This window comes from Carassius auratus, chromosome 36 (genome assembly GCF_003368295.1).
Source record: "Carassius auratus strain Wakin chromosome 36, ASM336829v1, whole genome shotgun sequence".
Taxonomy (NCBI): Eukaryota; Metazoa; Chordata; class Actinopteri; order Cypriniformes; family Cyprinidae; genus Carassius; species Carassius auratus.
This window is the reverse complement of record NC_039278.1, coordinates 19,261,548-19,377,362: the sequence shown is the minus strand read 5'-3', so window position 1 is coordinate 19,377,362 and position 115,815 is coordinate 19,261,548. Positions and strand designations below refer to the sequence as shown.

The window sequence follows — 115,815 nt, the reverse complement described above, 5'->3', positions numbered from 1 at the left end:
TTGGGGTTCGATGACTTACTCAAGGGCACCTAAGTCGTGGTATTGAAGGTGGAGAGAGAACTGTTCATGCACTACCCCCCACCACAATTCCGTCCGGCCCGAGACTAGAACCCACAACCCTTCGAATGGGAGTCCAACCCTCTAACCATTAGGCCACGAACTTCCCCTGTATTCAGTGTCACAGGGTTCTACAGAATTCATTTTAATTTGGTGCTCAAGAAACATTTCTGATTATCATCAATATTGACAACAGTTGTGGTGCATATTTTTACTTTTTTTTCACAATTCTTTGAACAGAGTTCAAAAGAACAGCATTATCTGAAAAGAAAGTCTTTTAGCATAAATTTCTTTGTCTATGATCAATTTAATGAATCCTTGCTGAAACACACACATATAAATATACAAACCCTTAATCACCCAAGACTTTTGAACAAGAGTGAAAATGTGTTTGTCTGTCCCTCAGTGAACCCTAGCCCCCATGAAAGGCAAAAGGGAAAGGTCGCCCACCTAAAGCAGTGGAGAAATCCTCGCCCAAAAGAGGACGAGGAACCTGAGAGCCCCCTTGAAGACGAGGAGGAGGAAAGAGGTGGAGAAGAAAGAGTCTCCTCCATCCAAAAAGACAAAGGATGACGCCCCTGAAGACGAGGAAGAAGACGAGGAAGAGGACGGCTCAGAAGAGGAGGCTCCATCTGGGGAAGACTAGCCATGTTATTCACAGTCATCCCTTTCTTCTTCTACACCCCTACACTCTTTCCTTTTGCTTTTTTTGGGGTGGGGAGGGGTGGGGGTGGGTTGTTTGCATTTCAGATTTGTCTGATGTGGCCTGGCTCAACGGTTTGAACTTTCTCTTTTTTTGTGTGTTTTTTGTTTGTTCACCTATAATTTTCATATCGCAAAAGGATGATTTCCCCTGAACTTGTTAGCCATATTCATCTATATATAATTGAGTGTCCGAATCTGTTTATTTATGGGTATATAATCTCGAGGGAAGCCCATCGTTCCAACCAGTAGCTTCGCCGCGTGCCCAGGGTAATCAACAAAAAAAAGCTTTTGCGCTCATTCTTTTCAGTAACATGTATAAAGCCTAACATCCACTCTGCACTGTTGCGACCGATGATCTTCATTCACGAAATTAATGCTGTGTAAAATGCTCGTAAAACATTCTGTGTAATTTCACCGCGACTAAGGCCTCACTCAGTGCAGCGCTGAAAAAAAAAAATTTTGCAATTGTCACAAGACTGTTATCAATGCACTGGCGTTGCACGAATATGTGTCTTAAAAAATAGTTGCGTTGTTTTGCAAGCAACAACGTGTTTTGCTAAAATTAAACATACATGAAACAACAATATGTACCGGACGAACACGTTTTGCGAAGTTTCTGGCTACGGTTTGTTCCTGAAATGATATCCCGATGCGTTTGTTTGTCGCAATCCGTATAGTTCATTTACACGCGTTTATTTTGGGTCGTGCTTATCTCCTAAGAATTTGGGTTTTTGTATTTATTCAACATGCGGCTTTCAGCTCTTTTACCTGAAGATGGGACAAACTGACAACTAATGCTCATGTTGTAGAATTTCCTTTCGTCGTGGTACACAAGCTATCCAGGGTTTGTGGTTTTACCTTTTAAATAAACGATTGTCTCCATATGTTGTAGTTTGAACCATAATGCAGTTAGTGTTTTAATAGAATACTCTGGGTTAAAAATGGGCCGAATTCAGGTTTATGAAATCTAAAGAATTACCTTAGAAGATTACCTTGATCTCTGTAATATGCATTTGTTTTAGTTTTTTCTCATCCACCAGATCATCTCGTGTAAAAGGCTGGCAGTACGAATGCTATCATCTCTATTCGCAGTGTGAGTGTGCTGAGATCAGGCCTTAAAATGGTTAATTGCATGGGAAGTAGGAATCTGAAGTCTCGCGTACTCTTTCTGCCTTACAAAGCCTGTTTATTTCATTTTTTTGATATTGTACCGCAAAGCTAAAGTTCAAAAACCGCTAGTATCTTTGACTCGTGCCCGTTTTTGTCCAGAGATTGTTTTGCCGAATGTTGAGGGATCTCTTCAGTTGAGCAAATAACATTTTAAAGAGTCAAACATTGTTATTCTTCAGCCCTGGATCAGATGCGTTTGTAATCTCATAACGGAGAGGCATTGTGAGGATGGAGAATAATTGTACTATTCATACCTTATGTGTGTTTGCTCATTAAATATCTATTTCTGTTGCTGCTTGTTTTTAATTTGAGACACATATGACGTATATACCATGATGCTTTTCTGTCTACAGCGCATACATGGCATTCTGACTAGGTTCGATCCTTTCTGCCAGGCATCTCTGAATATTTCCACTCGTGCTGTCTATAAATTGGTTTTTAACCTAGCTGTCCAAAATGTATGGAATGTTTTGTTTTTTGTGCTTGATTAAATTTACTTTCTTTTTTTTCCTCCTCAGATTTTTTTTTGTATTGTTTTTTTTTTTTTTTTTTTTTTTTTTTTTAAGAAAAGAAATAAAATGTATCTTCATTTTAATGAGAAACTGTCTTACCCATGTCTTCTTGCGGATGACACCTTCCTTTGAGGTTATATATTTAATGTATGATACTATCATAGATTAGTGTGCATGTAATTTGTTTTTATTCATCAAAATCTAATGTTTTAACATCCTTTAGCGCAAAGTCAAATTGTCTTAAAGAGATGAGAACATTCAGAAGTAGTGTAAGTTTGAATGCTTCCTCAGTGAGTTTTGATTTGTCTGTGCCAGCTCTGTTAATTGGAGAATAATCTTAAGGAATAATTATTCAAATAATTAAAATGCATTCACTCTCAGGCCATCCAAGATCTAAATGAGTTTGTTTCTTTGTCAGAACAGACACACTTATTTACTACATTATATTACATCACTTGCTCACCAGTGTATCCTCTGTGGTGAATGGGTGCCGTCAGAATAAGAGTACAAACAATCCAGGAGAAACGGTTCATAGTTTTTGATGGAATACAAACATGCAGCTTTTCATTTCACCAGATGTTAACTGATGGACTGGAGTGGTGTGGATTATTATGATGTTTTTATCAGCTGTTTGGACTCTCATTCTGACGGCACCCATTCACTGCAGAAGATCCATTTGTGAACAAGTGAAGGAATGCCAAATTTCTCCAAATCTGTTACCATGAACAAACAAACACATATATTTATAATCATATCTATTTTTCAGCAATTTTCTTAGTGGAACTTCATTATTTGTTCATCTCACTTCTAAAGAAAGAGAAAGTTGAATCCGTTTTGACAGTGAGATATCAAGAATGCTGACAGAACTGCATTCCTTTACAAGCATAATACATTGTTGTCTGAATCATCTGAGATAATTGGGATATTTGAGACACCTCCCTATATTCTGTGTTGCTAGTATAATTCTTTATAATATGTCAACATGAATTGAATTAAGATTTAGAGTTTAAATATAGCAGGCTTATGTTTCAGTTACTTATAAAACCAACGTGATTTCCTTAGAGTTTAAGTTAGTCTGTCATTCTATCGTTGTTAACGTAAACATTATGTCGTCAGTAGTTGCGATACTAAATTCCAACACATGGTGGCAGTGTTCCAACTCCTTCAACCACCGTTGTGCTAGTCAGAGACTATTCAAAGACGTTAACGATATATATTGCATTAGTAAAATGTACACTATTGTCCTTGCTACAAAAAGACTTCATTTAACAATAATTATCATCACATTGTAATTTCCTCAAATAAAATGTGCTGACTGTCTTTAGAATAAAACTAAATGACATTAAGTTTCTAAAAAAAAAAAAAAAAGGAAGTTGAAGTGTGGCAAAACACTAAAAAAGAAGAGGCTGGTTGTGTTAAACTTATAGTGTGAAAAATGTCAAGTTACAAAAGAAACAAACAAGACTTTTAAACGTAGTGTGCAAAATTATGTTTGTGTGTGTGTGTCCAAAAAGCATTTCTTAATAGGCCTACGTGTTTCCTGTTTTTCAAATAATATTTAAACTATTTAAAAGCAAATTAATAATGAATAAAAGCATCATTACAATGCATAAATATAAATGTGTGACCCTGTAAATGTGAAAAAACTCCTCCAACCTGTATACACAACCGATAAAACAGAAAACTTTCACAAAAGAAAAATGTCAAAAAAAACCCTCCACTTTTTTCCATGTGTAGGTGAGTAGTTCAGATCACATATTAAACACTGACATCATCATCCTGCCATACTGAACTCCATCTAATGCATCTTGTACAGTAAATATAAGTGCAGTTTTCTGACTTCATATTCATTAGTCAGATTACATTCAGACAGAAGTCTTTCCCCTTACAAACTCTCAGACTAAAGCTTCACATGCCAAATAATCCATTAAGGAAATCATCATACATGAAAGCAGACACACATGTTGTGCTTGACTTAAATGGCTTTAATTCATGACCTTCTAAGCAGAGCCTCTGTGATGTGGCTTTCTATACGTGTGTGTTCTCAGCTCATCCCGCCCACTTCCTGCAGCGCTCCTGGAACGGCTCTTCAAACTTCTACTGATGTCACTGCACTTTCTACACATTCACACGGGAATCAATAAAACCACAGCAGACGGCACTCCAAATCACACTTTCAGATGGATATCAAACGTACGTATTGTTTTTGTAACAGTTTGATGATGTGTTGCTGATGTTGCAGCAGTAGACATTAAATCATAAAACAGAGCACTGTCTTTGTTTTTTTGGCATTTATTCGTTTTAATTTATTACCTTTAAATGTCATGAATAATTGAGTAAACATTGGGTGATTAGTTGTATTTCTTTACAGACAAATAAAAATGATCAATTAAATGCTTGTTAATTTTATCCTAAAACAGGTGTATTCATGCATACAGAATGTCAATTTAAGAAACCAAAAAATTCCCGGAGCTGAAATTCCCTGTCAGAGGCAGCGTCAGGTAAAATGTGACGCGCTTCAGCGCTTGTTCCTGTCTAAAACCTTTTCTTAACTCAGTTATGTTTCAACCTTTTACTCTTAGCTGAGGCAGGAGTCCAGTGTATGTGGCTGACAGGTAAATAAAAGAGTCACTCCTGTTTGTACATGTTGCACTTAAAGATATGTATCCTTCCGTCTCAATAATCTGTCAAATCATTGTGACAGGATGCTGTAACTGTCAATGAGCTTGCTATATTCAGAAAAACAGGTTCAGAACATAAGGGACCTCACAGTATTTATATACAACATCTAGTCATATTTTAAAATGTGAATGTTTTAAAATGTACACTAACTTAAAATTTGTTATTTAAGCTGCATTCATTTGAGAAATTAAAAAAAAAAAACTATAATTGGTGTGGTGAGTGATAGTTTGAGAATTAAATTTGGTCGCTGGTGTCCCCTTCATATTGGTGTTGTGGTGATAAAGCTGAATTTTCAGCATCAGTCCTCAGTGGCAGGTGATACTTCAGAAATCATTCTAATGCTGATTTTCTGCTGCTAAAAAAATAAATTAATTTTTTTTTTATTATTATAATCATTGCGGCTTAATATATATATATATATATATATATATATATATATATATATATATATATATATATATATATATATATATATTTTTTTTTTTTTTTTATTGGTACATACATTCTTTGATATACTGAAAGTTAAAGAAAAACTGTATTTTATATATATATATATATATATATATATATATATATATATATATATATATATAAAATTAAGACATATTTTTATCTTTACTATCATTATTGGTTAGTTTAATGCATCACTTAATAATGAATCAATTAATAACACCAACAGTATACAATATACAAATCAGGAAAAATCCAATATATATATATATATATATAGAGAGAGAGAGAGAGAGAGAGAGAGAAAGACAGAGAGAGAGAGAGAGAGAGAGAGAGAGAGAGAGAGCATACAATGAAATTTAATCAACTACATTTAAAAAAAGGTAATAATAAAAGCAGATTCATGCCCAAACAAATTGCCTATGCTGTAGAAATGATTGATACATTTGTTGTTTATTGTTGCCATGCATTCAAAATTTTTCATAACAATCAAGGCTGTGTTATGTCCACAATCATAAAACTGCTCTAATAGATGTAGTGCCTTTAAGTTCAAAGATCAGCTGCTGCGTGCTAAGAAACGTATCAATATTTTATCGTCCTGAACAAACACACTGTTGACTAAAGGGGTGTTTTATTCTGCCACACATCCTGGTGTCAACGGTCGTAATCACACGGCTGATTTTCTAATCTTTGTCAGCATGGGAAGTTGACTGGCATACGTGAATACAAATGCTAATGAAATTCTTGAGAAAAACAGCAAATGGGCAATTTTGAAAAGAACACGATTCATATATTCAGTGTATTCTGTATCCATTTGGTAGCTTTGTGGCAGGAAGAGCACGCAACAGAAGACATAATATTGGACATGTGCATTAATAAATGGTCAAACAGCTTCTTTCATCACTGCAGAGTTTGAAGAGGTGAAAGAGAGGAGAATCTGGACATGCATGGCAGGATCTCACAGTTGTTCTTGATTAATGCATTGACATGTGGCCTGGAGGTATGCTTGGCTGCTGGGACCATCTACATCCCACCTATGCTGCTGGAGGCAGGGGTGGAAGAACGATTCATGACTATGGTATTGGGTGAGTCACTCCAAAAGAGATCACTGTCAAAGTTGTTTCAATAGTGTAGCCTACTAATTACATATCTGGACTGACGAACAAACATTTTAAAGGTGTTGGAACTTCAGATGAGATTATCATGAGCTTCAAGGCTTTCAGTGGTTTTGAAATTTAAAAGAATGTAGGCTAGTAGCCTACAAATATGAGTATGATAATGCTTCTGCATATCAGAAATATGTAAAACATGAGTTGTCAAACTCAAGTTAACAAGTTTGTTAAATGTCCTATATTGTATTTAAGTTATATGATGTTTCTGACAAGACACCAGAAGGTGTGTCGTCCTGTCTTTTTGCCGCTCCTTGAACGCTGACGTAAAAACAAACATAAAGCGATACGTGCGCAGTTCGATTCACGAACACATGACACATGAAAAGAATCGTTCAAATGTATGCACAAGTTGATTTGAACCAGCAATGGTGAATCATTTGACCAATCGTTTACCGAATGAACTAAAATTAACCAAATCTGCCAGACTGCTTACTGAAACAAATGACTCACTTTTATTTCAGACGCATTTTAACATGGGAACTGTTCATTCCGCCAACATTGCGTAACTTAAAGCTGCGGTAGGGAACTTTTGATGCTCTAGCGGTTAATAAACAGAACTGCTTGTGTCTTGCGGAAAAACATCGTAGCCGGAACTACTTCTCTCTGTTTATGTCTATGAAGAATCACAAAGGTACTGGATTACTCCGCCGCGTTACCCCCGAAGCAATCTAAAATAGTCTGAATATAAACACTTATTATAGGTGCACCCTAGTGATTCAGGACAAGCCAAAAACACGGTTTGGAAAATGGATTCATGGTGTACTCGCTTATTATATACATTTTTCTACATTTTGAACAGAAACAAAGTTACGGACAGCAGCTCTGATTGGTTGTTTCTTAACGGGAGCAATGTATTTTCTGCAAATGGCAATAGGAGCACTGGGAGGAGCCAGAGGAGCTTGATTTTTTCACAGATTATCTGTCTCATATTCTACTGTCAGGACATAATGACAGGTTTAACAAATATGTAAAAAATATATTTTTACAAAAGTTACCTACTGCAGCTTTAAGTTAAGTTTACATGTAAATGCTTACATCTGACTCAATTACTGAGCCACGTCAGTGCTTCGTCACCTCTACCTCTGGGGCTTTTGAAACTTTTTAATGCTAAGGGCACTTAAATATGTATCTCCTTGTGAGGGACTACTTTACTGAAATGTAAAAGCAACTGTATTCTAATTATAATAGTATTTTAAAAAATGTTTAAAAAATTGGTTGTTAATTAAATTCATTATAAAGTATGCATTAAACACATTTAAATGTAATTAAATTAAATCCAAACAGTGCATTCAGGTTATAAATGTTTTGTTCCCTAGGAATTGAACCCACAACCTTGCGCTGCTAACTCAGTGCTCTACCACTTTAGCCACAGGAACACGTTTTAATTCAAATATAAAAATTATCAATTAAAATACTAATTAAATAAATTAATTTGTCATTGTACTGTGTTGTATAACATTTCTACAGAAGAAAATAGTATCATATATATGCATTTAGCAGACACGTCCAGACTGCATTTACATTTGATGTTTTTATTTCAGCTGTGGGCCCAGTCCTGGGGCTGATAGCGGTCCCTCTAATTGGTTCGGCGAGTGATAGTTGGAGAAGTAAATATGGTCGCCGGCGCCCCTTCATATGGGTTTTGTGCATGGGCGTCCTGCTCGGACTCTTGATCATCCCTCAGACGTCCACCCTCTTCACCCTGCTCACAAAACGACAGCAGCATTGGCTGAAGGTCCCACTGCTGGTCCTTGCCATTTGTCTGGTGGAATTCTGTGGTCAGGCTTGCTTCACCCCTTTAGAGGCCTTGGTCTCTGACCTCTTTCCTGGAGAGGAAGAGAGTCGCAAGGCTTTTTCCGTCTACTCCCTCATGCTCAGTCTGGGCGGATGCATTGGCTACCTGCTGCCCGCGGTTGACTGGACAACTTCGGACACTGTGGTCTACTTGGGTGGACAAGAAGCCTTCATCTACATTGTTCTGACCTTCATTTTTCTCTCCTGTTTGATGGGTACAACCTTCATCTCTGAGGAGAAGACAGTACGAGAAAGGCTGGGGGAAGCTGAGGTGTCCAGAAAGCCTGAAAAACTAAAGACTTACTGCTGCCCTTGTGTGGCATTCCCTAGATTTCTGCTTTTCCGAAGGACGTACTCTAGTCTCGTTTCTGTGGTTCCCCGACTCTACTCGCTGTGCAGTCGCATGCCAAAAGTCATTGCAAGGCTGTTTGTCGCGGAGCTGTGCAGTTGGATGGCACTTATGTCCTTTATGCTTTTCTACACTGACTTTGTTGGAGAAGGATTGTATAATGGGGTGCCCAGTGAAGAGCCAGGCTCCTCAGGAAGGATCCGCTATGATGAAGGTGACGTATTATCTGGAATATAAAGAAAAAAGTCATTCCTAAAAGTATTTGAAACAAGAGAAATGTACTTGAGAAGCAACACATGATTGATGCATATGATTTTAAAACTAGTTTTCAGGAAATTTTTATTTTTAGAAAAAAGGCATATTGGCTGTAACTGGGACCCATTATGTACCCTTTAGGGGTAACACTTTTGTACTTTTTTTTCTTTAGAGAGAGTGTAGAGTAATAGAAATGTCGTCTGGATGCACTTGCAGGTTTTTTTCTTCACTTGTTTTACATTTAACCAACACAAAAGTCTGTAAAAAAAAAAAAAAAAAAAAAAACGAGATTATTATTATTATTATTATTATTAATAAGAAAAATTGTGTTCATATTCAAGATGAGACTAGACTCTAAATCATTTTCAGTTGGTGTTAGCAAGTTGCTAAGCTAACAGCACTCTTGCAAGAATAAATATACTCACATACCACATGAAAAAAAAAACTTTTTTTAATGAAAAGTTTACTTGTAATGCATCACTCCCAACACTGATTACAATTTTTATAATGTTACTAAAATAATTTCTTCTTAAATAAATTATGTTTGCTTAAACTTGCTATCCATTACAGAATCCTGAAAAGATCCCATAAAACATACTAAGCAGCAACTGTTTTCAGCATTGATAATAATAAGAAACTTTTTTGAGAAGCATATTAAAATGATTTATGAAGGATTATGTGACAATGAAGTAATGGCTTGTATATGTATGGAATCTAAGTGTTTTAATGTCATTTTTATGTCACTGCAGGTGTTCGAATGGCCAGTCTGGGTCTTTTCCTACAATGTGTGACCTCTGTGATCTTCTCATTGCTAATGGAGCGTATGGTGTTGTGTATCGGTGCCAGGAAGCTGTATCTGAGCAGCGTGGTTCTGCTGGCTGTGAGTACAGCAATTATGACCATATCCCACAACATTATACTAGTCACCATCATGGCTGCTGCTACAGGATACACCTTCTGCACCCTGCAAATTCTGCCATACACACTCACATGTTTATACCACTCAAATGCACAGGTAAGAGCTTCAAACAAAGCTTATGCATTTGCATATCTGTATTTATCCTAAACAGTTGCATGTCTTAATTTCCAGGTCTTTTTCTCCACCGAAAGGAGCAATTCTCCTCTCAGGGAGGAAGATCTAATGCTAATCAGATCAGAGATGCCATCCTCGACTAAGCAGAAAAGAGCTAATGGGTGCGTCAATGGGTATCCAGGTACGATACCCTTCCATAGCAATATAAAAAACTCACAACCACATGATCTGCATGTGTCTTTCACCATGGACACACAACCCTCAGCCCAAAGAGGCATGGGCACAGACATCGCCATTTTAGACAGTGCCTACCTGCTGTCTCAGGTGGTCCCGTCCCTCTTCATGGGCTCCATCGTCCAACTCTTCCACAGTGTGACCGCATACATGGCCTGTGCATCTTTGTTGAGTCTGGTGGCTGTGTATTTCTCCAGTAAGATTGTCTTTGAGAAGGCGGATATTGATGCAAGATGACAGAGATGTTCCCAAAAGAGACTCTGGATAGTTACAAAAAACTATAAAGGGCAGCTGGTTCTGTTTAGTAGTTTTGGAAAAGGCATTTAATTGCACATTACCATCGCTCTATGTAATTTAAGTAATTTATTGAAAAAAAAAAAAAAAAACCTTAAGCTATATGATTTTCAACAAACAATATATGGTCATGCATATATATAAAAAGTCTTATTTGAGCATTGATTTATTTGATGGAACTATTGTTATCTAACCTGTGTCTGTCTGTGTTCCCTTGCTTTTTACCAATATATGGTTTAGTTCCTGTTCTTTTCTGTTTCCCCTTCAGGTTCCTGTTTGCCCATTTTTGGTTCTGCTCATTACTTTGTTAAGTTCATTAACAGTACATACCAGCATCTGTTTTACCCTTATTACTGGTCTTATTAAGTCTCTCTCTTTTTTCTCTTTTTGTTTGTCGGTTAATGTAGATGTTAGGCTGTGTGTAAGCTCTTAGTCGTTGGAGGAGGATAACCAATTAAAGGTCTTTATATTATTGGAATAACCTTTGTCTGCCTGCTTCATCATCCTAACAGCAGAGTACGACGATATCATATTTGCAATATTACACAAATGTATGCCTTTAAAGCAGAGAAATAACATACTTGGGCGTATTGAAGTGCAGGAAAGTAAATATGCTAAATGTTTGCTTTAAAGCAAGGACGAGTGATTGTTTCAAGTTTTAAATCTTGTGACACCCTGTACAACCTGTTAAAAAAAAAAGTGCTGTTTACATGTTTGGTTCAGAGATCGTTGACTATCTGAAGAGAGAAAGGAACAAGTCTGAAGTTTTGCGGGCTATTTTATTTGTTTTCTTTGTTAGTGCTTAAAGAGCAACAAAAAGACTAGATTGGATGTCTTAATGGCTTATTTTATTTGATACATCTTTGAGATTGCAGACAAATAAATGTATTCATTGATGTAAGATATAATGTTGCTATCTTAAAAGGCATTTGCAAGTAAATTTGTTAAATTAAATTAACTAAATAAAATCTAAAACTTAGAATGAACTTTATAATTGAGGTCTGGCTATGTTAGGAATGGCATAATACACTTTTAATCATAGCCGGTTAGTTCTTGACTTGGGACGGGTGGCACTGGTCAGTTCTTTATTAACCACTGCCATCTAGTGTATCTGTAGCATCTGTTTTTTTTTTTTTCATAGTCAAAGCAGACCAATTTACCAACCATTGCTCCATTCACTTGGTTCTTATTTTCCTTTTTTCTTTCCATTCAGTTCTCTCTGTGTATGCGTGCATATACGTACAGTGTTGGAGAGACTTTAAGACTGTTAGGTTCTGATCAGGTTATGGATGAATAAACCCCCCTGGGTGCCGGTCAGAGCACCAATAATGAGGAGACAGGTGATTAGCTTTCAATGGTGTATTCGTAGAGAACAGGAAGGTCCACAGATGTACAAAGGTGAAAATAGTCTGCAAAAATAAATACAATAGAAATGAATAAACTAAAGATATATATATTTATATAAACAATATAACATTTACTGTTACATAATGAAACCAAAGCATTCATATTTATTCACAATGGCATTTCTCTCCTGAACAGTTAAATGAAAGGAGACCAGAAACTTCACAGAAAACTTGAAGTCATGAGTGATCGTTTGTCCCTATGAACATAAAGCTTCCATATATAGCTAGATAAAATCATGGCGCATATGAGTAACATTTACATAAACAGAATGCTAAACACTCATTTGGTCTTGTAGCAGATTAATAGAACAATATCAAGTTGTAAGACATCATAACACTGATTGACATCTTTATAAAGAGTAAATAATCAAACATTAAATAATATTCCCGATCGTAACACTAAAGAACGATCGTTATCGGACATGTCTAGGCATGTTTATATGGAACAAATGCATATAACACTGTGCTAACACAAATATAAATAGAACAGGCTTACTTTGTGGTCAGTGACTAAAACCTTAATATTAGGCAGTGGTGGAAAGTAGCTTTACTTCGTTACTGTACCTTACTTAAGTACATTATTCAAGTATCTGTACTTTACTGGAGTAGTTTTATTTTGAGTAACTTTTACTTTTACTTCACTACATTCCAAAGCATAAGATCATACTTTTAACTTCACTACATTTCATAAAACATATTGTTACTCCCTATAATATATCACGTGCTCCGACACGCAGAAGCGGTGTCTGATTCATCATGAACGAACTGAGTCTTTTCAAAATAAACTTTTAAATCGGATCGCGAATCGCACCAAACGATTCGTTTACGAATTAGAATGATCCGATTGCAGCAGTTCTGGAGTCGACCACTCACTGATTCAAATGAACCGTTTAGTGCGAGTCTACAGAAGTAAGAACCGGGAGATCTTGTGAGCGCCTGCGTCTGATGTTGCTAAAAGCAAGTTATTAATGTAGAAATTTAGGATTAATTATTGTAACTGAAGATCATATTTTTTATTATTTATTTTATATATTTTATTTTGATAATTTAGAATTATTACTGAAATACAACCTTTTTTTGTTTCAAACAGTTCATTGAACAATAATAAATGAAGTAGCTACCTGAAGCTGACAATAAAGTAAATGTATAATAATTAGCACAGATGATTAATTTAGTGCTGTAAACGCGCGTGAGGGGCGGAAACGCGCCGCGGAGCGTCAGACACGCGTGAGGACCAAACACAGCAGAATGGTAGGAAACTTCACTCCTCTTATTATTTCTCTTTTACTATAGTGATTTATTTTTAGATACGTGATCTGAGTTTTTTATAGAGTTGTAGAGTTAGAGTTATTAGAGAAATAGAGTAATTTTTTACATTCTTTGGTCGAAGTTTTCAGATCGGCAATTCGGAGCCTGTTCACGACTCTGTTGATTCAGATCGGCACTTCGGAGCATGTTCGCGACTCCTTGATTCAGATCGGCACTTCGGAGCATGTTCGCGACTCCGTTGATTCAGATCGGCACTTCGGAGCATGTTCGCGACTCCGTTGATTCAGATCGGCACTTCGGAGCGTGTTCGCGACTCGGTTGATTCAGATCGGGACTTCGGAGCCTGTTCGCGACTCGGTTGATTTAGATCGCCACTTCGGAGCCTGTTCGCGACTCGGTTGATTCAGATCGGCACTTCGGAGCATGTTCGCGACTCCGTTGAATCAGATCGGCACTTCGGAGCATGTTCGCGACTCGGTTGATTCAGATCCGGACTTCGGAGCCTGTTCGCGACTCGGTTGATTCAGATCGGCACTTCGGAGCCTGTTCGCGACTCGGTTGATTCAGATCGGGACTTCTGGACTTCGGAGCATGTACGATACCCGGTTGATTCAGATCGGCACTTTGGAGAATGTTCGCGAATCGGTTGATTCAGATCGGGACTTCGGAGCATGTTCGCGACTCGGTTGATTCAGATCGGCACTTCGGAGCCTGTTCGCGACTCGGTTGATTCAGATCGGGACTTCGGAGCATGTTCGCGACTCGGTTGATTCAGATCGGCACTTCGGAGCATGTTCGCGACTCGGTTGATTCAGATCATCACTTCGGAGCATGTTCGCGACTCGGTTGATTCAGATCGGCACTTCGGAGCCTGTTCGCGACTCGGTTGATTCAGATCGGGACTTCGGAGCATGTTGGAGTTTCTTTTTTTTTTTTTATTCAGATCTGGACATCGAAGCAGGAAGTGTTTGTCAAACAGTTAATTGGTGGTAAATGAAAATTTGGACTTGAGGCTTTTTTTACCTGTCGATTCAGCATGTACATGGACCCACACAAAAGGTGGACACACTCTAGACTTAATCATCAGTAGGGCTCTTAACTTTTCATCCATTGTTATTAAGGACGTAGTGTCACAGATCGCAAGAGGCGAAGACTCAAGTGCAGGCAGATGGGAAGACTTTATTTATACGTCACCAAAATAAACAAAAACACAACTGAAACACACATACCATACTTTCTCCTACTGAATCAGATGAGACAGAGATACTACTTATTGGACCAAAAAGCAGTACACAGAATCTATTGGATTACAATTTGCAACTATGCATGTACTGTTATTATCTCTGCAACTTGTAATTTGAAAATCATATTTCCCATGTTACATGTAACTGCATTCTTCCATCTTAGAAACACTGCCAAGCTACAAAACACGTTACCTGTTTCTGATGCAGAAAAGCTAGTTCATGCATTCATGACCTCGACTGGACTATCGCAATGCAAACAAGCTAAAGGTAGTCCAAAATGTAGTGGCTAGAGTCCTTACCAAGAAAACATGATCATTACCCCAATTTCACACTCGCTGCACTGGCTACCTATTAAGTTCCTAGTTACAAAATATTATTACTTGCCTATTAGGCCCTTAATGGTTTAGCTCATGCGTACCTAACTAGTTTTCTACAATCCATCATGCTCCCAATGGTTGCACAACTCTGGACGTTTGGTGGCACCTAGGATAGCAAAGTTCACTAAAGGAGGTAGAGCTTTATTGCATTTGGTTCCCAAGCACTTGGTATAGCCTTCCTGATAGCATTCAGGTTTCAGACACATACTTTCTTGTTTAAATCTAGACGCATCTCTTTGGCCAAGCACTCAAATAATGCATCTCACAATCTTGTAGCAGTTATATCTGATAAAATGTACATTACTCCTTATCTTGGGTTGAAAAATCTTTTTTTGCTTGGTTGGAACAGCAGCTACACTACATTTCTGTTTGTTTCTCTGTTTCTGCCATGGGACTGGCATACCGTGGTAGGAATTACACAAGCTTTAGTCTGGATCAAGCCCTTACAAAGATCTGAGATATGATGCAAACCTCTCCGGCCCTCAGATGATGCCAACCCTGAAACAACATGCTACCAAATTTTGCTACATGTTTGATTGCAACATTTTGCTACATGTTTGATGTTTCTTTGCTGTTAAGTGTTCATCATCGGTTTGATTTACATAATTAACTGAATTTTACCATATTTCTGCCATATCTACATCAAACTGACAGTCACCACTGACAAGTTACTACTAAATATAATGTAGAAACTTAATTTTCAGTAAAGCTGCTTTGAAACTATTTGTTTTGTGAAAAGCGCTCCAAATAAACTGGTGTGATAGCATCTGCAATTGCCTGATGTCAAGAAGGGCAGCCAGAAGCCAATTTTCTCCAAGAAAAACATCAAGGAAGTTCTGCAGGAAGAACAATGATTGGACAGGAGAAGACTTGTGCAAAGTTAGCCTTTAAAACTTCATTATACCATAGAAACATGTGGACAAATAATGTGCAAATACTGAAGCAGCAAACTTTGCAGAACACAATTTATGTCATTGCCAAAACATTTGGCCATAACTGTAAGTAGCAGTAGGACAGTACTTTATATGCATGGCCACAAGAAAAATAAAAGTGTTTACAATGATATTTAAAGTAACTATGAAAATTATAACGAAATTAATATTTATATTTTAACACAAAATTATATATACTTTACAATTATATGTATATATACATTTTCTAGAAATCATTTGGATTTTACTTTTTTATTATGCATGCATTAAAAGCATGGTTATATTTCTATGGTTCTAGAACATATTTCGGGTTTGAATAGGTTAAATATTTTGCTTGCATGCAATACATATAAATGTGCATAAATGCATCAAAAGCTGTAATTTGTTTCCCCTTTGCTTTCGTTGGATGTTTTTCCTGTACTTATAAATAATTCATGCAGCCATTTACTCTAACCAATGACGTACCTCGTTTTAGGGCGAGCCTCCGCCACACAACCAATCAGAAGCGAGGAATCGGATCCGTGCCCTAGAGTGCATTTCGATGCGTGTCATGTGACAGACCTCTGTGAGAAATGCCAACATGGAACCGTGGCAAGGACGATGTTCTTCCCAACAATAACATTGAAAGGGGCATCTGGATTCATCCTATTTCGCACATCCACAATCTGGACATTTCAATCCATATTTACACAAGGTAATGAGGCTACGTATATCGTTTTACGTTCTGTAAACCAACCCGAAGTCGATTTTTTTTTAACAGAGGGTCAGATTCGATCTAAACGACCCGACTTTGATGAACTTGACACCTGTTTCTGAGAATGTTGTGGCCGTGTTGTCCAAAAGCCGCTGTTTTTGTCGCCTGTGTGTTGGAGCATGTGTGCAGGCCTGTTTTCCTGCCCTGCTGACGCACTTTTGTGAAACACATGTCTAGAGCCTCGTGTGTGTGTGTGCTATAGTTGAGCATTGCTGCTCTGTTGATGCCAGTTTTATTATGTCGTTCCTCTTGTAATTGGTTAAGTGTGCATTGTGATTTATGTTGTGATGGTGTTTTCAACACTTGGGTAAAGTTGGTTTTATATTCAGACATTCGGACTTCCGCGTTCAATAACTTTGTTAATATGCACTTGAAAAAGACACTTTCGGTCAAGTATCATTACCGACCATGATGAGTACATTTCAGAACACATTTTTATGTCGAACTCGACGTTTTAAAGACGCTGATAAACACGCTTACCTCTATGGAGTGTCGTGACGTCATCGCCTATCTGAGGGACTATCTACAAATTACGTGTTTCTATTAAAAATAAATAAAAACACAACTGTTTTTATTTATTTGCCTGCAAATGAATAAGAACTGTGTTGATTTGTTGGTTTTAACAATGATATAATTTATTTCAATAGGTTTTGAAAGCATGGGTCAACTTCTCTGAAGCAAGTTGGAACATCTAGTCTGGACACTACAGAACATACTAAAGCCCATGTCTTGCTGTTTTATTCACCTCTGTTTTTCTGATTTTAAGTATGATAAAGACTTAACAGTGTAACAGTGTTCTCCAGGTGTTGAATGAAAATGCAAAAAGGCTGAACTCTTTTATGTTTTTCTGTTTTATGACATCTTTGTTTAACATTAAACTCACAATTCATGTGCATTGATTGATGTTTACATTCCTGCAGAAATGTCACTTTGCATGGTACTGAATCCATCAGATTATTGACAAGTACTCAGAAATCATGACAGCAAACACGATGTTGATTGTGGATGAACATTTCTAAAACTATGGCAAAACTTTCCTCAAGATGGTTTATGAGAATTTGTGCTTAACATATATTAAATTTGTACCATCAATGTTTTTATGGGTTTCCACAATGACTTTTCCACAATCCACTTCAACAGCTTTTGAAAGAAGGAACCTAGTGCTAAGTTGCAAAATATTTATTTGACTCTCAATTACATACATTAAGTCTTTAATGTACAAGTATTTAATATAGATGTTCAAAAAGTACAGTACCATCACTGTATTCAGTTTCTCTATTTACACACCTTCAGTTCAATAACTTTTTAAAGGAGTCTCAAAACAAAACAAGCTGCTAAATAATTATCTGACCCTCTTCATCATATCAGGAGTACTGAAAGTACAATTATTTGCTCTAAAAGATACATTTGCAGCGTCCCTGTATTATACTGTATGTTTTTCTTCATAGAGACACCCCCTTCAGTTCAATAACTTTTTTAAAGAGGCTCACACTGTTACAAAACAAGTAGCTAAATAATTATCTGACCCTCTATAACATATCAGAAGTCTTGAAAGTAAAAGTGTTTTCTCTAAAAGATACATTAACAGCATCTCTGTATTATACAGGTCCATCACAATACATTAGAATTTCGTGGAAAAGTTCATTTGTTTCAGTAATTCAACTCAAATTGTGAAACTCGTGTATTAAATAAATTCAATGCAGACAGACTGAAGTAGTCTTTGGTTCTTTTAATTGTGATGATTTTGGCTCACATTTAACAAAAACCCACCAATTCACTATCTTAACAAATTAGAATACTTCATAAGTACACATTTTTAGTGAATTGTTTGCCTTCTGGAAAGTATGTTCATTTACTGTACATGTACTTAAATACTTGGTAGGGGCTCCTTTTGCTTTAATTACTGCCTCAATTGGCGGGGCATGGAGGCGATCAGTTTTTGGCACTGATGGGGTGGTATGGAAGCCCAGGTTTCTTTGACAGTGGCCTTCAGCTCATTTGCAATTTTTGGTATCTTGTTTCTCATCTTCCTCTTGACAATAGCCCATAGATTCTCTATATGGTTCAGGTCTGGTGAGTTTGCTAGCCAGTCAAGCACACCAACACCATTGTCATTTAACCAACTTTTGGTGCTTTTGGCAGTGCAGGCAGGGGCCAAAAATGATTGTGTATCCTAGTGAACCAAACTGAGAGACCATTTTGAAGGCTCAGGAAACCTTTCCAGGTGTTTTGAGTTGATTAACTGATTAGCATGTCACCATATTCTAATTTGTTGAGATGAAACAAGACCAAACAATGCAGATGAGGTGAAGGCCACTGCCAAAGAAACCTGGGCTTCCATATCACCTCAGCAGTGCCACAAACTATTCACCTCCATGCCACACCGAACTGAGGCAGAAATTAAAGCAAAAGGAACCGCTCCCAAATATTGAGTACATGTACAGTAAATGAACATACTTGTTGTACTAATTTATTATTATTATTATTGGTCCTATTAAGAATTCAAATTTGTAAAGCTAGTGAATTGGTGGGTATTTGTAAAATGTGAGCCCAAATCATCACAATTAAAAGATCCAAAGACTTAAACTACTTTTATTTTATTAGGGCCCGAGCACCGAGGTGCGAGGACCCTCTTGTATCTGCTTTGTTTTTTATTATTCTTCTTCTTCTTCTTCTTCTTCTTCTTCTCCCGAATGAATCGCATTTTTGAGGGCTTTAACATGCTCAAAAAGTCATGAAACTTTGCACACTCGTCAAACCTGGTGAAAATTTTCGTCTGATATAGGATTCAGAAGAGGGTGTGGCAAAATGGCTCGACAGCGCCACCTATACCAAGAAAATCAACAGCCTTCCAGCTATGTTTCACGTACATGCACGAAAATTGGCACACATATGTAACACACCAATACCTACAAAAAAGACTCTTGGAGCGAAATTCTAAACCCAACAGGAAGTCGGTTATTTTTAATATTATGAGCATATTTTGTGTAATTTTGGTCATTTCCATGTGTTGTATTTTAACGAACTCCTCCTAGAGAGTTCTTCAAATCAACACCAAATTTGGTATGCCTAATCTAAAGGCCTTTGCGATGTTAAATTGCGAAGATCCTGACTTTTCGTTGAAGGGCGTGTCCGTGGCGGCCTGGCGAATTTCGATGATTCGCCATGAAAAATGAAGTTGCTATAACTCACACACACAATGACCAATCTGCCCCAAACTTCACATGTTTGATGAGACACTGAAGCTGAACAGATTGACATGCCCATATTCAGTTATAGTCATAGCGCCACCTATTGGCAACAGGAAGTGACATATTTTACGCTCCGACGAACTACTCCTAGAAATTTTATGACATCAATGTCTTTTTTGTGGTCAGTCTAATCTAAAGGCCTGTGCGATGTTCAGTTGTGAAGATCTTGAGTTTTCGTTAAAAGGCTTGTTCATGGCGTCGCGACGAAGTTCGATGTCTCGCCATGTGAATAAAAGATGTTATAACTCAGGCATAAGATGTCCGATCTTCCCCAAACTTCACATGTGTGATAAGAGTCCTGGCCTGAACAGATCTTCAGGCCAATATTCCACCGGGTGTGGCAGAATGGCTCTATAGCGCCACCTATACACTTTCAACGGAGTGCGCCTCGAGCTATGTTTCACATACATGTACAAAAATTGGTACACACATGTAACACTCCAATACCTACAAAAAAGTCTCTTGGTACGAAATCCGGATCCCAACAGGAAGTCGGTTATTTTGAATTTTCCCTTCAAAATTGCTGTTGTTTTTGCCATTTTCAGGGGTTGTACTTTAACGAACTCCTCCTAGAGATTTATTCAGATCAACACCAAACTTGGTCAGGGTAATCTAAAGCCCTTTGCGATAATAAATTGCGAAGGACTTGAGGTTTCGTTAAAGGGCGGGTCCATGGCGGCCTGACAAATTTCGATGTTTCGCCATGAAAAAGGAAGTTGCTGTAACTCAGACATACAATGTCCAATCTGCCCCAAACTTCACATGTTGGATAAGACTCTTGACCTGAACAGATCTACATGCCAATATTCAGTTATAGTCATAGCGCCACCTATTGGCAACAGGAAGTTACATATTTTACACTGCGACAAACTACTCCTAGAAATTTTATGACATCAATGTCTTTTTTTGTGGTCAGTCTAATCTAAAGACCTGTGTGATGTTTAGTTGTGAAGATCTTGAGATTTTGTTAAAAGGTGTGTCCATGGCGCCGTGATGAAGTTCAATGTCTCGCCATGGGAATAAAAGATGTTATAACTCAGGCATAAAATGTCCGATCTTGCCCAAACTTCACTTGTGTGATAAGGGTCCTGGCCTGAACAGATCTGAAGGCCAATATTCCATCGAGTGTGGCAAAATGGCTCAATAGCGCCACCTATACACTTTCAACGGAGTGCGTATACACTTTAAACGGAGTGCGCCTTGAGCTATGTTTCACGTACATGTACAAAAATCGGTACACACATGTAACACACCAATATCTACGAAAAAGTCTCTTGGTACGAAGTCCAAATCCCAACAGGAAGTCAGTTATTTGGAATTTTCTCTGCAAAATTAGTGTTGTTTTGGCCATTTTCAGGGGTTAACGAACTCCTCCTAGATATTTATTCAGATCAACACCAAACTTGGTCAGTGTAATCTAAAGCCTTTTGCGATCTTAAATTGCGAAGATCTTGAGGTTTCGTTAAAGGGCGTGTCCATGGCGGCCTGACAAATTTCATTGTTTCGCCATGAAATAGGATGTTGTTGTAACTCAGGCATAAAATGTCCAATCCTCCCCAAACCTCACATGTTCGATAAAAGTCCTGCCCTGAACACATCTGAAGGCCAATATTCCATTATAATGATAGCGCCACCTGCTGGCAACAGGAAGATTGGCACATATATGGAATAAACATTGATATATTCTACTTATATTTATGAGTTTAAACGCATATTTCTCACCGTTCACCTATTAACTAAAGCCACTCACTGCCGGTGAGCCCGGGTGCGAGGGCCCGTTCATCGCTGCTTGCAGCTTTAATTTATAAATGTAATTAATACACAAGTTTCACAATTTGAGTTGAATTACTGAAATAAATGGACTTTTCCACGACATTCTAATTATTGAGATGCACCTGCATGTTGTGCCTTTAGAGAGACACCTTCCAGTTCAATAACTTTCTACAAGAGGCTTAGACGGTTACAAATTCTTGAAATACAAGTATTGGTCATAAAACATACATTTGCAGCATACCTGTTTCTTCATAGACACACCGTAACTTCAATTCCAGTTCAATACCTTTCCAAAGAGTTTCACACGGTTACACCACAAGCTGCTAAATAATTATGTGACAATCTTCAAAATATCAGAAGTCAGGAAATACAAGTATTGGCCATAAAACATACATTTGTAGCATCCCTGTGTTGCTTCATAGACACACCATAACTTCACTTCCAGTACAATATCTTTTTCAAAAAGGCTCACACGGTTACAAAACAAGCTGCTAAATAATTATGTGACAATCTTCAACATATAAGAATCAGGAAATACAAGTATTGGCCATAAAACATACATTTGTAACATCCCTGTGTTGCGTCATATACACACCATAACTTCACTTCCAGTTCAATACCTTTCCAAAGAAGGCTCACACGGGTACAACACAAGCTGCTAACTAATTACGTGACCCTCTTCAACATATCAGAAGTCTTGAAATACAAGTATTGGCCATAAAACATACATTTGCAGCATCCCTGCTCCATAGACACACCATAACTTCACTTCTAGTACAATATCATTTTAAAAGATGCTCACACGGTTACAAAACAAGCTGCTACATAATGATGTGGTGATCTGGTGACTGTGGAGGCAGTTAAGTGAACTTATTTTCATGTTCAATAAACCAGTATGAGATAATTTGAGCTTTGTGACATAGTGCGTTATCAGAAGATGGGTACACTGTTATCAAAAAGGGATGGACATGGTCAGCAACAGTAATCAGGTATGGCATTTAAACAATGCTCAGTTGGTACTAAGGGGCCCAAAGTGTGCCAAGAAAATATCTCTCTCACCATTACACCACCACAGTGTATTTTCGTCCACACAGCTGCCGCTCAATGGACAATCTCTGTAAACTCTAGAGAAGGTTTCACGTGAAAATCCTAGTAGATCCACCTTTTTTTTTAAATACTCAGACCAGCCCATCTATGACCAACAACCATTCCACGTTCAAAATCACTTAAATCCCCTTTCTTCCTCATTCTGATGCTCGGTTTGAACTTCAGCATGTCGTCTTCACCTCATCTAGATTCCTAAATCTATTGAGTTGCTGCCATGTGATTGGCTGATTAGCAATTTGTGTTACCATGCAATTGAACAGTTGTACCCAACAGAGTGGCCTGTATATGTACTGAATGTGTGTGCTGTCTTTCATGGAGATTATGTGCCACTACTGGAAAAGGTTGGCCATAGACATTTTGCTGGCATCAGGTATAAAGCACTTTGAACAAACAGTTTATTTCCATGTTAGACACACAGAGATTAATTATAATCCTATCTACTTTCTAATAATTGCAGTGTCAAAACAGGTGTTTTGCTCTGTATGTGTAAAATCAGAAAAAGGCCAAACAGAGGAGCAAAGCACCAGGGTATTCACTATGCCATTTCTGCCTGTTGACTTCATATGTAAATTGAAAACAAGCGTTTTTTGGTAAGCTCTTATAGGAGCTTATGCTGAAAGTGTGTTTAAACAGCAATAAAGGTGTCTTGCGTATTCGATATGTTATGGAATTACTTTTGTAGTGTTTGGTTTATGTTTGATATTAGTCGTTTGGTGTACTCAAGGATTACTCATTTATATTATTTATATTCTTCAGTTGACACATATAAGGTACATTTTCTTATCATTAAGTAATGTTTCAACAGGATGTAGGATAAGAAACCACAGTTGCATCTGTATTTTTAACTGAGCTTATCTGTATCACCTCATTGTCATGTCATATCAACCCTGTGCTGACCTTTAAGGGTGGGGGGGGGGTGGAATTGTTGACATAAGATATAAAAACATTTTACATGTACCAATCAGACAAAAATTGTGTGGTGTATTCAGATGATGTAACCCCGAGTCTGTTTTCCTGTTCCTTTTATTTTAATATTTCATTCTTATCAATTATAATTATTACTTATGATCAAGGTAAACCGGAACCGGGAACACTTCCCATAACACCCGATGTATTTGCTACATCGGTAGAAGAATGGCATCTACGCTAATCTTAGTCAGTGTATCTCTTATTCTGAGGTCACCGTAGCCACCAGATCCAGTCTGTATCCAAGTCAGAGGGTCACTGCAGCCACCCGGATCCAAAACGTATCCAGACCAGATGGTGGATCAGCACCTAGAAAGGACCTCTACAGCCCTGAAAGACAGCGGAGACCAGGACAACTACAGCCCCAACTGATACAGATCCCCTGTAAAGACCCTGTTTCAGAGGACCACCAGGACAAGACCACAGGAAACAGATGATTCTTCTTCCAATCTGGCTTTGCTGCAACCTGACATTGAACTGCTGGTTTTGTCTGGTCAGATGAGAACTGGCCCCCCGACTGAGCCTGGTCTCTCCCAAGGTCTTTTCTCCATTCTGTCACCGATGGAGGTTTGGTTCCTTGCCACTGTCGCCTCTGGCTTGCTTAGTTGGGGACACTTCATTTAAAACAATATCGTTAACTTGATTGCAAATGATTGCACAGATACTATTTAAACTGAGATACTAGTTTAGATAGCTAGTTTAGATACTATTTAACTGAGATGATGACATCACTGAATTAAAAAAAAAACATCACTGTCTGGACCAACCAGAAACCGTGGATGACAGGTGAAGTCTACAGACTCCTGAAGACATGGAACACTGCCTTCAGAGCAGGAGATGAGGTGGGCTTGAGAACAGCCAGGGCCAACCTGTCCTGCGGCATCAGAAGCCGCGTTTCCACCGCAGGAACTTTACCCAGGAACTAGGGACTTTGGCCTGGTACTTGGTGTGTTTCCACCGCAGGAACCAGGAACTAAATAAAGTTCCGGGTAAAAAAATGCCCCTCAGAAAGTCCCTGCTGGCGAGGTGGTACTTTTTCAAAGTTCCGGAACTTTCGGGGGCGGGACTTTGGCGCTAAACATTCTGATTGGTTGAGTTCACGCAGCATTGGTTTAGTTCAACCACCATTTATTCAGATCATTTTCAAAATATTACTGTTATTGTGTCATGAAATGTAATTTTAAAAGTATTTCAGGCGAGAATGTAGTTGTTTAAAACTTTAAAACTCGCCGATCTCAGAGAAGGTAAGCTCCACTCGATCAGCGGGAGCTCAGTCCTCATGTATCCGCAGAGAGTAGCCTCATCTCGGATAGATCTTCTGATATGTGCCGCTGGCTCTGATGTCTCTTCAGTGGTTAAACATAAAATATAATTCAGCTGTGGGGTAAATCTAACAGGTTTTCTTTGGTCTGTATTCAATTTATCTATATGTTAAAATGAAAATAAAAAAGGCAAGTCTAGATAATATTTCGTTTCATTGCAATGGCTGTATATAACGTTACACATATCCCTGAAGTAAGTAAATTTCTGCAGCTGTTATTATGTTTAAATGAAAACGAAAGGAGGCAGTGGTATTTTATATCCTATTTAGTTTTATTGTAAATATACCGAGGGGAAAATAACAGTAGCCAAAGCGATCTGAGTTCACGCAGCATTGGTTGAGTTCAAACACCATTTATTTGGATCATTTTCAAATATTACTGTTATTGTGTCATGAAATGTAATTTTAAAAGTATTTCAGGCGAGAATGTAGTTGTTTAAAACTCAAATCTATGGTTTATTTATAAACACAGCGCCTATTTAAAAATGTATTTCGCCGATCTCGTAGACGGTGAGCTCCACTTTCTTTGGTCTGTATTCAATTTATCTATATGTTAAAATGAAAATAAAATATTATAAATATAATATTTCGTTTCATTGTAATGGCTGCATATACACATATCCCTGAACTAAGTACATTTCTGCAGCTGTTATTATGCTTAAATGAAAACCAAAGGAGGCAGTGGTATTTAATATCCTATTTCGTTTTATTGTAAATATACAGAGAGGAAAACTACAGGATTCGCGTCGTCGCTGACATCACACTCCCCAGTCGAATGCATGAAGTCAGAACTAACTACTAATGATGCACGTCCAAAATCAGCGTATCTATTTTTTTTTTTTTTTTTAACTTTTTTTATAAATCAGCGGTACTTTGTATTGAGAAACGCGCAGACCTACGTCACCAGTCTATTTGCCTAATCTACCCGGTACTTTACACCGTGGTGGAAACGCAGAAAGCAACAGGTCTGGGGGGAAAAAAGTTCCTGGTACAAATGTTCCGGGTAATTTCGGTGGAAACGCGGCAAGAGAGGCTAAGAGACAGTACTCCAGGAAGTTAGCCCATCCATTCAGTGACAGCAGAGACACTCAGAGCCTGTGGCAGGGGATACAGACCATTATGGTCTACAAGCCCCCACCACAGACCTGTGACAACAACACCTCTCTGCTGAATGAGCTGAACACCTTCTTCCCTTGCTTTGAGCAACAAAACAGCACCACTGCACAGAAGACTCCACCTCCTCCCGGTGACCAGGTGATAACGCAGACCCCAGACAACGTGAGGAGATCCTTCAGCAGGATCAACGCACGCAAAGCTCCGGGTCCAGACAACATTCCTGGGCATGTACTGAGAGACTGTGCAGCAGAACTCACTGATGTCTTCACAGACATTTTCAACATCTCACTTAGTCAGGCTGTTGTTCCCACAAGCTTCAAAATTACCATCCTTAATTCCAGTCATGAAGAAGCCATCTCCATCCTGCTTCAATGACTACCATCCTGTTGCACTTACTCCCATCCTCATGAAGTGCTTTGAAAGGCTAGTCATGCACCACATCAAGTCTGCCCTCCCCCCTCCCTGGACCCTTTCCAGTTTGCATATCGGTTCAACCTGTCTACCGATAATGCCATCGTCACTGAGTCCACTCAGCACTCACACATATAGACAAAAAGGACTCATACGTCAGAATGCTGTTCATAAACTTCAGTTCAGCTTTCATCACAATCATCCCTCAACAGCTCATTTACAGTACAAACTGGTCCAGCTTAGGCTTAACACTTTGCGGTGCAACTGTCTGTTGGACTTTCTGACTGGAAGGCCTCAGGCAGTACGGGTCGGCAGTAACACATCCAGCACCATCACACTAAATACTGGGACCCCCCAAGGATGTGTGCTGAGCCCCCTCCTCTTCAAGCTGCTGACCCACGACTGCATACCATCACACAACTACAACCTCTTTATTAAATTTGCAGATGACACGACTGTGGTGGGTCCCATTAGACAACAATCTCTCTGTGAATGTGGAGAAGACAAAGGAGATTGTTGTTGACTTCAGGAGAGCACACACTCAGCATGTTCCTCTGACCATCAATGGTGCGACTGTGGAGAGAGTGAGCAGCACCAAGTTCCCGGGTGTGCACATCACAGAGGACCTCTCCTGGACTGAAAACACAGAAGCACTGGCCAAGAAATCACAGCAGCGTCTCTACTTCCTCTGCAAACTGAGAAGAGCCAGAGCCCCACCCCCGATCATGTACACCTTCTACAGAGGCACCATCGAGACCATCCTGTCGAGCTGCATCACTGTGTGATATGGCGCCTGCAACGCGTCCTGCTGAAAGACTCTGCAACGCAAGTGAGAGCAGCTGAGAAGTTCATTGGTGTCTCTCTCCCCTCCATCCAATATATATATATATATATATATATATATATATATATATATATATATATGCATAGCTGCTTTTCAAAGTCAACTAAATGTATTACATAAGCCAATCCCCATGGTATAGTGTTCCCTTTGGAGTGTGCTTAATAACAAAGTGATTTGGGGTTAACTTGGGCAAATACTGCAAAATTATGGAACTGTTAAGGTAGAAGTAGCATCAGGACCATGGACAGTGGCATAAAATAAAACCTAGTTTTCCTTTAAATTTAAAAAATGTCTAATTTGTTTCAGGTTTAATGCTTAGTACAATATTCTGTATGGTTTATATATATATATGTATATAAATATAAATATATATATGTATATATATATATATATATATATATATATATATATATATATATATATATATATATATATATATATATATATATATATATATGTATATATATATATATTACATGGATGTTGTAATGTATCTTTTAGAGCAAATACTTGTACTTTTAAGACTTTTGATATGATGTAGAGGGTCACATAATTATGTAGCAGCTTGTTTTGTAACAGTGTGAGCCTCTTAAAAAGTTATTGAACTGGAAGTGAGGGTAAGTGTCTCTATAAAGAAATACAGAGATGCTGTAAATGTATCATTAAGAGCAAACACTTGTTCTTGTAAGAATTTTGATATGATGAAGAAGTTCAGATAAATATTTAGCAACTTGATTGGTAACAGTGATAGCCTTCTTTGGAAAGGTATTGAACTGGAAGTGATGTTATGGTGTGTCTATGAAGAAGCACAGGGATGCTGCAAATGTATGTTTTATGGCCAATACTTGTATTTCAAGACTTCTGATATGTTCTACAAGGTCACATAATTATTTAGCAGCTTGTTTTGTAACTATGTGAGCCGTCTTTGGAAAGTTATTGAACTGGAAGTGAAGTTGTGGTGTGTCTATGAAGAAACACAGGGATGCTGCAAATGTAGGTTTTATGGCCAATACTTGTATTTCAAGACTTTTGATATGTTTTACAAGGTCACATAATTATGTAGCAGCTTGTTTTGTAACAGTGTGAGCCTCTGTTAAAAATGTATTGCACTGGAAGTGAAGTAATGCTGTGTCTATGAAGAATCACAGGTATGCTGCAAATGTAGGTTTTATGGCCAATACTTGTATTTCAAGACTTCTGATATGTTCGACAAGGTCACATAATTATTTAGCAACTTGATTGGTAACAGTGTGAGCCTTCTTTGGAAAGGTATTGAACTGGAAGTGAAGTAATGCTGTGTCTATGAAGAATCACAGGTATGCTGCAAATGTAGGTTTTATGGCCAATACTTGTATTTCAAGACTTCTGATATGTTCTACAAGGTCACATAATTATTTAGCAGCTTGTTTTGTAACTATGTGAGCCGTCTTTGGAAAGTTATTGAACTGGAAGTGAAGTTGTGGTGTGTCTATGAAGAAACACAGGGATGCTGCAAATGTAGGTTTTATGGCCAATACTTGTATTTCAAGACTTCTGATATGTTTTACAAGGTCACATAATTATGTAGCAGCTTGTTTTGTAACAGTGTGAGCCTCTGTTAAAAATGTATTGCACTGGAAGTGAAGTAATGCTGTGTCTATGAAGAATCATAGGGATGCTGCAAATGTATATTTTATGGCCAATACTTGTATTTCCTGACTTCTGATATGTTGAAGAGGGTCACAAAATTATGTAGCAGCTTGTTTTGTAACAGTATGAGCCTCTTTTAAAAAGTTATTGCACTGGAAGTGAAGTAATGCTGTGTCTATGAAGAATCACAGGTATGCTGCAAATGTAGGTTTTATGGCCAATACTTGTATTTCAAGACTTCTGATGTGTTCTACAAGGTCACATAATTATTTAGCAACTTGATTTGTAACAGTGTGGGCCTCTTTTAAAAAGTTATTGAACTGGAAGTGAGGGTCAGTGTCTCTATACAGAAATAGAAAGATGTTGTAAATGTATCATTAAGAGCAAATACTTGTTGTTTTAAGACTTTTGATATGATGAAGAAGGTCAGATAAATATTTAGCAACTTGATTGGTAACAGTGATAGCCTTCTTTGGAAAGGTATTGAACTGGAAGTGAAGTAATGGTGTGTCTATGAAGAATCACATGGATACTGCAAATGAAGGTTTCATGGGCAATACTTGTATTTCCAGACTTCCGGGATGCTCTACCAGGTCAGATAATTATTTAGCAACTTGATTGGTAACAGAGTTAGCCTTCTTTGGAAAGCTATTACCCTGAACGTGAAATAATAGTGTGTCTATGAAGAAACACAAGGTTGCTGCAAATGTAGGTTTTATGGGCAATACTTGTATTTCAAGACTTCTGGGATGCTCTACCAGGTCAGATAATTATTTAGCAGCTTGTTTTGTAACTGTGTGAGCTTCTTTTAAGAAGGTATTGAATTGCAAGTGAAGTAATGGTGTGTCTATGAAGAATCACATGGATACTGCAAATGTAGGTTTCATGGGCAATACTTGTATTTCCAGACTTCTGGGATGCTCTACCAGGTCAGATAATTATTTAGCAACTTGTTTTGTAACTGTGTGAGCCTCTTTTAAGAAGGTATTGAACTGCAAGTGAAGTCATGGTGTGTCTATGAAGCAATAGAGAGATGTGGTAAATGTATAATTTAGAGCAAATCCTTGTTCTTTTATGACTTCTGATATGATGAAGAAGGTCAGATTAATAGCAACTTCATTGTTAACAGTGTGAGCCTTTTTTTGCAGACGTATTGAACTGGAAGTGATGTTATGGTGTGTCTATTAAGAAACACAGTGATGCTGCATATGCATGTTTTATGGCCAATACTTGTATTTCAAGACTTCTGATATGTTCTACAAGGTCACATAAATATTTAGCAGCCTGTTTTGCATCAATGTCAGCCTTTTTTTAAGTTATTGAACTGGAATTTGTGTCAGTGGACAAGTGCATAGGTATGGATCTTTTTCAATGTCTACACTACATACATCTACAATACAAGACTGGATTTATGTTAACTTGGGTCACATAAATATATCGCTACTTTAGCATGTTCCCTTCTTTCAAAAGCTGTTGAAGTGGGTGACTTGTCATTGAGGAATCCCATAAAAACAGTGATGGTCAAATTAAATATGTGAAGCACAAATTCTTTATAATCCATCTTGAAGAAAGTTTTGCCATAGTTTTTGAAATGTTCACCCAAAATCAACATTGTGTTTGCTGTCATGATTTCTGAATACTTGTCAATAATCTGATGGATTCAGTACCAGGCAAAGTAACATTTTTGCAGGATTGCAGACATTAATCAATGCACATGAATTGTGAGAGTTTAATGTTAAACAAAGATTTCATAAAACAGAAAAACATCAAAGAGTTCAGCCATTTTTTCCAATCAACACCTGGAGAACACTGTTACACTGTTACGTCTTTCTTATACTTAAAATCAGAAAAAAACAACAAAGGTGAATAAAATGCAAGACACGGCTGTAGTATGTTCTGTATGATCCAGACAAGATGTTCCAACTTGCTTCGGAGAAGTTGACCCATGCTTTTAAAACCTATTAAAAGAAATCATATGTCATTGTTAAAACCAACACATCAACACAGTTCATGTTCATTTTGAGGTAAATAAATATATAAAAATGTTGTTTTAACTATGCCATTAACTATGTTCAAGAGATTACACTTGATTTTCCACTTGTCTGAATTGTTAAATTATACACTAAATTATACTTTATGTACGTTTATTATTTTTTAATTCTTAAACATATCTTCAAACACCATCTGTATAATTTCTATTGTTGCTCAAGGAAAACCTATAGCATTAGAAGACATCATGTAAGTGATATTTGCTGGCACATTTGTGGTTGGCTCTAGAATACTTGTCTGATCGCACACAATGAAAAAAAAAACATCGAACTTTTTAGACGGTGCCTAACGAATATCCAGCACTACGTTGGACATTCAGCGGACATTCGCTTCTAAATATGCCATAAAAACAATATTTGGCCATTTTGATCGATTTTGAAACCATTCTGTTTGGTTCACAATGATGTCGCTGATCAGAATATGCCAAGAAAAACTTTCTTGCACATATAATTTGAAAGTTATTGAACGCGGAAATGTGGGAAAAGTGGCGAATGTGCGAATATAAAACCAACTTTACCCAAGTGTTTTCAACAACCCCTCCTCTTTCCATCCCATAAACCTCGGTGCTTTAATGTCTGCAAACATTGTGATGATGAGCATGGGCGCATGTAAATATTGCCCCCAGAACGGTTTGGACCCTTATCAAAAAGCATTTTTTTTTTATTGCATCAGATTAAAACATTACAACAATTGTAAGCTAACCTAACTACATACAGACCATCTGACCTTAAGGTGATTCGTATCGGATGTAGAATTAAGTTATGAATCAAAAGTTGTCCAATTGTTTTATATATTACTTTAAAAAAAAATATATATATATTTTTTTTACAGCTTTTGATGTTAATCTAAGTTGACCAATGAATAAGGTTTCATCATGTAGTACTAGATAAACAAATATCCTGCCAATAATTTGTGAATAATTAATTAACTTTTATTGTAAATATATGTGTGTGTGTGTGTGTGTGTGTGTGTGTGTGTGTGTACTGTACAGACCAAAAGTTTGGACACACCTTCTCATTCAAAGAGTTTTCTTTATTTTCATGACTATGAAAATTGTAGATTCACACTGAAGGCATCACAACTATGAATTAACACATGTGGAATTATAAATGGAATTATATACATAACAAAAAAGTGTAAAAAAAAAAAAAAACTGAAAATATGTCATATTGTAGGTTCTTCAAAGTAGCCACCTTTTGCTTTGATTACTGCTTTGCACACTCTTGGCATTCTCTTGATGAGCTTCAAGAGGTAGTCACCTGAAATGGTCTTCAACAGTCTTGAAGGAGTTCCCCGAGAGATGTTTAACACTTGTTGGCCTTTTGCCTTCTGTCTGCGGTCCAGCTCACCCCTAAACCATCTGGATTGGGTTCAGGTCCGGTGACTGTGGGGGCCAGGTCATCTGGCGCAGCACCCCATCACTCTCCTTCCTGGTCAAATAGCCCTTGATGCCTTCAGTGTGACTCTACAATTTTCAAAGCCATGAAAATAAAGAAAACTCTTTGAATGAGAAGGTGTGTCCAAACTTTTGGTCTGTACTTTATGTATATATAATATCTATATCTATCTTTCTATCTATCTATCTATATTAGTATTATGTAAGTGTGTGTATATGTACGGTATATGAAATATATTTATGTCATGTATATGAAATATAAATAATATTATATAATATATACTTTTTTCATCGTTTTTTTTGTTGTTGTTGTGGAATGTGACCTGGAAATGTATTCACTTATATTTTTTATGTCTAAAGTGTCCAAATACTTTATCGTGCCACTGCACTACTTATCCTGGTTATTCCATTTCTAACTTCTTCTTTTTTTTGTAGTGTTTACAAATCGTGGCAACACCTTCAGCCTTCCTCTGATCTGCACACCAACAAATGGTCTCCATAAGTGACAAAGTGGTGGCCACTGCTAATGAATCGTTTGCGGACCATGCCTTGGCCACCTTGCCCTTCGTGGAAGTGGCAGGCAGTGAGAGCAGCGAGAGGGGCAGCTCCATCTCATGCTCCAGTCCCGAAACCGGAGATGCTGGAGCTCAGCTCGACTACAGCCCTGGGTTGGAAGACGAGGACGATGGGCCGCTGCAGATCTTTTTCGACTCCACGGAGGAGATGTTGACTCAGCCGCCCAGGATGCCTGATTTTATACCCCAGCTCTCCAGCACCTTTTCTCCAACCCTGGAGGACATTGAGGAGTTCTTGTTGGAGAAGATGGAGCTTTTAAGTGATGCTCCTCTTAGTCCAGAGGAAAAGGCAAAGGAGGATGAGCCTCCCATACAGCCGTCTTCCCCCGTTGACATAGAGCCGAAATTCAGCCCGACGACAATGTCTCCTAATGCTCAGAGTGTTAACACCACGGCTAGTGCTACGCCGTTGCTCATTGGTGCTCCATTTGTGTTTCAATTGCAACCTCTCCAGCTAAGCCACACCCTCCCACAGCCAGACACCCAATCGGGTGTGGCCAGTGGGCTTCAGGTGGCCCATCTGGTGCTTGGTGTCCAAGGGGCACAGAACATTACCCTCCTTTCACCGCAGGTGCCCTCAGCAACTCTCCTCCCCATTGTTGGTGAGGCCGTCAACCAAGACCAAAAGTATGTGAAGATCGCTCCCTTGCCTATTGCCATCAGGGCGGTCGGAATAGCGGGCACAGGCCTGGTCAAAGCCATCACACCACGTCCATCCAGGTCCTCCACGGAAACCTTGCGGGTACATAAATGCTCTCACCCTGGGTGTGAGAAGATGTACACCAAGAGCAGCCACCTGAAGGCTCATTTCCGCAGACACACAGGAGAGAAACCCTACCTGTGCAGCTGGCCAGACTGTGGCTGGAGGTGAGTGTCGAAACTAGAAAATAATCGACTTGAAAGACAGATGATTAAAATGAATTCTCTTTGCTTTCTTAACAGTCAAGTCACATTTATTTCAGTAGCGTTTAATACAGTACAGATCGTTTCAATGCAGTTGCACAGTAATAAACAAGAAACATATTAAAGTAAAATACAATTTTAGCAGCTCTAAAAAGACAAAGTGTCATTATTCAGTTCAGTTTAGTTTAGTGATGATTCAGATTACTTAAATAACAATGTAAATGTTGCTATAGTTCAACTATAAAGCAGCTCTACACAAGATAAAAGTGTCATTTTACACTGTTTTGGTCTTATGATGTAATATTCGTTGGAGCACAAAATGTCTTAATATTTCATAAAAACCTTCCCCATCTTTGAAACAACTTTTCTCTTTGGCTGATGTCATCTAGGCTGAACAAGCCATTGCTAATGCCTGGTAGCATTGGATTGCACAAGACTTTTTAAAATGTTTTTGAAAGATGTCTCTTATGATTAACAAGGCTGCATTTATCTGACCAGAAATATGTGCGTGTTTAAAAGAAAAAAAAAGGTGCTGCTTCATATTTTTGTAGAAAGCATGATCCTTTTTTCAGGATTCCTTGATCATTATAAAGTTCAAACAACTGCATTTATATGATTTTCAAACCTTTTGTGGCATTAAAAATATATTTACTGTTACTTTTGATCAATTAAATGTGTCCTTGCTGAATTGAAGTATTAATAAAAATAAAAAGTATTAAAAGTTGGCCCCAGTTTTTTTGAATGGTAGTGTATTTGGTGCAAAACGTGTAAATGTAAGGAAATTTAAAAATAATGAAATGTCATTGAAATGTATAAATTTATATATATATATATATATATATATATATATATATATATATATATATATATATATATATATATATATATATATTATATAATTATAATTTTTACTTATTTTTTGTTGTTGTTTTGTAGCAATGCTCAAAATATCTAGAAATATCTCTTTGTGAGAGCAATTTCAATAAAATGATTTTTAGAAAATGTTTATCTAGTACTAAATGATGAAAGTTTATTCATTGGTCAACTTAGATTAATATCAAAAGCTGTAATAAGACCTTGATTGAATGATTTGGGCTGATGTGGATGTCCTGCTGTGTTTTGTGCATTAAAGGTTCTCTCGCTCTGATGAGCTGTCCCGCCATCGGCGCTCTCACTCGGGAGTCAAGCCTTATGAGTGCACAATGTGTGACAAAAAGTTCGCCAGGAGTGACCACCTGTCCAAACACACTAAGGTGCACCGGGGTCCTCGTGCCGGCAGACTGGTCAGGGCAAACGTCTGATCGCCGCATAAACCTGGAGTGTGATTCCTGGAGTCTGAGAGGGAAAGCTATGATACCTACAGTATACAGGCTCACAGCCCGTAACCTTCCGCCTTCATTCTTGTCTCGGTTTCTTCCCCCACTTTTTTATCGTTTATCTTGGTGCTACAGTCAGCTAACTTGAAACTCAGGGATGTGATTGTTAAGCTCAAAGCAGATTTCTGGCTTTTTGGTGGGCTGAAGTAAAGCTCACAGTCGATTTCATCACGTTTCGTCCTTCGCTGGTGTCGAGCTACAGGTTGAGCTGCAACAGATTTCCAGATCTGTATTTATTGCCTTTAAACAGAGGTTGCAGGAAGTCTGGTGATCTAAAGGGCGATACACAGGCTAATTTGAAGAAATGCGTTTCTTGTACAGTTTGTGAAGATTGTGTTAAAGATCTAACCAGGTGAAAACATAAAAGGACCAGAGTGTTAAAACCAGATTGAAGAAGAATTTCCCTTAAATTAAGACGAAATGCACTATAATTTAGGCTATGCTCATCAAGCATGGGCTCTGTCAGGGTGAATCTCAAGAAAAATGCTATAGAAATGCAATATTTAGTCCCACAAAATGCAATCAAAAATAATGTTTTACTTGTGTGTTGCATAAAGAATAGTTCTTATGACAGTTAAGTATATTTAAAACTATAAAATGTCAGTAACCATATAAACATGCAAAAAGCAGCATATTTTCATCAGTGTAATGTAAAAACATCTCATGATCCTATTGTAAAAAAATACAAAAATTAATCAAAAACCATATTGCTCAGCAAAATATATTTAAATGATATAGTACTATTGTTCGTGTACATTATGGTAATATTAGTTGTTCAAATTAATTGAGACATTTTTTTATCTTTATCTTACAGTCATGTGAATCAGATTGTTCTTTGCAGAGAAATTGGGGTGGACAAATGCACTTAATTGACATTAAAATAATGTCACAATATGAAAGAAGTCATTTTATTTCATTCAAATAATTTTATTTGACATTTCTCGTGAGATTCACCTTATTAAAGTACTCTGCTGGAGTACAGCGCTTTTAAAATGAATTATTACAGAATGCAAAATTAGGTCTGATGCAGTTATTTGTGACATGTCACAGTGTTTTAGAATATATTTTACTTTTTTATGTTATGTTTTATGTAAACATTTTAGTCCCCGCCCCTTCCTTTTCGTGCAAACCCAATCGCGTTGAAATATCTGTAATTTTCATGGCCCAATCACATCCCTGCGCCAGCTGAAGGCTAATTATGCATCAAGTTGCTCTCCACATTTTTTTTTTCTCGTGCCTCATCTCTCTCAGTCTATTGAGAGCGAATGCCAAACCAGGGGTCCCGTGTCTGTATGGGGCCGTGGATAACATCACTACATGTATGGATGAACTTTTGTACTGTAAAACATATAAGCTAGAAACAATTTTCTCTTCGATCAGTAATCACACAAAGAGAATTGTTTCCTTTATGTTGTCGTAATGTGCTTTTTGCATTAGATCAATGCATTTTTTCTACTTAGTGCCGTGTCACGGTTGATAAGCTAAATCGCTGAGGACAGGTGTTACTGTCCATAAAAAACTGGCAGCTGATCGCTTCCTGTCGAAATGAAGCTATCTGGACATCATTTTACCGATACGTCATTGAAGGCTTCAACTCTCATTAATTGGGACTGTGCTTAAGTTTCTTTTCAAAAAGGGTCATGTTAATCTACCACATGGAGTGAATTTCCTTGACATCATCTAGCCTTTTTACTTCTGGTCTTAAGTACTTTATGCATTATTTTTGTTCCCTCTACTTAGTAGCTCATGTAGGCTTTCTTGAACTATCAGGTGCTCGCTTAGTATCTGGACTTATCAATACTCTAAACTTTGTAGCAGTTTCTGAATGATCACGTAGGTACTTCTTTTTTAATATCACATCGAGAGCATCCTGATTTACAGTGTTTCCACTAGTACTGTCATGTAAGATCTTCAGTTTCTTGTTCTCTCTCTTTTTTTTTTTTTTTTTGAAGGGAGATGTCTGTTTTGGGGAATTATAACATTATTTTCCCTTGCAAGGGCTCATCCTTGATTTTTCTGCCGCCACCTTCAACCCAATAAAGGCGTTAAATTATTTCCTTTATCTACAACATCATGTTAATGCATTAACAGTTTCCATTTACACAGACCATCCGACTATAGCTTCTCTCATACCATATAGATGGTCAAAGTTGGTCAAATTTAGATTATATTTTTTGAATAACTGAAAAATTCTATTTTCCAATGTATTTTCCCTTTTTTGGGAAGCTGTGTCACCTTCAAGGTTTAGACGAGTCTAATTGGCTATTCAAAGGAAAGTTCTGGGTTAAATATAAATTAAATCTTGACTTGACATACTAACTCTAACCATTATTATATGAAGGTAAACATATGAATTAGTTTTTTCTGACAGTGTGAAAATCAATGTTTTTGTGTCATTTATAAACTATATTAGTATGTTTTTTTTTTTTTATGTTAATTTCATTTAAATTGTATACACATTTTGTCATATATACACCGGTAGTTTTTTTGTTAGTATTTCTTTTTAGCTTTATTTTTATTTCAGTTGTATTTTTTAAGTCATTTTACTACAACTTATTTCAGTTAGTTGTTACATTTTCATTTAGACAATTTAAATGATTTATATGATTACATCATTTTAATTCGTTTTTTTTAAATATATTTTCAGCTTTCATTTTAATTAGAATTTTTATGCTTTTGTCATTTTATGTTTAAATATTTCAAAATTAGATTTCAGTTCTTTTTTCAGTTTTATTTTTTGTTATTTTAGTACTTCATATTATTTTATTTCAGTTATAGTTGCAAAGGCAACATTTATCCAACTGTATAGTTTTAGATTTATTTAACAATAACGATGCAAAGTGCAAAGATATCAGCAAGAGAGGAATTACGGTAGTTATGCGTAACCAGAAGCTTTATCAGCCTATTTTAGACAAAATTAAGACTAAAATTAAAGATTAATTAATAAACATTTTTGTATGTACAGGTGCATCTCAAAAAAATTGAAATATCACGGAAAAGTTTAATTTAATTAAAAAAAGCAAACTTTCTTATATTCTAGATTCATTGCACACTAACTGAAATATTCAATATATAAAAAAAAATAAAAATTCAGTATCTCAATTTTTTAAAATATTTTTTCAAGATCAATCAAAAAATGATTTACATAACAGAAATGTTCAAGATCTCCAAATCAGGTTTAATTATCTCAATACTTGGTTGGGGCTCCTTTTGCCCAGGTTGCTTTGATAGTGGTCTTCAGCTCCTCTGTATTGTGTGTCAGATGTTTCTTATCTTCCTCTTCACAATACCACATATATTCTCTAAGGTTCAGGTCAGGTGAGTTGGCTGGCCAATCAAGCACAGGTCATCAAACCATTTGGAAGTGGTTTTGGCTCTGTGGACATGTGCTGAAGTCCTGCTGCAAAATGCAATCAGCATCGCTATAAAAAATGTCAGCAGATGAAAGCATAAAGTGCTCCAAAATCTCCTGGTAGATGGATAAATTGACTTTGGACTTGATAAAACACAATGGAGCACCACCAGCAGACGTCACAGCACCCAAATCATCTCTGACTTCAGAAACTTCACACTGGACTTTGGATTCTGTGCCTCTCCAGTCTTCCTCCAGACTCCAGACCTTGATTTCCAAATGAAATGCTAAATTTACTTTCTTCTGAAAAGAGGACTGTGGACCACTGAGCAACAGTCCAGTTCTTTTTCTCCTTACCCCAGGTGAAATGCTTTTGATGTTTTTTCTGGTTCAGGAGTGGCTTGGTTCTGTGGATTTAACAGCAGTAGCTCTTTTCCTGAAGACGTCTGAGTGTGGTGACTCTTGATGCGCTGACTCTGACTTCAGTCCACCCTTGAATCAACTTTTCCTGACCATCTTCCCAAGGCTGTGGTCATCCCTGTTGCTTGTGCACCTTTTCCTACCTACCACAATTTTTCCTTCCAGTCAACTTTCTATGAATGTATTTCAATACAGCACTCTGTGAACAGCCAACCCTTTCAGCAGTGACCTTCTGTGGCTTACCCTCCTTGTGGAGGGGGTTGATTGTCTTCTGGACAACTGTCAAGTTAAGCAGTCTTTCCCATAATTGTGCTTGCATGTTCTAAACTAGCCCAAGAGAATCCCAGTATTTATACTCAAAATTAATCAAACTAATCAAGCTCAAAATGAAATATTACATTTTTTTAGATAATGATTTTTTATTTTCCTAAGCTGTAAGTCGTAACCATCAGAATTAAAAAAAAAAAAAAAAAACTCTTGAAATATTTCAGTTTGTGTGCAGTGAATCTAGAATATGAGAAAGTTTTTATTTTTATTTATTTTTTTTACTTTTCCATGATATACATTTTTTGTAAACACCTGAAAGAATGAATCCAAGTCACAGATGAACATTTCTTTAAAGAAAAACAAAAAACCTTGGTGTTTTATGGAAAATTGTTTGTAAAGAAGTGATTATGCTTTTTATGTTTCCCATGATTTTCTTTTCTGGATAAAGGCTTATTGTTGCCATTAGCACTCTTTTCTGGAGAATAACTGTAAAGAATCATCCACAGAAACCTTCTAGTAAAAGCATCAGTCACTGATCTTGTAGGAATGCTGGGTTTGTGCCTGCACTTATTTCCCATGTTTTTTCCCCGCAGTTTGGAAGGTGCGGTGGCTGGAACTGGCACAAGACTAAAATTACACTTTTAATCTGCCACTCTTTCCTACGCACAAGGCAAATAAGTACGAATGAGACAAAGTTATAAATAAATGACATCGGTGTCGGAAGGTGTGGTAAATTTCAATCCAATTGCATCAGAAGAGGGTGTTTACATGTGTATATGTGTTGTTAACAAGTGATCCCACATGTTTTTGGTAAGGAAAATATTATATTTTATGACACACTTGTTCTTCTGCGCTTGCCATTTTTTAATAACCTTTATCTATCTATCTATCATCTTTGTGTCATTAATCTAAATATCAAGTGAAGTCGAATTGAATGGATGTTAAATAAGAGTTTATTTTCACTCAAATAGTATTTTATATGTATTGATAGGTTAAATCACTTTATTGTGGTCATAGGTGAAATGAGACAGTCCATCTTGAGATTATCTACAGTGCATATAGAAAAGAAACAGCCCCCTTTAAAATAATCACATTTTGTTGCTTTGCACCCTGATTTGAAGACAGACACAGTTTTTGTTTTATCCAGCTGTATTTACTCTGTGCAACATATAACATCCGAGTAAACGATATAATACGGTTGGATAAATCAAAAACTGTGTCTATCTTTGTTTCAGGCTGACAAGCAACAGAATGTGAGGGCTGATTCTTTCTTACTGTACATGCTTTCAATGCACTTCACTGGCTACCCTGCATTTCTCATGCTGAATTTACATCTGGAGGATATTAACGCGATTCAAACTGGAGGGACCTCACTGTTTTATAGATGCATAAAATCCGAGCCTTTGTTGTGGAGTTTTATTGCTCGCTGTTGGAGTTATAAGTATTTAATCTGGTGGGCTTGTTGCTTCCTGTTTTGTGTTATTGTGGTTGCAGCTAAAAATATGAGTACGTTACGTGATGTGCAGATACTTTAGCGTTTCCTTTCCTCCTTCTCTGCCAGTTTTTTTTTCTTTTACACTGTAACGTAAATAAGGCGGAAAACCGCTTTAAATAACGTTAGTCGAATTACTATCAGCTCATGTTTAATGAGTCTAGAATTCGCTAACACTCCGTTAGCTGGCGGACTAGCATGCTATGCTAGCTGACCAACAAATAATTTTACACGATGTAAACGTCCAAGAAAACAGTCAGCATTTTTTGTTTTATTTTTTATTTTTGTTATTAATCCGTCGAAAAACTCTTTCAGGACCGATTCTGGAGAGCTAAACGCTTCTCAGGTGAGTTTGACAGACATTAGCTCGATGCTAACGAGCGAATCTTATTATATACTACAACAGGTTGTAGCTTATCATTTTTGGACGTCCGATTATATTTTCAATCATGTTATAATTTGTTAACTTTATAAGTATTGTAGAGGAATTTGAAAAGTAAAACGAATGATAAATGATGTACTTTGACCAGTTTGGACAGTTAAATGTGGTCGAGTTGACGTGGAGGTTTGCATACGTTACAGCAATCCACAATACATAAAGTTTTAGGTGATATTAAATGCTTGAATATACATTTAGGATTTATTATCACAGTTTTGCCAGCCTTTGGTTTTTGAATTTAAAGTTCAAAACAAAGGTATATGTGTAGTTTCAATGTTTAGCTTAATTTAAACGATTTATATATTCTATATGGATGAAATTTGTCATGAGATGAGAACTACAATCAAAACCATTCAGATTTATTTGTACAGTTATTTATTTATTATTAACGTGCTTCATTACCTTGTTTTGTACTTAAAGTGTAATTAAGGGTCATTTAGATCTTTAATAATTGGAGAGAAAAAAAATATGCATTAACAAAATATACATCAAATTGTAGCCATTAAATTAAAGATGCACAAGTTTCACATTTACAGTATGCAATCACTGTCATCATGCAACAGGCCACAATTTTGAGCTATATTTAATTCCTGATGATATCTATGTTCATTTTGTCCTGAACTTGTGTAGTTTGAAATTCCCAGACGTGGTCTCCTACAGTCTGAGGAAAGCTGTCATGTCTCGTCTGTCTGTTGTCTCTATATTTGTGTGTTTGGTTCTGTCAGATTGTATGTGGGAGACTTTTTTCGCTCTCTTTGGCAACTACCAGCTGGATATCGGATGAGTCAAGGCAGATTTATTTTTAATTTAAGCTTCTTACACACACACACACACACACACGTCCTGCACTCTATGCATTGCCAGGATTACACTGTCCAGTACCATTTGGTTTATAAGATTGTGTGTGTGTGTGTATTTACCATGTTTTTATGAATTCAAGAAAGGTCGATCTACGTTTCTTAAAAAGTAAATGATAAACATACGTGGTTGATGGTGGTTGTGTCCGGCAATGGCATGTATATGCACTCATCTAATTGATGGAATTGTATCTTGATTTTAATTTCAGCCTCTGTCGTGATATTAGCCGGAATATGGCGTGACGTGTCGGTCAGGCTGTGAGACCGAACAGGATCCCGTCAGGTAATGTTTACCCCACGTCTGCAGATAGAGAAGGACATGGACAGCTCAGTGACCCTGTGGCAGTTCCTGCTGCAGCTGTTGCTGGATCCCAGCAATGACCGGCTGATCTGCTGGACCAACGAGGATGGAGAGTTCAAACTGTTGCAAGCGGAAGAGGTGGCCAGATTATGGGGCGTTCGCAAGAACAAACCCAGCATGAACTACGACAAACTTAGCCGGGCTCTGCGTTACTACTATGACAAGGTGTGTTTTGTCAAGCATCTGGAACATCTCAGGAGCCAGCAGCATCTCATTCACTCACCCTCATGTGTGTCCAAACCATTGCAACTTACTTTCCTGCATTTTGATGAATGTATAAGCCATGGATGAGTTAGTCAAAATACCATTATAAAGGTTATTATGTAATTCTGTAAGTCTTTTAAAGCTGTTTGACACATTTGTATGTGGAGCAGGCTCCCAGTTTTGGCAGTTTTCCTAAATAGTGATGCCTTCCATGATCCTTGCCTTATATAAGAACAGTATTGTTTATCAGCTGACATTAGTGATTTTTTTTATCATGCAAAATAGAACACATTTAATTTGTTTACCTTTTATTAGTTAATTTATTAACATGAAAACTGTTTATACAACGTTTATACCATTTTATGCAGTTTTTTTGTCATCATGTAGCTTGGAGGAGAATCATACAAGTGTGAATGTTCTGCTAAACTCTTTTACACAATATGCAAATATTAATTAGAATTTAATTATAAAAAAAAATCTAAATAAATGTATTATATTGAGTTATATAGAAATATAATATCATATAAAAACTATAAATTATAAAATAATTATAGATAATTTATTTTTTATTATTGGATGAACTAATCTTTCAGGCTTTTCTGATTTTTCCCGATGAATACTGTTGTGCTCGTATATTTAAATCGATGTGTATTATAATTGCTAGCTTTCAGTCCTCTCAGCACCCCCACACTCCTCCATAGTTTTGTTGTTCTAAACACACAATCAAGTCACTCTGAGTCTGAACTGAAGCAGAAGGGTCACTGACCCTGTTAGTGCAGTAAGGAAGTAATGGCTCTGCCAGGAGTTTATTCTCGAGTGGGAACCACGTGTTTGAGGTTTTAGTGCAGTAGCTTTTTAAGCCTCATCTTGGCACCACAGGGCAAGAGGTATTGTTTTCTGCATTCTTCCTGGTCTCTTAACATGGGTTCATTTACTTAATTGCATGTAATTTTCTGAGAGCGAGCGAGCATAGAGGAACGCAACAGACTGGATTTTAAAAATGTACATGCAAGGCATTTTAGTTGATTTCTTTGGGTGATTGCATAGATATTTTTAGTTTTATGTAGGAGAAAGTCAGCTAAAATAAACATGAATTTTCTCAAATTTTCTTCCTTGCAGAACATCATCAAAAAAGTAAATGGGCAGAAGTTTGTGTATCGTTTCGTGTCGTACCCTGATATCCTAAAAGGAGAAGTCATAGCCAGAACGGAGGGTGCAGACGGCGGCTCAAACGGACCTCTGCCTCTCTCTGACAAACCTGCAAACATCTCCAGGGATAAAGACGACAAAGCCATCCCAGACCGAGGTGCAGGAACACCGGCTCAGTCCAAATCGTCCAGCCGGAATGATTATATCCACTCAGGCTTGTATTCTTCCTTCACTTTGAACTCTCTGCAGTCAGGAACGCAACTTTTTAAATCCATTAAGATTGAAAATCCAGGAGAAAAGCTAATGGAGAAAAAGGCCACCCAGGAGTCACCCCAGCCACCCACCGTCATTAAATTTGGGACCATGCCACAGAACAGACAGGGCACTCCGTCTGTTATAGAGAAGCCTGAACTTCCGGCACAGCCCACCCAAGCCCCACCGCCCGCTCCGGCAGAACCTGAAGCCAAACAGACGGCCGTCTCACATGTAGTGTGTGCGTTTGTGGAGAATCCCACCTCGGAGAATGCCATGACGGGCTTCCCGCTCTCAAGAGTCTCTCCATCACCGCTCCCTCATTCCAAGTCGCCCTCCTCTTCACCGATGACGGATTCCCAGGAGCTGGTGATTGACAGTGAAATCGAGTCCCTCTCCTCACAGCCCTCAGAGTTACAGCTGCAGGTATGACACTTAGTGCTGATGCCCTCTTCTTCAGTACTTCCACTGGGAAAATACAATCAAATATACATGATATTGGAAGGAAGGTGGTGTTTTAAATCCTAGAAGATAAGCTAGCAGCGTTGAGGCCTTTTAAACTCCACATTTACTTTTTTTTCTATTGTTTTCTGAATGTAGAATAATGCCCACCTTTATCCTGTTCAAATTCTACAATGTATTGAACCTCGCAAACATAGTAACATGTCCATCTTTGTCTTCCTTTCATGATCTGTCAGGACCAGCCCATCTCTGTTTTCAAGGACTCTGTAGCAGTGTTTGAGATGTCTGAATCTCCACCCCGCAGTCTCAGTGGAAAGTCGAAGAAACCCAAAGGCCTTGAGTTGATGCCGACGCTGGTGGTGACCAGCTCTGACCTCAGTCCTTTCAATCTGTCCAGCCCATCTCTCCCTACGGCTTCTCTCACCCCAGCCTTCCTGCAGGTCAGTCCCCTCCTGACCTCCACATTACACATGTACAATGCTGTCATTGATTTGTTAGAATCATTAGACCGTCAGCAGATTTGTGTCTGGGTCACATTTTCTGTCCGTCTCACTAGAGGCGTATGGTATCCTCTTGTGCAGTTATTTACTGCTGCCGCTTCATGTATTCAATGCTTGTTCCACACATAATCACCCAAAAATGATAAATTAATTTTAAAGAATGTTGGTAAACTAATTTCTTTTGTATTGTTATCCATAGGCTAGCGTCAACTGTTTGGTCACTAACATTCTTCAAAATGTAATCTCTTCTGTTCAACAGAAGAAAGAAACTCATACAGGTTTGGAACAATTAGAGGGTTAGTAAACGATCTCAGAGTTTTCATTTTTGGGTGAACTGTCTCTTTAAGATTTTGTGTTCAGAGTTTCCATCGGTTCAAAATTATTAATTATTTTGCAGACAAAAGTCAGCAAGCAAAGCATAAATAGGATAGTCTAGGAGAAAGAAAAATAAGTGATTTTTGTTAACTGCAAGCTGTGATTGGACCTTTTTTTAACATTATTGGCATTTGAAATTTGCATAGAGATACTTGAATGTATTCTAATGCATTTAATTCAGAAATATATTTTTTTAATATTTGCAACTTTTATGTCAAAATAGCTTGTGAACCTGTTTTATATGCATGCATAATATGCTTGCAAATGTAAGCAGGCTGTTGTAAAAATACAAAAAAGAAAAAAAAATACCAATGATGATAAAAATAATCAGTGTCTCTGAGAGTGTGACGTTTAAAAGAAAATTATAATTTTACAACCAACATATCTTTTTTTTATTCTTAGAATGTGTGGTAGTCCTGAACGGGAATATGATGAAGTCAGTTGAAGTCCCTTTGGTAATTTGGTTGCATTGATGTAATTTGAAGACTCTAGAGGGCAGTAGTGCACCTCTTAAACTGGTGATGATGTGCCTTGGAGACACTCATTGGCTGTTACATGTTCGTCATCATATGGTGAGGTTTAGCTGGATGCTACTTTGATGGATCACCTCGTTAAGACTTCACAATCTTTGCATTTATGAGCACTCCAGAGGATCAACCTCCTGCTGTCTCTTCAGTGCGATGAAAGATGAAATATACTATAATTCAAATCTATTATTTATGGTTTTGGGGGGAATGCAGCACCCTTGGCCTGTGATTAATTCTTATTGCTTCTTAAAGTCTCATTAAGCCACTTTTAATTAAACATTTATATTTCAGGGTTATACCTCCTGCAAATGCTTTGTGGTGTGATGCTCACAAGTATTTTGGAAGGCATCTTTAATGAATGTAAGCTGGAAAGAGATTCACTTTGAGCAAAACTGAAAAAGTTCACATTTGTTGCAGACTCCCCTGCTGCTCACACCCAGTCCACTTCTGTCCAATATCCATTTCTGGAGCACACTCAGTCCGGTGGCACCCCTCAGTCCCGCCCGGAGACAGGGCACACACACCCTCTTCCAGGTGAGTCACTTCAAATGATTTACTAAGCTGATGGCCTGGGTCTAAACCCACATTTGATTCCACTTAAGATTACAATCGCATGTTATTATTTGGATTCAAATCACGTCATCTGTGAGGATCACAGAAATTATTTTTCACTCAGTATGGTGCTTGTGCTCATACTAGCCCACATTTCCACTGAATTGAGCAAGACAAAAATCATAAGCAACTCGATACGATGCTGTTAAAAATAATGGGAGTGATCTCTTTCAGCAAGGTTTTGAGTCGGTTCAGAAAGTTGTTTGGGATTCAAAGAATTGTTTAGGATTCCCACAGGCCTGGAAAAGCAGGAAACATCAGAGAATTACAAAAGTGTGTTTTTCAAGCCTTGGGGGCCTTACTTATGTGATCTGATAGTAGTAATAGTAATAGTGATTTTAGTAATAGTAATTTTATTTATTTATCTTGTAGTGAAATTTGTTTTTATAACTAAATATATTATTTATATAAAAAAAAACATTTCAATATTTTAATTATAATATTTATTATAATCATTGCTTTAAAGTTGCTATTAAAATATATTTTATTATTTGGTATAGTTATTGGTTATTAATTATTGGATATTAATGGATGATTTAATTGACGGCATCTTTCTTATCAACTTAAAATATTCGCAGCAGAATCATTTGGTGTGAAAGTCTGAAAACTTGTTTTATATAAGTACTGTTTATATTTTATTATTATTATTATAGTATTTATCATAATTTTTTTGTTTTGTTTAATTACATCTTAAGTTTTAGTAACTTTGTTATATGCTTTTTTGTTTATATATATTTCTGTTTAGCTTTATTTAATTTCATTTAACAAACTTTATTTAATTCTCATTAAATTTTCTCTTAAGTTTTTCATTTAATATTACCTTTATTTCAATTAACAAAAACAATTTTAATAGTTTTATTATTAATTATTGATAATAACACAGGTGAAAACACCTTTAGACACATTGATTTGTTTACATTAAAGGGGTCATATGATGCTTTTTAAAGGTCAACAGAATATGTTGACATGCTTTAATGTTCAAAAAACACATTATTTTTCAAATCCTGTACATTATCGTAGGTCCTCTATGCCCCGCCTCTCTCAAACGCATCGTTTTCTACAAAGTCCCTCCTTCCGACAAGCGGATTCTGCTCTGATTGGCCAACTGACCTAGTGCATTGTGATTGGCTGAACACCGCAAGCACTCGTCGGAAATGTAATGCCCCTTTCCATAATCGTGAGCTTCATCTTTCAAAATAAATGTAAGGACAGTTAATAATGTCCTTAGTTTAACCATCAGTTCATGCCCGAAAGAGGAACAGAGTCACGAGACAGACACAGTGGTGAAACTCCTATGTGTTTGCAGTACACAAGCCACGGACGGTTAAAACAGCTGACTCCACTGTGTGACCATCTCTCTCTCTCTCTCACACACACACACACACACACACACACACGCTCTGTGTCTCACTCACACACACACACACCACACTCAATGCGCTAAACTCAGCATTTGACCATTCAGTAGCAAATACTTAAACTAATATCAAAACATACTTACAGTTGCTGATCCAGAAGCGCCAGATTGTCGTAGCAAAGTCAGAAGTACCTCCTCTATTAGGTTCACGAAATAGTCATCCATAAAATTCCTTCTGTTGTAAGTAATCTTAAAGATTCTTAAATGCATCTACTTTCGGAAGGCCAGATAAAGTGCTTTTGGTTCTGCCTCGATGCACACAGCATCTCCCTGACATGACTGCTTCAACACTAACTGTAGTTTCTGAAACCACGGCTTCTTTCTTTGCGCAAATATTTCCACATAGTGACATAGAGATGTGCGGGTGTATTTGAATGAGCCGTTTAAGGGGTGGCGTGGCAGAATCTTAACTTTGATAAAGAATATCTCTTAGGATTTGAGACTTTAGTCTTTGCAACTTTACAGATCATCTTCATGTAACAATAGCTTGTAACATTCCAAAGAGAAAAGAAAAATTGAAATCGCATCATATGACCCCATTAAAATAACAATGTCCCAGAACGGATGCTTTCAGTTTTTTTTCATTCTGTTTCTTTTTTTTTATTTTATCAGTTTCCTTCTGTCCTGAGTTCCACGCAGTTCTCTGTTCCCGTGTATAATTTAGACGGCACCAACACGCCCGGCCCTCTCTCTCCCGACCCACAGAAGACATAAGAGAGGGAGAAAGACCGGCACACTTCATCTTTGCCTCATGTTTTTGATTGATAAACAGATCAACCTCATTCTGTTCACCTGATCTGACATCCTTGAGGTAACGAAGATTTGTGACCAGCGTTTAAGCGTCAAGAGCATCCGTTTGACCCTTGAACCTTTTTGATGTCCATACGGATGTATATCAAGCCATATAGTGTCTGCAGGACACTGTAAATCTTGTTTCTGTTTTTAATGCACTGCTCTTCAGGGATTGGCTGTAGTGAGACTAAAGCAGATGGCTGTTGATCTGCACAGCTGCCAATATGCGAGCTTATCGTAAAACAGCCATCGCTTGATCATTTGATTAGGATCCTGATTGAATTTCCTTGTGTTTTGCTTCTTGTGGAGTCTTGTGGACTTCGATCAGACACAGAAGAGATTCTCACATGACGTCGGCACCATGTGTTTGTATAGCATTGGATAAAGAGAGATAATTTTGTACATAATCCAACAAGTTCGACTCATTTTTGCCTTTTGTTTGGGAAGTCCTCAAACAAACCTGCCTTGCTAAGCTAAACCGCCCCTTTGCCTTGTGATTTTGATAAAGGTGACCGCCGTTTTACCTTCTATCTTTCTTCATGCTGCACTTACTGCCATGTATTTCAAGTGTTCTGTCACAATAACCCTACAAACAGCACTTGGATGAAAACAAGCTGCACTTACTAGGGCTTTTGCGCCTTTTCATGTTTACTAGCCATGCAGATAAGGAGTAGTGAACTAGTTGGCTTATTTTTCAAAACTAATGTCACCCAGCTACTCTGGGACGCAGTTGTGTACATGCCAATTTTCATTCTATTATGTCTACATCTACAATTCAGTGCATCACCTAGTAAAGCTAGTTGGTGCAACCCTCAAAAACGTTCCTGACAACATTTTTAATGTTCAAGAGCCACATGAACACAATCGCTTTATGTAATGATTGTGATCAGAGTCAGCAGAAGTCAAGTTTATTTTGTATAGCTCATCAAATATGAAAATTCTGCATGTCTTTCTATTTTTTCTGAGGAACGCAGTCATTTGGAGAATATCCATGCAATGGAAGTCAACAAAAGAACACTGAACCCAGCTGACCTTCACACCACATACATATTTTGTGTTGAACAGAAGAAACAAAGTTTTAGATATTTCATTCATTTTTGGGTGAACCATCTCTTAATGAATATAGAGGCTAACAATCAGGAAGCCAGGAACCTTGCTGGTGCTTTGACCATGATGCACATTTTTGAGAGGCTCAATCTTTCATCCTCGTTCCAATGCTTGATGGCGACTATCTAATGAAGCGTGTTTCCACACACGCCCCAACGCCATTGAACCATTACCGTAACACCACCAGATATGCCACTGCAGCCATGCTTATCATGCAGATCTACTCCTCGAAACCATTTCCCTTCTCTAAAAGACTGGAAGCCATTAGGAATGATTTCAGTTGAGTGGAAAAACCCAAGGACTTCCAATAGACTGCAGATTCACCATTAAGCTGATGGAGCCTAGACAGCATAAAATGGAATGGAATGGCACCGGCTAAGTGCTTAAAGCCTCATCCCACCATTAGGATGGTCGGATTGGTGGAGATCAGTTGGATGTGTACCGTAACTGGATTGCTGTCTGTAGAGTCCAGGCCAAATACTCAAAACCATTCCTGCATTTGTCAGCTTTCCCAGTGTTGTGCAAGATTCAATCCCCCCGCACAATACAATCTACCTCGACAACAAGGCAAAGCTGTTTGTAATGCCCAGTCAGAAGTGTCTGTCCTTGTTGTAGCTGGTTTGGCTGGTTAGCATGGTCCAGTTAACACCTGCTGGTAGATTATAACACATATTTTTCTCCGTTTATGCTCACTCAGAACTGGCATGTGTTTTGTAAGCATCAAATTTATTTCCAATATAACTGCATTATGGTAAATACAAAGTTACATTATCATTTAAAAGTTTGGGGTCAGTAAGTTTTTTTTTTTGTTTTTTTTTTTGTTTTTTTTTATATTAATACTTTTACTCCTCAAGGATGCATTTGATCGAAAATGTGAAAAAAATATTTATAATGTTACAAATTATTTCTATTTCAAATAAATGCTGTTCTTTTGATCTTTTAGTCATGATAGAATTTCGAAGAAATAAAAAATGTATTCCAAACAAATATTTAACTGTTTTCAGCATTGATAGTAATAACAAATATTATATTGGAATTATATTATATTTACAAATCAGAATGATTTCTGAAGAATCATGTGACATTGAAGGGTGGAGTAATGGTACTGGAAGTTTAGCTTTGTATCACAGGAATAAATTGCATTTTAAAACATATTAAAACAGAACATATTTATTTTAAATTGTAATTTCAATGTATTTATTTTTTTTGGTCAAATAAATGCAACATTGATTAGAATAAGAGACTTTCTTCAGAAACATTAAATAAGATTTTCTGACCCCAAACTTTTGCATGGTAGTGTTTCTTAAAAGATTAAGTGATTTATTTACCACAAAGTGTAAAGTAGTGTCTCTGATCAGGCATTATACTATAGAGAATACCCAGAACAAGGTCTGGAATTCTTTTAGGGGCCAGTGGACTTTGTATTCTGCAAGAGAATTGAATATTGCACGCCACTATCAAAGATTGCTAAATGTCTGAACCAAATTCTGCTGCCACTCTTTGATGTCAGTGCAGTATCGTTGTTTTGTCTTGTTTAAACCAGGTTAAAACAAGGTTGCACAACATAAAACCCTACCTCTAGGAGTCCTAAACTCAACAAGCCATGATTTATAGCTGACATGCATTGGATGCAAAACTGGAACAAGGCTTAACTGCTGACATTCATGTTGCAGAAACGGAGCTCTGTTAGTGTCTCTCTTAAAGTGCAATGATAAAAATAGAAAGGGATAAAAAAAAAAAAAACGTGTATGTATATAAAAACAGCATCTCAAATTCAGCTCTCAGGTATTGTATGATTACCCACAGTCCTTATCCTTTCACAGAGCTCTATGTTCATATCCACCAAACGGATCTGAGTAGAAGAAACGGTTCTTTCACATCCATACTAATGACATGGTGCCCTTTAGTCCTGTTGTCTTTTGCCAGTAAAATTAAAAATAGGCAACAGTTAATTGTTTCTATTCAGAAAGGATATGTTTTGTCCTTTGCTACCAAAAAAAAAACCTAAAACTTCAGCTATTTAAAGGATTGTTCTCGTTTGAAGATCTTTAATACAGGTTGAAGTTGTATTTAACCTAGAACATTCCTTCAGCATAATATCATAAACATAGATAATACAAGCTAGAATCTAAATTCAGATCCAGTAGAAAACGGATCAAATGAAATCGTTTACTCATACTTTCTAGTACTGTTGGGTTAATATTGTCAGTCTGCATGGGGACGTTTTATTCCATTTAATAGCTGATGTTGTAGTGCAACAAGTGTGTAAACAGCTAACATTATTTCATACCTGCATGACAAAAATGAGATGTTTTGCTGAATGTCTTTTCCATACATAAAAGCAATTCATTCATAAGTACGCTTTGTGCTTTTCTGAAACCATACAGATGGTTTGTGGAAGGAACAGACTGACATTTTTTACCCAAGATTTGAACTATGAACTACTTTTCATGTAACACTATAAATTGAGTTTATGGTGCTTTTATGCTCTTTTTGGGCCTGTAAATCATCTGCTTTCATTGTATGGAAAAGAGCAGCTTGGACCTTTTGAATTTCTTTTTTTTTTTTTTCATGGAAGAAAGAAATTCATATAATTTTTTGGGGGGTGGGTGGGTTCAAATATTCTTTTAAGTACATAAGTTCAAATGTGTCATTGCACATAGAGTAAGATGTGATGGGATGTCACTAGCGTTGTGCTGTTGTTGTTCATTTGCATTCCCGCAGAATTCAGACTGTGTTTGATTGCTCTTGCCTGTATCGTGAGCACTGCACGTGCAGTTGCCTTCTCATCGAGGGAATATTGAGTTGCTTAATGCCTTTTACAATTTGAATAATGGATTTGTGCAGTGTGCTATGTGAATTGTTTTTTAACCTGTTTCCGTTATTTTTGTTAAATGCTCTCTTACCCACTTAGTAGATTTAGTTTTTCATTAAATAGTCATTTGTTTTGTTTCTATGAAAATTCTAACTTCTCCCTGTAACTGATAAAATGGGTTTGTTATAAATGTTTAGCTGTTAAGCAATGATGTAATGTTTCTTCTGTTTGTTTGAGTTTGGTTTTTCCCATAACACATTTAACTATTGTAGCCATACTGAACATCTGTTGTATTTTAATGCGAGTCTCAAGCACTTAACTTCTCTCTTTTTCTCTCTCCCCTCATTTTGTCTCTTTAAAGGCACTTTGTATTTTTTTGAATCTGTTGTAAAACTGTAAGTCTCAGCTTATTATTAGTGACTCCACCACCTCAAGCACTCAAATTTGGGTTTTGGATCAGCATTTGTAAACTATGCATTTAAACTTTTTGCTGCAAAGAGATTTTGTAATGAATTTTTAGACTTTCTGGCACCTACTATAAGCATTTTCTCTTAACTGAGATTTTTAATTCCAAAATGTCAGAAAGCACTATATTTTACAAAAATTGTACTTTTTACGAATAGGGTATAAAATGGCAGTCCTCTTCCAATTGTATTTAATTTTTCTCTTCTCACAATTCTGAGACAGAAGTCGGAATCGCGATATGTAAACTCACATTATGAAAATTTGTGAGAGTCAAATTACCTTTTTTTTTTTATTATTATTATTCTTTATTCAGTGGCAGGAACAGGCTTCCATACAAATCAGTCTTTAGCGAGAACTATTAAAAATGTTAAAATATTTTCTCACATGAAAAATAATGGATATTCAGTTAATTCTAGATTATATGTTTTTATCTGCATTCTATTTAGCTGTTCTTCTTTTGTCTGCAACCTGCCTATTCCATAATTTCCCCCCAAAAATAGCAAGTTCCCCTAAAATTTGTCCACCCAGAAAGTGGCATCATGTGAGCTCTTTCTTATAGCTAACAGAACATGAAGTTATATAATGTCATTCCATTTTGTAAATTTGCACACATTTTAATGTTAACTGTATTATTAACCATTCCATATTTGAGAAATATGTTTACAACAAAAAAATTTGGAAAACTATTCTCTGCGGAGTAAAACATAAATTTTTTCGCAACCCTGTTTGTTACCCATTAGTGTATTTATTGCATGAAAACACACAACAAAAAATTACAAATCAGGCTTTTAACCCATATTCAGACTTTAAAACAGATAAGATATTTTTCCTTCTTCTTCAGGAACTCCATATACAGTAGAAGACTAACATTTTATATATCATAATATCTTGAATATTAATATATTTTGTTTCTTAAATATGCTTCGGAAGTTAATAAATTGCTATTTTGTACCCTATTCTTGGAAAGTGCAAATATTACAATTTTAAGATACATAAGATCTTCTCATCCTCTAAATGTTGACATGACTGCACTGCATTTTGAACAGTATTTTGTTTTTCATGAGTAAATTAGATTTTATTTTATTTTTTGTGGAAAAGGGATGATGATGATAATCAAAAGTGTGATAAATTCTACTGTTATGGTACAATATTGACATCAAATGTTTTAAATATTTTTGTGCAAATGTATTTTCAGATTGTCTCAAGTAGTTCAAATGTTTACGAATCTGTTCATTGGCGTACCTGTTGTACTAATCTCTGGATGTTGGAAGGGAAGGAATATTTCTATAAAAAAAAAAAGAAAAACAGTAACTCGTTTGGCTTCTGTGTCTTCATCAAATACAGCAGCAGAAAGCTGACCTAATTTATGCAGCATGTGATAACGTTAGCATGTCTGACACCTGCATAAACCAGAAAAACAAATAGGATTTTCCCCAGGCCGAGAGAAATACGCTGACAGCGCAACCTCCAGCGATCAGGATCACCAGGTCACTGAACCATCAGACCTGAAGCTGTACAACACAATACAAGGAAACTTTTTAAGGTCCTTTTCTGACCTTAATCACTTCACCACAAATGTTCTATGAGCACATCGGCCCTGGCAGAGAATTAATTAGCAACTGATTTGTGAATAAGACGGATAGCCAGCCCAGTAGTGTTTGAACGAGGCTGTGAAGAACAAAAGTAACACAAAGCATGAACCCAGTCCAATTCAGATGCATTCAAAGAAAACATCACAGGGCTTTTACATATTCAAAAACATAATAATATATACTATTTTTATGCTATTATTTTGATCCAATAAAACCCACTGATATTCCAATGCTGATTGGTCAGCGGGTTTCAAAAAATAAACACCATCTTTTTGAAATAAAATAAAAAACCATCCAATAAAAAACACTTTCTTTAAAACTTACTGTATTGCACACATCCATTGCAGCCACTGTAACTGGTTAAATTGGGACATTTGTGCACAAGATCATTCATCAAAAATATTTTAATACAAAAATAAACTTAACACTTCATGACCTTTTTTTTTTTCAGCTCTGTTGATCGTCTTTGATTTGTAAGATTATCCAAGGATATATTTGATCCTTGATGTCCCTGAGTCAATGACAACATTGTCTCTTTGCTCCTCTCATATTTTCATCTCTGTTCTCCATTGTTACGGATCGAGGGATGTTTTCTGCTCTGACGTGTCCCATGAGTTCAGCACGGCACCAGAACAGGTCTTGATCCCGTTTTCCTCAAGTCTTTCAGCAGGGGAGTCACCAGGTAAAGCTGCATAAAAATCCTAGATGTTAGAAAGTCACGCATCTCACAAATTAATGAAGAAGTGTTATTTGAGCAGCCAATTAGTATTAGTTTTAGCTAAAAGGACAAGGCTAGTTTTATTCAGCTGGTAGAGCTTGGCACTCAGAATGCAGAGGTCAGAGGTTTGATTCTCAATTGAACACACAAATGTATATTTTGAGCTCAATGTAAGTTGTTTTTAATAAAAGAATCAACCGAATGCATTAGAAAAAGCCAGCTTTAACAATATAAATTGAGAGAGTCGACGCACCTTCCATTAATTTTTTGTGACTTTGCTGGACGAAGAACAGCAGAATGAAGGCGGCGAATCCCAGGCAGCCGAAGATCATTCCACACAACAGGAAACTGAAGCTACCTTGATTGTGCATCACCTGAGGGAGGAAAGAGACGCAAATCAGCAATTACAAAAAGTTAGACCATAACCGCACTAGCAATGCAAAATCCCAAAGAAGACGACTTACCAAACCCACAAGCACCTGGAGTAACATCTCACCCATCCCTGCACTGGTCACCATGACTGTGGTGGCACAACCTAGAAAGGAAACACAACACAGTCAACTCGGTTGCTCGGTTTATTTTTATTTTTTTATTTTTTTATTTTTTTTTTGTATATTTTATTTTAAGCTTTTCACATTCTAGAGAACAATCCCCATGCCAGCAAATAACTAATGACACTGTAATCAATGTGATCATGCATATATGCATACACCCACATATAATATACATATACACCTCAATAAACATACTTGTGTATCTATACATAAGCACATACAGCCGTCTCTAAATATACACATACAGAGTCATTCAGATCAACTCAGTTTCTCATTGACTATAAAATGCTATATATATATAGAAGTGCAGGATTCATATGCATTTCAATATCCGGTACAGTTAAATTAAATAACCAGTTTAATTCCCATCTAGACCTGTAGGGACTCTAATGATAGGGTTATTTTTATAGATAATGACATTTTTTAATCAGTCTACCTTAACCCACCCCCATATCTGCGGCATACAGAAGGTGTTCAGTAATTAGCCATTGATTTGGAAATACTTTCTCTTTAACGATGCTGGAGACAGCTGCGGTCCATCTGCCGCAATACCTTTGTACTCCAGGATGTCTTCAGTGAATGCTAGCATGCAGGGGAAGATACTGCTTATAAATAGGCCGAGACAGCAGGTGCCGATGAAGAGGAACACACTACTGTTGGAGACGATTAGCAGCAGAAGAAGTGTGACTATCACACCCACCTACAAGAGAACAGAAAGGAGAGGAATTGCATTTGGACACGCACCGTCTACGAAACCTTTGTTATTTGAGGTGAACACCCCTGCTTTATCTGCACAACAAAGGGGGAAATAAGATGCCTGATGTCATAAATGTTTGATGCAAATAAAAGTGTGTAATAAGAAAGGAGCCTTAGTCACCCCAGATAAACAGAAGTCCTGCCTGGTGAATGGACAGCGCAGAGCAGAGCAGAGCAGAGGCAGAGGCAGAACAAGGATGTTTGTTCCTGTCCAAAGTTGTCCTTGGTGCATTGTGGGTGACGCACCTTTTTTGGTGCAAACCACATGTATTGTACACCTGACTCGAGAGAGAGTTTGTAATGGACTGACAGACTCCACTGAGTCGATTTGTTCACAAGGAAAAACCTTTCCGTTTTGAGTATACTGTTGTTGTGTAAATGTGCCCTACATCAAACAAGTTTCACAGATCATCCCATAAGAGTGAAATGAAGATTGCCATGACATTTCTTTTTTATCATGGTACTGTGTATTTATGAGCAAAATGGAAAATAAAATAAATAAATACCGTATTTTCCGGACTACAAGTCTCACTTTTTTTCATAGTTCGGCTGGTCCTGCGACTTATAGTCAGGTGTGACTTATTTATCAAAATTAATTGAACTTGAACCAAGAGAAATTAACTAAGAGAAACATTCTCCAGCCGCGAGAGGGCGCTCTAATGCTGCTCACTGCTCCTGTAGTCTACACTGAAGACATAGAGCGCCCTCTCGCGGCTGTAGATGGTAATGTTTTCTCTCGGTTCTTGGTTCTAAATAAATGCAACTTATAGTCCAGTGCGACTTATATATGTTTTTTTTTTCTCTTCATGACGTATTTTTGGACTGATGCAACTTATACTTAAGTGCGACTTATAGTCCGAAAAATACGGCAATATATAAAATAATTATTCAACAATTGAATAAAAATAAATATATACTTAAATACTATAAATATTTTTTTTATTACATTAAAACATTTTTACTTTCTTATTTATTATGAAAATTAATTTCTGTTTATTTTCACAATAAAAAAAAATGTATTAATGTATTATATGTATGTGAGTTTTGGCCTAGGTTACTAAAACCTTTACCTTAAGTTTATATATATATATATATATATATATATTTTTTTTTTTTTTTTTTTTTTTTTTTTTTGGTAGAAATCATGATATACTACCATTCCCCTAAGTTTGATATTATGATATTATGATTACTTTCATTCAGCAAGGATGCGTTAAAAAGACCAAAAAGACAGTAAAGACATCCTGAAAAAAAGAATCATGGATTCCACAAAAAGTATTAAGCGGCAAATAAGCATTATTATTAAAAACTAAATAATATGCTTAATAACATTTGCATAGACTTCTGAATCAACAACAACATTTCTCTTTCTCTTTTTGTACATAATTTCCATAAAATTGGTTTTAAAACCAAAAGGAAGAATCATACCTGACTAACGATGAGCAAGCGGACAGGTTTAAATCTGTAGGACAGAGGTATGGCTGACAGTCGGCCTGCAGTGATCGCCGCCCAGAAGACGCAGCTCAAGTATCCGGCGGTCTTGTGAGGTAGATTCATAGGGGGCTCCACTGCGTAGGTGTACACAAAGCCTGTGTATGAGCCCTGAGGTGTGTGAGATTAAATAATACATGAGTTCAAGTAATTAAGCTAATAGTGTTAAATAACAGAGCTGAAACGGCTGTGAAGTGCTAATCCTGCTTACCACTATACCGTCAGAAAAGAAGAGCACCAGACCCCCGAGGATATGGATCCCAAAGAAAGACAGCGGAAAGCTGTGCGTGTTGCCAAAGAGACAGCAGCCGAACAAGCCTTTATGGCCTGCAGAGACAGAAGAGCAAGTAGATTACAGAAACATCCTTTCTGGCTTCTATGCACATCTGACACCATGTTATTTCTGACTTGTGCTTCAACACCAACTGTGTTTGTGTTCTGATCCCACATGCTAATCATTTCATCAGTGTCAGTGTTGCAGAAGTGCATGGGATCTTACTTCTGGAAGTGTCTTTCTGATGTCCAGCGTCTTCGGTCAGACCTGTGGCTCCCCAGGTTTTCATCGCTAGCACGTCTCCATCTAGTAAACGTCGACTGGGGTCTGAGCCGCACACGAACAGTCTCTCACGATACATGAGGATTAGTATCGTGATGGGAACGGGAAGCTACAGAGAAGACAGAGTTATGTATGTATGAAGACAGGTTGATTCGTAAAGAAATTATTCTTTTGAACAGTTGAACCAGTTTGAAAAGCATTCTTAAAACTATTGTAAAGAAGACTTGATTGAAACTATATAACCTAAGAGAGCAGTATTTAGTAGTGTAAATGTATTTGACTATTAAAAATAAAAAATGCTAAATGAAACTTCCGATTCATCTCTGTCAGATCAGAATCATTGATGATCAGAAAGTTCTGAACAACAGTTCAGGAATTGTTTGCATCAACACTAAGATGCAACCATTTCTGTCTGGTATTTCATTTTTTTTTTATTCAAATAAAAACAAAAACAAATATTATGAATGTTTATTCAGTTCTATAATTTTGCAGCATTTTAGCTCTAACATGAAACATTATAATAATTATATAATAATTTATTCTTACCGGGGTATTTATTTATTTTTTGATAAAAAGTCTCTTGAGGTCACCAAGGCTTCATTTATTTGATTAAATATTTCAATATATTATTACAATTTAAAATAACTGTTATCTATTTGAATGTATTTTAAAATGTAATTTATTCCTGTGATGTAAAGCTGAATTTTCAGCATCATTACTCCAGTCTTCAGTGTCACTTGATCTGTCAGAAGTCATTATAATGTGCTGCTCAAAAAACATTACTTATTACTATCAATGTTGAAAACAGTTGTTCTGCTTAAAAGTTTAGCATGAATCATGATACTTTTGCTGGTATCTTTAAATAGAATTGCCAAAGCTACCAGTATCTGGTTTAAGGACCATGGTATCCCTTTTCTTAATTGGCCACCAAACTCACCTGACCTTAACCCCCATAGAAAATGTATTGGGTATTGTGAAAAGGAAGATGTGATATGCCAGACCCAAGAATGCAGAAGAGCTGAAGGCCACTATCAGAGCAACCTGGACGCAGTCTGTGTGTAATGAATGAATATAATATACAAGTTTCTCTTTTTGAATGGAATTAGTGAAATAAATCAACTTTTTGATGATATTCTAATTATATGAGCAGCACCTGTATATGCACACTAATGTACACAACTTCAACATCATGCTACAGTAGTGTTCTGATGGCATGCCACTCTTAAAACTCAATACAAACTCAAAACAGATGGATCTTACATTGGCGACAGCCATGATCCAGAATGCATAGGAAACATTGGTCACCACCTCTCCGTCGGTGTGGAGGTGGACACTGGACACGTTGTGCACATGTCTTCCTGCGAGCTTGTTCCTCAGATGCCTTAATGATGTAGCATTGGTGCTGCTGTTCCCAATCACACAGCTGGTCTCAGACAGGAAGGGGTCAGCGATGAGGGGACTCACTAATGCCCCGAGACCCACAAAGAAGTGAAGGGCCTAGAAGAGAGCAAAGACATCCGAGATGAGAAGGAGAATCAGCAATGATGTTCTTTTTCTAAGACAAGATTGTTACGAAGCAAAAGTTTTTAGAGCAACTTTATAAATTGGATGTTTTCAGGAATTGTTTGAGTATGTTTCAAACACTTCTGCTCCCTTATTTGCTCTTACTTTGCACAATTCGTGTCTTTGAAAGCGCAGTTTTCTAGTGTATTTCTTTAACTTCTCAGGTAATATAAATGCTATGGACTATTTCAGATGCGTCTTAAAAATAACTACAATGGTAAAATATATTTTATTGATTGGTCAAATTATTCCCAGGGACAATTTAGTAGTTGCTGGATACTGGTAGGGACATGTCCCTATAGAGTCCCTTCTTAATTTTTCCTTGGTTTCTCTCCTCCCCAAAAATATGACTAAACACCAGCAATGTTGACTTGCTTAAAGTAATCATTAATTGCGATATAATGAGATTTACTTAATAACTTAATGAGCATTAATGAGTGAAACACGTATTCAATGAGAACAAAACAGTGTAGCATGGGACACTGGTCATTTTCCGTGCTACGTGTTACAAAACACTACATGGTAATATAAAATAATAAATATAAAAACAACATAATAATAACTGTAAGCTAAGACATTTTAAATATTACAGAATATTGTGTGTAGATTGTTAGATAATATTACAATTTGTATTGTATTTTTGATTAAATAAATGCAACTTCTTTCCCCTTTCTTTTGACTGGTACAGTACTGTATTAGTTCTTAAAAACTCTTCTTGTGTTCCAAAGAGAGTCAAACCGGTTTCAAGGGGTGGGTAGATGCAACAGAATAGCATATTTCTGCCACAGTCTTTCAGAAAAACGCTTTGAGCCTATAATCATACAATTTAATGGTTAAAAATGTATTTTTTGGAAGTTACTGACCAGATACTGACCTGCAGGAAAACTGTGGAGTCTTTCTGGTAGATCTTGACCAGCTGTAGGTTAGAGATGGTGTCAATGATGCCCATGGCGAGACCAGATACCGCCATGGCAAAGGCCAACACGAGCAGCTTATGGCATAGTGGGATGATGGCAAAAACCACAGAGATGGTGAGGCTAGATACAGCCAACGCTGACAAAGAACTCACAAGCCTAAGAGAAACAAATGAGATGTGGTTTAGTTAATGAGACATTAAGAAAAAACAGATTAAAATAATATAGTACTAGATGACAGCACGTTCAGAATACAGCTCAGGGCCTTAAAATGGCTGGAAAAAATACAATGCATTTCTCTAAATTTATTAAGGGTTCAACACATGTAGTCATATGTTATATACAAGAAAAATGCTGTGATGGTGCCTCCTTAGGCAGATTTTAATTTCTGGACATATCTGACTTTATTTTCACGTTGGCCCAATTCATTTCTGTTGACATGGCTTATCAAATGCTGCTTCTACTAATAACAAATGATACCAGTGGATACATGACTCTTGCTTACTTTCAGTGCTATGCTTCTCTAACATGCTATTAGAAATATCCTACTTCCCACTTCTGAATTTCCTACTGAATATCCCATTTCTGAATATCCTACTTCCCACTTCTGTAATTATGAGTTTATCGTGTTCAAGTGTTCAAGGTAAACTTAACTGTCACATACCCTGAACTCTTGGTTGATAAACCCAAACCTTTCTTACTTGAGGTATGCTGGTTCCATACTCAGAGTATGTTCACGGTTAACACACAAGACGTACCCAACAGAGCGACGAATCGACGAGTCACCACAGACACGAAGAAAAACTCCTGCTTCTTTCTTCTTGTTTTGTTCAAAGGTCATTTACATACTTACTGCATATCTTTCGTTTAATCCGTTAATCACTGAGAATTTGAATTATATTGTTTGTTTGATGCTAATTATATAATAAGAAATATCACATATGTATTTTTATTATACACTGTAGAAAATGCAGACCCATATATTTGAATAAAATAAATATTACCTTGTTATAATAGTGTTTTATAATGAATATATATATCATTAACTATTATATATGACAATAAATATAATAACGTATTAGAATAATACGATCTTATTGGGGGCAGTCGTGGCCTAATGGTTTGAGAGTCGGACTCGCGGGTTCGAGTCTCAGGTCAAACTGCAATTGTTGGAGAGACGAGTGAATAACCAATGAGTGAATAACCTTGACTGAGGAGTGTGTGTGTGTGTGTGTGTGTGTGTGTGTGTGTGTGTGTGTTTGTGTACACTGTACTGTGTGGTTTAAATTTCCGCGTATGGTTCACCATACTTGGTCACACGTCACTTCACTTCACTGCACTTTATATATTTACTTATAAAAGTGCTTTATTATTAGCATACCATAAAACCCAAGTATGCCACATAACCTGTAACCTGTAAGAAACATACATTCTTTCTATTTTTTATTAAAGTCTAAATATATTGAAAATATTTAGTATCCAATGGATTTTGAATAAAATGTAGTTTCTCATTTGTTGACACCCATATAAACATTACTAACACTATTGTATACATTCACCAAGTTTCAATCAAATAAATGATGTTTTCACAGAGTAAAATATACAGAATATGCATTAAATTGTTATTTATATACATAAATAGACTGTAATGGCAAGAGAGAGCACTAAAACTAAAACAAACTAAAACTCAGCAGCATGCAATGGTTTTCGGCACCCTCAAACTTAGAAACACAGGCATAAAAATCATCTAAATATGACTTGAGGTACAATTATCAAGCAGGAAACTTGCACTAGCACACGAAGGCAGCATTAGGTTGCATGCCACAAACTGGAAAACCAATAGAGCAGAACAGATGAAGGAAACATGGAGAATGAGATGTGGTTAAATATGTTAAACGGAGATAAAGATCTCTTACACGGGAACCATACCCACATCCACAAAGTAATACGATTATCTGTAATGAGAAAAACAAAAGGACTAGTGTGACCTTGAGAGCACAAGTTTCCAAATTAAAGCAATTAAAGAAGACCTCAGGGTTAAAACATGACTAAAGCCAGAGAAAGCCCGTTTTTCTGTTAATAGTACTTTTCCATGGTATAGTCTCCGAAATGAAGGGTTACCGGCAAAACAAACTGTAAAATAATATGAATATCAGTTTTACTACACAGAGGAAATATTTGATAATTGCCATAAAAATCACTCAGTTCTTCCTTGAACATGAAGTCGCTTTAAATAACCCAATGTTGGTCCAAACCTTTTTGAAGCTACTTACAAAAATGAAATAAAATTACTTTATCTGTCATGCAAAACAACAGCAAGGCAGTGTGTGCTCTTATGGCTCTCGTCCCAGATAAGCGAGACAGCACAACTTTAATGAGCACATGACCACCACAGGGTTTACGCAGAGAAAGGCCACGGATGGGTTAGAAACCGATCAGTCCTAAGAAATCAGATAATGATATGTGTTATGATGATTAAAGGCTGATGATTAAAAACTAATGTAGGACACACTTAAATTGCTTTATCTCGTGAGCAAGTGTAAGATACATTTCTGGGAGAAGGAAAACAAAAACTAAACTTGCTGTTTAATAGCTTTTACGGGCAACTGTATCAGAAATAAAAAATTGATTGAATAAGTCTAAGGAAAGTAAAACATAAATTGTTCATCTTAAAACAAACAAACAAATATGTTATATTGTGAGCAAAAAGAAGCTATGAACAGAGTGATACACAATATTTACATTATCAACATTGCTCTGAATAGCCAATATTTGAGGCAGTTTTTTTTCTATGCCAGGATACAAACGTAAACAGTTACCTATTTCTATTATATATTAATGAACAAAAACGATTATCACTATATCAGGAATTAAATTTTAATTACTGATATATAAAATTATCATTAATATCAGTATAGGGCTAAATAAATAAATTACTAGATAGAACTAAAAAATGACATGATAGATAAATAATCTTTAAAAGCCCTCTTTTTCAGTACCTTACTGTTTTGAATCACTTACGTTTTACTGAAGAATCCTCCAATGGTGCTTCCAATAAAGAGCAAGAACTGTTGGGAGAAGAAGACCAGAGTGATCTCCTGTAGCGTGGACAGAGTCTGACATCTCAGGTCCAGGATGGTCGGACCCAGAAAAGCGACGCAGAGTCCAAAACTAAAAAACACACTCCAATATGTGAGAGTTTGCTGCCAGTTACTGCGGAATAAAGCGGAGATCCGTTCATTGAGCAGCTGCTTCATGCTGGAGAAAGTTTCTGAGGTATTTCCTGAGCATTTACGCAGTGGAATTCATGATAGCCACGAGAGAAGACTCGTCTAAAGTGAGAGTCGAGTGATCAGAGCGGTTTGATTCTCGAGCGAGTTGTTCATTCAAATCGGTTCTTTTGAATGATTCAATCTAAACCGACCTGTTTGGAATCTTTATCAGCGCAACTTTTGATAGGCTACAATTATGGTCGATATTACAATTAAATAAACATTTTCACAGAATTATGAAATAGATCGCAATTGCGAATTATAAAGTCACAATTGAGAGATATAAACTCAAATTCTGACTTATTCCCCTTTAGAATTTAGAAAAGAGTAACAATTTCTAGAGTTTATCTCGCAAGAAAAAAAGTCAGATATAGGCCTACGAGATATAAACTCGCAATTGCGAGAAAAAAAGTCCGAATTGTGAAATTAAAAGTCACAATTACCTTTTAATTTTTTTTTATTATTATTCAGTGGAGGAAACGGGCTTCCATAGACATCAGTAGCTACCACAGGTGTTACCAAACCAGGGGGCTGTTCCATAAACCAAGATTAGAGTATAAGCCAGGCTTATTTCGGTTAGTCAGGCTTATTTTTGGTAGATTCGGTTTCATAAATCAAACTTAAAAAAGTTCAAACTCAGTTCCCCCGGCAACTTATGCTGGCAAATTAACCTGGTCCGGGGCAGGCTAACTGTCAGGCTAAGTCTGAGTTCAGACTTAACGAGCATACCATTTATACTCACCTGCTGGTATTTCGATGTCATTTTATTTTACTTAACCACTATTAGTATTTTTTTTAAAATATAAATAAATAAATAAGGAAATGTACTTTACTAATAAATGTAAGAAATTATAAGGTATAAATACACTAAGAAATGTTCAAAACTTGTGTGTTTAATTGGTGAGTTTGGTTAATGAGTTTGGTAATTAATTAAAAGTATATAAATAGGGAGCTGAACTCGTCTCCAAACTTAATCATGGCATGTCCTTTCATAGATGAGGTGGTGGATGAGGGAGCTATAGTCTTGCGGAGGGCATTTCAAAGAGAGAGAACTTTCAGAGACAGGTCAGACCCATTGGCTTTTAATGACAGCTACCTGTATGAGCGATATAGGTTCTCAAGAGATGGGATTGCATATATTTGTAGATTACTAAGCCCATACATTGCAAATAATACACGCCGCAACAGAGCGTTCACAGTCCCACAGACGGTGTGCATTGCACTTCGCTTTTTTGCCAGTGGAACATTTTTGTACACAGTTGGAGATGCAGAGAATATCAGCAAAGCATCAGTTTGCCGCTCTGTACGAACTGTGTACCTTTCTTTAAAAAGACTACTCAATGTGTTCATCACATTCCCTGGCCACAAAGCTATTCGTACCATTAAACATGCCTTTTATGGAATAGCTGGTAAGTTCAAATAACTATAAAACATGGAAATATTTCTTGACTGTTGATTTTACATGGGACATTTAAAACAAATAATTTTCCTAGGTTTCCCAAATGTTATCGGTGCATTGGACTGCACCCATGTGCGTATTAAGTGTCCGTCTGGTCCACATGAAGCGGACTTTGTGAATAGGAAATCAGTACACAGCATCAATGTACAGGTACGTTCCCACTGAGATGATATTGAAGGCTATGCTCTAGCACTGAGTGTTCTGTACTAAGCTGGGCACCAGGGTTTAGTTCATTGCAATTAAAATGTAGTGACCTACAGGTTTAAATTTATTTTAGATGATTAGTGATGCAGATTGCATCATCACAAATGTAGAGGCCAAATGGCCAGGCTCTGTGCATGAGACTAGAATCTTTAGAGCCTCATCTCTCTACCAGCAACTAGCAAGAGGTATGCTAGTAATCACTTAAATCGCAAAAAGTCTTATAAAAAAGAAAAAAAAAAATTATATATCTATATATTCATTCTGTCTATGCAGGAGAATTCGCAGGAGTTTTGCTGGGAGACCAGGGATACCCATGCCTGCCTTACCTCTTGACTCCCTATCAGGAGCCCCAGACAGAGGCACAGCACCGCTACAACATTGCCCATGCACGCACAAGAGGTCGTATAGAGATGGCATTTGGGCTGATAAAGTCAAGGTTTCAGTGCCTGAAGCACCTCAGAGTGACTCCACCTAGGGCATGTGACATTGTAGTCGCTTGTGTAGTGCTCCATGACATTGCTTGTCTGAGGAGAGAGAGGCAACCAAGGATTGCTGAAGAGGAAGACTGGGGCAATGAGGCAGTATTGGAAGAAAACGAAACAGGCAGACTTATACGAGACACATATGCAAATAATTATTTTGCTTAATATGATCTAAACCATGTGTAGCCTCTAAAATGTTCCACTGGCCCCTCAACTTTCTCCTTAGTTGAACAAACACACAGAAGTCAAAGTATATAATGTGATTTGTCTTTATTCAGAGTGAATCTGCCTGTTAGGGGTGAAAACGCACAAATAAATGTTGTGGAAAGTGATCAAAAAGGTCATTTTTTTTTCCTTTTCCTTTTTTAAAAATGGTAGTTCTACTTGCATTTTTCTGTAGCTGTTGAATTTCCAGCTCCAACTTCCTCATCTTCAGTTTTTTATACTGGATGTCGATATCAATCACTTCCATTTGTTTAAGGAGGTAGCGTTTATACACTCCTTTTATGTTTTCTGGGTTATGTAGCAACATAGATTTAAGTTATTTCATTGAATACTCGTCACATTGTTTTCATTTCTTAATACTCACTTTGTCACATGTGGTCCCAGACTGAGAGGGCTCTAGAACAGTGTCAGCATCCTGAAAACACATTATGATCATTTTATCACACAAGTACACTTTTTTTATATTCAATAAAGTATCACATGGAACCTGTGACTACCTCAGGCCTCCTTGAACATACAGACACAGTCTCCTCATCCTCCTCAACTCCCATCACTTCTCCCTGTGACCACTGATTAAACTCAGTTAAAATCATTAGCATACATGTCTTATTTAAAAGGTCTCATACTCACAGGCAACATGATGTCTGGTGGATCCATACAGCATACAGAATCTTGATAGAAAAAAAAATATTTTTTTTACCAAAATGCACCATTACAGTAGCACAAGTACTTCTATGTGACATTACTGCTATGATGTACTTAGGTTTACAATGCCTAAGGAAGGAGGAAATCAGTTAGTCAGGAAGGAATAATGCGAATAAAACACACACACCTTTTATATACTCACTACTTATACTACGTGATATCATTTTAGATGATGTCCCCCCCTCTATTCCCTCAAGGACGGGCCTCCCTTTATTAATTTCCAAAGCCAGCTCCTCTGCAGGAGTGAAGCTGGCTGGTGGTGGCCCTCCCCCAGTGCCAGCAACCTCAGTCTTCTTTTTGGTCGCTGCAATTAAAAAAAAATACATAAAAAAAAAACCCTGAATACTTGTAACTTCAAGCTGGCATTGATTACATATATACATCCCATTAGATTTACTTACCATTCTGAACTATATTTTTATATTTTATTTTCACCTGCTGCCAGGTTCTTTTTCCTTCACTTAAGTTGCTGCTGCGTGAAAGCAATTAACGTTACTGTTATTCACACACAAACTTTGCAATGTATTGTGACACACATTCAATGTTGATAAATTATTTTAAATAGCTTACACCGCTACTTACGCATTGAGACGATCAGCAATTTCCTGCCAACCTTTCTCTCTTGCTTTATTTATTGCCGCTGTATTGCCTTTTTTGGTGATGACATCTTTAAATTCTTCATATGATTCCAATAGCAAACGCTGTTCCGTTGCCGTGAACATCGCTGCTCTATCTTTTCCTTTTGTTGCCATGGTAGCCCACAGTAAATCGATTGACCCATGCTCGACTTTTCAGGACTTTTAAACAATGGCGTGCACGCGCAATTATCTAGACTATTTAAACCTGACTCAAATTAGTAAAATCACATGATCCTCAACTTACTGTTATGGAACCAATTTAAGCGCGGATGTTTAGCTCGGCTCATTCAAGTCAGGTTTTGGACTTTAATCCCCGCTTTTCTAAGCTGCTTTTATGGAACAGCCCCCAGGTCCTGTCCAAAAATAAATAAATAAAATAAAAAATAACACCCGCTTTATGACTCAAAGTAACCGTTAAATAATTCGTCAAAAAGATTCAAAATTCCCAAGAAGAAGAAACAGATCCGTGCAACAGGTGTGTTGGTAGTTTGATCCTCCTACATAATTCGTGAATAACGCCAACACATTCAAGAGGGTAAGAGACTAAGCACTATTGACTGGGGTGACGTGGACAGACATATTTTTGACTGTTGACTGTTGTTTTACAGATATTTTCATGTTCACTGTACCCCGAGTGCAGGGTCCGACTAGTTTTTACACAAGTAGCTAATTTGTCGCAACTATGCTAACAATGAAACACAAACCTAGACTGATTTGAACACAGGTTTATCTGGTCGTCCAGGAGACGGAATGTTGCCAAGACCGAATCCTATCAAGTTTACTTTGTTTGTCAAGTGTATTAATGTCAAATAAGACAGTATTGTTTGAGACAAGGGCAGTCACATTCCCATGCATGGTTCAACTCAACGTCAGCATTTATTTAATTGATTATTTAATTATTTTTGGCATTTTCGTAGTCACAATACATTCAGCTTCAGAATATCATAATAGAATAGAACAAATCACACAAAATATTTAATATTACATTTCATACAAAAATCTAAATCTTTTATAAAACATTTAGACATGATCTAAGATATTTTAATACAACAGTTTTTTTTTCTTCTGGCAATAGTTCACTGAGAATAAAGAAAACACTTTTCAAAATACATATATTTATATATTAATTCTTTTCAATAGAGTATTTAAAATATTTTCATTTACCACAAAACATAAATTAGTGCCGCTTCTTCAGTAATGGTAAACTAAATCATTTTAAGTCAATATATTTTCTACTTTGTCAGTCATTCTTCATTTTTCTGTTCCCCGGGGGCCTTTAAATTATTAAGCTTTCTGTCCACAGTAAAACGAGCTTGTGCTCAGTGCCATTTACAATAAAGAATCTCATGCTTTTATCTTTGAACTACAAGATACAGTAGGAGAAGGTGAACAATAATTAGGTTTCAGGTCCAGGACACTTGGATGCCATGTGCAAATACGGAGTAGCAATTACCTTAAATGGCAAAACGAATATCTGCACGTGCAATTACTTGAAAGGACCAAGATAGTTGATCCCATCATCTCTTCCGGTCTGCAAAAGGCACCTCTTGATCATTGTGTAAATTAATAACTCGTCAAAGATACTGTAAGTGAGTACCACAGTTTTTTTTTTTTTTTTGCCAATCAGAAAGACTCTTTGGCTGTCAGTCATTTTGTGGACAGGACAGGATTTAGAAGAAAGGAAGCAGGCGGTCTAATTTTGTTAGCTAAAATCACTTGCAGCACCTTTAGTAGCCAAAGATCAATGGTATCATGACAGAATTCAAGTATTCTCTATGCAATGGCTCAAATAATTATGACAACTTACAGTTTTTATGTGTCAACCCCTCTCGATATTGAAATATCGAATGAACGCTTGTGAAATAAACTGCAATATGAGCTGGTGCAATGACTCGTCAAACACATAATGCAAAACTAGTCAAACTTCAAACAGAAATTAAAGAAATTTCACTCAATGGGAAAATAATTAGCTACCATGTTTCTCGCACATTCACATACACGCACAAATGAAAAATACCATGAACATCTGAAAATACTACTTGTAAGGCCTGGTTTCACAGTCAGGGCTTAGACTAAGCCAGGTTTAGGCTGTAATTCAATTAGGACATTTAGGTATATTTTATAATCTAGATAGATAGAGAGAGAGAGAGAGAGAGAGAGAGAAGCATTACTGCATCTTGAGACAAAAATTTGTCAGTGCATGTTTCAAGGCTAAGGCCTTGTCTGTGAAACCAGGGGTAAATGTTTTTAAAGATTTGAGCTTTAGGATCAGTGTGGTTTTTAGGCTTAAATGAGACTGCTAGAGAGATTGGATTGAGCCTCGGCCACACTTTTAACCAGCCAGTTTTATGACTGAGGATGATTCACTTCTATTGAATCTGTTTTCTGAAGGACAGACTAATAAATTGGTGTGTTCGTGAATGGATGCATGCATGTTTTAGATGGAGAAACAAAGCTGTCTGCTTCATAATTGTTTTGTTCTGGCGATCTCTTCATGCACAGTGCTTTGTTTCTTGTCCTCAGAATATGCTTTGTCTGCGGTTTTTGCCTCGACCTGGATTTGGAGAAAATGACCCATTGTTAGACAGATCTGCAGGAGTGCAGGTGAGGTGAAAGCATTTTCTTACAGGTTTACAGATGGGATTAATGTTCCTTGTGCATGACTAAAAATGATCAAGTTGCGCTGTGCAAATAGAGATGAGTGATGCCAAAGCAATGGAATTGAATACCTGGTGGCTGGAATACTGAGCTCTTGTGTCCCGGATCCTTCTGTAGCTGGATCTCCCTCAGTGAAAACACAGATGAGGCTAGAGAGAATAGAAGACAAGTGGCTGATGATTCTCATTTGTTGTTTAATCAAGGGTGAATGACAGATGATAAAGCCCTTGTTGAGGATATTTAAGCAGAGAAATTAGATAATAGCGTAAATATTGGGATGAACTCACTGTCAGGTATGGAGTGGATGTTCTCGCCCAGAGTCAGGAAGTAAGAGTGTCTCAGAGCCGACTCTGCGGAAATCCTGCACTTGGTGTCATACTGAACAGAAAAAAAAGAGGAGGGAAATGTATATTTTGTTATTACACATTATATTTGAATATAAATATTATAAATAATAATATTATGCATATTATACTATCTCAATATTTATATATATATAAATATATATGCATACATACATTTATGTGATTATACACATTATTTAATTTAAATATAAATATAGGTTTGTCTATATATACCTATATAGGTTTATATTTATAGGTTTATCTATAGTTATGGAAGCCATCTATTATGATATATGACATTTATTATTTTAAGAAAATCATGTTATTAAATTAAACACATTGGACATTATATTTAACCACAAACATAATAATATAAATCGAATATGTTTATCTAGCTGTGACCATAATATGACATGTATTATTATTTTTACTGTAGCTATATTTATATTATATATTTAAGTTGATCTAAATTTACATAATATAAGAACAAATTAATATATACATACATATTAATATATACATATATACATACATACACACACACACACACGTATTGTGTGTGTGTGTGTATATATATATATAGATTACAAGATATAATAAATATTCTGACCATCATGGAAAGATTTAATTAACTTGTTGTATAATGAAGATGTACTAAAAGCCAGAGAATTGCACTTTGATATTTTTAACACGTGTGCGCATGCGTCAACGCTTCTTTCTCTGTTTTGCGCACTACAACGCGAGTGCTGCCTGTGGTCTTCACTAATGACTCGATTTGAGCACAGCTCCCCTGACTTGTTGATCCCTGAGCTATAAAATAGTTTTAAATAATGAAGCACCCATCACCCTGCTCTCATCTCACACAAAGTTATCAAATTGTCTCCGGCGAAGTTTGGCAGTGCTTCAAACGAGCAGAGCGTTCAGAGCGCATTGTGTGAGGCTGACGGCGCGATCAGTCAGCGGGGTTTGATGAGAAACAGGTGCACGGTTCGGACTCATTAAGGCCGCTGTCACCATTAACGAATCGCGCGCTCCGCGGTCTTTCATCATAATGACAGGTCAGAGCGCGCTCAAGCTGCGCGCGCCATCAGAACGCACAAAGAGGAAAGAAACGCATTCACGCTTCTGCACAAATACCGCATTCTAACACACACAATCTTAGACCTCCCATGGACTATTCTATTGTTGTTAAATTAAACGAATCATATAACTATTACAAATTGACCCAACCTCTATTTTACAGCCAAACAAAACGCTATGATAAGCATCGAGTCTCTGGAAGAGTCTTTAGCCTTTGCCAGCCCTCTTTGTTCAGTCATTCCCCCAACATAATCTTGAACGATATTCCTCTGAAAGGTCCTTACTCTTGCCTGTACCTGAGCGAAGCGTGGGGTTGTCTGCGTTTGTTTACCTGTGTTTTGATAACGCTATAATGCTCCCTGCCTGTATCATACTAATTGGACCTGGAGGAGAGCAGGCAGAGAGGGGAAGCTGACACTGTAATTAGCTTCTGAGCGCACTCCGTCTCGGCAGCGAAAACCTTTAACAAGGGCCTTTTTTTCACCCAGGGGTTTGTGGGAGCTGAAGACTATTGCAGTTCCATGGCTTTTAACAGCACCTCGCTGGCCTCTGCAATAGTGCTGTGTGCTTGTTAGAAATCTCACACACAAATAATGTCTGATCCCATGCTAGAGCTTAAAAAAAAAAAAAAAAAAAAAAACTCATATAGATTTTAATTATAATTTATTGATTTTAATTGATTTAGTATATATAACTTTTAATTTGTTATTCTGCTTTATTATTATTATTATTATTATTTAAATGTCTTAGTTTTGCCACAATAATTGATTATAATTAGACTGTAAAATACTATTTTTAAAGGGTTTTAAATTTTGAGATTATGCTGATATTTTATTAATAGTAATACTTTTGATTAGTAGTTGATTTTTATGTATTTATCTGATTTTTTAAATAATTATTTCTGAATTTTCACTCAATAATTTATAATGATTAGGCTATTAGAATACTAAGGGGTTGTGTTAAAAATAAATTTGAATATACATTTTTGACCATTCTGATTGCAATACTGCTTTGCATAAAAATCATGGTCATAAATATTATTATTATTATTATTATTTATAATATAACAAATATTGTTATTGTTAATAACAAAAACAATAATAATAACAGTATTAATACTTAATATAATAGGAAAAAACAACAACAACAACAACAACAAAAACGCTACAGGTCTGTATTTCACGCTTGAGAATGAAGGCTTTTACATCAATTATTGTATTTTGTAGTGATGTAAGTAAGTCTGGCGTAATGGCTTTGTTTGAGACCCACCAAATGGATTTCTATTAACCGTTAGAAAAGAATATCAGTATTATTGGATTATCTGTCTCTTATTATGCAGATGCAAACAGAATTGTATAGTTCATTATTGTTATTGTCTGTTAACAGAGCAGTGTGTTAACAATAAATAGACACTTTATCAGATTTATTGATAGTGACTTACTCACATTTTTCTACCAGTATAGACAATATTCCTGTTTCATCATGCTATGATACCAGAAATATTGTCCTCCTGCTATTGTGCCATATGTCATACTCGATGACCTCTCTCTTCGGCAAGGTGTTTCTAAACACAGTACCACCACTGGCTAGGTGTGTGTGTGTGTTTTTGGATTATTCTCAGTATAGCCCTGCAGGGCTGTTGTTTTTGACATCTGACACAGACTGGCAAATCCTCATATTGCATAAATCTATTGTGTATATCTTACTGGCTCCTTCTTAGCATTCCAACAAATGGAAAGTTGTCTACACAGAACAATAAACCTATTGAAATAAAATAATATCTATAATATCTACAATACCTATAATACACCGATATTATTTATGTTTTCAGTAAGAATGTACACTATGCAAATATATTGCATGTGGATGCTTACTTTTCACATGTGCTCCGAACCAGTGCTTTAAGTTGCCCAAAAGAGGTGCTGGTACTCTATTATATATATATATATATATATATATATATATATATATATATATATATATATATATATATATATATATATATATATATATATATATATATATTTTTTTTTTTCTTTGATGATTCCCCTCATCCCCTGAGGTAACAACAACTATATTGAAGGGCTTTCATATACAGCAGTCAACAGGCAACCTTAATAATAAATCTTTTTATTAGTTTGTGGATTTGCTTGAGCTAGAAAGAACTACTGAACATAAATAAAATGTGCAAAAAAAATACCCGAACTGACTCAAATTATTCGCGAAGCCGCTTTGAACTCCCGAACTGACTCAAATGAGTCACAAACCCGCTACGAACTTTTGAATTGATTCAAATGATCCGCGAAGCCGCTACGCACTCCGGAACTGATTCAAATGATTCGCGAACCATATACGAACTCTCAAATTGATTCAAATGATGCGCGAAGCCGCTCCAAACTCCCGAATTGATTCAAATGATTTGCGAACCCCAAACTGACTCAATGATTCGCAAACCCGCTCCGAAATCCCGAACTGACTCAAATGATTCGCGATCCCGCTCCGAACTCTTGAATTGATTCAAATGATCCGCGAAGCAGCTCAGAACTCTCGAACTGATTCAAATGATTTGCGATCCCCAAACTGACTCAAATGATTCGCGAACCCGCTCCGAACTCCCAAACTCAAATGATTCGCGAACCCGCCACGAACTCCCGAACTGACTCAAATGATTCGCGAACCCGCTCCGATTTCTCGAACTGATTCAAATGATCCGCGAAGCTGCTCCGAACTCCCGAACTGACTCAAATGATTCGCGATCCCGCTCCGAACTCCCAAACTGGTTCAAATGATTCAAGCTCCATACTCCAAACTAGGAAGAATTAGGAAGCGTGCATTGTGAATGGCGCTCTGAAAAGCGGCAGTGGAGGCAAAGGATTAAAACCTCTATTAAAACAGATGTCCAAATGAACGTACGGGTACGCTAAAATCACGTTCTGGGTGCACGGAGAGGTGGTGGTACGCTCAAGAGCTATATTTGGAAGTGGCGGTACTGAGTACCTGTGCATACCGGCCCACTTAAAGCACTGCTCCTAATTTGAAACATTTAGAAGAGCATACAAACCTAAAAGTGCATGAAAGTGTATCGTAGAATTATTTTTTCCTTAAAAAAGGGATACGATGAGACATTTACATGCAAAATTATTTAATTTAATTGAATACTAAAAGTACACTAGTTTTTTGTAAAGCATATGTTTCAAACTGAGTTTACTTAGAAAAGGTCACCCCCCCCCCAAAAAAATGAAAATTTGCTGAAAATGTACTCACCTTCAGGCCATCCAAGATGTAGATGAGTTTGTGTCTTTATTGAAACAGATTTGAAGAAATGTAGCATTCCATCACTTGCTCTCCAATGGATCCTCTGCAGTGTATGGGTGCCGTCAGAATTACATTCCAAACAGCTGATAAAAACATCACAATGATCCACATGACTCCAGCCCATCAATTAAAATCTTGTGAAGTGAAAAGCTGTGAGTTTGAAAGAAACTAATCCATCATACATGTTTTCGATCAAAGTATGAATCCTCTGTCCATAATATTCCTTTCTCCATTGGAAATGTTATTGTCAGGATCAGGAGAGAAATATGCACAGATCAAGCACCACTTAGAAGTGAAAACGGTCGAGAGCAGTATTAAACAAATGTTTCACTGGGTTTTTATGTGAGAGGACAGCGTTATGGACTGTATTTTGTCTAGAAGCAATGGTTTAAAGTTAAAGCAATGGATTTGTTTTTACTTCACAAGATGTTAACTGATAGACTGGAGTGGTGTGGTTTACATGTGGATTATTTTATCAGATGTTTGGACTCTCTTTCTGACGGCACCCATTCACTGCTTAAGATCCATTGGTGAGCAAGACATGTTATACAAAATTTCACCAAATTTGGTCTCATGAAGAAACAAACATGGCCAGAGGGTGAGAACATTTTCAGCCAATTTTCCATTTTTAGGTGACCTATTCCTTTAGACGTTGGACATTGTATTTTGGTTACATAAATGACCATTTAATGACGTTTCATTCAGATAACCAGAAAAAAATTACATTTTGTGGGACTTTTAATTATAAACATGCCCAAAATACTCATGTTTGTGATTCATTGGGTGAGGGTTCACATGTATGTTTGCATACTTGTGTAAAGTGTTTTTTTTTTCAGATTTTCACTCACCAACAATAGAGCCGTAAGAAGGTCTATTCCCTCTGTGTCAAGCCTTAAAACAAAACAAAAACACATGCCTTGTGTATTACAATATTCACCATCTATAATTCATAGCATGCAAAGTCTCCAAAATATGCTTCGTTGTTATTTATTTATAGATACAGGTTTGTTTTTGTTTGTACATTTCATTTAAAGAAGCCAAAAGCTAGTCCTGTTGCATGCAAGTTAGTTTGTGGTGTTCGTGCGGTACCTGGGCACATGATTAATGAGCGCTTGTGCTCTGTACTGAGGAAACAGGTAGGATTTGAATTCCTCATTAGCTGTGATTCTGGGCCAGCTCTCCTCAGTTGGGGTGCCTGGTTACGGAAAGAAGTGTAAGAATTTTAGTATGCGTCCTACAGTGAGATAATTAGACCCTCATTCTGCCTCAGACGGTGCACCCACGACCACCCACAGGCCGCTCACTGACCGCATGATCTATATTGCATAAAAAATGGCTGATGTTTTGTTTATCTGGCGAGCTCTGATTTGGTCGGCTGGCTTTGCACAGCTTCTGAATTGAATTGCACAGGTTGTCATGTTTACAGCCGGCTGCTGGAACGAGCGCTTATGAGGAGCATGTAATCACTCAATCAGAGAGTTTGCTAGTAAGTCAAGTTGTTTTCTGTGAAACAAGTAGTTTTGGATAAAAAAAAAAAAAAAAAAAAAAAAAAAAAAACAGCAGCAGCAAAATCTGATTACAAGGCATACATTATATATAAATATATATATATATATATATATATATATATATATATATATATATATGTATGTATTAGCATATCAGAACGATATCTGAAGGATCATGTGACACTGAAGACTGGAGTAATGATGCTGAAAATTAAGCTTTGCATTACAGAAATAAATTGCATTTTAACAATTGAAACCTTTGTAATTGTAATAGTATTTTGCAATGTTACAGTTTTTACTGTATTTTGAATAAAATAAAAGCAGCTTTGGTGAGCATAAGATACTTTTAAAAAAAACATTAAAAACCTTTCTGACCAACTTTTGAATGGCAGCGCATAGTTGTTCAAGTAGATAAATTGATCTAATTAAAATGAGAAATGTAACATTTAAATATGCAAATGCAAATGTAACCAGATTTTCACATTTGCCTAAGAAACCCCAAGGGGGGGGGGGGGGGGGGTATTCATAGTGATGCCATAAGAGAACAATTTCTTTTTAACCTTTCAACAGTTCTGAAAGAATTTTTTTTTTTTATAGTTTAAAGTTAGTTGTACATTTTAATAATAAAAAAAAAAAAATCCAACTATAAATAAAACCTTTTGTGGATTGAAAAGCTAAACGTTTTTCATGGAACCATAATTAAACCATTAATGACATAATTAAAATTAAAATGTCTCTCATACCCATGAGTCGAAATATCAGGTGTAGTTCCTCTTTGACAGTCGATCCAGGAAACATGGGACGGCCTGTGGCCATTTCGTACAGGATACAGCCCACGCCCCTAGTCATACAGAGACATCCATCATATTCCTGCTGCGTTATGATCATAAAGTCTGTTTTAATTTCAGTGCTGTTATTCTATATGACAAAGCTTTTAAATGAAGCCAGCAGACATCATTTGAACACATCAGATCAGGGCCGTCACACTTGTTTTAGATACAGTGTCTATTCTCCTATCACAGTTTGACGTCTGCTTGACTGGAGGGTAGTTTTGGGGAAGGTGCGAGGTGGAGATATGGGAAAGACACATGTGGCTGCTGTCACGGTCGGATTGATTAGCCCACTGGACTAATCCTGAGGATTAAACACAACTGCATTTTTATCGGACAGGATGGCTTAGCTTTAAAAAAGCATTTATGTCTGAGTCCATGTCAGCTATCCAAGGTTGCCTGAGGAGTGCGTGTCAGTGTGTGCATGTGATGTTAAAAGGTTGTGTCAGGAAAGACAGAATTCAATTTTCTAGCTTAATGTTTCTTCTGGAGGACTGAGCAACGGTCAAGAGCGCTTTGGCATGATCAAAATCCAGTTTGATGGATTATTTCATATAGTTCATAAATGGGATTTTCTTTTCTAAAACTAAAGGTTATGCAAACCCAGAGTCGATCCTCCCAATACACAAAATACGCAAGCTGCCTAAGGCCCGAAACACTAGGGGGCCCCTTAGCTCTCAAAGATGATTTATTTTTGTTTTTGAATTTGGCCAGTGGTTATGAAAACACGAATGCGTAGCGCTTTCGCCCTTTCTACATAAAAATAAGTCAAATCATGTAATGTGAATGTCGTACAGTCTTGCTCAAAAACAAAAAAAAACAAGCTGAAAGTGTACTGACCCCCAGAAGAGACACCGTTTCCTCGAGACGGAGTGAAACATGGACAAATGCTTTTCTAATTTAAATAATGCATCTAATTTACATTATGTAATCCATGAATCTAGCTTCTTCCACAGCTAGCCATATATATATAATTTGTATATGTCAGTGTTTCAATTTGTCAAATGATTACATTTGTGCTATATAAACAGTTAAATTAGTCTAGTTTAAATGGTTAAATTTATATAATTTAAATGGTTAAATCTGTCTAATTTAAAGTATATTTTTAAACACTTTTCACATTTGCCTTGATGTTGTTTACTAACCCAAGTCAAAAGAGCTCAGCCTCCAGTATATACAATGGTTAGTAATTTTAGATCATGGACTATTTTTGCCTTTTAGTCTTATGGGCATTGTACATGAGCAGTATTAATAGTTTTGCTCTAATCTTTCATAATGTTAGCAACACATTGTGACTGATGCCATACAGTAGTAGTATTGTGTTCAATGTTTTCTAGCAGAGGTTTATGGGATAAACATCTTACCACATGTCTATCGGTGTTGAGTACTCCGTGGAGCCCAGCAGGACATCAGGAGGTCGGTACCACAAGGTCACAACCTCATTCGAATAGGTTTTTGTTGGGACTGATTTTGCTCTGGCCAAACCTTAACAAGTACGATTAGACAGATAGTTAAGGCGAGGAACAAACATTGCTGGGTAACCCAGAATCTGAGCCAAAAGCTGATTTAAAATGGGAGTCACATGGGAGACCGCTGCTGGGTAATGTGCTAAAAAACAAGTCAGATATTCTTTGTACAGCACACCAAAGTAAATGCATCTGTGAATACTCAGTGAATACTCACCGAAGTCTGCCAGTTTGAGTTCTCCCTTGTCATTAATGAGCAGATTCTGAGGCTTCAGGTCCCGGTGGAGAATCTTCCTCTTATGACAATATGATAAACCACGAAGAAGCTGGAATGTGAATATCTACAAGGACAGAAAGGGGGATGTTAGCACTTCTAAACCTAAATTACCAACAAGGTCATTTTAAGCATTTTAAGGCATACAAAATGTAGGCAGCCTCCTTCTAAGATCCCTCATTTTCGCCTAATTTAAAGACAACATCACATGTATCCACTGCGGATAACGCATTACGAAATACTTGAATGAAGAAAATTATATATTTTTTAAATTCAATAATGACAAGTTTAATTTAAATACTTATTTACCTAGTGTTCGCTTTACTATAAATCACTTTTTTTTAATGAATACTATTTTATGCCTGACACTGTTTTATCCACCTACATAAAGTGACATGCAAAAAGCTATTAGCTGTTTAGTAGCCTAAATTCCTCATTATCATAAAACAAATGGGCTATTTCCAACTCATAAATTGTTTGAAATGTCACTTTGAGATCTATACTTAATTTATATCTCATTTTCTTTAATAAATGGACTTATTAGTTAATTAGTCAATTATGGCTTCCAATGCTCTAATTTCCACCGATGTTTTCCCTATAGGTAAGAAAAATCAGAAAAGAGGTCTCATTGCTTGGGTCTGCTGGGTAGCCCCGCCCAGCGAAATCTCATTGGTCCAAAATCCTGCTCTTCGTAACTGTATAACAAAACATATCTTCTGATTGGCTGTGATGTTGTCGAGCAGCTTTGTACTCGTAATCGATTAACAAATTGGTTCTCATTGCAAACCTGGTGATATTTAGCAACAGATAAAGATGTCACGCTCAATCAGAATCGGTTGTCATGTCTCGAATTAGAATGTTGCATTAGAAGGTAGCTGTCTGTGTAGACAGCGCTGTTGACTTTTAATTGGGAAGCTTGTTGATGTTTTTTGCTGTTACCTTCACATTGTGCATGCTCATTAGGTTTCCACAGTTGTCGAGGTATTGCTTCAAGTCACTGTCCTTTAAAAACAATAGATTATGCCGTCAAAATGGCACTCAAAACAGACTGGTCCTGTCACATTTTGAGGTTGCTTTCATAGTTCAAGAGAAAAATATGTAAAATAGCACCTCGATCAATATCACAAAAGTATTGTGGGAACCATACAGGCTGCTACTGTTTTATAACATTCAGACGTGGCTTACCAGGTACTCAAAGACGAGGGTGAGACATCGGTCCGTATGGATGATGTCATGAAGCGTTACGATGTTGGCGTGCTTCAGGTTCTTCAGCAGTGACACTGGTGCAACACAACAAGAATATGATAATGAGCACCAACAACAATAACCTCCAGCAGGGTCTGCAACATTCAGAATGGAAAGCTTTTGAAATTCAAATCCAGTTCCTGAATTTTAATGAAGCCAAACAGGATGCAGAATTGTCATTCAAATTAGAAAATGGCTCTACGTGTTGTTTTGTTCTAATTCATATACTGAAAAATTAAATATTACCCAGAAACAGCCAACATATATGCTATTTATGGAAATATACAATATTTATTGGTATATATTGTATATATTGGTTTTATGTGTTAATGAAATGTGCATTATATAATCTATATATTTAAATATTTTACCTGTGTGTAAATACTGTATTTAAATATTTTAATGACTAATCAGTTACTAGGAAATTAGCCCTAATAATATTCTAATGCACGTTACTGCTCAGGACACATTTCACATTATTAGTTATCTTCCAAAATGTTTGAGCTACTTATAATTTGTGTGAAAACAGTGATCCCCCCCCCAAAACAAATCTTTAATTAATAGAAAGTTTGAAAGAACAGCATTATTTGAAAGTTTTTTATAACATTATAAACGTCTTTACTGTCACTTTTTATCAATCAAATGTGCCCTTTGCTGAATTACAAATAACCTAGACTTATAATATAATATTACTAAAAAAAAAAAATATCAGTTCTAATTTATTTATATATATATATATATATATATATATATATATATATATATATATATAAAAAAATCTAAAAATGACCTAATGTGTGTGTGTGTGTATATATATATATATATATATATATATATATATATATATACACATTTAATTTAATTTAATTTAATTTTAATATATATATATATATATATATATATATATATATATATATATATATATATATATATATATATATATATATATATACACACACAAAATGTATAACCATACTTATTAAAAACCTATAAAATGTATCTAGATGTCTTTTAATTTATTCTATGATGACTATATATTATAATTTTACATCTAATGATATAATATTATTTGTTAATTAATTTATTTATTTATTTAAAGAATGAATAATTTCTGGATTTGTAAGAATGCTCTAATTTACGCCTCATTTTAAATCTTTTTTTTTTTATGCGACAGGAAAGAATGAAATATTAAAGTGAGAATGACTGGACACTTTTACTGAGGTCTTTGGCACCTCAGATTTTTCTTTAGAGAAAGGGCTCCCCGTAACATTAAATCTGAAACGAGCTGATGCTTAAATGAAGTCTTTATAGAGTTATAAAAAATCCTAACTCTTGAGGTCTCATGGCATGTTTTGTAATGCAGTCCCTCAGCGGGCACTGGGAGGCAGCCTTGCTTCACGTCAGCATTTCCATTAGCAACCCCGCTCACGTACTCCATCTCATTTAGATAGAGTGATTCAGGCTGGGTGAAGAAGACGCCTGTGGCTTGCTAGTTTAGAATGAATACTCTTCGTGACAATCTGGGTTTTGAACAACTGGGGAGCTGGAAATCATAGTTGTGTCAGTGAGAGAGGAGGACAGCACCTTCCCGTATGGCCGTGCACGGGGCGCCCTCTTCATGCTCCAGACGAATCTCTTTCAGGGCCACCAGGTTTTCTGTGAGTTTGCTGCGACCCTTGAATACCGTTGCGTATGTGCCCTGTTTGACAGACAGGAAATCAAAAAAAATATCAATCATCTGGGAAACAGGAGTGTTGCAGAACAGACTAGTGCTTCACAACTGGTTTAACTTGAACATCCAGATTTGACCTTGGCAACCCAACATACAGCAGCACCAAAATTATGTATTGTATAAAAGCAGAAAGAAATGTCTTGAAATCAGACCGTACTATAACCATAAACTGCACAAGGCCAGCAAGATACCAAATTAAGAACATGTTTGGTTCTCAGATGTCTCCTGAATCTGAGTGGACTGCCCAAACAAGGTAAATCTCTAATTTAGTCTTGTTCTACAACCTGTCCGTGTCAACATCTGTCTGATTTCACAAGCTTGTACCAAATGACAGATTTATTTATGATAAAAAATTATAGAGATTTACTGGAAACATGGTCACTGATGTCAACAGCAAGATATATACAGTAGTAGATAAAAACACATGCACAATTATATGTTAAGTTGCATTGTATTTTTGCATTCAACATTGTTTTTATTCATGCTTTCCTAAACCATATCAGACCTGCAGTCCATCAGATGAAAACCACTGGATTAGAACAGTATGAAACTTCAGACAAATCTATAGGGTTGTTCATCTAGTTTCTGGTAAGAGATTTTGGTTTATAACCACAACAATGTCAACTGGGACAAGTTAGAAAATTCAAACTGCTCTTTATAACTGCTGAGCTATTGTTTATTGTTTATGGAAGTCATTTCATATTGAGATTACTCATATGTTGGCTGATGATGTGCATAGCTAGAAAAGTGTTTAAAAATAACATCTGATGTTTTTATGGTACTTTTTGGTACTTTGTTGCAATTGGATGATAGTGATGAGTAATAGTGGATCAAAATGTTTCTTACTCTATTGAAATATAACAATTGAAACGATGTTTATAAAAGTCTCCTATCTCACCAAGGCTGCATTTATTTGATCACAAATACAGTAAAAATAGAATTTAAGAGTGTTTTCTATTGTGAGGTCTGTATATTATAGAATTGTATATTTCCTGTGATGCAAAGCCAAATTTTCAGCAGTTATCCAGTTACACATGATCCTTTAGAAACATTTCAAGAGAAATTTTGAAAACACTTGTGCTAAATATTTTTGTGGAAATTTTTATAAAAAGTTCCAAAGAACAGCAGAACAGCCCTTTTTTAAATCAGTTTTTATTTTTAACATTATAAATGTCTTTACTCTTACTTTTGATCAATTAAATGTGTCCTTGCTGGATAAAAGTATTCATTTCTTTAAAAATGATATTGCTTCCAAGCCTTCGGTTAGATCCATGAACTATATCCCATTATTTACTTAGCAAGACCATAGATTCCTCCAAGGTGATTGTGCTTTTATAATTGATAATCCTTGTAAATTCACAAAAGATACTAACACAAAAGATACTAACTAGAATTAAGCCATAGCACACTTTTCAAGATTTTATTAATTTCCCTGACTTTTCCAGGCAGAGCTAAAAGCACTTTTAAACATTAATGAAACATTTATAACTGCTGAGACAAAGATATGAAACCCACTTTACTGTTACTTGTTTCTTTATTGAGGTGAATTCACTGCAATCCTTGTCCAGTATTTTTCCCAATACTTCAGGTTTTTCTCACACAGTCATTAGATACGGTATTCCTTAGGGTTGTATGTAGTTCACAATTTGCAATATGCATGCTTTGTTGCACTTAATGGAAAATTGACGGGCTAGTTGCTGTACAGCTTTGAGCATATTAGAGACTGATGTCTCTTCATGCCAAAAAAAAAGCTCATTAAATCAGAATCCACATACAACACGACTCATATTCACTGTAATTGCCTGCGGGGGAATCGCGTAATGAACACATTTGGTTCTTCATTTCGATGGCTGCTGTTTTACGTTTTTATTTTTTGCCTATAGAATCTATTTATTTAATTTTTTTTTAAAACATCTTACCTCTCCTAGTTTTCCCAACTTCACATAGGTCTCCAGTTTCCCAAAGCCAATGTCCGACTGGAAAAGAATGGAATACAGTGTGAGCAAAGTGTCTTCAGTTTATTGAAATAGACCGTTGACAACATTTATGATTGTAAACATTGAGCTGTAAACATTGTGTGGATATCAACATGTAAATAAGCACTTTTTTGTCTATTTGTCTGATTTGCATTTGTTTTTTTGTTTTTTTGCATCTAAAGTTTTTTATGTTGTGATGAGCCTCATAGCTGGTTGGTTTAGTTCATGCCTTATAACTCATATAACTTATAACTTTCATCTGTAAGTCGCTTTGGATAAAAGCGTCTGTTAAATGAATAAATGTAAATGTATATCTCTGTAAAAGGGGGAAAATTGAAGGGAACAGTACTTCTAGACCAAGGCCACTGAAAAACTGTGACAGAATAACACTGAACATTTATGTTGTGTTATGATTAAGCACATTTTTATGATAGAAAAAAAAAATTATAAAAAAATGTTTGGTTCTCAATATATAATGTGTATATTACATATAACAATATATACTTTTTAAGTTATTTTTTGGAGGGTATTCTGGGATTGCATTATCTGCAAAAACACAGTTTTTTGCTCAAGATTTTGTAAAAAACAAAAAAACATTTATTAATTAATTAATAAAAAATAATAATAGATATCCGTGTACTATTATATGGCTGTAATGCCTAAAACATTGCCTGGGCAGTAAGCTCTGGTTTAGGAACAGAATGTGTGCATATGTAGACAGTTTTGTTTCAAGAAATTCACTTTTTTATTATTATTGTAGTTATTCTATTTTAAATGCAAAAAGGTTAGTGGGGTTAGAGTTTCGTTTAGTCTGTAGTTATTAGCCTTAACTTAAACTATGATTAGATTGCATCAGTAACTGTCTAAGCGTGTTTCATTTGGTTACTAACCAGTGAGGCTCTTCTGGACATGCGGCTGAGTGGTTTGCACGGTGGAGGGTTTTCCATCTGTAACTTCTTCAGAAACTCTGGTGGGAGACGGATGTCCATGGGCAGAGACATCCTCTTAGTTACATCCTGCACACACATCAAAGAGCTGTCAGCTATTAGCGTTCAGCTAGCACACGTATGAAAACACAGCGCGTCAAGGTGAATATGACAGCTTTCTCTAGCACGCAACACAATTTTACTCCTATTGGCAGAACCGACTATTCTTACCATGATGAACTCAGCATGACAATGAGAAAACCTGTCACTTTTCTCCAGTATGAAGACTCTCACTCAATAAAGAATTCTGCCGTAATCTCAACACGCCAAGGCAGGGCAGTACAAATATTGTATCTTATGAAGAGCTGAAGTTTATCCAACAATTTCTTTCTCGCATCTAAGAAGCTCTGATGGAGTTGGTTTGTAACTGGATTCACTGCCCAGAAATAGCAAGGCAGTGAGGGGGATCTTATGTGCTCTGAAAAATGACAGCATTCCCTGTGATTCCTCCAGCTTTGCCTTGTGGCTGAGTTTGTACGGTCATGCAATAAAACTAGCTAGCGATTCTCAATAAAACCAGGGAATAAAAAGTCCTCCTTTCTCCTCCGCGCTCTCCCGTCATGCCGGTGGGAATAAAATAAGGGTGCATGGTGCAGACAGCCGAGGCAAAGAGCACTCCGAATGCGCAGTCAGTCTTTTGTGGGGCCGGACTAACTTACAGGTAATACTTCCACTCCATTTAATGATGGACTCCATCTTTCTCATGTGTCTCCAACTGAGACTTTTCTCTCATACAGATACTAAATAGCATATATACAATTTGAGAAAATTACTTTTTTTTTTTTTTAATTTCCAAAACTCTTCAAAAGGTGCCTTGATTAAAAATAATAATAATAATAATAATAAATATATATATTTCACAGTTCTGTGAGAGCATTGCAGTGACCATGATTGAACAAAAGGTAAACTGTGATGGAAACACATTTACAGAATCATTATACCAATGTGCAAAAATAAGTAATGTGACTGAATAATTAACCTTTTTATTTATAACAATTTTTATTGTGAAATTCATTTTAGAAACACATTAGGAATAATCATTTAAAAAATAATAATTAAGTATTGCATTCTCCCGAGAAACTTTGTATTCTCTTGCAAAAGTAATGCATTCCCTCCGAAAACCTTTACATTTTATCGCTATTTCCGCAAAACCATTGTTGAACTTTGCATTCTTTTACAAAATGTGATCCCTTGTGAAACGTTGTGTTTTTACACAAAACTAGTACGTTTCTCTGAGAAACTTTGCATCCTTCGCAAAACTGTTGCATTCCATCAAGAAACGTTGACGTCACTTGTTAAAGCACTGAAATGTAGCTTTTCTTCCCACCTCATATCATTTCATATAATTTGCTAGCGAATGCTAGGTTTTTCAGGGAAGCACAAAAGGTTTGTGAGAATGCAAAATCGTTAAAATATAATTTTCCCCATTTAATATTTGTGCTATCACCATGTCCCTTTAAGGCCTCCACGTAAGAGGAAAGGAGCATTTTATGGCAGTCAGGCAAAAACGTATCATTGCTTTAGTACTTGTGGCTTTACCTAGTCTCACCTTAAAAAGAAACAAAGCGTTTGATAACGAGGCTTTAGTGCCTCTGGCAAGGACTTTATTAAGGACTCAGACAAGATTAGCAGAGCAGAGCTTGTGTTGTTCTGTTAGGATCACTGGGACTCCATCAAAGCTTCTGGAAAGGACACTTGGCTGGGCTTAAGCATGGAGAAGGATGAGATGATTAAACGTGACTCACCTCCATGGAGAATCGGCGGTGCGGGACTTTGTTGCAGTACTGCAGTTGTGTAGGAGATTGAGCCTGGCTGTCTGGAGCCACTGGACTGGGTTGCAGGCTGTGTAGACCCAGACTACTGGGCACCACACCTGTAGGACACAATCACATTAAACATACTCCAGTAATCGGTTTTATTTACAACTTTGACAAATCTTTTTTACAGTCTAGATGATTCTTCTACCTAGAGTTCCCTAGGTTTATATCTTTGATTCACACAACATTATATGCCAGTAGTTTTGAGAATGGTTATAGAGGTGAACACGAACGAAAATGTGCCAGTTGATGTAATAACTATGAATTTGAAGTAATTATAACAGTAGTATAATAGCTGTGCTAGTATTTTCTGCCTCATAATGATTGATATTTCTGAAAATATAAAAAAAATCAGTTAACAAAGCCACTATGTGTGTGTGTGTGTGTTTATAATTGTGAGTAAATGTTTGTAATTTGTAAATGTTTAATAATAACATTGTTATAATAAATATATTGTACTAATAAATAATTGTAAAAGTATTTTCTGTCTCATGATCATGAACATTTCTGAAAACAACATTAAACATAATTTATTATTTAAATTAAATTACATTTCTTTATTAGTTTAAGTAATTGTGCTATTGTCCATCGTTTCACTCTGGTTATATTGGTCTGCAACATTTTATAGATGAGTGATGTACAAAATGTGATTATTCTGTCAACACTGTAAGGATTTTCTGTCTGACTGTGGTGCGGTAGATGGAGCTGATAGTCAGACACCTTCCTGTAGTCTCATCTCATTCAGTATTAATATTAAATATTTGACAGTATTCTTGTAGCTAAGAGTGATAAGCGAGAAAAAACACATTTTGTGAGCAAACGGTAGCGGACACTTGTGAACATGCTGAACCAAAAAAAAACAAAAAAACTCCTTGATATATACAGTAAACTTAAACTAAATATACAGTGGGTACGGTAAGTATTCAGACCCGCTTACATTTTTCACTCTTTGTTATATTGCAGCCATTTGCTAAAATCAGTTATTCAAGTTCATTTTGTTCCCTCATTAATGTACACACAGCACCCCATATTGACAGAAGAACACAGAATTGGTGACATTTTTGCAGATTTATTAAAAAAGAAATATCACATGGTCTTAAGTATTCAGACCCTTTGCTCAGTATTTAGTAGAAGCACCCTTCTGATCTAATGCAGTCATGAGTCTTTTTGGGAAAGATGCAACAAGTTTTACACCTGGATTTGGGAATCCTCTGCCATTCCTCCTTGCAGATCCTCTCCAGTTCTGTCAGGTTGGACAGAAATATGTGTGAGTGTCTCAGCAAAGGGTCTGAATATTTAGGACCATGTGATATTTCAGTTTTTCTTTTTTTAATAAATCTGCAAAAATGTCAACAATTCTGTGTTTTCTGTCAATATGGGTCACTGTGTGTACATTAATGAGGAAAAAAATGATCTTAAATGATTTTAGCAAATGACTGCAATTTAACAGAGTGGAAAATTTAAGGGGGTCCGTATACTCTCCATACTCACTGTATGTATATATGTATATATATTTATTTATATAGATTTTTTGTAGCAATGTAGCCTGTTTTGTCCCCACACTCAATGTCTATAGGCCATGTTTTAGTGATCCCGCTGTGCTGGGTAGTTGCTTCTATTACTCTGAAAACTTCAGTAGCAACTGTTGCATTCATTAGGTCATAAGAGTTGTTTGAAGAGCGTCAACAATCTCTTGTGCCTCTCTCGAGTGCGAATGAGCTATAGACGTTCCACCTCTTCTCTGATTAGGCTGCTAACTCAATAACCATGAGGTCAGCTGTGGCATATGCTGATGACGGCATCATTAATCAAGCCCACCGCAGTTAGCGGAGCGATCGCAATTATCATGCCGAGTTTCATGCATTTATGATGTGGCTATCTAAGTGGGTGTCAATCCAGCCACCCCAATTAATAATGTCTATGTCAACAGACTGTCAGCACAAATCCAATTACGCCCCTATACGACACATCCGACAGGGACCCACCGATGCCACAGCTGACCCCCTTCACAAGTGCATGGCAGATGCACACAGCACCCTGGCATTGTCACTGCCAAACCGTGTTTTAGGAGGTGAGAACGAAAATCTAAATGGCTTTTCTGCTCCATCAGTTCAATTTGGACGAGGGGGCTTGAAGGGCCTCCGGAGGCATCGGGGTGGGAGCCCCCGGACCATTTCACAACGCCGTGGTGGCATAATTGAGATCCACCTCATTATTGGGCCGAGCCCGGCACTGAATGAGAATTGCCTGCCAGGCTCATCCGTTCTCATTTAGGCTGGTCTCATCCTCTCCGGACCGCACAAGTGAACTCTTTATCAGAGCCATTTAGGCGAAACACAGCGAAATGTCACATCTGGCAGAGACGGCCAGTCAACGCAGTTGCATTACTCACTGATGTCTTTATCCTATCCGAGATGATCGTGACAACTGTTTGTTACGTGTACCTGTTATGACTCTGAGGGCCTTATCATACACCTGGCGCTGCATTGCAGTTGTCATTTTCACGTCCTGCGTTATGTTGTTTAAATAGCAAATGCATTTGCGCCAATTGGTGTGCTGGTCTGAAAACGAGGTGTGTTCAGGCACATTGCTGGCATGTTGCTATTTTAAGGCAAATTAAATAGACTGTGCAATTGTCCAACAAAAACCTTGTCTCTCATATTGTAGCTGGTTAGCCTGTGCGCATTTGTTTCGGAGTAGGCATGGCTTTGTGAAATGTATTTATGCAGGGAGGGTGGGATCTTATGCTTTCAAAGCTAGCTTGCTATTTTTAGCCTTTCCGAAATCGCCTACCCTGCTTTTAATACAGTCAAAAAATTACATACGACCAATGCTTGATTGCATTCTAATTGTCAATGATTTGTCATTCATCAGCTGAAAAAATTTATCCGAAAATTATAGTTTTTCCTTTGTGTAGTCAAGAGTTGACTTCCCTATTCTCATAGAATTAGAACGATTTTCAAAACGTTGTTTATTGTTATGGTTATCGTCATTGGTCTGTTTTCTGTTGAGGCATGAAAAAAGCCTCACTAAATATTTTCTTGTAGTGCGCCTGCCAGCCAATAATTTCAGCAAGTTTTGCACCTATGACAGCATGGAGCAAATGTGAACTGATAATCTCTTCCACTTTACTACAATAGCATGAAATAAACATGAATGAACATTGTACTTGATATATATCCAAATGTATCAAGATCGCAATCAAGAGATTGTGAATCGGAATCAAATCGTGAAACCTGTGTCAGTTGCCAGGCTTATACCGAATCTATAGTGAATTGGAATAATTCCCTGCAGTCGCCCATCTAATACATCATTTGAATTCCTTGCACACTGGTTAATATCAACGGCTCTAGCCTTACTTGGCATTTGCTGTTGTCCAGAGTTTGTGCAGGGATCAGAATCCCTCCCTCCTGACAGGCCAGAGGGGTATTAGAGTCCTGACCCCAGAGCGTGTGCCGACAACAGGGTCAGAAATTGGATTTGAACTGCTTGAGCGACTCGGGCCCACACCAAACATCAAAGCCCATCTCATCTGATCCAGGCTGGCACACAAACTGATCACTGTACCTCTCCGCTCAGGCTAACATCGACGTGATGAAAGGAAAGGATGACCACCTGCATCGACTCGCTAGTGCAGACTGTCACCACACACAGTCACGGGTTTCTGTAATGTCGAACGCAGGAGAACAGATGTGAAGCTTTGAAAATCATCAAAGCTGCATGAGTGTGTGAAAAATCCAATTGTGTAGTTGTGTAGGGTCACAGATGGAAACTGACAAATTTTGGCACAGATGCTCACATTTCGTTATAATTAAAGGCACCTTTTGAGACGCGGATTGTTTTCGGAAATGTAAATATTAAAATACTGATGTTTAAATAATTAAAATATCGATGTCTTTATTGTATAATATATCAAGGTATAGCCCTTTACATCAGAAAATGTAATATTCTGTGAAGAAAAAGTTAAATAAATAACAAATAAATGTAAAGTTTGTGTGTGTGTGTGTATAAAATACTGTACAATATTGTGTGTATTTGCAACAACTTGGGGTGAGTAAATGATGAAAGAATCTTCATTTTTTGGTAAACTATTCCTTTACAGCTTGCAAAGTCAGTTCAATTAAGTTTGCAAACTAGAAAACGTCCAGCAACCTTATCTACACGTAGGAAGGAGATCATCATATTTGGGTGGCAGACGTTGTCATTGGATCAAGAAAACCCCTGGCATAATTAATCATAATCTCTGCAGCAGTGAAGGACAAAATGTCGGTCCACGAAACAGCTAAACAGTCATTATGAGTATAAATAAAGCGAATAGCTGACAGATCGCCCTATTCTCCTTTTTACTCACACTTTCATTTGTTTTGTAGTCTTTTATGCCTCTTCTCATTCTCTTTTTAAAACCCTTTCTAGCCGCACAAAAGATCACTAATGCTCCTTTATGTCAAAGACAGCCTTGAAAGCAGGAGTAGGTCTCGCTGGGTGATCAAAAGCCCTGTCTCGCCCCCTCCTTCTCCGTACATAATGAGAGCAATGCTTCAGCCCTTTATTTCAGTTTCCCTTCTTTATTTGGCAAACCCGAGTATCCACATTAACACGATGAATTGTGAGGATGAATCACCGATTCTGTCCAGCTATATTTGATGTTTCAGGTAATAAGCGCGGCTTAGCACTAGCATATTCAAAGGCTGTCATACTTGGGTAATTTGTTTTTTCAATGGAAGATCATTAGTAATAGGATTATAACTGTAGAGTGGACCCTGAAGGCTCTTGATTTTTTCAGTATCAGCACCACTCAACACATCGTATCAATGCATTTATGTGGATGTTTCCTAATGCACGCTCAATAGTGTGGTTTCTGAATGAATGACACCAAATACCTCAACCAATCATGAGTCTGCTTTAGGTTTTTTCATACTGAGCACAGTATGCAGAACACTTCATACAGAAACTTATTTTTTTGATAATGATAGACCTGCCATGAGCTGTGAGGGTGGTGTTAGGTGCTGATTGGATCTTCTGTAGTAATTTCAACTTCATTAAATTATGGTTAATAACCAAATATGCTTTGAAGACCTAATGAGATATTGACCAATCAGAAGAGAAGGTGTTACCATGGAAATAAAGAGCTTAGCAGTGACCAGACTTTTTACAGCAAATTACATAATCACTCGTAAAATCTTTATATATTTTGCAATATTTTGTTTTAAACTTTTAATCAACTATAAGTAGCTTTATTTTGTATCTGTCAGATCTGATTCAATCCTTAACTAAACCTATACAAATAAAATAAAACTTTACAGAAATAAAAGAAAAACCTTAACTGTATTTCAGCTAATTGCCAAGACATTAATAATGAACTGAAAACAGTATCAACATTTTGTAAAAGAAAAAAAAGAAAGAAATTAAATAAAAATGACAAAAACATAAAATTACTTCAACTAAAATTAAAATGTAATATAACATTTTAATATGAATACAAATTATACAAAATATTATATAACAGTCTACTTCAATATTTAATATTTTGTTATTCATTTTCTACAAATGGTCTGTCTTCTCATAAAAATAATTAGAATTAATAAAAAATCAGATTTTCATGTAATTTTTAGCTTGAAATCAGATGTTTGAATACTGTGATTCATTTCAGTGCTGGTAGATTCGTTCAGGGCCGTATTGGAGATGTTTTTGAAATGCCTACGGAGAAAATGAATGGGAAAAGGGTGAGGCCACTGTTACATATACGTGTTGCATGTGTACTTTACTAAACTAGGCTTCAAGCTCTTATGTATTGTGAGATGTAGAGTGCACTTCAGCACATACACGGCCTTTGTCTACCATACATTTTTTTCTCTCTCACCCTGAAACGTTTTTCAATTCCGCGAGTAATCACACGCAGCCGGTGTTTTTTCTTCCTCTATTGTTCGGCGGCATGAATCTCAGCTTGTCTCTGATGTTTAAATGCATGCTGCCATTTAATTGCTCGTTGCTATGGCGATGCAGACTGTTAACAAAGGCAACGTCAGGATCCGGATAACAAGAGATAGCTATTCTGTCTCTCAGGTAGCCATCTGATTCATCAATATTTATATAACATCCTGCTTTTCAGCAGATCTGAAATTCAATGCAGGTCCCCCACACAGCCTTAGATGTTTGCTCTCTCTCTCTCTGGCTTTTTCTCTATCGTTCTCATATTGATTTAGTTCCATTGGAAAGCTGGTTAGTGTTGCATTTCACAAAAATTGGTTCTAGTGCTTTAGTTTTTTGAGTTTAACTCGAATAGCTATTTAAATATTGGTATTTCCTACATAAAGGTATCATATGGCTTCAGGGGATTCGAAATGTGGTTCATGAGTCATATGACCAACTTTCATTATGCATTATGGTGTTTTTGTGTCCTGTTTATTGCTCCACGTTCACTGAATGTGTCCGAGTATACACGTATTCATGCATTCACACATTTTTATTCAATAATGATTATTTTCAAATCTTTGCTACAAATAATTCTAGAGCAGTAGATTCAAAATTTAAATTAATTACACAATATGCTGATTACATATTTTTCCCTTAAAAGATACGTTAAAACGATTATGGCAGATAAGTAGTAAATCATTGAATGGACGTTTCAAAAAAAATGGTTTTAGAAGTGGATATATAGTTTTACTTGTCTGTACCTTCTGTGCCGTGTTCCTGCTGACTTCTCACTTTCACTTTTTCTTCTGATAGTCTTAAAGAGACAGTACCACTTTACTGCTTGTCATGCAAATCAGTGTAATCTCAATGCACATAGCACAAATGATGCATGTAAACAATAATGTCTCATTTGAATGACAATCATACTTTCTAAAATATTTTGACTTTATAAAAATGCAAAAATGTATTAAACAGGGTCCTAGAGTTTCATTAATTTTCAGCGGTAGGTGAAAGAGACTGTTCTGTACCGCTTTCAAATCCCGGCACAAAGGTGCGGTGAATGAGCGAGAGAGGGAGAAGGCGGCGGTGGGCCTTGCTTTCCTTCATTTGCAGATATGAAAAGCGAGGCACTATCCAGGCTCATCATTTAAATATCACAGTGGCAGCGAGCTCTTTGATCTCCTCCGTGGTAATTGGGGTCGTTGCAGGCGAGACATTTTCTGCTCATTCTCGCTCCCGCTTTCTCTTTCTGGTCCTCTTGCGCTCTGCCTGAGAGATTTTCCTCACCAGGAAATCCAGCTGCTGTCTGGACTCCCCACCAATCTTTCATATTCATCCCAAACCTTCATCTACTGTACGTGTCAAATCACATCCTGGCCTTCTCTAGTGACAAAATCCAGATGCGCCACTGAAGGTTAAAAAAAAAATAGCATACGGGGCGAGCAAATATAAGGGGCTGCGCTCTGGAGATTTGTCTTTCCTTCTTATTTGAGGAGTCTTGAGGAGGGATTGCGTAAGCTGTGAATATTAGAGATGAAAGCGGAAGGGTCATGATGGTCGGACAGTTTTTTCCTCTCTAATTTGTGTTAGCTTTAATATTTTTAGATGTGCTGCTTTAAAGGGATGGATTTATAAATGCAGAGAGGGTTTTCACATGCTGACCGCATGTTGTTATTCTGTCAGTATGGTAAACGCTCTCCATAAAAATGCATCTCTAAATTAATCCGTTCTAAAGCACCGCTGTTTCCGCTTTTGTAACAAATCCACTGTCATCAAAATATATTTCAAGACAATTTATAAAAAAAAAATTCGGTTTTTTTTCTGTGTGCGCATTTATTTTGCACTTATATTTGTTGAATGTTTATCACTTACCTGTCTTTGCATTTGGTTGGTGCTATTTTTAAGTTTTGGCAAAATTACAAAGTACGGACAAATGACATTGTTTTAACAAAACTTGTGCATTCTTTTCCATTTTGGTCCATCGTTTTGATTTGAAAAATCTGGATTTTCATTCTTAGAATTTCAAGATTGATCTTTTAATGTATGCGAATCAGTCTAATGGGTTTGTTGTTAGAAAACAAATAAATACATTTAAAATTTTTATAAACTAAGTCAATTCATATATAATCTATAATCTATCCATTTAAATGTATAAATACTGATAGTTTGTATTTATATATAATGAAAATACTAAATATAAATATTATAAATAATAAAATATTCAAATATTTATAAATACAAAATATAAATTGTATTATTTGTCTGTATTATAAGTACAAAATATTACATATTTAATTAAAATATTAATAATATATAATAAAAATATTAAAATATAAAAACAAAATATTATATGTAATGTTTATTTGTGCTGTAAATACAAAAAAAAAACTATAGATGTTTTTTTAATATACTCTTTGACTGAATAAATAGTAGAATTGGAAAGTGAAATATTTAGGCTATGTAGTCTTTTGAAGAAGAGTTACTGTTGGATGAAATACTGAAGTAGAAAATGGAAGCAAAACCCTTTAGTTTGATCCTTTGTAGTATCTCCCGAGAGTCTGTGAATAGGTCATAAGGAATAATGAATAGGTCTGACAACATCTTCATACAGCTAACTGTTTGAAACCATCAGTTTCCAGCGCTCTTCCTGGAACCTGCACTAGTATTTGTACTTGCCCTGTCAGTAGGCTGCTGCCGACCCTGGATGTCGGAGTATGTGTGTGTCCTATTTCTTAGAGGCCTCGGGGTTCAGACAGCCCTCTGCCCAGACCGCTTTCTCCCATTGGGCTCCAGCAGAGTCTGTCTGCACATCTAAACACACGTATCAGGTCTATTAAGAACATTCCTACATCTCTGTGAACTTCCAAGAGCTCAAACCTTCCTTGAGGAATTATATCAGAGGCTTATATCATGAAGAACCTCTAACATCCATGGAACACCAAGGTTAATTATAGTAGAAAAAGGTTCTTTAGATTATTATAATGGTCTTTACGCTTAGAAAAATGGTAGAAAATTTCACTGAAAGGTTCTATTTGGGACCCAAGACTGGTTCTTCTATGTAAACACTGCTATACCCCTCCTTTTGAAACCAACATTTCAACATACATACTACTTTTAGGGGAAGTTGTGGCTTAATGGTTAGCAAGTTTGACTCCTAACCCTAAAGTTGTGGGTTCGAGTCTTGGCCCAGCAATACCACGACTGAGGTTCCCTTGAGCAAGACACCAAACCCCCAACTGCCCCCCGGGCGCCGCTGCATAAATGGCTGTTTATGGTGTGTGTGTGTGTTCACTGCCGTGTGTGTGGACTTTGGATGGGTTATAAGAGTATGGGTCACGATACTTGGCTGTATGTCACTTTCACTTTCTGTCACTTGACAGGCATGTAGGACAGCCTATCGTAATCCTTGGATCGAATAATATGATTGGACCAACATTTTATAGTCCTACGCCTTCCACATACAATATAAATAAACTTAGACCACTTAACTTAGTGATTGCTATTGGGTTCTGAAGAGACTTTCAACCAGCATAACAAAAATATTTTTTCCCATGAATCTTTTAAGAGTATATGATTGTTTTACCTGTAAATAACATCAGGAGATGTTTTGCAGAATTTTCACGCAACCCTTTTACAGACAATAAAAGAATATAATGAAACATGGCTTTGGATCAATGTGTTGTGACAACATGAGAGTGAGTAAATTATGTTATAAATGTAATTCCTTTAAATAAAGGAAAGGAAATATTCTTTCTAGGCCTAACTTCCTTTTTCAAGTAGACATTTCCTGTTCAGAGATGGAAGCTCTCAACACATTAATAATGCAGAGAAATCGAGCTGTCATTGAAACAAAGGTGGCTCAGCGGTTGAGGTGAATGACTGATAAGCCGTGTTGCTGTGCCCTTGTGGTTTTGAACCTCTCTCTGGGGTTGTGATTAAAGATCTGGGCTGGTAACTGGAAGATTTGTTGGTTTGAACCATGAGACCGCTTGTAAAACTAATTTTACTTTTGATATTTCACTTCATTATGGGGTTACAGGTGGGCACATATCCTGCTAATTATACAGAATAGATTGTAGTGTCCAGTTGTAAGTAGGTCATCAGATATTAGGCAAATTGTGTGTCATAAGGCTTTGACCCACTCCGACTATAATTGATTATGCAGAAAACTATTAGCACTCCTCATTTACAATTGAATTAATAATAGAACGTGAAAGGCTAATCATTTGACTAAAGGCCCCTTAATATGACTGCTGTCAAGTCTTCAGTGCATCTCCCAACACAAACATCTCTGCTCTGTTTTAGGGCTGTGCAAAAAATCGAATATGATTTTAATGCACATCTCATCAGTAAAGACGCTCCTGTGATTAGAAGTATATCTCCAGCACGTGCGTTCAGATCAGGGTTGCCAGGATTTCACAACAAATCCTGCCCAGTTGCTTCTCAAAACTAGCCCAATCGCGCTTCCAGAAGGTTCCCCGATAAAAAAATTGCTTCCCGGGGTTAAAATATATGTTTTTTAGCAGGGTTACATGGGTAAAATTCACATTTTAGGGGCTAAATATCACGTTATTTGTATTGGGGTCGCTTTGGACTCGCAGACATGAAAAACAACCACAGACTTGGCAACACCGGTTGGCATTTACTACACTGAGCCGTAATTCACTGACAATCTACACAAAATCAATGTTAAAATCGCAGGCGATTCTTTGTCGATTTTGAAAACGATTTTGTGTCAGTTGTCGGTAGACTAAGGCTCTGTGTAGTAACTGCGCTCCACCTGAACCAGTGTTGCCAAGTCTGCAATTGTTTTTCATGTCTGCGGTTTGAAGCAACCCCAATACCAATAACGTAATATTTAGCTCCTAAAATGCGAATTTTACCAGGGCAACCCTTCCAAAAAATGTATATTATAACCCCGGGAAGCAGTTTTCATTGGGGAACCTATGACTGGACTAGTTTTAAGAAGCAACTGGGCAGGATTGTTGTGAAAACCTGGCAACCCTGATCTGAACGCACCTGCTGGTGATATACTTCTAATTACAGGAGCATCTTTACTGATGAGATGCGCATGAAAATCGCATTCGATTTTTTTCACAGCCCTACTCTGTTTAGACCTCTGTTTGTAAAGTCATGGAAGACGGAGTCTGTGTACTGGGAAGGTAGCAAGTTCAATTAGTACAGCTATTATTTGAAAACTAGATAACATTTAGAATTTTAAAAAGGATTTGATTTTTGCAAATGAAAAGCAAACTCTTTCTGACACCCAAATTTAAAACAGTGTATTTATTGATTGATTGATTGATTACCATAGGTATTGTTAATAATAAAAATAGCCAACTAATGCCAACTAGACTTTCAAACAGTTCCAAGATAACATATAGACTTAAATTTTACTTTTTTTTTTTTGTTTGTTTTTTTTTTGGTGAGACATAAATACATAAATCATATCAAGACTTTTTTTTAAGATGAGCCCTTTGAGCAAGGCACCGAACCCCCAACTGCTCCCCGGACGGCATAGCAAAAATGGCTACCCCTTGCTCCAGGTGTGTGTGTGTGTAATCACTTCTCACTGCTGTGTGTGTGCACTTAAATTGGTTAAATGCAGAGCACAAATACACCTCACCTCACGTCACTTTTTTCTTTTCTTTTTTCATCTGACGTGTGTGCTTGAATAAGTTATTTTATGTGCACCTGAACACCTGTTTCCTTGTTGTGGTGCTCGTATGATTTTTTTGATTCGAACATCCAAACACAAAACCATCCAAACACTGTAGTCCTTGCCGTTTTTCATCTGAAATGAGCACACTTCTCATTCATGCCTAGCCAGAGGGCCACACGACAGCTGGTGGTTTTTCGATGGCTGTCTCTAAATGAGATGCCTCTTCATTCAGTCCTGCACAACACACACTACATTCACCCTTTGCGGTATAAACTCCTCAATGAGATTTAGTGTGCTTAGAAAAGCGATGTGTGCGTATGTGTGTGGGTGTTTCTGGGTCTGTAATTATGTTCAAACCCTCCAAGGAATCTGTTGAAAAGCCATTTTGGAAGCATTATCATTAAATATAGCTTACATCTTTGTGGTAATCAAGAAACACTTGTTAACCAAAAGACTGCTGCCAACATTTGCGTGATGGCTCCATCATGGGCTCCTCTCCATGGAGAATGACTCGGTTGCATCTCGATCAGCGATTCATCACAAATATAATGAGATAATGAGGTAGACGTGCTGGTGGGGAGGAAATATGAGGTCAGACTCCCAAACGTGACTCGGATCGGTTTCTTCAACATTAACCTTGCAGTAATTGAGTTCTAATAATCATAGGTGTAGGTGGGTTAATTGGAACGAAGTGTTCCATTTCTCAAGGCGTTTCCTGGTCTTTTTCCATCCTGACCCACAGACATCTCTCCCGCCACGCTTGGGTTGGAGGTTCGTTTGCAGCTGGAGGGAAGGGGACGGGGTAAATAGAAAAAAAGCACTCTTGTGTCTCCTCCCCGCCTGTCCTCATAACGGCTCCCTCCTTCCAAACTCCATCCTGCTCCAGCTGTCTCCATCGCTGCCGTCTCTCCCGGGGGGTGGAGGAAGTTCCATCCCTTTAGCCAATCGGAGCAGCTGGTTCATGGTGGGGGAAAAATGGGGCGATGTGCAAACAGCTGCCTCAGTCAGACAGCTGAGGAGCCTGATTGCTCCCCAAACAAATGGTTTGTTCCCAGCATTCAACCAGATCCAAGTCCCCATCCTGCCATGGACAGAGGGTTAATCGCCCGATTTGGCTTCTTAGAATGATTTTTATCAGTCTTTTTAGCCAGAGTTTTGTCTTTCAACAAAGTTTTAAGCACCTTACAACTTATTCTGACCAATAAATGCTAGCTCGGACAGGAAGAGATCATCGGAGTGACCGAACACTGCTATTTAGCGGCAGATTAAGGGCATCTATTTTGATGCTACTAATATTCAGGTTCAGCTCAAGGGAATTTTTAGATCTGTAGGATGTTTGTACTTGGACAAAATTCTTAATAAAAAAGCATTTTCTTCTTGATTTGATTTGCTGCATTTATTTGATGAAACACACAACAGCAACAAAAATATTAAAATATTAAAAATAACTACTTTCTATTTTAATATATTATGTAATTTATTCCTGTGACCCAAAGATGAGTTTTTGGTCTCATTATTCCAGTATTCAGTCACTGATCCATCATAAATCATTCTAACTCAGTATAAATCATTCTAATATTTGTGGAAACCACCTTGAATAGAAAGTATATTATTATTTGAAATGGGAATCTTTTTTTTAACATCATAAATGTCAATTTTGATCAAATTGATATGGAGAGACACAGAGAATACTGTTGTCGTTATTTTGGTTTTCTTCACTTACAAAATGTATTCTCATCACTTCATTATGTTATGGTTGAATCACTGATGGCAGATGGACTATTCTGACGATGTCTTTAATAGTTTTCTGGACCTTGACAGTGTTACTTACTTGGCAGTCTATGGGACAGTCTCAAGCCACCTGGTTTTCATCCAAAATATCTTAAATTGTGTTTTGAAGACGAATAAAGCTTTTAGGAGTTTGGAACGACATGGGGTAAGTGTTTAATGACAATTTTCATTTTGGGGTGGAGTGTCCCTTTAATTGTATAAATCTAGACATGAAGAGTGAAATTTTACAGGTGTGCAAAAACCCTCTTAGATATTTGACAGTGTCTTAAATACTTAAAGGAAAATGCCACCATATTCCACTATGTTCTTCTTTCAAATTAGATGAGTTGATATGTACATTTCCTCTCCAATCTCAGTACGTGCACTCAATCGCTGTAGTGCACAGCACCGCTATGCTAGTGTTTAGCTTAGCACTATTCATTCCCATGGTGGAAGGGCACTTCGCAGCACTTTGACCTCGGTGCAGTAATATCCTCACTCTTCTGGAGTGAGGATATTACTGCGCCGAGGTCGAAGTGCTGCGAAGTGCCCTTCCACCATGGGAATGAATAGTGCTAAGCTAAACACTTACCCCATGTCGTACTAAAATCGCTTAGAAAATGCTACATGCTAGCATAGTGGAGCTGAGTGCTATAGTGATTGAGTGCATGCAGAAAGAAAATAGGGAAGAACATAGTGGAATATGGAAAAATGTTTTTCCTTTAAAGTGGTCTTGCTTATAGTCTCTCCCTTGAAATCCGATTTAATATTGACTCGAGAGGCGTTAAGATCATAGAGCCAGACAGCGGAGCAGAATTGCACTATTAGCACTGCATTAATAATGTAGGCACAAAGATAAGCACCACTGTGAATGTGCAAGGACGCTGGAGGGTCAGAATCCCGTTTCCTCCTCATCTTCTCCTGAGCTGTTCTGACCCCTGAGGTCCTCGCAGGCAGCTAGATGCATCTCTCTCCAATCTCTTGGAGAGATGATCAAACTCTTAAAGGGCTGCGCACTTTCCCAGCATCTTGGTGAGATCTCATTCCATTTGAGAACAATCCAGAAGACTTCAAATCGAGAAAGGTAGCCTTAGCTGACTGTTGGTGATGCTCCAAAATTGACAATATTTTCTTCCTTAATAAATGTTCCAGGTGGTGTTGCGTGCAATTAATCAGTTAACCAATTCCCATAGGATGATTTTGTTTGGTTGAATATCCTGTTTCACTGTTTTAGTTTTATTGTTATGGTAGCTACCAATAGCCATCAACTTTTTAATATTCAGTTTCAGATGTAGATCCATCACATTATGCAAGATTGTATGTGAAGTTTCATGTTCTTTTTATGAATCTAAAATTTGTACACTTTTTCAGCGAAAAATGTCTCTAGATATATTAAATTTAAAAGAAATACAGAAAAAAAGAAAGAAAACAAACCACAAATGCCCAAATAAGGATTAAATATAATTTGTTATTATACATTCTTGATTATGCATGAAATTAATGAAAGTCAAATAGTTCATGTTGTAGAATTAGACTAAAGTCCTGTTTGGATGGGACTAGTTTTCCCTCGGGAGGTCAGGTGAATGTGTGTTTCACATAATTTGTATTTGTATTATTGTGTTCAATCTTACATGTCTGTTTTTTTCAATCTGTCTCAGTCATCCTCTGAAAAATCGAATCCACCTGGATAGGACGATCTGTGATTATGGTATATTATTCTTCTTCTAATTTGTTTTGACCTTTGTCGGAAACCAAGTACACTATATTTTGCTTTATAGATTTGAACCACATTTCTGGATAAAATAGTTGGTGATTAATGTGAATAATGTGAAAGCTCCGGATCACTGTAGTAGCAGCATCAGATATGTCTTTTTCAGTGGGTTTCATGATGCTCACAGAAGACTCTTGTGCTTTTGAATGAAAGATGTGAACGTCAAGAGTAAAGCCATACCGTCACTGCAGCAGATGTTGAGCTGGTTTATCTGTTCTGTAAACTCGTTCTCTTCTATCGTCTCTGTTCGTGGCACGGAAAGTGAGAACCGCCTCTTGAAGTTCTTCATCTTATTCATGTCGCTGGACCAGAAGTCCTGCGGAGGATGCAAGAACAGTTTGAGTTAATGTGTTATTTACGAACATGTGATTATGACATTTGTTTCATTGTGCTCTTAAATGAAATCTGGCCTGATATTATTGGGTTCTCTCTTGTGTTTTTGTCTTTAAGAAGTTTAAGAATCTGAGATTAAATGTTTAAATTATGCTGCTTTTATGCTCTATCAGGGTGTCAAGTTTGGTGTTGGTTACAACAAAACTCCAATATATCAAGTCTGCAATCAAGAGTCAAAAGTCTGCAATCACAATTCTTCCTAAAACAAATGATCTAAGCTGCTCCCTGATGTAATGAGTGATTCATTGAATCATGCAGTGAATGCTTTTGGACTCCAGATGTGTGTGTGTGTGTGTGTGTTTTGTGCAAAGTTAGTACATAATGTCATCTCCGACTTTGTTAAAACAACAATTATCATAGATGATAAATATCGCACACCCCTATGTCCAACATCAGTGCTTTCTAAAGAGGTGCAAGACATCTTTAAAAATGACCAGTATGAAAAAAATACTATAATTCTCTTCACTACATTATGTCCTTTTTAAGTGATAAAGTGGTTGCTTGATGCATATGTACTAACACTTTGTTAAAAGACAGATTTAATGGGTTTTTAATAATATAACATTTCTCCACAGCTGAAGTTCAGCTCAGTCTCACTAGAGCTTATCAAAATCTCTCACATTCTCTTCCTTTGCTCTCCTGCGTTACCAGGCAGAGCGGTTGCTAAGGGTTCCAGTGCTGTTCGTTTAAGTCTGGTTGTGAGATCGTGCTCTGTGCTTTACTAATTATTTTGAAAGTGGGAGACTAGCCTCTACTCCCATTGCCAATTAGCATCCGCTCCCCCTAAAATAACTGGGTCTCAGAGGACCATTGTTTCTCAAATGACTCTGAAACAAAAAAATAAAATAAATACTAATTGTGCTAAAAAACTAAACAGAAAAACTTCCCTTTTCAGCTGTGGTGATGGTTTTATTCCCTCTCCTCTCAAACTTGTTTTCCGCCTCGTGTCCTCTCCCTCTCTTTGATTATACTGGTTGTTTCTACTAAAGATAATGATTTAGTCTTCCTGTCTTTGAAACATGACTCTCATAAGACGATAATTGCTCCATGCAGTCCAATCATAGGGCTGATGAAACACAGACCAGCATCTGCCTGAATAATCTTATCATCTACATCGTTTTTATGGAACGTTACTGGTTCTAGTATGGAACAACGTTAATCAATCAATCAATCAATCTATATCTATATCTATATCTATCTATCTATCTATCTATCTATCTATCTATCTATCTATCTATCTATCTATCTATATATATATTATATATATATATATATATATATATATATATATATATATATATATATATATATACAGTAAAGACCAAAAGTTTGGAAAAATTACTATTTTTTATGTTTTTGAAAGAAGTTTCTTCTGCTCATCAAGCCTGCATTTATTTGATCAAAAATACAGAAAAAGCAGTAATATTGTGAAATATTATTACAACTTAAAATAATAGTTTTCTATTTGAATATACTTTGATGAATATACTGTGATGCAAAGCTGAATTTTCAGCATCATTCCTCCAGCCTTCAGTGTCACATGTAACATCCAGTCGATCATATGATCATATAAAAATCATTCTAATATTCAGATTTATTATGAGTGTTGGAAACAGTTCTGCTGTCTAATATATTTGATGAATAAAAGGTTAAAAAGAACTGCATTTATTCAAAATAAATAAAAATCCTAATAATATATATTCTAATAATATATTTTCTTTACTATCACTTTTTATCAATTTAACACATCCTTGCTGAATAAAAGTATTGATTTTATAAAAAAAAAAGAAAGAAAAAAAAATACTGACCAGTAGTGTATATTGTTATTACAAAATATATATATATTTTCAACTTTGATAATGAATCATCATATTAGAATCATTTCTAAAGGATCATGTGATAAATGCAGGCTTGATGAGCAGAAGAAACTTCTTTCAAAAACATAAAAAATAGTAATGTTTCCAAACTTTTGGTCTGTACTGTATACATATATATATATATATATATATATATATATATATATAGATAGATAGATAGATAGATAGATAGATAGATAGATAGATATATTTATATGGTATATTAACAATATTTTAATGTATGAATATTTTATATATAACAAATATTTTAAAATATATGTGTGAATGGGTCTTTTTGAAAGAAAAATCAAGCTATTAGTGTCACTGAGATGAGTCTGAAACTGTCGGATTGAAAGGGCAGCATATTAACATGATTTTTAAAGATCTCAGTATCTTATAGCTTCCTAGCCTTAATTACACAGTGGACATATTTTATTGATATTCTCTCCCGCTTCCATATTCACTCTGATTGAATCCAACATCTCTTCCAAGTGTAATTACATCCCAAACTCCTGGGACCCTCCAAAGATGTGAGGGTGTCATAAGCAGATGTTAACCAAATCATCCGGAGAGGTGACCTTATATTCTCTGTCAAGCTCTCTGTGGTTACTGGTTTTTCCTTCTGTAATTTATTCTAATTCTTATTCCAAAGGAGAATTTCATCTCTGCAATGTTATTGCTGATAAAACTGAGTTTTTGTCTGACTTTACTAATGTGCTGCCAACTTACTGACTCCCAAAGATTCCTCATGTACTTCAATTAATTTACAGCCTTCTCGTCTCGTTTGACCGACCCCGTCCATCAGCCACCGCCTCGCTGCCTTTTGCATTTGCTACGTGCCTCAGTTCCTCAGGGATCGCGGTGACTCAAAATAGAGCCTCCTATCCTCCACCGCGATGCTATCTCCTCCAGACGCGTCTGAAGAAGCTGAAGGGATTCTCAGCGTGACTCATTCGGCACTCTGTACGCACTACGCTCCGTGGGGACGTGTCTTGTCTTTGACAGGGAATCTATTAATAAGGTGTTTTTGGTTTGGTCGGTGGGCTGGTGGCTGATGTACACTGTGTTCCTGGAGTGGACCGCTTTCTGTTGAGACGCCACAGACCCCAGAGGGGTTTACAGGAGCTGCACATGCTGAAGTCATTGAAGAATAAGTAATAATGGAGAGCCGTGCAGCAGCCAGAAACACTGAATTTATCAAGGGTTTGTTGGATATATTTAAAACAATGGTGTCAGCTCACTGTAGAGCTGGAAGTCAAGCATTACTATTGTTTTTGTTGCTTAAATTAACAATTAACCGTCTTGCACTTTAATCTGGCCCTAATTCGTGAGAAATACATCGAATAATAGTAATAAAAAATATATAATAATATTGAATGAATGAAATTTGATTTGTGGCAGTTATGAGTCTGGAATGTCTCCATGCAGTCGCTAGGAAGTTCTGAGTCTTGTGTAACTAGGGTATTGTTTAGAATGTTGCGATGCAGTTGCTAAGGTGTTTTGTGATTGTATTTTTCTGGGTGTAGTTTAGAATGTAGGTCTGCAGCACACTAGATTGTTGCTATGCAGTTGGTAGGGTGTTCGGAATCTCATTTAGAATGTTGCTACACGGTTGCTAGGATGTGCTGAGTGGTTGCTAAGCACATAGGTGCTCGTAAGAAACAAAGTCAAGTTTGATGGCTAGCTTTAAATGCAGTGATGGTCTGTTACTGGCACTAGCTGGTAAAGCTGCTTCATGTAAACCAGTGTGATCTGCCAGAACTAGCTTGATTTGGGACATAAAACTTCTTATAGCTGTAAACAGCATATTAAAGTACTCAAGACAGTTGGTGTGTGGATTTCATGTTCATGTAATCATCTGTAACGGCGTTCATTAACTTGGATGTCATATAAACCAGCAGATTATGATTGCTCCATAATCTGCAGTCAGCAGTCAACTCTTTTGTTCTGTGGCTGAAGCTTTTAATTGGTGATATGGATGTGGGCTCAATACCATCGTCAGAATTAAAAGACAATTAACATGATTGTCCATTCATTTTCAACAGACCAGTCAGGCTAGTGCAGTAAATGTTTCGAAAAGCTCCTATTATAATCTATTGCATTACCTGCTTTATTTAATTTTCTCGTAAGAAGTGTGTTTATATTTATAATTTAACAATAATATTATATATATATATAATGATACACACACACACACACACACACACACACACACATACTGTACATACATACATACATACATACATATATATATATATATATATATATATATATATATATATATATATATATATATATAAATCTAAATGAATGACACTGAAGTGTTTAACAAGTGTTTTATCTTTAATCTTTTAAATAGATACATCGTAATATTTGAAGGTTAGTTTAGTCATTTTTATTGTTTTTGTTTGTTTTGTTATGAACTTGAATGTCATCTTTTGTGAAGAAGACTGCACTTACAAAAGAGAAACTGGATGGCAGTTTATTTTAAGTTTTCAATTGACTAAAGATATAAGTTATTGTTACATTATGTTGTTAATAAAAGTTTTAAATTTGACAGTGTAATGTGGTACATTGCAAACAAAGGTCAGATATTATATTACATAGAAGTCTAGTTTGAAAAATGACAATCTGTGCTTTAAAAAGAATAAATGTAAAAATCGAGAATCGAATCGAACCGTGACCTTAGAATCGAAAATGCAATCGAATCGAGGATTTGGAGAATCGTGACACCCCTAATATATAGTGTACTATATGTTTCATTAAGCGGTGTGTAATATCTATTGTCTACAATAATACCATAGTTGTTATTTAACAATGTGCATGTTGACATTGTCAAGTGTTTAAGAGTAAATAAAAAAATTATATTAATTAACTATAATACATTTTATAAATACAGTATATATACAAAAAAAACATATAGAGATATTTTTTTACTTTCATAAATCACACAGTGACAAAACATGTATTGAGAGTCCAAAAGTATTTAGTGCGTGATGAAGCCTATTAGAACATATTATTGCCCCTATTTTTCAAATCATGAATGTTTTTTTGTTTGTTTGTTTGCAAGTAAAGTGACGTTTTCCTGAATATCAGTGCATGAGCGAGATCACAAATGTTGTATTGAATTTAGTTCAACAAATAGGTATAAGTGAGTTGCACTTTAGACACAATATTGTAAGCACACCCTAGTTTCATTATATATAATTTATATTTTCTTCTCTTTAGCTCTGTGTTAATAAGCTTTAGATGCCTTATTAAATCCTTGGAGCAGGGAATACTTTTCTCATAAATGTTCTTATTTTCTCTAATTATTAATTCTATATTTATATGTGACCTGAAGGCCTCTGGTGAATGAAATTAGTAAATTCGATGCGCACTCTTCAGTTTTTAACCACAGTATTATAAACGAAAAAAGTATGAAATTCATTAATTATTATAATATAAGCTTCTGGAGGACATGATGTAAATACAGCCATGCGGTTTTCATGGGTGACGTTTTGTCAAATCTGACCCTCGAATTAATATAATATCAGAATCACACTCTATTGTCTTTTTTAATTGCATTATTCACCCCTCCTCTCCTTCCAGTTTTTCGGTTACTCTATACATCATTTTCCCTCTATCGTGTTGATCTCTGCTGAACGAGTCAATAGGTGGTGGTGGTCTTAATTTAGCTCTGCGCTGATAGCAAAACAGAACACAGCAGTCTGATCTGTATTGACCTCTGAATGAGTCCACCCTCCACCGAAAAGCCCCTGCTGTCCTTGACTATCCCTCTCCATCTCCCGCCAGACGCCAAGATCAAAGATCACATTAACATTGGTGAGATGTGCAGAGGCACTGGATGTTTAACCTCTCTGTCTGTGTGTACTTGTTGTATGCCACAAAACAAGGCACAAACAGCAGATAAAAGTCAACTTTATGATTTCCTGAAGAAAATTTAAGTGCAAAAGTCACCACCATGTACGCATGTGCGATATTTATTGTCTACGATATTATCATAATCTATAAAATCCAAAAGCATTCAATGTGTAATGAAAGCAAAAATATCCCTGCATGGTTTTTGTTTTTAGATTTAAGATATATTATAGTTAAGTAATATCACACAAGCAAGAGTGACGTTTTCCTGAATAAGCTGTTAGAGTATGAACTTCATACAACATACATCATACATCATACATATTGAGTGAGTTACATTATAGCTCAACATTGTCTGATTTTTCTGTTTTGCCAACACAAATAGTACCAAATAAAGTTGGAGCAGAACTTTTGTTCATCTCACAGCACACCTGAGGTGTTTCATTTCTAATGAATTTGTTTTTGAAGGAATGATTTGAGTCAATGATTCATAAAATCCATTCATAAAGAGAGACACTTGCTTCATTTCTAAATGAATCAGGCATTTTGAAAGAATCGTTTGAATGAATCACACTTTAATCGCTCAACAATGGACTGACCAGCCACCTACAGGCCGTTTTAGATACATAATTATTTATCAATGACAGGCCTAAACCAGTACCAGCATAAAACACACTCATCAAAATATCAGTTATCATTATCAAAAATGTACAATATCTGTGGTTGTTAGAAGCATTTTGGGACAGTTCACCAAAAAAAGGAAGAAAATTGTCGTCATTTACTCACCCCTCAATATATTTTAAAGATGTTTGAATTTCTTTCAGCTGTTGAACATAAAGAAAGATATTCTGAAGAATGCTTGCAACCAAACAGTTGACTTTTAATGTGTGTGCAAAATACTGTGGAAGTCAGTGGCTATTGTTTGGTTACCTAAGTTCTTAAAAATGTCTTAACCAGTCTTAAGTGTCAAATTCCGGAAATCCAGAAAATAATCTGAAAGCTGAATAAATATAAGCTTTCCATTGATGTATGGTTTGTTTGGATAGGACAATATTTGGCCGAGATACAACTATTTGAAAATCTGGAATCTGAGGGTACAAAACAATCGAAATACTGAGAAAATCGTCTATAAAGTTGTCCAAATGAAGTTATTAGCAATGCATATTACTAATCAAAAATTAAGTTTTGATATATTTACGGTAGGAAATTTACAAATATCCTCATGGACCATGATCTTTACTTAATATTATAATGATTTTTGGGCATTAAAGAAAAATTAATAATTTTGACCCATACATTGTATTGTTGGCTTTTGTTGCAAATATACCCCAGCGACTTATTTATATATATATATATATATATATATATATATATATATATATATATATATATATATATATATATATATATATACACCCAGAATATATTTACTTTCCTTGAATAAGCTATGCCTTTAAGCCTCTGTGATATTCTGGTCTCTTTGAATTTTTTTTTTTTTTTACCATGCGTCCATCTAATATTAATATTACGGTTTATGCAATAGTAATTCAATTCCCTTTATAAAATAGTGCACAAAAAAGACACTTTGATTTAAATCCACCTTTCTCTCTCCGCTTGCACTCTTAATTGCTCTTTGCCAGAAATGCATTCCAAATCAGGATGCGCCCCATTTGTCTTCTTTACATACTACAGATCTGGCTTTGCACGGACCAGAGAGCACAAACTGGCACATTGTGCGCCCGGCCAAAAGGCAAATATCCATGCAGGTCTCATTCACAGCCCCGCATACAGAGCAAAAAGTGCAACCAGAACCCCTGCATGGCAAAACACACCGAAAAACAAACCCTAATTTAGCTATTCACAGACACTGTAGACCGGACACTCTGCAGGGTACGGCGGTTTTGATTGGGAACACGACTTCCCACATGAAAAGATGTGAGAAAATAATGAGAAGATTCTGATCTCTCTGACAGAGTTTGGCCGCCATCATCAAATGGCATCTGCTTTCGTTCTTGTGCCAGATCAACTTGGCCCTCGGCTCTGAGCAGAAAAACCCATCATTTGGCAGTGGGACACCCTTGATGGTGCAACAGTGATGTCTCAAGCTGCTTTCTCTACGGTTGTGTGTCAGAATAATTAGCCTTTTTCTGTGTTCGTCCAAACTAGAGAGAAAACAAAAAGGCATTTTTGACTCATCTGCCTATTAGATTCCCACTCATGGCTACGAGAGACAGTCGGATGGCGTTTGATTCCAGGTTGGACCCCTTTTTGTTTCCCCAAAGAATCATCCAGCCGCAAGGTCATCGTCACAGGGCTATTGTTCAAAGAATGGAGCTCAAATCCAGTTACAAGTCTGGTTTTTGAATGTGTTAGGAAACTTTTAAAGCTCTCACACACCCTGCAGAGATTGTTTGCGACATTAAAAACAATGGTTTTTTCTCTCATCTGGCTTTGCTGCTGCAATTACAATACTGGCATTACTGCACAGATGTCCATCCACCAAGTCCATTTATTGAACAATGAGAAAACAACATGACATTTTCTTCTGGCGAACACGTCTAAGCCCTCAAGCCGAGCCGCGTCAGTGCATTGTGGAGGCTGGGTGCTGACGTACAGAGAGGGAAATCATTCCACCTACACTTTAATTGATACTTAGGCACCCATGGGTTGGCTTCATTCAATACCGTGGCTGCTCAGACGCTAGTTTTCGTCCAGGGAGAGAGCATGCAGAGAGGCTTCGAGGAGATCTCGTGGTGCTGAACAGTATTGTGATTTGATTCGAAGGTGAAAAAAGTATATCCTCGTCTCATGCACAATGAAATGAGAGCTTGTTGCTTGTAATTGTACAGAGGAAATGTCATTGGTAATCAACAGTAGCGCTGAAGTTTTCAGCCTTCTGTGAAATACCAGGGGATTGATTTGGAAAATGATATATATGTAAGGACATGCATATTAGGATATTTCCTCCTCCGATTTCTTCCTCTGTTTCACTGTTATTATAGACATTGGCTATAGTTTACTGGGTTTGTAAGACACTTTCCCCAAAAAATATAGAGACAATGTGCTTCTTTATGGCAAAATGTGTATTATTTTAATGTACTCTAATTTGATGTCTTTATCTGCTACCTGTTTGTCTCTATTTTTTAAACATACAAATATTTATTTTGTGTTTATTTTGGTGGTTGTGTCTTATGTCTTACATACATTATATAAATACATTAATAATAATAGAGGAACTTTTTACATTTTGGTGCACAATATATGTTGATTATTGGGTGATAATAGATTTTAGTTTATTTAATTGTATAATGGCTGATACAGAATATTTAAAATTTTTTGCATGCTTATTTCTGCTAATTATTGCAGTTTTAGATTTTTTTGTTTCTAGCGCTGACTTTAATTTAATCTTAAATAATAGTTTAATAATGAATAATAAAATATTATACAAATATTATGATTTCTAAATTCACTTCTAAATAAAAATATATTTATTTGTTTATTTTGCACACAATAGTATTTAATTTTAACAGCCATAATATAATAATATTTATTTAAAAATTTTAAAAAAATATATAAAATGTATTGAATTTTAATATCAGGGATTTATTGGTTAACAGCCATAATATAATAATATTTGTTTTTTAATTAAAAAAAAAAATATATATATATAATTGATTGAATTTTGATATCAGGGATTTATTGGTTAACATCACAATATTAAATAGCTTGTCATTATCAGCTATCATTCTGATATCAGTAATACTTAATTTAGTTTTTCTTCCTTCTTAATTTTTTTAAAAGACCAGATTTATGTGTATACAGGTGCTGGTCATATAATTAGAATATCATCAAAAAGTTGATTTATTTGACTAATTCCAATTAAAAAGGGAAACTTGTATATTATATTTATTCATTACACACATATATATTTTAAATGTTTATTTCTTTTAATTTTGATGATTATAACTGACAACTAAGGAAAATCCCAAATTCAGTATCTCATTAAATTAGAATATTGTGAAAAGGTTCAATATTGAAGACATCTGGTGCCACACTCTAATCAGCTAATTAACTCAAAACACCTGCAAACCCTTTAAATGGTCTCATTCTTGTTTTGTAGGCTACACAATCATGGGGGAAGACTGCTGACTTGACAGTTGTCCAAAAGATGAACATTGAAACCTTGCACAAGGAGAATTAAAAGAAATAAACGTTTTGAAATATATCAGTTTGTGTGTAATGAATGAATAAAATATACAAGTTTCCCTTTTTGAATGGAATTAGTGAAATCAACTTTTTGATGATATTCTAATCATATGACCAGCACCTGCAATATATATATAAAGAAAGAAGGAAAGAAGTAGGAATATTTTGTATGTCATGTGGGATCAATTTCAAACAGAAAGAAAGAGAATGTGATTCATGGCGTTTGGACATATTTTGTTTAGATTTGCTCTGAACATACTGTTTTGCAGCTTTTCTGGAAACAACTCATCCAGAAACAGTCATCATATTTTGTACAAACCCTTGACTCTCTTAATATGTGTCCGTAAAAAGATGACCTAGATCCTGTCAGACGCTCAGGGGATCGACTGAGTCATTCATCTGGAAGTGCACTTCTGTAATGTCGTCTCAGGGGGAATAAAGGTGCTAGTCTAGTAAGAGGAAAAATCCAGGAATCCGCCATTCATCATGTCCAGAGTCGCTTGCATTGGCTTTCATATTCCCATACTGCTGCAACGATTTGTTGAGACATTGCTGTTAAAAGTCCTGAAACCATTTGGGCCTGAAATTGCGGGGCTGTTTTTAAAGCTGATAATAAAAGGCAACCAATAATGACATGTTTTACCTCCAGATTTGCCAATATTCAGTATAAAATGAGTGAAAACAATGGCCTGCATTGCACTTTATCCTTGCAGTTGTTTGAATTAATCAGTAAAGAGAGGAATGACTAATTAGGGATAGTATTTTAGGAGAAAACACAGATCGCTCTCTTTCTCTTTATTGCTCTGTTTCACTGCTAGTTTTGGGGAAGTTGTGAGGACACAGTGGAGGTGGAATAAACATGACCAGTCGGGGGTCTAGACAGATTAATGAGGACAAGAATCCCCTTCACCTGGCCCTTCGACACACAATAAAAGAGTGTTTTACTTTTGTTCTAGCATTTTAATGAATCATGATCTCTCACAGAGCTGTGGATAGTTTCTCTGTATTAAAAAACAATAATATCTCAGTCTCAGAGGCCTTAGTGGGGTAGAAATATGAGTGTGGAAATGGCCTGAGGAGAATCGATTGCCCACAGGTGACTCCCTTCATAGCTCAGGGTACTCATTTCTCAGATAAGTATCCTTCTCACAGATTTTTCTCCTGAAATTAACATAGGCACGAATGATTGAATAGTTGACGCGTATTAGGAGTGTTTTATATATATATAACTATATATATTATATATATAAAAAAAAATTTTTTTTTTTATATAGTATATAAATTTTTTTATATTTTTTTACATTTTTTTTCTAAGGAATAAATCTTTAATATTGAACATCCTTTTTTATATTATTTTATTTATTTTATTTATTTTGAATAATTTGCTTTGAAGTATTTGCTTTCATACTGAATTTGAGAATAATTTGCTTTCATATTGAAACCTCTCATTTTATTTTATTTTTTATTTTATTTTATGAACAATTAGATAAGAAATATTTTCTTTATATTGAGCTTGCTGTTGTTGTCTAGAAGGAAGTGAGATATTGAAAAGATGATTTGTCATTTGTGATTTCTTATCCGTGCATCATATTAGCTATATTTACAACTGATGCATGTATAGGTTCTATCTAATCTAATGTATTAAATCAGCCTACCTGTCGATCAGAAGATTCATGTCCATCATCTAAAGATGGTTTGCCACTGCAATAATGCTTTTATGGCTGCATTAGGAAGTAACCCAGATTTTAAATTCTGATTCAAACCCAAACCACATAAAGACTCAGGGCTCAGTCCTGTGGTCAGATTAGTTTATGCCTCAGTGACAGGACTGCTTGTTCAGATGCATGCTTCAGTGATGTTTGCTACACACAATATGCCAGCAAGACGTTGGCCTTGTTTTTCAGAATGGCACCGCTACAAGCATTTACACTGGATTCCTCCTGGAAAACACCATCCTTCTGTCCACCAAAGCCTGTTCTTTTAGGAAGCCAAAATGAAAAGAAATAAAATCTGAATGGTTTTTTTTTTTTTTTTTTTTTTTACTATTGTGTTGTCAGTTGTCAGGGCTAAAGAATGCGAATAGAATATTTACATATTTGTGGTAAAAATATACATTTATATTTGCTGTGGACAGGAAAGTTTTATATGCATTGATTTTTTGTGATTTGGTGGGGAGATGTTAGTCAATTTCATCTTTAGAGTGTGCACTGTGTTCAAGATTCTGATTCTCAACAAAAGTGACTCTTATGAACAGATTCTTTTTAATGAATCATTCTCAAACTTACAACTACCCGTATTTTCCTGCGACTTATAGTCAGGTGCGACTTATTTATCAAAATTAATTTGACATGAACCAAGAGAAATGAACTAAGAGAAAACATTACCTTCTCCAGCCACGAGGCTGTTGACGGTAATGTTTGCGATTGGTTTCTAAATAAATGCGACTTATAGTCCAGTGCGACTATATATGTTTTTTTCCTCATCATGACGTATTTTTGGACTGGTGCGACATATACTCAGGTGCGACTTATAGTCCGGAAAATACGGTATATTGGTTTGAACTGGTCTAACAAATCACTCACTAAATGAACTGAAAGTCTTATTTTCTCTCAGTTTTTTGTCATATCTGATTTGATATGTTTGTTTTGCAAGTTTAATCACCAACTTGTGTCAATGTGTAGTTAACAACAGAGAACATGCACAGTAGATCTTTGTTGTGATGACTAGTATTGCAATTACAAATATCAAATAA

The 115,815-nt window shown here is 36.5% G+C and overlaps 7 protein-coding genes across 12 annotated transcripts; 4 read left to right on the top strand and 3 right to left on the bottom strand.

Annotated features, from left to right (window-relative positions):
- The first annotated feature begins 4,424 nt into the window (after positions 1-4,424).
- On the top strand, positions 4,425-11,147 carry LOC113055547 (solute carrier family 45 member 3-like). 2 transcript variants are annotated; one of them, XM_026221938.1, is made up of 6 exons: positions 4,425-4,637; positions 4,865-4,945; positions 6,486-6,661; positions 8,290-9,105; positions 9,896-10,161; positions 10,237-10,650. In XM_026221938.1, the coding sequence occupies exons 3-6, from the start codon at positions 6,520-6,522 to the stop codon at positions 10,648-10,650; spliced, it is 1,638 nt and encodes a 545-aa protein (XP_026077723.1). In that variant the 5' UTR covers positions 4,425-4,637; positions 4,865-4,945; positions 6,486-6,519. The 2 variants fall into 2 exon arrangements, with proteins under 2 accessions (XP_026077723.1, XP_026077725.1); XM_026221940.1 differs by lacking the exons at positions 4,425-4,637; positions 4,865-4,945 and having other exon boundaries at positions 6,520-6,661; positions 10,237-11,147.
- A 5,306-nt stretch (positions 11,148-16,453) lies between these two features.
- LOC113055546 (Krueppel-like factor 15) lies at positions 16,454-37,439 on the top strand. Its single transcript, XM_026221937.1, has 3 exons — positions 16,454-16,629; positions 32,988-33,994; positions 35,163-37,439. Exons 2-3 carry the CDS (start codon positions 33,042-33,044, stop codon positions 35,329-35,331), a joined length of 1,122 nt encoding a protein of 373 aa, XP_026077722.1. The 5' UTR covers positions 16,454-16,629; positions 32,988-33,041; the 3' UTR covers positions 35,332-37,439.
- Positions 37,440-40,564: 3,125 nt separating this feature from the next.
- Positions 40,565-50,800, top strand: LOC113055545 (ETS domain-containing protein Elk-4-like). 2 transcript variants are annotated; one of them, XM_026221936.1, is made up of 6 exons: positions 40,565-41,283; positions 42,443-42,759; positions 43,918-44,625; positions 44,898-45,101; positions 46,481-46,597; positions 49,859-50,800. In XM_026221936.1, exons 2-6 carry the CDS (start codon positions 42,520-42,522, stop codon positions 49,913-49,915), a joined length of 1,326 nt encoding a protein of 441 aa, XP_026077721.1. In that variant the 5' UTR covers positions 40,565-41,283; positions 42,443-42,519; the 3' UTR covers positions 49,916-50,800. The 2 variants fall into 2 exon arrangements, with proteins under 2 accessions (XP_026077721.1, XP_026077720.1); XM_026221935.1 differs by having other exon boundaries at positions 48,705-50,800.
- A 4,508-nt stretch (positions 50,801-55,308) lies between these two features.
- On the bottom strand, positions 55,309-64,758 carry LOC113055544 (major facilitator superfamily domain-containing protein 4A). The gene is made up of 10 exons (XM_026221933.1): positions 64,437-64,758; positions 61,376-61,574; positions 60,199-60,435; positions 58,882-59,047; positions 58,594-58,709; positions 58,320-58,493; positions 56,688-56,835; positions 56,046-56,116; positions 55,835-55,955; positions 55,309-55,551 (listed from the first exon to the last, which is right to left on the bottom strand). The coding sequence occupies exons 1-10, from the start codon at positions 64,670-64,672 to the stop codon at positions 55,436-55,438; spliced, it is 1,584 nt and encodes a 527-aa protein (XP_026077718.1). The 5' UTR covers positions 64,673-64,758; the 3' UTR covers positions 55,309-55,435.
- A 464-nt stretch (positions 64,759-65,222) lies between these two features.
- LOC113055543 (putative nuclease HARBI1) lies at positions 65,223-66,661 on the top strand. Its single transcript, XM_026221932.1, has 3 exons — positions 65,223-66,096; positions 66,181-66,296; positions 66,424-66,661. The coding sequence occupies exons 1-3, from the start codon at positions 65,664-65,666 to the stop codon at positions 66,553-66,555; spliced, it is 681 nt and encodes a 226-aa protein (XP_026077717.1). The 5' UTR covers positions 65,223-65,663; the 3' UTR covers positions 66,556-66,661.
- Positions 66,662-66,843: 182 nt separating this feature from the next.
- LOC113055541 (uncharacterized) lies at positions 66,844-68,747 on the bottom strand. 4 transcript variants are annotated; one of them, XM_026221931.1, is made up of 8 exons: positions 68,345-68,747; positions 68,164-68,234; positions 67,890-68,066; positions 67,688-67,728; positions 67,555-67,626; positions 67,422-67,472; positions 67,221-67,352; positions 67,091-67,121 (listed from the first exon to the last, which is right to left on the bottom strand). In XM_026221931.1, exons 1-8 carry the CDS (start codon positions 68,512-68,514, stop codon positions 67,107-67,109), a joined length of 729 nt encoding a protein of 242 aa, XP_026077716.1. In that variant the 5' UTR covers positions 68,515-68,747; the 3' UTR covers positions 67,091-67,106. The 4 variants fall into 4 exon arrangements, with proteins under 4 accessions (XP_026077714.1, XP_026077713.1, XP_026077715.1 ...); XM_026221929.1 differs by having other exon boundaries at positions 66,844-67,352; positions 68,164-68,231; XM_026221928.1 differs by having other exon boundaries at positions 66,849-67,352.
- A 510-nt stretch (positions 68,748-69,257) lies between these two features.
- LOC113055540 (cyclin-dependent kinase 18-like) lies at positions 69,258-103,057 on the bottom strand. The gene is made up of 15 exons (XM_026221927.1): positions 102,928-103,057; positions 87,560-87,687; positions 85,719-85,844; positions 84,772-84,828; positions 82,705-82,819; positions 81,061-81,155; positions 80,815-80,877; positions 79,819-79,942; positions 79,500-79,620; positions 78,049-78,146; positions 76,887-76,992; positions 76,646-76,688; positions 71,346-71,436; positions 71,130-71,207; positions 69,258-70,954 (listed from the first exon to the last, which is right to left on the bottom strand). Exons 1-15 carry the CDS (start codon positions 103,043-103,045, stop codon positions 70,920-70,922), a joined length of 1,398 nt encoding a protein of 465 aa, XP_026077712.1. The 5' UTR covers positions 103,046-103,057; the 3' UTR covers positions 69,258-70,919.
- Between the last annotated feature and the right edge of the window lie 12,758 nt (positions 103,058-115,815).

Coding starts and splice junctions, on each gene's coding strand:
- LOC113055546 (XM_026221937.1), top strand. CDS start 33,042: ATGGTCTCCATAAGTGACAAAGTGGTGGCCACTGCTAATGAATCGTTT. Junction 33,995..35,162: donor TGGCCAGACTGTGGCTGGAG/GTGAGTGTCGAA, acceptor TGTGCATTAAAG/GTTCTCTCGCTCTGATGAGC.
- LOC113055547 (XM_026221940.1), top strand. CDS start 6,520: ATGCATGGCAGGATCTCACAGTTGTTCTTGATTAATGCATTGACATGT. Junction 6,662..8,289: donor ATTCATGACTATGGTATTGG/GTGAGTCACTCC, acceptor TTTTTATTTCAG/CTGTGGGCCCAGTCCTGGGG. Junction 9,106..9,895: donor AAGGATCCGCTATGATGAAG/GTGACGTATTAT, acceptor ATGTCACTGCAG/GTGTTCGAATGGCCAGTCTG.
- LOC113055545 (XM_026221935.1), top strand. CDS start 42,520: ATGTTTACCCCACGTCTGCAGATAGAGAAGGACATGGACAGCTCAGTG. Junction 42,760..43,917: donor TGCGTTACTACTATGACAAG/GTGTGTTTTGTC, acceptor TCTTCCTTGCAG/AACATCATCAAAAAAGTAAA. Junction 44,626..44,897: donor CCTCAGAGTTACAGCTGCAG/GTATGACACTTA, acceptor ATGATCTGTCAG/GACCAGCCCATCTCTGTTTT.
- LOC113055541 (XM_026221928.1), bottom strand. CDS start 68,514: ATGGCAACAAAAGGAAAAGATAGAGCAGCGATGTTCACGGCAACGGAA. Junction 68,067..68,163: donor TAAAAATATAGTTCAGAATG/GTAAGTAAATCT, acceptor TTTTAATTGCAG/CGACCAAAAAGAAGACTGAG. Junction 67,627..67,687: donor CACCAGACATCATGTTGCCT/GTGAGTATGAGA, acceptor GAGTTTAATCAG/TGGTCACAGGGAGAAGTGAT.
- LOC113055540 (XM_026221927.1), bottom strand. CDS start 103,045: ATGAATAAGATGAAGAACTTCAAGAGGCGGTTCTCACTTTCCGTGCCA. Junction 76,689..76,886: donor CTCATTAATCATGTGCCCAG/GTACCGCACGAA, acceptor TTTTGTTTTAAG/GCTTGACACAGAGGGAATAG. Junction 71,437..76,645: donor TTCTTACGGCTCTATTGTTG/GTGAGTGAAAAT, acceptor TTTTCTGTTCAG/TATGACACCAAGTGCAGGAT.
- LOC113055543 (XM_026221932.1), top strand. CDS start 65,664: ATGGCATGTCCTTTCATAGATGAGGTGGTGGATGAGGGAGCTATAGTC. Junction 66,097..66,180: donor TGCCTTTTATGGAATAGCTG/GTAAGTTCAAAT, acceptor TAATTTTCCTAG/GTTTCCCAAATGTTATCGGT. Junction 66,297..66,423: donor TACACAGCATCAATGTACAG/GTACGTTCCCAC, acceptor AATTTATTTTAG/ATGATTAGTGATGCAGATTG.
- LOC113055544 (XM_026221933.1), bottom strand. CDS start 64,672: ATGAAGCAGCTGCTCAATGAACGGATCTCCGCTTTATTCCGCAGTAAC. Junction 58,710..58,881: donor TCAGAAAGACACTTCCAGAA/GTAAGATCCCAT, acceptor CTGTCTCTGCAG/GCCATAAAGGCTTGTTCGGC. Junction 55,552..55,834: donor TCACAAAAAATTAATGGAAG/GTGCGTCGACTC, acceptor ATTTTTATGCAG/CTTTACCTGGTGACTCCCCT.